The sequence below is a fragment of the Symphodus melops genome (genome assembly GCF_947650265.1).
Source record: "Symphodus melops genome assembly, chromosome: 1".
Lineage (NCBI taxonomy): Eukaryota > Metazoa > Chordata > Actinopteri > Labriformes > Labridae > Symphodus > Symphodus melops.
This window is the reverse complement of record NC_136691.1, coordinates 37421846-37557484: the sequence shown is the minus strand read 5'-3', so window position 1 is coordinate 37557484 and position 135639 is coordinate 37421846. Positions and strand designations below refer to the sequence as shown.

Genomic DNA, 135639 nt, shown 5'->3' with positions numbered 1-135639 from the left:
AATTTATCTAGAATTACATATTTAAACTTATATTATGTGTCGTTAAATGCTTGTGCATGCCTTTAAGCAACGTTTTTCTTGGATGTGTGAAATGGAGCAGAAAGTTTGTCCCATCTGCTGCCTTCGCACGGTCATGTTTGTCATCCGTATCAAAACCCAAACATGGCCGATCCCAAGCCAAACGACAGCATCATGTGTGAAAGTCGGGTACTGTTGTTGCAACTAGAAACAAACCCTCACTATTTATTTATGATTTATCTACCTTCCTTTTTGCACGTCTGCCAAGAGATAACACACACACACACACACACACACACACACACACACACACACACACACACACACACACACACACACACAGCCCGTACTTCGTATGTTTCTTTGTTTTAACATTTGTCTTCATGCTTTGTTAGCATATTATAGATATTAGCAGGTAATCATGATGTTAAACTCAAGCACTCGTTGACCCAAATGCAGGCAGCTGTCCAGCGGTGGTCTCCTCCCGTTCATCCTCCTCGTCTATGCTTCTCCAGTAGCTTGGTCAGGAACAACAGGGTCACAAGGTGTTTCCCCTCTCCCATCTCAGGACCCTGGACCACCCCCGCACCCATCCTCTCTGTGTGTGTCAATGGACAAAACAGCGAGCACCACAGGAAGAACTATAACAGGATGGTTTGTCTTCTCCAGCTGAGATCCTTCTGTCACACTTTTGTTTTATCGCTGCTTGGGGTCCGATATTTATTTAGGAGATGACCTGATTGCATGATAAGATAAATATTGTTTTTTTTATCACTGTTGTCTTTTTCGGAAGAAAAAAAAGGTCAGATGGTTGATTGTAAGAAATAACATGACTTGATAATGTATTGTATCTTATTCGGGTGAAACAGTTTTCCTGCATATTTATTTTTTTAGTTGCGCTCTAAGGGAAGATCAGGAAGGAAACGGAGAAAAGTGGGAAACAATAACATGAGAGAAAATAAAGAAGCGGGAGATGAGTCTAATGAGAGAGAGGAAGAAATAATGGGACAAAGGACAGTGTTGATGAGAGGGTAGAGGCTGGCTCTGTATGTAGTGGACTTAATGACAGGGATTAGGGAGTCGGGGGGACTGCTGGGATCTCCTGGCTCTGCTAGACTCCAGGCCGGCCCTTTCTACATCCCCAGGAGATCTGCGGGAATCTGACTCCATTTAGCCTGAAATCTCCTGACAAAACAAAAATCCTCCAGCTCAATCAGGAAGAAATTAGTCTCTTCTTCTGCTTTTTTTAAACCTTATTTTAAACCTCGAACCAAGAGCTATGGACTCAGTACACTCGAGATTATACTTTTTAAAGACTTATTATTAACATATATTTTTAAGTTGATGCCAAAAAAGGACGTCTTTAGTTAGGTTTTCTTTGTTTTTTTTTAAATGAACTAAGCCTATCTCACTTGGAACAATATTGTGTCTCATTTCAAAATGTTTACACTATGCATGCTTTCAGTGATTTGGTTCCAAGAAGTGTTGAGTGAGTTTGTTTTGAGTTACAAAGCTTTCTATATACCTTGAACATTTAAACTTTTTATGACTTATTTTGAGGATATTTGTGCTTTAACGAAAGGTGGCCTGCATGTATGTATATATGTGTGTATATATATGTGTGTGCGTGTGTATATATATATAATTTAAACATACATACACACACACATACACACATACATACATACATACATACACACACACATACATACATACATACATGGTAGACAACATTTCTTGTTTCAAGTCCAAGCATCCTTTGAGCAAAAGATTTTTATTTTGAGGTGAATACAATATTGTAAATTATTATTTGGTCGGTGCTTAAGATCACCTGGCTCATTATTTAATGTTGGATGTTGTTCCGTACATTTTTAGACTCTGTCACAGTCAATCTGTGACTGTATTTTTCTCAGCTGTTTTGCTTTTAACTCGAGACACAGAAACTTAAAGCCCCTCGCTGTAATGAGAAGGCAGAGCGTTTAAACCACTCACAGCAGCTTCATGTGAGAACCAGGTGCTTTTCAGACTTTTCATCGGCAGTTCCACAACATCGAAGTGTTACACTCTCATTTCCTTCTGGACATGAATGAAACAGTTTTGACAGAGCTGACAGGCACTGAGAAAGACCAGGAGGGAGAAAATACTGAGTGAGCAAAACAAATCTGAGAAAATAAGGAGGTGGTAATAGTTATATTTTACCCCTGAAATTCTCTTTAAAGAACTCAAAGGACTTTAAATCTTGATATTTATGGAAGCTGGACGGAAATTGTTGAAAGTTTGACCCAAATCTGGATGCTTGCCAGGGAAAGTGAAAAGGAGCTTTAAGGAAAAAAAGGAGCTAAAATTAAGAGCCCCACAATATGAGCAAATCAGAATCATGGCATCAACCAAGATCTACAGTCTGCTAATGCGACTTAATCCCAGACAAGCACTGTTACATTTCTGTTCAAATATCAAGCCTATGATAATATTTTTCTAAGAGTTTAAAAAAGTCCTGTCAGATTTGAGCAGCTGTGTTTATTTACCATGTAGTTTGGATTTAGTGCCAACTGCTGCTACAAGCCTGTTCAGGCCCGTCAACGTATATTTAAGAGGTTTAATAATCATCACAGGTACAAAACAGTAATGTACATGCTCTACTGTTACATTTTTATGGTAGCTGTTAACGCTCACATCAGACTTAAGGAGCAGCCCTGTGCATTCCTGCCACCACTGAAACTCTGAAGCATCTCACAGAGGCGACGGAGTGGCGGAGGCTGATATGTTTTCTCCATCTGTCAGCTGTTTGACAGACAGCAACAAACTGTAAATCAGTCACCTCAGAGCAGGGGGCGGGCCCTCTGCTTATTCACAGCAAACAAACCATAGGGAGTATTGACCCTGGCAGTACATCGTTGACTTCCCTTTAGTTTTTGGGGCTGAGGTTACGTCGTTACCAGGATGTGTGAATTAGAGACTTCCTTCTTATATTCAATGTCAATCCATAAGTGATAAATGCATTCTTGGTATAGATGTAACTCTATATGCCACTTACCTACAGTGTCAATCTCCATGCCATCAAACTGACTGACTAAACATACTTCATAGTGTTTCCACTAAGCTGGTTTTATTGCAATTTAAAGAGTCAAAAATAAGTTTGAGAGTGACAAGAATGTTTATCTTAATTCACAACACCAACAAAAGTGTTGTTTCAAAGTCACACTTTCTGACAAAGTGTGGTGTCTTAAAGGCTTCCTGATAAACCCTTCCGGTTTTGCAGTTGTTTCATCGCACTGTAGAAGAGTCAGTTTCACCATCCTGTTTTAATTCAGAGAGAGAGAGAGAGAGAGAGAGAGAGAGAGAGAGAGAGAGGGAGAGAGAGAGGGGGGGGGGGGGGGGGAGTGACATGCTGGATAAGAGCCACAGGTTGGATTTGAACCCAGACATCCTTAAATACTGACATTTAGGCAAGACAAGTTTATTTCTACAGCACATTTCAACAAGAGGACAATTCAAAGTCATTCACACAAGACATCAAAAGCATCATGTAGGAGGAAAAAAGAAACTTTCACATAGAAAATGTAAAAATCATTGAAATGATTAAATCTGAAAATAAGATAAAAATAAAAAACATTACCATTAACATGAAATTAATTGAAATAAATTAAGTAAAAAATAGAACAATTTTGATTTGCATCTTATAATAAGATCATCTCTGTGTTCACTTTGCAGCAAAACTTACATTAAATCTGAAAGTTGTTTTTTGGACATGTAGTGAATAAATATCATTAAAAATGGGCAAAAGGAAGAAGCAACATAACACAAACTTTAGGACGTGTAACTCTGTATATGTGTAACAGCTCAGTAAATCTGACCATCTGACATTGTGACTATGCAGCGTTATTCTGGAGCTGTCTCGACTCTCAGCTTGTCTGCAGCCAGAAGCTTTGGCTCCTTTAAAAACTGACAACTGCTCGAAGGAGTCAAACAATAAAATCTACTTTTACACTCTGTCGACAACTTTGATGTGCAATCAAAAGGCGAGAGGAGGCAAAGAGGGGTGGGGGGGTAAGAGTTGGAGGAAAAACATCCTCTGACTTGCCCTAATTGTTTCAGCATCTGTTTTGTCGTTGCTATCACCCAGACTGGTCGAAAACACACATTCAAAGTTTCCACTTGGTCCGTTTCCTTTAATCAAGCTGCCCTCTCTGTGACTGATTGCCAGAGCAGACCTTGGCCTTGTCTCGCCTTCTCTAAATCTGTGCTTACTGTGCAGCTCATGTTTAAGACTGCAAGGTTTTCTCCTCAACAATACCATGCTTTCTGTAGACAGCTGATAATTACATTAACCCATTACAACTGATGATTGTTATCATAAAATGTGGCTGGAGGAAGAGAGCAGGCGTGTGTTCAGAGAAGGATTAGGGTCTGAATATGAGTCTGCAGCCAGAGAATGCTAATGAAATGACACTAACTGGTTGTGGAACGTGGCCTTCCCATTACACACGCACTTCAGGTTTCTAAAAGAGGAAGCGGGACACTGTTAAAACACAAAAGGTCCAGATGTGAGCCCCCTTGAAACACATCTCACTGTCTACCCCGGGTTGAATGCTGACAAATTGGTCTTTAACGATCCCAAAACAGGCCTAAAGTCAATGTCAAAGCCATGTGTCGCTCTTCTGAGCAGCGCGTAGGAAGGCTAAGTGCCTCCAAAAAGAAGCTGGGACTCTAAGAAAATATTTGGACAGCGCTCGGCACTATTTCAGCCTCTAAAATGGGTTGATCCGCATACTCTGCACTCAGCATGTGTGCTGCACTTCATCTCACTCAAGGATTGAAGGCTTGGAAACACAGCTCAAGGGTTTAATAAGAGCTGGTGTATGGTTAACTAACAGCAGAGGCATTTCTAACCATGTTTAGGTCACCTTCTCTGACTTTGCAACAAAGAAAAACACACATGAGTCAGGGAAAGATGCTGTAACTCTTTAAAAAGATGCATCCCTAAATCATTTGTTCTAACCCTCTGAGTGACACGGTTTGTAACACGTTCCTTCAAAGAGGGATCCTGTCAGGGAGGCCATGACGCCAGCATATGTGTTAGCTGACAGCACAGTCTATTATCAAGCCAAATGTTTGCTCCCCACACTCCTTCAGCTATGATTTGGCTGAGACAGACAGCTGCAGACCACATCCCCCACTCCCCAACACCCTCCACACTTGAATCTGCTGGTGACCGCCATAAAAACACTCAGCATTTAGTTAGCCTCAGCTATTCAGTATCTGAATCAGTTGTGCACAGACAGAGTGAGACCCAGGGCTAATATCTGTGTCGAAAGCTGACCTGGATATCAAATGTGATTTGATCTCACGCCTCCTCACAAATCTCTCACATGGCAGTCATAAGGTCATAATAATGTCGTCAAACCTTGTGGAAGAACAATCTTGACAATCGTTTCTGACCAACTGTGACATTCAAGAACAGTCACAACATAGAAAAACAATGCTGTAATGTATTGATCTCCATCTGGAGAAGATCATATAACATTTTATTGTGTCTCATTGTGCTCTTTAACACCTAAGGCTAGGGGACACAAGAAGGTTAGCAAAAGTCTGTACTTTCTCAACTCAAGGGTGCACTTAAAATGACACCTAACTTTCAGGGACTGACATGAATTTCCATTTAATGAAGAAACTAAACAGGTGTTTGTAGGTTAGTACTTTTACAAGTCTATTACTTTCATTAATTTACCATGTGAACGTTTTTCATTTATTTTTTAGGTGGCAACAATTACCCAATTTTGTCTGCCACACTGTCAGTGTAAATATAGTGTGGCAGTGTGACACTGCGTCTGCACAGTAGTCACTAGATGTATAAAAATAAACCGATCTTATAGATCTGGATGAACTGTTCTGTGGAGGCCTGGATAGGTCAAAACATAATCTAAACCGTTCAATGGTCTAAAGGAGACAACAATGTCAGAAATCACCAAATCGTATGTGTGTGTGTGTGTGTGTGTGTGTGTGTGTATGTGTGTGTGTGTGTGTGTGTGTGTGTGTGTGTGTGTGTGTGTGTGTGTGTGTGTGTGTGTGTGTGTGTGTGTGTGTGTGTGTCTCTCCAAGGGACATTTTATGTATACATTGCTATTTGTTACTTGCTGAGTGATGTCTGTTGTTACCTGCTGTTTTGGTAACAACCAGTTTTGTTACCTGCTAAGGGACAAGGGACTGCAGATGTAAATTAGCCTAAGGCTAACTCTGGTGCAATGCATCAAATGGTTACAATTATGTTTTAATGGCACACGGCCCCTCACAAATAAAGCTGAAATTGAAATCCTCATGGCAAAAGATAAAAGCCTGGGAACATTTTTGAGATCCGTTTTAAATCTGTGAGTAATTGTTCCATGTATTAGCCGAGCTGTCAACCTCAAGGTAGGGACAACTTAAAAGTCATCAAAAGATCACAAAGATTCTTCCTCAGAGATTCGTGATTGTCGTCACCGAATGTAACAGCAATCATTCACTGCAACATAGTTATAATTAGATCCTTGTCGCCAGCAGGACTACAAACCAGCACTCTGTCTCATGTTCTGAACCAATGTCTTCCTTCTTTTGCGAGCAAGAACAAAGAATGTCCTCCACCTAAAAGGCATCCTCCCACTACCGAGGGTTAACACCTTCACATGTTGATGTCTAAACATCCACATAAGAGCCATGATTTGAGAGTGTTTACATTATACTGCAGACCCCAAGTGAATCTTTTCTCTCAGAGGGCGAATCCTCTGAGACAGAAGACTTAAACAGGAAAAACAGTCTGCACTACCCATCACATGCACTGACACTGTGTGCACACCATCCATGCTGTTGTTGGGTTCAACGACTCAGCCCTTCCTGCCTTTGTTGGTCTTTGTTTAGAGTGGTAAGACTTCATCCACCATGGTTGCACTTGTGGATGACCCTTACTCCACAGGTTCTTCAAGAAAGATCACAATTTATGTTACGTTTCAAGAAAGTTTGAGTCCTTTCAGTTGTAAATTGAGAAGAACCTGGAAGAAATGTTTACGAGTATCATGAAAACTGAGTGTTTTTAACAGGTGGTTAAGATAGGTACAACCCTAAGGGCCTTTAGGATAAGGGCTGAATGGGCAAGTCATAACCTGCTCTCTTACCTTCTATTCACAAAGCCTTTAGGGACTACTAAATGTACAACTCATGATGCAAATTGGTTTGAACAAAATATACAAAAATACAGATGATATCTGCTTGAATAACCACCTAATTAAACCCAGCTACGATGACTCAACAAAGTGGTAATCTTTTGATTGTGGTCAAACTGAGCCTGACATAACTGAAGGGCTTTCTTAGTGTGACACGGGTCCATGAAGAGGGCAAGGCGCTGCTTGACGGCAAGATCAAGGTCAGAGAGTTTGAGAGGAGGAAAGAGAGCAGGGGACACCCAGGGTCTTTTCAGGGATAATCTCTGCTTCCACAATAAGGAGTGACAAGCTGTCACGGGCCCAAAATGCAAACAGTGCTCGGCATTCCAACATAGCACACTGATCGGTCTATTCATACACAGAGCGAATGGCGACTCATCACCCTGCTCATCCCAACATGCAGAGGGGGATTTGGGGGGGGATTTGTCTGGCAGGAGAGAAGGCTCACCTGTCAGAAGTAGAAAAGCCCTTTGGCAAGGACACAAAATGAATAACAAAAACTGACAGATGCTTACTATAGACACACAAAGAGGAGGGGTTTTAAAAGAGAAAATACACTTCACCATTACTTCAACAAACATATTTCTCCTTTGCTCAGGTTATACATTTCCAAAATAACACACCAGCGTGGTCTGAATAGACGTAGAAAACTTCAAAGAAATGCTCTGCTTAGCACGTGTGAAAAAACTTCCTTAAACACGCTAAAGCCTCAATGATCCTTATCCTAGCTTTTACTCCTACCTGCATATTGCATTAGAACCTGTTCGCCTGCTCAATTTGCATCAATAATGGACCTTTCTTTGGTTAAATACTTGTATGACATTATCAGATTGAAAGGAACAGATTGATATTTTGGGAAATACCTGTCTTTGCCTTTTCTGTGCCTACAGATTTGCATTGGGAATCCTTGCGATTTTATAAATAAAAGAAAACAGGTGAGAAATACTTGGGCAGCCACATACGACCTGCCAGAGTTTTTTGTGGGAAACACTGAGAATATTTGTCAGAGAAATTGAACTTTATATGTTGTTGGATTGCTAAATTCCCAAAATAAGTCCTTTTCAGTCATTTCAAAGGGAATCAGGCTTTATGCAGTGATGCCAACAGGTCTGTTAATCATATTCTTCTCAGTGCAAAGACTGCTGATTTTCTTCACAGAAAATGAGGGAGAATCCGATTGTTTTTCGTCGCCCGCCCTCTCATCTCCCTCTGTGGCTATCAGCGGGTCTCTGGAGAAGGGGCTGGTTTCCGTAAACGTGATGGGGAGATGTTTCCTGTGGCAGGTCTGTCTGCTGCTGATTAGAGGTCATCCATCAGCCGGACCTCCTCGGAGCTGAAAGGAGGGCACTGGGAGAACCTGTCTCCAAATCCAGACCAGCCTTTAATACAGAAGAAATAAGTCTACAAAGGGTCAACACCCTGTCTTTGCAACCTGGAAAAAACAGCCAAAAACCCCCTCATTTGGTGCTCATCAGATCAGCTAATTTAAGTGCACACAATAAACAATGAAGGAACCTCAGCCAACGTTTGTTTTTAATGTGCCATTTGACTTATCTTCAAGTGACTTACTGTATCTCTATTTCTTTCATATCAAGTCATTTTTTTAAATAAATTTTTTTGCCTAAATTATCTCTTCATGATGCTGTCCACCTCTGGTAAAATCGGCTCCATCGTCAGTTAAACAGATCATGCGATTCTACCCCTGTAGTATAATGGCCTATGTCAAGAGTGTGAGGCTCCAGAATCTGTGCTGTACTTTCAGTATCAGCAGGGTGTTAGATCACCCAGAGCTTGAACCAGTTTAGAAGTGGAGTTTATTCCACTAGCAAGGGGCGGCAGAAGAGAAGAGTCTAGTTTAAGACTTAGGATGCTGTTGTAAAGGTCGGTTCAGATGCCTTTAATTGGCAGAGCTTAGTGGGCGGATACAAACAGTAAGTGGGAGTAGGGAGATGAATAGCAGAGTGACATGTACTCTTTAAGATAAGTAGAAGACCAGTCCTTCTGCTGCATTTTGTATCATCTGCAGGAGTTTGATAGTACATGTAGGAAGACAGCAATGTGCGATATCTCAACAGCTTGTAACAGGAGCTGTGTAGTATCTTCTGACAGATAAAATCGAATCTACCCGACGTTGTACAGGGCAAATTGACATGACCAGGAATTCAAGGTCACTTGAACTTTAAACGTTAGCTGGTCATCACTGATGACACCCAGGTTCTGGCCAGAGTCTGTGGGCATGAGTTTGGTCGTACCAAGCTGGTGCTGATCTGTGGTTGTATAGAGGGACTGGTTGGGATGTCAAGAAGCTAAGTCTTTCAAAGATATCACATTATTACCGTGACAGCTCATTTCTGCTACATGATATGCCTACATAACACAGGCTGACTAGGCTGAGCAGCGTATCATGCTCAAGCAGACTTTTTATTGGAAAGCACTGAGCCAATGAGCCTAAATGAGCCAATATCATGTATAAGAATGTTTCCATGTGCTCTGCCAATCAAGTCGACATAGTTCCAGGACTTCCAGTCCATGGAACACATCATGCCCATTGAGTGTCATCACTTCTTTGATAATTTGCTGTATTAACAGTCAAGAACCCAATAATGTAATACATTCATTACTCCTGAAGTCACAAGGGCATGTTCAAAAAAGTCATTTATTCCTCTTGTGTTAAATAAATGACAGACTTTGTTATCAGTATGTCAATAGCCATCTTTTTGGTTTCATTTGGTTCAGTTTTTTGTGTTTTCTGAAAAACCTGAAAAATAACTTAAACCCCTTTTTTAGGAAGGTGTCAATTTGGAATCTGGATTTTCAACACTCCTGAAAACTCTGAAACGCTTGCATAATTTTGAGTTACACTAACTGTGTCGAGGCTGACAGAGGTCAGGGGCGCTATTGTTTCTCCTTTGCAGACCACATCCTTCATCAGCTTAAGTGTGTAGGCGCTGATTGCTCTGTGTAGCAGTGTGTTTGGTTTCTTCCTCTATGGACCTCATGCCACTCTTGGGTAAGGCACCCACAATAGCAGGATGAATAGGGTCTAAAAACAGGCTCTTGTGTGTGCCCCCTGCTGCATTAAGGCATTTTCTCTCAGTCCCTATCACTTTCTTTGGCCTCCAACGTAAAAAGTAAACAGGAGGTAGTGAAGTATCCTCCCAGACCAGGCAGAGGAAACCACACAGGGTCTGGAGGTTGAACTCTCCTGTGGTCAGCTGGTCAAGTGGAAGACAAAACTGTGAACTTTTGAGTCTGAAAAATTATGTTAAGACTGTGGTCTATTGTGTTGCATGTTGTTTGTGTATAAATGTCAAAAGTAGCATGACCTTGCACGACAATGAAACTTTTTACTCCTGTGTTGGCTATTTGAAGTGCCTTAGAGAAGCCAATGAATATCAGGAGCATTAAAACACAAACAGGCAACACTTCATTAAGAAAATGAGCATAAGAGCCGTGTCTCAGCTATCATCAGTGCTGCGGTCTTAAGTTTGAAAGAAACACCCCCCCAAAAAAAGAAAAACCAGAAGGGTTCAATTGTGTTTGAAAGCAAAAGAAAAGGCAATTCTCCTCTTATATGTTTATTTTTATGACGAAGATGAGGTTAATCAGAGAAGTTCTCAAAAAATGTGGAATTAAACTTGCTTTAACCCAAATTCCATGTAGAACATCTTTAAAAACCCTGTAATGGACCATGTCAGAAGAAGGAATTTAGTAAAAATTTATGTCACACTTTGACATAGGATTCTGCTGCTTTTAGGGGCCCTTCCAGGCATGCATGAGTACGGATGTAACATTCCTCAGAGAGCAGTAAGTGACAGAGCACCACTGACCGTAGTCACCTTAACCTGTCAGGTCACTGAACCTGAGGCTGACGCAGACAATGCCCAGGTCAACCGGTCTGTGCTGCAATCACTACAGGCAATAGATTCCATTACTCAGGTTGGACCTCTGACCTTTGAGGGAGTGTCAAAATAAAATCAATAAAAAAAGAGGAAACAGTGTCAAAACATCAATCAGATGAAACAACTGCAAGTGGAAGATGTTCATTAAAGACAACAACTAAAACCTCTCCTCAAAAAGCCCCTTTTTTAATGTCAAGTGAATATCAGTCTTTAAGGTTGTAGTCCAAGGTAAAGTGATGCACTTTAATTATTTCCAGGAGAATATGTGTTCAGCTTTAATTGCAGGATGAGTGTTGTGTTTAATCATACATCCTACATGGGAACTCAATGTAACAATTAAGTCATCAGGAAAGATTCTTTACAGGCTGAAACGTTGTATTACAATTCTTAACTTTTTTATTGAGATATTTAATCTGGATCAATAGAATTCCAGAGCCTTTAGTCTGGCATGATTTTTAAATTACGACAGGATATCTTGTCAGGCGCAAATCTCAGGCTAATTGCCATCTGAATGCTTATCAGTGCTAAAACAAGAGTCTTGATTGGAAGTTACCTTCAGGGCAGGAAATAAACTCAATATGGGTCAAAGAATGACCCAGAAATTTGGAGTAGCTTGGCCTCTTGGACTTAGAATAATTAAGCAGCAGAGGAGCGACTTAGGCCACCACCAGCATCAGCAAACATTTTGCTGCTCTGGCAGTAGAAATAGGGAAAGAGGAACTTCCAGCTGCACTGCTAAAAGGGGAAATGAGAGTCAAGCTTGGCAAGATTGATAGTGTTCATGATACATTTCACAGGAAGGATTAAAGCATGACATTGGAAGTGTGGATATAGTAGAGGATGAGCAGGGAGCACTTGGCTCCGACGGGAACAATTCTGTTAATAGCCAGGCCACCGCTGCTGTTATTGTTCGCGAGACGCTACGCCAGGCAGTCTCCTCTTTAGATCAGATACAGAGAGTCTCTGAGTCAGACGCAGAGATTTCCTCTCTGTCATCCAGCTGCTGCCTGTCATGACAGAGAGCCTCTGAAGTTACAGCCAGCTGCCCCTGCAGATCAACTCAATTTAATCTCACAGCAGCCCTTTGTACAGCTGGATGTGATGCATCAAATTTCACACAGAGGAAAAGTGCAAATGTGTAAATGTTTTTTTGGTTTGGGTAGATCCTGCAGAATTAAACGGACTACAAATTGACATCTTCAGGAAAGAAGAATTAAGTATCAATCCTAATCCTAATTCAAATCCTTAAATATGTTGTAAATATTTTGCACATTTATACCTCTCCCCCTCCAAACATCTCTTCTTCCCAAGTATAACTCAGAGTAGAGTTACCATTTATCTCTCTGCTGGTCACCTTAGCGTCTATCTGACATGGATTGTTTCCCGACAGACCCACCAAAATTCCACAGCTAACAAGACCCAAGGGGCAGAAAAGGAGGAAGGAATTTTTCACAGAGGAACATCTTATCAGACAAAATACCACCAGCATGCAATTAGCTACTGAGCTTGGTCATTTAAAACTAATTTTATGTGATGAAACAACAAATGCACATTCCATGCTCCGTGGGAAGTTTGCAGCAACTCCCTATGCTTAATGTACTACTATTAAAGCTTTAATATCGCTGAATAACAAGAGAGATTCTGGTGTTAAAAAATGATTCAGATTCTAATTTAAGTCCAACAGTACTGTACTTGCAGAGAACGCCCTCAGCTTTAACTTCCTTCTACTTTTGTTCGAGGCTTGGGTTGTCAGATCGCATGTACGCCAGCTCTCGTACTCTCTGTTAGAGGAAGGCAGCCTCAGTAAGAGTTTCAGAAGCCAGTGGTATGACCTGACGCTGGCCCCTGCCCTCCACCCAATGGGAGTGGAGCTCAGCAGCAGGACGCCACGGCTGACATGACAGCTCCTGCTGGGAGGGGAACGGGGCGAGGCAAGGCACGGCTCACCTCTAATCCCCATCAGGTCTGGCTTGACCAGGCTGGTGCTCTGAAATGCTGTACTCCCAAACCTGCACATCCTAACAGTGCAAAGGCCCTGTTAGACCACCTGCTGTGCTTGATACAGAGAATTGGAGTGTGAATGATGTCCTACAAGAGAAAAAGGCCCATGTTTGAATGCACATATTTCCTCATATTTTGCATGTGCGTCCGTGATGTGGCTGTGTGTTAGGGCCCACATGCAGCAACATGTTTTATAAAGCATGTCACATAGTAAAGGCTTAACACTTTGCCTCTGGGGCCTTTGGGGCACAATGCCCAAAGCAAACACTGCAGATCTCTGAAGACTTAAAGAAACAAGGGTAAGGCATTCAGGGGCTCCCTGAAAGCAATTATCCTGGCATGCATACACACACACACACACACACACACACACACACACACCTAGACCTACACACACACACACACACACACACACACACACACACACACACACACACACACACACACACACACACACACACACACACATACAAAGACTTCGGTCAGTCAGAGGAGAACGGCTTGACTCCTCAGGCTCTGGTTCTACAAACACACCCTCTTCCTGTTTTACTAGGGAGAAAATGGGAGCAGTAACAGAGAGGAAGAGAGGATAGACACAGCAGGGTGAAGGTCTCATTACTCAAAAGGCATGACAGAAACCTGAGTGGTGCATTTAGTCACTTTTAACTAAAAATGACTCAAGGGAAAATAAATAAATAATGAGTCACTGAGATTCATTTGTCAGAAAAAAAGGTAATGTGTTTCTATCCAATCAGAATAGTTGTGTCTTTTCTTGGTCATATAGTACACAGATGTTTACATTACTGTTGTTTTCTAGTTTCAGATTATTTTGTAGCTCACCATTTAATAAACAATTTAAACAGCTATATCTTCAAAAAGCAAGGACCCTGCTGTCTCGTCTAATTCTGACTCAGACAACTCGTACTGATTAACTTCACTACCCTGATTGTCAAATGTACCTTTGCAGGTGGGAGGCCTATGAGATTCCATAACTTGCTTGGCACACAATAAAATGGTCCAACCAGTATAATAAGCTAGATTTAATGTATATATTTACCCAGATATTTGTTGATGAGACTCCTATATGACACTATGACAATAATGTTACAGTACTTGTTTTTTGTAGAGCTGCCAGTCTGAGCCTATTTCACATTTCTCCCTCTTTACCTTGCTCCTGTCCCCTCTCTCTGAGCCAAACTAAAAAAATGAATGGATAACAAAACAGACAACTATGGGTTTTTTTTATGATGCAGAAAATTAATTAATTTCACAAACAGGTCGTTTATTTTCATGTACATGTTGAATTGCAACTGACTGTTAGTATAAGACATATCGATATATATCAAGTATCGTCATATAAATCGGCCTATAAATGAACCAAACATGAGCTGTACGGACTCAATACAGACTGATAATATTCTGACATGTCAGCACACAGCAATCAAGTCAACAGTTTCAGGTTGACTTTAGTGTTACTTTGGTTTAGCAAATTCATAAATACATCATAAATAAATTCTTCATTTATAAATCTCCATGATTATGTGACTCATATGTTATATAACAACTTTCCTGTTATTAACACTATTTCAGTTCAACAAGATTTATTTACATTTAAGATCATTTCTGTTGTTTTAGCACAGCTCTTAGTCGAAGGGGTGAAAAAGAAGAGGAGGTTCCTTCACTATTCCACTCCAGCCAAACCACACAGGCGTGCAGACTAAGGTTGCTTACGTTTTGTTGTTGTTAAAATGGAAAAGAAAACATCATCTTTCTATTAAACCTTGTGCTGGTGTATGATTCAAGACTTTTGTTAACATTGGCTTGTTTTTACAATCATCTAATGAAACTTATACAGAAAACTCAGGATATATAAAATTCAACAGATAATTTGCATTTATGCTTGGCCTCTGTGGAAGATGACAGGCCAGCTGATTTTATAAAGTCTTTGCCTAAAACAAAGATACAAATAATAATTAATTGAATGTTTACTTAAATACTTAGACTTTGAGTCACTAGAGAAAAGCAATCATGTTTTGAATTGCAAACTACCAGTTTCTAACAAAATAAATACATCTCCACCTGTAGCCTACAGTCCGAGGTGCTAACCTAGCTTAAATTTAGCTAAAATATCTAACGATTTTGGCAAAAACAGAGGACATAGCAGCCCATGTACTTGATCAAAATAGCAGATTTTTTTGAAAACGGAGTGTGTTTATATATTAAACTTTGAATACACATTACATGATTAGACTCGTGGACCAGCAGAGCGCTTTTGGCGTAGCTGAGCTGTGTGAGTCATCAGGGCAGTGCGCTGAATGGGCGTGATGTGTTACCAAGGCTTCTCCAAACAGATAATGGCTGGCTCTAAATGCCGCCAAAAACAAACAATTAGGGTGCAATTACACAAGCAAAGTTTTCCCGTACCATGCCTAAGCAGGATTGTCTCCCTTCCCCATTTCCCCTCCAGCCTACGCTCACACTGCCTCAGGACTAACGGGGCCTGAGCACAGTTATATACAGTATATGTTGTAAGACAACACATGCGTGGCTTTATGTTATTATGACGTATGCTTCGTTTACAATATGGAGGACTAAAAAAAAAAGCCGCATGCTGTCGTGTCTGCGTTTGGTAGAACAACACAGAGACCATGACAGCTACTTTGCTGAGTTTATGGCTTATTTTTACAGCCATAAATCTCCGGGATTTCTCCTGAATGAAGGCTGTTGTGCCTGCATGCTTGTGCTTAATTATACCATGCTGAAGCACACCACGTGCTAACAAGTGGCTATATTAGACTAAAGTGGTTGTCGGAGACATTAAATGTCATCACGTCGGGAACTCTCACACTAATCTGTCTTACAGCCTTTAGTCATGTTTTTCAGTGTTATTGCAAATATATGGTTAATAAACAACTCATTAAGCTACGGTTTCCCTAGCTTGTCAAAACCGCTGATTAGATCGATAACGGTTGTGATTTAAAAATCAACTGACCGCAGTGTAGTTTGCCTGTAGCATAACATTAGCTTTTTACTTCTCTTGGCTGCATTAACGCTTCAAATTTCATATAAATGTTGTTCCTCTGAAGATTATCCTGCTGATCAAAACAGCTACGCATCAGAAACCTGTGTTCTATTGATCCAAAATCCAATCCAAAAATCTCATTGGCAAATTTTCGTAGGAAGCTCTGTCGTAGATACTTCTGGGTTAGCCAACAAAAATATGTTATCATTATTCCAGTTTGTAGCTTTACTATGCAATGAACCAACCAGCAGCTACACAACGATGTCATGCACATAAGGTCAAACATTTTAAAGAACAAAACAAAAACTAATTAATTACGCACACTCCCGAACAGTTGGCCTGGGAGGTTTACTGCAGGTGCTTTACATGTGGTTATTGATAGTGCTGTGTGAGAATCAAACAGAAGCGGTGGACACCTGGTGATTCTAATCCATCAAAATGACAGACTGGACAGCCTTCAGACTTTTCCATTATTATTGAAAAAATTCTGTCAAAGACAAAATATTCGGTTGACCTGAACATTACTCACTACATGTTCATTGATGATAAAAGAGATTTGGTTGGTAATGTGTTTTTAGACCAATGAAAAATAACTCAAGGATAAAAGAAGGCAGGAAATCACGAGTACGCGAGTGTGCATTGATGAGGTCAAACAATTCATGAGCGAGACACATTACGCAGAGCCTGAGTAATGGTCCCAGTACACCCAAGCTGAAGGTCGAACTAATAAGCAAATGGTTTTCCCACATAAAAGCAGAAAACAAGAAGGAACCACTGGCTTTGATCCACAGCCACACAGCATGCAAACAGAGCATCAACGAAACCATCAAAAAACGTTACAAAGCGAGGGAATTACCCAGGGATAATTGTGTCAACATGGAAAGCATTTCAAGCTGAAATACATGAACAGAAGGGGAAGGTTTTTGATGTCCAGAAGTTAGGAGGGCAAAGGTATAAGGACACATTCAAAGCCTTTCATGTGAGACACTTCATCTTTGTATTGTCTGTAACTCAGGAAAAACTACTGAAAAACAACAGATTAGTCATGAAGAAAATCACAAGAGCCCTATATTCTCATCCTTTACCTTGATTTAAGTCACTACAGTCGGATGCAGCGAGGTTCCAAAAGGAACAGAGAGCGGTGGGAGCATCTACTCTCCTGTTGTCACACCGTCTGGATTTCTGAACTTCTGGATTGGTCCCAGGTCTTTAAGATAGGACTTTGTACAACCTTTATATAAGCCATTCACTACATTCATAGCACAGACATTTTTCCATTCAGCCTTCAGCCAATTGAAAACTCCTTGAAAACCTGAGGACTGCTGGCACACTCAGCTCCTTTAAATCAGGCCTTAAAACTATATTATTCACTCAGGCTTTCCATTAGAAATATATCATGCCTTACTGCAACACATTCATCATTTCTTAATATTGTTTTAATAGTTGTTCCTTAATTGAGTACTTTTATATTCTCCTCTGTCTTTTCATGAATCTTTCTTTTGCTCTGTTTTTTATATTTTATTTCTTTTTATTAAATTTCTGTTGCATTCTTTCCTTAAGCTTTGTTTTATTGTATTTCTATTTTTGTCTGTAAAGCACTGTGAATTGCCTTGTGTCTGAACAGTGCTATATAAATAAACTTGCCTTGCCTTAAACTTAAGACATTGCAGAGTCTTCCTCTGGACTTTCACTTTTCTGTGACTTTTCAGTTGTTGATCAACCTAAAAGTCTTGAAATCAAAATAATTTTACAGATGCCTGACATTAATGCAACCCTTAAACAGGAACACAGCAGTATAACATTAAAACAGCTTCTGAGCTTTCCACGCTGAGCCTGATATTATATTAGTATAATGAACACTACGATAATATTTATGTCGAGACATCTTTAAAACATAGCTTTATAAAATTATCACTCAGAGGAAATAGAGCAACACATTTTTAAAGCCTGCATTCTTTAGTTATCTTACATTTTGGGGCAGAGGGAAAAGAGTCTCAGTGCGATTTTCCCCACCACTAAACTATCTGCAACCTGTGACATTTTCACTTCCCTTTAGAGGTGAGGACAGCTCTCCCATGACATCAGAGTGATATCTGAAGCATGCAGGCGAACTGGGTGGAGCCCAGCTGGACCAATTCCATCCCTCAAGAGTCTGAGGCCTTTTTACAGAATTGAAAACACACGTATGCTGCTGTCCCTCCTCGGATCTACTCACCCAACACAGTATTATCCATACTTGAATGAGCTACTGTATTGTGCACACTAGCCAATGAAAAACTGTGGATAAGAAGTAATGTGATTTTGTGATTTTGCTCAACAGGTCAAAGTTCATGTTGATATAACTCTAAGTGGGATTTATAATAGTTAAAGGACACTTAACTGTGGCAAGTTTAGTAAATCCCTTCAAGTATCAGATAACATGGAGATAAATATTATTGCTTTTTTCCTCCATGCATATTTTGCAAGCTTTATTAATAGTAACCACAGCTATTTCCTCTCTGAAAATTGATATTGCTAAACAAGGGTTTTTCTAATAGCTTAGCAATAGTAACAAGTAGAAAGTTTTGAAAATGTCTGTGCATGAGGCTGTCGTGAGATGTGAAGAAGGGAGCTGCCTTCTTTGAGCATTTCCTTAAATAAACGGATCAAAAGAACAATTTTCTACTCTAACATGAGCTCTAGATGTCAGTATGTGCAGTAGCAACCTAACCAACTTTTAATTACAGGGCCTGAAACAATGGGCACAATGCAACATTTCTGTCTATTAATTTTTTTTCGCTTTAGGTTTAAACAGAAACCAAGTGAAACACGTTAGCTAAAGAAGCAAGTTGGCTTTATTATTATCTCTAGCACTTCAATTTCATGTGTGCTAAATTTGGCCTAGTTACTTTCCGTACTACTGGCTTGCTAGCTGGAGGACCATACCAGAACCCTTCTGTTTATTTCCATATTTTTCACACTGATACTTAAATCCAGGTGGTGAGTCTTTAAGACAACGTTAACTATCATTTTAAGTCATTGAGGTTCAAACTACAGCACTATGCACATAGCAATACATTACATAATAATTATTAATTAGTTTGCTGCACTATAGCGGTTAAAGTAATTTAATGTTCGTAAAGCTTACTGACAGAGAAAATCAACTTTATCAAAAAAGAACACAAATATTTTCACAACAAATTTGAATTTGGCATGGTTTATCTGCAACTGTTCCTTTGCAGGTAGTGTAATTAGATAGGGGTTAGCAGGCACCAAGTCAGGGTTGTTTAAAGGTATACTATGCACTATAAAGCTTGTGGTAGCTTTAGCTCTTTAGATCTTCAAGTACATTTTCTTATTTATTTCTTTGAGCATATTCTCCTGGGTGGCACATGTTCTCTAATATATAATTAACCACAGCAGTCCACATCTAGCTTTCAGCCTGTAGGATGTCTGTCACCTGTTGTTCACACAGCAAAACATCTATAGCAGGCCTGTTCCCCCTCTGCTCTCTTCCTGGACTTATGTCTTTGATCAATAACTCTGCCGCTGCCACCACTCAGCCATCAATATGTGCACCAGAGAGGGGCTCATTGTCATCTAATTACAGGCCTACTGCTCTCTGTGACTGAGCCAGTGCCTGGGTGAGTGTGATTAAAAGTCAGCTGGGGCATGTATGGTTCCTTGGAGCTCTTTCAACTGGAACCAACAGCTTGGAAACACAGCCACGCCAAACAAAGCTTTCTTCAACACAGGACTCGAAACACTGTTGGTGTTAATGTTTCCTTTCTGATGGGGCTTCACGGACGCTGGCTGTAGTATCGTGATTGAGCATCTAATTTGGGATGAATTTGAGAGCACCTGCGACATCTGGAGAGGCTAAAGTTGAATCACACATGAGTTCTTCAGAGGCAAAGGAGCGGAACAACAGGACAATAGCCAATAGTATCAAGAAGGGGACACTCACCATCTGAGTCAGTGAGGACACCAATATGAGCCAAATCCATTGTTTGTCTTGACTGAGGTGGAGGAGAGCAAACACAATAGAATCTTAAGAGATGAAATGTGTGTGCGTGTTTATATGCCTGTATGTATAGGATGTACTTCACATGGACTTTTACCCCCTCGCTTATGTTGACAGCGAGGTCATTAAAGTTTTATTTGATTTACAGGCTTGCAGAAAATCAGTTCAAGATGGCCACAGGGTATTTAGGCTGCATCTCATCCACAATACGCCACTAGAAGTGGACGGAGGAGGACTTTTCCTGAGGGAACACTCACAGGAAACACCTTCCCCTTTATTATCTTTCCGGCTGTTATCGCTGGCAGCGCCTGCTCGTTCTCTCCTGTTCTTAATCTCCATAGCCGGCCAGGCCTACACGCCATCCGGACCCTCTTTCTCAGGGCGCCATCCCTCATGAGTTAAACCTCTTCTTCTTCTTCTTCTGGTCTCCTCATGTAACCTTGTAAATTATTCAAAAGCACAGCCCAGATAACAGCAATGAAAGACTCTTATCTTCTCCAAGTGCAATCAAATTTGACCCCAGTGAACCTCACTGAATCTATTTGTTGAGGCTCTTTAAAACTGCAGTTAAAGGAAAAGGGAAAATCCAATAAAGTATCTCTGACTCGCTCATTGGCTTCACTGTGATTAAGAATTAGTGCTCTCCTCTGCTCTCATCTGCAGCAATCATGTTCTTACATCTATCATGATATGTGGCCAGGAGCAGATGTAGGTCCGGGGTTGAGTTTAGGTGACAACAGCACACATATGCAATCATGGCCGCAGCAAGATTTATGATATGGCATAATGAGTTCATTTTAATGCATGAACAGAACCTAAGCACGAGCTCAAAGTCCAGATGTGCTCTTGTGGCTTCGCTAACTTCACTTACAGTTAAGATATTTTGTCCTGTGAAGTGGCTGTTTATTTTCCTTCAGTGAAGTTCAAAAGTCAATGATGAGGTGCGTTAAATATACATTAAAACTTTTGTAAACTATGAAATTACTCTTTCAAAAAGAAACCAAACATTGTGACTTTAAAAATCTTCAGTGATTAGAAAAAGATGCTGTAATGTAACTTAAAAGAGAGAACTACATAGTGACTTAAAGCAGGGGCCAAAACATTTACTTTGACTAAAAGCCTGTAATTATTGCTTTTCAGCCTCATCCATCTCTGAACCCCCATATAAAGTGACCCTTTTGTGCTTCATAAAGAGTGTGTGTGTTGCATTGGCGTGCATCTAAAAGACTTTTTCATGTATCTAGGATTAGGAGGTTAAAGAGTTAGAAATTGTCCTGCGACTGAACCCTATCCTAATATCTTTATGTATGTGAGCGAGCTGGCAAAACAGAATTAATCAACAATCAATCCCTGTGAGTCCTAATCCAGTATAAAACAAAAATATTTTGTGTCCAGATCCAGCCTGTCGGCTATCAGTGAAACCTGCGGCCCGCAATCTGTAACAGCACTGTTAACTAGTCCCACCGCTGTGCCCTGATCCTCCTCGATCAGACCCTGGGCTGGAGATGAAGGGGCTTTGTCTATGCAGCTCTGAAGACACAACACCCTCTGTGCTGATACATGAGCTGCTTTTCCATCCCCACAGATCATTGTAAATAACAGCCAAAGCCAAACTCAAGCTCTTACCATGGGAAACAAAACTGCTTTGTGTTCCTCAGTATCTATGTATATCTGCCCAGCTCAAGCATTGTGTTCCTCACTTTGCTGGACTCCAGGGCTAGATCCTTGAGAGAGGCCCCATCTACATTTGTAAACATCAGAATTATTAGGTGTTAGGTTCATGGTTCCAGCTCTGTAACAATCAAGTTTCTATAGCTAGTGTCCATAACACACATTCTTAGCCTCACCTTAAGGAATCTGTCGTCTGATTCAAGCGAAACTATAGAATGGCTCTGATGCTTGTGTACGTCAGTACCTGCTCATTGCTGTTATTTCTTATTAAAAATTCGACCAAAAGCTGAACCTTTATTGACTTAAAGATACCTTTTTGCCCCGCTTGTTTTGCCAGTTTAAGGCTGGATATTTAGGCCCCTCTGACGTCCTTCAATGAAACGTGTTAACAGAAGTGTTACAGATGTGAGACAGAATCAGTGTAAAATAGCAGAGACATGTGTGAGTCATAGACTGTATTAATGGCCCAAGTGACGTCACCCATCTGTTATTGGTGGGGGCTTTGGAATCCCATTGATAGGGGTTGCCACACTGGAAATCCTGTCTCACCATAACTTTCAGTCAACCTACCACAGGTTAAGAGTTGGCGACGAGGCCAGTTTTAAGGCTCTTGACAAACTGTTACACCATGCCCACCTGTCAATCAGGTCAGCTCCTTGCCTTATTTTGAATAACCCTTATCCTTCATAAAATCAAAATGGATGAGTTATCATCCTGATATAAACATTTTTTTATCCCTGTACATTGTGTGACGACCAAGCCAATTTCATTTTTAGATCAGGCTGTGCATGTTAGTATGTGATTTCTGTTCTTCTGCAATCAGCGTCAAGCGGATACATAAACTTGTCACTTGGTATGAGTGCGTGGCTGAGTGTGTGTATGTGAAGACACGTTGTGTCTCTCCTGCAATGCTATAACACAACATAAAATTACACACGGGACACACATATTGAGCTGTTGGAAAATCAATGTACTGAGAGCTGAGAGAGCAGCTGACCTGTCTGACACCTGACTTGCATCAGTTTGAGCATTCACATCAAGTGTGGTGTTAAAACGTGCCTTGAGTAGGTTCGAGGAGGAGTTGAAACAGTTTGAAATGTATTTGACAAACTGTTGGCATGTTTAGCTAAAAGTTGGAGTCTTTGTTACAGTTCAAGTACCTTTAACCTCCTGTGAGGAGTTTTTAGGTGTTTATGAAACAAACTGAAATGAACAATGTTGTCTCTGTGTTGTAAAAATAAACAACAGCTTCAACAGAAAGTTTCTATATCATACTTTTTAATGCTTCACTGCTTCAAGGATAAGTGTTCTTTGCTACAGAAGCTGCCTTTGTATGTATGTAGTATGTGACTGAGTGGTACTTTTGTCTATTTAAAGAAGGCTTGATGGCATATGCTGTTAAACTCTGTTTACACCTTTACCAAACAAAATCAGAAAAAACTGCAGGTTTGTTTTTGTCCACAAGGTCATTAAAACTATTGTTACAAAAATATGAATACTATCAATTACCTGTAATACATAACATACAGTTTAAAGTGTATTTATAGAAAAAATATTTAGACTATGAGTCTGCCATTACAGTAGATCACCTACACATGCACACTGTGGTTCCCTGCAGCAGGCTTACTGCAGAGTAATGGCACAGCTAAATAGTTAATCTGACTGACGTTCGTACTGTTGGGAGCAGTTCTCAGCAGCCAGCCAAGAAAACATTTCTTAGTTTGAAGGTTGATAAACCATGTTAATGGGGTGCTGAATTCCATGTGTTGCTTTTATTTGTATTTTAACTTGATTTGTGTTGACAAAAATTTGGGGATCTGCAATCCGAAAACACATGTATTCAAAGTACAGTAAGGTGCTTTAGGTGAGAGCATTTAAGCCATCAAACAGGAGTCTGTTTGTGTGAATCCTTGACTGTCGATAGAAAGCCGTCAGTCCAGCAGGGCGATGACAGTTGGAGTCGTCAAAGACACTTTACTGCTTCTGGATCTCACAAAAACCCCAAACAATGGCAGGAAGACACTGGGAGTCTTCAGGAGATGAGCCACACAAAAAAACATCTTCAAGCAGGATTCATTAGACTGGCGCTGAGGTTGGAAAGGGGGGGGGGGGGGGGGGTCCATCCACTTCCTGTTTTTGCCTCCCAGTAAAAGCGTTGATGAGGGCTTGCGTGTGCCAACACCACTAATGACTCAAAACGTATAGCCACTACTAACGCCATCATTCAGTACTCCATTATGGCCTGACTGGAAGTGGTGCAGACTTTGCATCCTTGGTCCACACGTGTGTATTGGCAACAACATCATGCCATTATTACTGATTAACAGATATGATGCCAGTGACTGTGTGTCTCCAACTGTGGACACAATGGTTTGTTGAGAGCCGCCTAACACAGAGGACATCCTCCCCATATGGCGGAGGGAGCCTGGCTCCAATACTAATCTGCTCCCACTGTTTATAAAATAAACAGGCCCCTGAACACTCACCTACAAGCTGCCCAGTTTTCCCCCTCTTGTGCCCTCAACATTGCATCTGGCTGACCTTTGACCTGGACTGTTTTAGCTGTGCTTCCTGTCCAGTGCAACATGCATATGGCATCATGGTAAAATCTGCACTGTAAGCATTTTTTGTGTGACGGAAGGGATTAGCAACACGGAGGTGGCACATGTTGCAGCTGGCATCCTAAATGTAAGCACATTGAGGGTTAGAGTCTGGTGCTTTGATGAGGAATCATAAAAGGTCACTAAAGCTTAGTGGTTAATGAAGAAAAAGGAGGATTAACACCCTGACAAAATGCTTTAAAAGAGCAAACGAGTACAGATAAGGCTTTATTTAGCCGTGTTAAGTTACTTCTAATTACAAAATCTGTGCCACAAAGGCAACAGCATAACCTTTTAAAAACAAGTCTGTTTTCACACAGAAATCCCCACCAGACAACCCCCCCCTCACCCTTCTCTGGGAGCCCCAAGCCTGCTAGGCCTGCTGATGGTGGAATGAGACGAGATAAGCCCATGGTCGGCCTCCATCAACACGAGGATTGCCAAAGCGAATAGAGTTACAGACAGGCACTCCTCTGGGGCTCGGTGGGAGTGGGAGAGGGCTGGGACAGGGCTGCTCAGACATTGGAGGCTGCTAATCTGCCCCCAGCCGGCCTGCTGATGCCCACCATCTGTGTCTGTAACTCATCACCCACTGGCCAGGAGCCTCTGCAGGCGCACACACAAGTAAACAAACACCCAGAGAGAGCTATTTAACAGCTAAGTCTCTACCTGGCTCCGTTAATTACTGATTATCAGTGAAACCAAAAAAGGAGGGCACAGGAGCCAGTGGAGGAGGTGAGAAGGGATAATGAGGAGCCAGCTGTGAACAGCAGCCCAGTAACCTCAGGTTGGTTTCCTCACCATATTAATACAGTCATTTTACTTTGACGCTGGGCTTGGGGTGGGAAACTCAAATGCTGAAGAATGTTTTTGAAAGTATTTTATTTAGTTAGTGGTGTAAATGTAGGTTAAGCCATTGTTTTTTGAAACAATTACTCAACAGTTACGCAGAGAACAATAGATGGTGAATCTGTAGGGATATCTGGTCATAGTTAAAATTTAAACAACATGAATTGAAACCGATTAGCTAATACTTTTTTTTCTTTGTTTTACTGTGTAATACACATATTACTACTGTAAATACTTTCTACGCATACAGCACATTTTGGATGGCTGTAGCTGTGGCTTCCTGTATGTGTGTGTGTGCACTTTAAGGTGAGTCTTACTCATTTTGTTGTACAATTATATAATGACAATAAAGACATTCTATTCTAATGTCACTCCATTGCTAATTCAGCCCCTTACTTGCTAATGTTCCCATCACAGGAAGTTGCTTCAAGCCAATAATGGGATAGGAATGGATTAAACTGAGTTCTGATTAGTGTTAGCTACCTCAGGTTTTCCATGTTAGCTTGCTAACTTTGTGTCCTGTGCAAAAAAAGCAAGATTAGCACAGAAGATAAATCATAAAACAAGACTAAATTCCTCAGTCAGATGTAGAAATAGTTTATGTTGTTTAAAATTTAAATATGCTGCACATTGGTTTCTTACAGTGACAAAAGGGACGACTCAAATTAACCACATCGTCAGACTTCATACGGCTGGAAAACTACAAATGAATAAAATAAATAACCTTGCCTTGGCATATATTCTCCTTTTGATATATTAAAGCCTCACACTGGGGTTAGACAAAATAGCTCCATGTTCAATTGTGCTTATTGTGGAAATATTCACAGGACAAAAGAAAAAAAACTCACTCATGATAAAAGGATAAAAAAAGGAGATTGTGACAGGTTTAATTACAACCAACAGAGAATGAAGTCACATCAAAAGACTTCATCAGTGTCTGGTAAAATGTAGCGGCTCTTTATGCATCATTTACCTGGCAAGAATTCACAGCCGTAATTGCACATGCCTCCAGCACTACTGAGCCTGGGGATGTCGAGAGGTCAGGAGGTTGGGGGGGAGAACTGATGCAGATTAAATGAAATGCCTTAAACTCCTCAAGGAGTGACGACCATGCAGGTGTGCAGCACTTACCCCCACATAACCCCCACACACCCATCGTTTTGAGCTAAATGTCCTGTAGGCGAAGCAGCAGGCAGGTGATTAAAAGACACAATTACTACGCCTCACTTATTTTTTTACCGTTCACCCGCATGTTTGAATCTGACTCACAGACACAGCCATGCTGCTTTGATAGATTGGAATCGTCTAAAAATACCTTTGGTCCCGTAAATTATTATGACAATGCAAATCAAATTAAAATAAAAATACAAATAAGATCAGGTGACATCTTATATCATTATTATTTCACAAGAGGTTGGAGTGAATTGTCCGGTTTGTGGGTGTGTTTTATGATCTACTAGGAGCAGACTTGGTTAAACAGTCTGACTGCAGCACAAAGGAAGAACCTGCAGTCTCTCTCCTCCAGACTCCGCGGGTGGCGAAGCCGTTTACTGAAGGAGCTGCCACCACCTCCACAGGGTCCAGGGGGCAGCCCAGGACAGAGCTGGCCTTCCTCACCAGTCTGTTCAGTATGTTCCTGTCTACAGCCGTAGTGCTGCTGCTACAGCAGACCACTCTGTGAAGTATCGCTGATGGCACCACTGAGTCAAAAAAGGTCCTCAGGAGTGCTCCCTGCACTCTGAAAGACCTGAGTCTCCTCAGCAGGTCAAGTCTGCTCTGGCCTTTCTTGTAGAGAGCATGTGTTATCAGTCCAGTCTAGCTTATTGTTCAGGTGAACACCCAGAGTCCACTATCTCAATGTCCTTCCCCTGAATTTTCACCGGTGTGGGGGAAGTGGGTCTCTGCTTGCGAAAGTCCACCACCACCAGCTCTTTGATTTTACCTGCGTTGATCTGGGGGCAGTTCCACTTGCACCAGTCCACAAAGTCCAGGTTGAGTTCTCTGTACCCCCTTCGTCCCCATTGGTGATGAGGCCAACAATGGCAGAGTCATCAGAGGACTTCTGCAGGTGACAGTTGGTCGTGTTGTGGGAGAAGTCTGCAGTGTACAGGGTAAAAAAGGAAGGGAGCCAAGTTTCTGACCTGGTTACTGCAGATAACCAGGTCAGGAACACAGTCCTGTGACCTCACAAACTGCGACTGGTTGGTCAGGTAATCCAGAAGCCACAATGTGAGATGCAGGTCAACTCCTGTTTGTTGCAGCTTGTCCCTCAGAAGCGTGGGCTGTATGGTGTCCTCACACATTCAGCGCTTGATGCAAATTTGCAACAAAAATTGACAACAATAGATACAGTATTAAAGACTATAACAACCCCATAAAATTATTAAATAAAAATAAGTTAAAACAAATTTAAGACGAAACAAACACCTACATAAAGTTTAGGTCTTTAATCTGTTACAAATGGAATGTGCCGCTTTCAAATTCATGAACACAAACTAACTTGCTCTGCAATCATGAAGCTCCAAACATTTTGCCCTTTTATTCACTGAGGTATAAAAGTTTTTGGTTCAAAAACAGAAAAAGACAGAATACCAGAAGAACATGAACATTACTTTTCTGCTATCATTTATGCAATACCTCACTCCTTTCATGAGTTTCTGTATTAGGGCTGCAGCATCAATGTATAGACAATAAAATGAGGACTGGTTCAAAAAGGGAGGTTGATGATTTTTTAAAAATTGTTCTCAATGAAGATCCAAAGGTTCGACCGTGCACTCCTAAATAACTTTCCTTAAGTTCCTCATGTGTGTCCACTGGGAGAGGCTGGAATAAGAACAGTGTTGACATTTCAAGTACCTTTCTAAATGCACCCACGAGAATTTGGGGTTGTTTTTCTATGTTGAATCTACCAGCTGAGACTGAAGCGTTTATATAACCATTTGTAGACCATAAATGGAAGAAACATTATACAGTGGAAACAGAAAAGGTGCCAAAACTGCATTTCCAAGGTACACAGAGCCTTTTATATCACATTTTGGAGTAGTTGAGCTTGCGGGCACTGTTCCAGATTAAAACACTGGTGGGCATTTACAACATTATTTTACCAGTAGTCTTTGTTTTAAGGTGGGCAGACATAGCTGAAAGGAGTCAGAGGATGGAGAATATTTATATTATAATATTTATTTTTTTCTAATACTATTTGAGAAAAGAGAAATGTTATTCTTTCATTTACCTGATGGAACAGACACAAGTAGTATTCATGAGATATACAGTATATTACAGAAATAAAGGGGTGTTGGTTAAAATCTACTGAAAGGTTTGATGCAAAGAAGATAAACCACCTCCATAATAGAGAACAATTTATAGGCGAGGGACCTTCCTTTGGTTGAAGAACTTAAGAGGTCCTTTCTGCAAATACAACACAAGGATGATTCAATTATCCACCCTGACCTCACAGGGATCCCCCTCTTACTAATGTTTTCCCTCAGCACAATAAATAACTTTTTATTCGCACTGTCATGGAAAGTTCACCTGCACAAAGGATCACAATGTCTGCCCTCGTATGTGTTACTGCAGCCTTTTAATTTGACCTGAGCCAACCTGTCATGCTTCATCAAACGTGGGAATCGGATACCTCAGGAACACAGGCGCCTTTGCTTTACGTTATGCCATCCCCCCCCACTCTTCGAACACCCCATGTTTTAACACGCAGAGCCTGGGAGCAGAGAGAAAGTCACCCACATCACATGAATCAAGCGCTGTGACATGGGTCCGTTGGGTCTGGGATCACACGGAGGATCACAAGTCTCTCTTTTTACTGCTCCCTCTCCTAGCTCTATTAGCTGAGCATAAGAGAGGCGGGATGGCCCTCTAAAGGCAGATATTTCCGTTGATGAAGAGATAAATCAGATCATTTCTGGAGTAAGGAAGGGAGCACAGAGAGAGCCTTCTTGGTCGTCCCCCTTTGAGATGTAAATGGCACGGTGGCACTGAAAGAGGGCCAGGTGTCCGATGCAAAGAGGGAAAGCGTGACGGTGCATGCATTCCTCAGGGACTTAGACCATTAACTGTTGCTGTGCCTCATGTGGGCAAACATCAACAGATCCCATAATGGTCCATAATGGTGTGGAGTGACACAATGGCTAAGTATGATTAATAACTATTTACAGGTACTTTCTCTCAAGTAACAAATCAAACACACCTTGCCTATGCCTGCAGCTAGACTGACAATACAAGGTGTAACAAAAAGCAATTGAACAATGACAGTTCCTACATCTTTTAAGCACTTCTCTAAGCCACAAAGACCAGAGGTCAACAGCTGCAGCTCACGCCTTGCTGGACGATTAGAAATAAGTTAGCCGGGGTAACTCAGGTCATCAAGGTAGTGATTACCAATGAACTCTTACAAGCCCAAGGCAAAGTCTTCCAGTATCCCACACCTTAGGGTGAGAAACAAGGCATGTGGCAGTTCAAACAGTGATTAAGAGAAGAATAAAACCTGTTATTAGTCTAAACTGGTATAACACCAGAGATGACCTCTTCAATGGGAAGCTGTTCAAAGCCTTCGAGGAAAAGGCCAAATGTTTGTCACAAACAGATCTACGTCTACCAGGGCTTATCCATCTTGTTTTCATTTACACAACAACCAGAAAGATACACGCCAGGCATAATTCAAAAGTGCAGAATTACACCGTAGATCAAAAGAGATTAATGTCTGTAGATTCATTGCAGAGTTAAAGGATGGCATGGTGTGCTCAGTAAATACATAAATATAAACATTTCACTCACCATAAAGTTGACACCACAGTCCACTTGGACGGCCAGTTAGTGCTATGAAACACTCTGAAAGCCAAACTATTTGTATAGTTTGGGATTAAAAGTCATTAACAGGGCTGTTCAATTACTGAATGAGCTGATGTAACATCTAGAAAACAGCAAACAGCAGACACATAAGGGGGACACTTTGTTGGGCCTTAGAAACAGCCACGAGTGGACACTTGAGGGACTGCATGTTGTTGCACTTCTACGATGGCTCCCTTTTAGTACACTGCTTGTGTTATACCAACAACAACAACAACAACAAGTACCTCTATCTAATTCAATACACAAATAAAGAGTCAGGCAGTATATGTTATATAAAAAATAAATAATAACAACAGAACAACTCTGCTGTTGTTTGAAATGTCAGAGCTACCTCGCGAGGTTTGAACACGACATGTAGAACAGTATCACTGATTGTAGATTGTTAGCTAAGACATAAACAGTGCACCCATGCAGAGGGTTATTATTCCCATAGTACACACATGACCATGCTTGTTAAGGATTACATTTTAAAAACAAGGCATCTTAGATAATGATTTATAGCGTTCAGCCTGCCCTGCAGCCTTAATACCTATGACATTACACATTACAGCAGTGCTGATATATGGCATGAATGAACACTAACTGCCCGCTTTGACATATTGGCACAAATCTGAGCTCTGCATGTACGCTTATCAACTGAATTCATAATTTACTTAAGTAAACCATTGTGGTTTTATTTATTTATTTATTTAATGTGTTTTACATTTTTAATTCATTACAATTAACTGTGGGCTCATTCGTTATGAAATGAAAAATATAAAGAAATCTTGGGACAATCCATGAGGCGCCCAGTATCTCTGTAATAAATACCCACTTTTGGCTCTTTGACTCCACCTAGTGTCTGGAAAAAAAAGCAACAGTCTTAGCCAGCTTTAGACAAAAGTTTATTTGCAGAATTTAAACTCAGGGTGATGAATACTGCCCCATGCTTGCGAAATATATATTTCTATTGACCTGGATTTGAATGGTAAAATAACGTCCATCGGTATTTAGAGAAAGAAAACTTTAAAATTTGCAACCAAAACTCACAATGTTTAGATGAACTTTAAGTGTTACAAGTGTAGATCTCTAACAGACACCGTCTGAAATTAGTAATGATTTAGGATCAGCTTCTGTAACTGCTCAATGAAATATAGCATCACTGTTTGAAAAATAGATTTCATTACAAAACAAATTATTTTACATGTCATATCTACACAATGAGCATTAAATAAAACAAATAGCACAAAAGAAATGTGGTGTGTCTAATATAAGAAGTTTGAAAAACTATTGCATACAGAATAGTGTTTGCGTAAAGATGCATTTTCTTTTTGACCCCTCTCTCTCTTTTTTTTTTCTTTACACATGCTTTTTTCTCCAGGGACATTTTTGTACACAGACACGTCTGACACCTGCATAGGTACGCTTGTTGAACTCCCTTTACCCTTAGTCATTGTGATGAAACTTATAAAACAGCTTTTACAAAAGAGATTGTCCAATAAGTTTTAAGAGGAAGAGTCCCAACCCTGCATGTCTCCAAATCTCCCAAAGAAATGAGTCAGCATTAAAAAGGAAATGCTACAAATATCCCAAAATGCCTTATAATCAGAAGATCCCTCTCAGCTGTACTAATAGAATTACACTGGTCACAGGTAGCGGTCATGGGTCATCACAAAACAACACTCTCTTGATCTGCTTTGGAAATTCTAGCAAATTATTTAAGAAAAACAGACCCAGCGCGATAAAAAGGATCTTCTTGGCTCAACCTGAATATTTGAGCAAATCGAGCACAAAGATCAGCACCAGTAGGTGAGTTTTCTAACGGTCCAAGATGTCACAGTAAACAAAAGCACAATTACATATATGACACAGGTTAACATTTGGCAAGAGACAGCTCTTCTACTGATAAGCTCCAAACAAGGCAAGAATGAGTTGGAGAGGAATGTCCAGTTTTCTCTTCTGCACAAACTTGCCATCTTGAGATAATGCTGCTCTAAAGTGGCTGGAAGTGCTTGGCACAATGACTTTGAGAGTTTACAGAGTGAAGCCACATCTACTGAATGGATGAAGAAGATCTGTGACCACACGTGCACTAGCAAGCCAAGCACAAAATATATATTTATGTATTAACTTTTCTTAAATAAATAGTGCTTGTTGAAGAAGACAATGTTGTGTGACTGAATTTCATCAACTCAGGAGGATGATCAAGAATACAAAAATGAAATGCACAAGTTTCCCAATAACACCCCAAAACTTCCTTCCAAGAATCACATCCCATCTGTTTGTCAGCTTTCCACACAGGTACTAAAACTCTGCCCTCTAGTGGACTGAACTCTGGATGAAAGCTGCACTGCTGCAGTTAGTTACTAACTTAAACAGAAGCCGATAGTGTTGAAAATGAGTGGGAATGTAAGGAAGAAACAGCTTCAGCTGGGGCACTCCCGTTAAGACTTGAAAACACACTGCCCAGAAGAAATGACTTTACTCCCAATGACTAGTAATGTGTCTCCTGTGCAAACACAAAATAGGACTGAAGTTCTGAGTAAGAGCATCAAGCACCAAAAGGTGAAAAGCATTAACCTATTTCTACACTTAGCAATGATGCCTTAGTGCAGGTAGATAATATCATAGGCAAAATGGTGTCTAAACTGAATACAGGAATACAAAACAGTCCAACGCTTGAAATAAGGTTATGCCGGCCAATCAGAGACCTTGGCAAGGCTGGCTGGTAGTTGGCTAAAGAGTGCTGGTGCTTTACTCACACACACACAAACACACGTTTACAAACTGCTGCAGAGCTACAGGTACGTGTCCTGCTCTGTGCTGCTGAGGCTTTGTGTGGAGCGCTGAAGAGGAGATTCTTTGGCAGGAGGAAGGTCTGTAGGAGGCTGCTGGTGAAGTACTTCTGTTTCAGTCTCTGGCACAGTCTCTAAGGTCCCTCTTCTGATTGGAGGAGGGGCTGGTGGAGTCGAGGGTGGGGGTGGAGGGTCATTGGGCAGAGAGTAAGGATTAGGGATCTCCTCAATAGGCGGCGATTTCTTAATGCTTCTCTTCTTCTGGCTTTTCTTCTTCTCCTCTTTGCCCTTCTTCAGCTTGGGGGTGGGCTGCGGCACCTCGAGCACGATGGTTGGGTTCTGCTGCAGGTCCTGGCGCCTCGGGGGCTCGGCCAACATTATGAGCCGAGCGCCGTGCATTCTCGGAGGTGGTTTGAAGTTCAGCTCGCCGCGGTTCTTCCTCCAGCGCTTCAGCTGGGTGTGATGCTCTCTTTCCACATCTCGTGCCGTCACTGGTACTTCAATGATCTGTAAGAGGAAGAGACACGTCACAGGTCACAGCTGAGTCGTCGACATGAGGATCATGTTTAAAGGAAGTGTGTGTGTGGGGGGGGGACTATTCCTTGTTGGAATATACAGTATGTTCCTTCCATGCCTGACCATTGTGTAAAAATGTGATCTTTGTCAGTAAATGCCAAAGAGCCTGAGGGCTGGAGTCAGGACAACCCCTCATATAAGAGGAGGTATTGTTAGTGTGGACAGAGACTCACACAAGGCTTGGCACAGGAAGCAGACACTGACCAGCCAGCCCTCGACTCAATTGGTCTCTAATTCACTTTCATTCTCAGCTTCCTTGGCTGCATTCTCAACACCCACTGTTCCTGTGTGACACAGCACTTCACTACATCTTGATAGGATAAGCACAGCAGTAGTTTGTTTGTGTATGTCCTAAAGACAGCTTTGTATATCTTGTACAATCAAATGTAATGCAAGTCATTTCCAAGAATACTGGAACACACAGATCACTTTTGACAGTTTAACGAGGTGCAAAGAAGTAACATTTTGACGCCCACTCTCATCCTTCCTCAGTTTTTCACAAGTCGGAATGCTTTTTTTTTTTTTTTTAAAGAGTGTTTGCTTTTCCATCAACTCCTATTCTTTGAGTCTGGTGTGACGTCTGCCTCCTGAGCCGCCCACTCTTACCTCTCGGACGAGGAAGCCCTCCTGCATGTATCGAGGCTCCAGGGCCCTGAGGAGCTCCATGGTTTCATACTGACCCTGGCAGGCCTTAAGCTTCTCTCGGGTACCCAGCATGCACTTCAGCAGCACCAAACCCACACGCAAGATTATCTTCACCCCTGGAAGAGAGAGCAGTGTGAGCTACACAGCTGTGATGTATTGCTCGTGTTCAACATCTGCGCGTAGTCGTCGGCGTTACCGTCGCAGAGGAACATGTCCCAGACACGCAGCACAGAGGCCCAGGGCAGCGTCCTGGAGAAGGCACACATAAACCATTCAGTCATGTAGAGGATGGGGTCGATCTTGTGTTTCTCCAGATGGCGGTAGGCTAGTGGGGAGACACGTCGCAGCAGGGCAAACAGGATCTCTCCATCCAACTGTATAGCTTCCTAGAAGACACACAGGTAGGAACAATTAACAGAGAAAACACATCCCACTGTGCTCTGTATTAGAGGAGCTGAAACTTGACACGTGACTTTTCATCCAATAAAAATAAACCAGTGCAAATGAATCACGTAATCCGATGAAAGTAAACAATCTGAAGTTTAATTGAGGTTTTGAGAAGAGACAACGCCCTGTGGGTTTCATCACTAAGCTTGCCACACTGTGGATTCGGCAGCAACAGTGATGTATTCCTGTTTCACTGTAATCCCGGCTAAAGTCCAGTTTATTCATCTGGATTGTAGTTCTTGGAACAGCAGCGTCAGATGAAGTCATTTTCTCAGTGCACCACCAACACCTGGTGACTTCATCGTGCATGTGTTTCAGTCTCACCAGGCCAGGACTGTAGTAGCCAGGAAGATACTTCTCACAAATTTGGACCAGCCCCCAGAAGGCATCCTGTGGAAACACACACAGAGATGATGTCAGGAAAGCGTTTGTGTGTTCACAGTGACGGCAGGTTAATACGGAAAATGCAGAGTTTAAGAAGAAGAGAAAAGCGAAACCTGAGCTGCTCGTTTGATTCACATACGTATGTCCATCAACGTTTCACAAAGTCCAAAACATGGAAGTTTAGATGGATTCAGACAAATGATGTGAAATCCTCATAGACAAGAACAGTAAATGACAGAGGAACTCTGCATTGAGCTTTATCAGGTAAAACACAAGTCACCACCATCTTCATCCACTGCCTTCTATTATAGGCACCAAATGCTAGTTTTCTATTTTATCCAAAAACGATTCAGTGGATTCCTATTAAACATTTCAGATTATTTTGGAGACATAAGCTGTTTTCAGCTGAGGGGGGTCTCCTGAGGTAAGACCTAATGTAAAAATATAATGACAATATTTGCCTTTATATCAATGCTACATGTTGTTCAACAGAATCACACTATGAACAAAAGAGCAGAGAACAACAAACATAAAGCAGCCGTTTAACTACATGCACAGAGATCGTAGAAGTTGAAATCATACACTCTATGTCAGCATTTCCCACATTTTGGACCCCAAATTATTTCCATAATAGTTATATGGTTTTTGTTGGGTGGGCAGTGTGGGTAATTATATAAACGTAAAAATATACAGAGTATTGTTTTAATGTTTAAAGTCAGTTAGGTTAAATTAAAGATATTCAAAAATGCAATTCATCAATTAAATTTTTTTTAGTTTAAGACAAAACAAGCAAATGAGATAGGAACTTTTGTTGTAATCAGCTGGCCCACTGTTTGCATTTGATGGTGATGGCTGAAATATGAAGATTGAGGGCTGGCAACAAGGAGAATTAAAGGAAAGATCGACAAGATACTGATGGTGAATCGACAGGTGATCTCTCCTATCAAACACAAAAGAAGAGGTCGGAGAAAGAACAGTGCTGAGTATTTTTTTTTGGACAGTCACAGAAGCTGGTCTCCAAATTTATGGGGTCGGAGGTGGGCTGTGAAAGTGTTTGAAACTTAAGAGTGTGGCCTGAGTTGGAAACCACTGCTCTATGTACTGACTCCAGTCACATGATATGTCCCTCCCCCTCCCATTGGCTCAGTGTGAATTCTCTGGAGAATATCCTGCTGTGTTTTCACACCAGCTCACTTGGACTTGCTCTGAGATTAAAATGTGGCTGTTTGCGTTGACACATAAAGCTCCATTGATTCATTGACATACACGATTGATACGTTTTAAGATAGAAAAACAACACCCTGTCACTGTAGCTGCGGTTATAATGTTCCTAAAATTCATCTATTCTTCACTTTCTGCAGAAACTCAGGATTTCTCTTGAGATGACATCATCTGTACAGTCAGTTTGTGCAGCGTCAGAATAGACTCCTTCAAGGTCACACATGAAAACGGAGCTAGAAAATGTCCTAATAAAAGGCGTTATGTGATTTCTATTTTTGGGTGGATTTCACACTTAAAGACGGTCATACAAAGACTTCTGAGCTTTTTGATTGAGCACTCAGAGTGAGTCAGTGAGAGACAATAACCACAAAGTCAACAGAGTATTACAAACACATGGTGACAGTAGTCTCACTCCAAACATGGCAGTTTGTTTGTCGTTTGTGGTGGAGGAGAAGGCGTACCTCGGCAGGCATGTGCATAAGCAAAACGGCAGCGATGGGAGCCTGAGCCTGGCAGTAGCCTTCCTCCGGTCTGTACAGGGTGTAGGCCTTCAGGACACGGAACAGGTCCTGCTGCCTGTGGACAGTCAAAACACCAACACACACTGAGGTTAAAGAGAAAAGTCATCTTTGCTAGCAGTTTCAGTGTTTAACGTCACATCATGTCTGACAGCGTACCCGTGTCCCCCCCGTGACACGAACATCTCATGGAAGGGAAACTGTCGATGGAGGTCTTTCTCGATCACATCTATCCATTTGGGGTCTCCAGGCTGACTGTCAAGCTCCTGCATGAACACATCGATGATACAGTGACACATATTTATAGCACACTGACAAAAAAACAGGAGTGGACATTCTCTAAGTGCTTGCTTTATAAGGTTTGTTTTATTTTACCATCCTGAATAAAATGGTCAGATTATTCTCAGCTCTAAAAAGAAGCCTCACATTTTCCTTTTCTAACAACTTTAACTAAATGTGGACAGGCTCCAGCTCTGTGCCAAACACATCTGGCTCCTCAACCACTAACGTAACACTACTGACACGACCACAGCTTCAGAAACACTTTCAGTAGAAATCTAAAAATGAAATGAGACCAAAATAAAGCAAAAGATAATCCTGACAGGGAAGTGAAAGAGCGAGGTTCTCTGACCTGAAACTTTCCGCTGTTCTGCTCTTTCTTCATCTTACCCCCTGACAGGTAAAGCCAGGCACGGCCTCGGAGGGCAGGAGGGATTCCCTTCTGGCACCGCAGCCTCACCTGAGACCACGGAGGAGAAAAAGAGTTCACAGAATAAAGTAAGACACCGAGGAGTCGAGAAGGGCATGTCTCCCATCTGGTTCAGTGTAGAAAGTCAACGAACTAGAAATCCACCTGTCACTTGGTATTTGTTCCTTTTTCTTGAACACATGTGAAACATAAGAGTCACATGCTACATGGCAGGGTCAAGTAGGTAGAAATGAACACAAAGTTGTGACAAACTGCCTTATAAACAACGAAATGATGAATACAACAAACCATAATTAAATAACATCATATGTTTCATCGACAAAAGGCATATTCAAAACATCATGAAGGGTACTTAGTTCTTGACAGGTCACAGTAGGATGAGCACAGGCGTAAACGAATAAATAAATGCATGTTTTTAAATGTGTAGATGTATAACACAATCACATACAGAGACATGTGGTTGGTTTACAATGTCCCTTTCATCATTTACACACTCTGTGCTTGTGTATACTCTTCTCAATGTATCCTATCACTACTAACTGGTGCACTATATATTTTGCATCAGTCACTTTAATACATTGGCCAAAACATCCAGATCAGCACGTTACCTCAGATTACAACCAGTATACTTCAATAAATGTGTCCTCATTAAGAATTTAACTCAGCATCTGGGGTGTCCAATCAGATCACAAGGGGGGCCAAGGCAACCCGTTGGGTCACGCCCCTGTCTGGACAAACAATCCCGCCACGCCCTTCCAGGCACTGGTTGAAGCCAAAGATTCTTGGACTCTGAATGCATCACATAATTACACAAATACAAACGCTGATTTATAAGATCCGACTGAGACGGTTTCTACTGTGTGTGGATGCTGTTTTCAGAGGTGTGTTAGGGTTTAACTTCACATTGTAATTCTCTAACATTGATTGGACTTGGTGTCTAAGTAATGGCAGAGGGTGTGGCTCATGTGAATATTATCGTTCATATTGAGTAACAAACCACTGTGGACACAATAGCATCAACAGATGGAATATAAATCAGATCTGAGCCTTTCAATACACCACTAATAGTCATCTCGGTTTAATTTGCATTTCTGAATTCCTTTTTCGAAGAAAGAGCTTACAAACTCCCCAACAGAGATTACTGTGTCTGCTGTGGTGTTGTTGTGAACAAAAGGAGGACAACAAGGGATCAGAAACCTTTGAGCCTTCTAACTTAGCAGGAAAATGAAAACTGCTTAGAGCTCAAATACACAGTTCCTTCTTTCCATGAGGTGCTTTTTTTTTTTTTTTTTTTAAACTTTTTTTTTTCTCCAACTGAAAGCCTGTGCTGCATTTGAGAGCAGCTACAGTTTATATCCACAGCACCTCTATTACATGGTTTTCTCAGAGGAAGTAAATACGGCTCCACCCTAAATCTGAGACTGTCAATTTGTCACATGGTGCATGAGCCGATAAAGGGATGGGTCGTGTCCTGCCCCGCTGCTGACTCATGGAAATGGAGAGAAGTTGCGGCTGTGTGTTGAATTGCTGAGCGTGTTGCACAGAGAACCGGTCAGGCCAGTGAGGCTGCAAACAATGTGTCCACAAAGTCTTTTCCTTGTGCAATCAAATACTCGGGAGATGCCATTCGCCCCGTCTGATCATGTGTTTAAACACTACTTTGGAGGGAAAAGTGCCGCCTGGAGACAAGTCTGGTGAAGCTGTGTTCCTGAGATAATAAAGATGCTGACCTTATTGAACCTCTTGATCATCCACTTGTCCCACTGGCCAAGCATTTCCAGCCACTTCACCTCCCTCTGTCTGAGCACCTCTGGAGGAACTTCCCGAGTTCTGGAGAAAAAAATTAACAGAAATGGTAAAGATACAGAATACAGCTTTTTTTTTTAAAGACCATTATTTGTCTTCTGCGTTCATACGGATAGAAAAGCTGTAGAGTGACAGGAAACGCAGGGGCTTAGTGTGGGGGATGAAATGTACCAAAAAGTGTCAAATCCGTGCGATGATGACTGATGCACATGGGGTTTAATTTTTAGTTTAAATAAATAATCATTAAGCTTTCTTTTAATGAAAATGATGACAGGTCACAGTTAACGAAGCCTGTGTTAAGTTGTTGCCTTTTCTGTTTTCGGTTTAAACACGTTTTTTATTCGACCAGAAAAATGTACTTTGGGCAGAAAATTAAGAGCCTTAGTGGACTCTGGGGCCAGTGAGGAAAAAAAAGTGCCACGGTTTTTCTTGATGGTCAGTTTAAAACAACACTCTGGATAGAAAGAAAGGCCGTTATTGAAAGCAGACCCTTATCTGTTAAAACTGAGAACACGTCCTCAGATGCCTGTTCATCATCCTGCGTGTGCATTCAGATTGGAGTGTGGTCACACATATGTAGACAGTAGAGGTAAAAAATAAATAAATAACAACTGCTCCCTGTGTTTGGAGGAGACTATTAAAATACACCAGTTCAGATCTCGCCCTTTGATGGTAAAGCTTGTTTAACCTCAAAGAGCTGCAGTGAAGAAGTGACGGACTTGTGATGTAATTCTATTTGAGATGGTTTACAGACAGGAGACATTAGGGTCTGCGCATAATAATATTCACCAGACGAAAAGAGAACGTAAGTCTAACCTACATTACGAATGTGGTATGGTGCTATACACAGCTATGTAATTTTCTCATCAGCTATAGCCCGTAATTGTAGGGCTCAGACTTCTTCAAAGGTTTTTTTTTCTCTTTTAACATGAGACTGCCCTCCTTACATGATAAAAAAAGAGTATATGCTTCAGATCAGTCCAATGTTTCGCTGCAGCTTCAGTATCAGAAGATGGGTTATTTCAATCACTGCCAAACAGTGTAAGTTAAGTCCTAAGTGTGTGACCACATATAAAGCTGGGAGCCAAAAGAGGCCCTCTAGAACCAGGGCACCAGATCTTTGGCTCCAAGTTCTGCCAAAACTCCCGAAAACAGGAAACTCCCAGCCAGCCTGCGCTTGGCACAACTTTCTTTCACTCCTTCCACATTTTTAAGAGCTGTGATTAAGGCTTTAGGCCTCCAGTTACAAAGAGAGGACAGAAACGCTTTCTAAGGGGTTGAAAAAAAAAAAACCACACACAAACAATGTCTCTTTTCTGAAAGGCTGTGAATAAATCCGTTCAGAAAAAAAAACAAAAAACAAAATAACACCGTGTTTGTTAGTCATTCAGACTTCACCAGAAAATAATAACGCAACTTCTAAAGTGACTAAATTGTTTTATTTAAAACAAATGTGCCACATATCTTCCTCTGATTGCCTCTGGTGATTTGATCTTTCATATTTCTGGAGTCAAACATTGCCTGGGTATGAAGCACATTTTGCCACGCAGCTGGTTGGGAGCTTTGTTGTGCAGAGACAACAACATCAACACTTCGTCACCTTCACTACGAACACAGACGAACTCATTATAACAGGCTTCAGCTTTTATCTCGACGTTTAAAGTATAAAAATACATGTTTCATAAGTATGTAAGCTTCAGAGTTCACTTGTAAGAAAATCAGATTGAAGTAAATGAATCACTGCTGAGCCGACTTACTGTCCCTCCGAGCACTGCTGCGCCCCTCCAATAAATCCATATTTATCTGTTTGTCTGTCGCTGGTGAAGCCATTGATCTCCGAGTCAGATCCCAGGGAGCTTTCATCGTCCATGTGAGAGCTACTTATCGTCCGGATACTCCTTGTGTCCGCAGATTGACGACGTCCATTCTCTATGTTGGCCATGTTAACAAGAGAGCTAGCCCGCTAGCCAGGGGAGCTAACGTCAGCGAGCTTGTTGACAGCACCAAAAGTCAAAAGTGCTCCTCTTCATATGTTGGACAATCAAACAGCATCGACGCCATGACCCATCTACTTGTTTAACACTTCAACACTACAGTTCTCCCTCTCTCTCTCTTCGTGTAATTTACACGACACGCTGCGGCTCGTCAGATTAGGTTACGATGGCTAAATTAAGTTGAGTGCTTATTTTAAAATAAGCTAGCTAATGTTGCTAACATAAAGTTAGCCTAAGGTGCTCGAGCCGACAACAGGGAAAACTAAATTTAAACTGACCCTACCACAAAACAAACCAACGCTACATAGTCAGCTGTTCTTCATAGTTAGACATCTACTAACTATGTTTCCTTGTTGACTAATTAATCATGTTTTCAGCTGACCGAGGCTGCTTCGCTCTCCTGTCATCCCGACTGTGCTGAGATTTTTCCTCGACCAGCAGCAGCCCAGTCTGCCGCCCTGGTGGCGAAAATAGGAACTACATCTTATATCTGGAGTTTATGCACTAGTTACACTGTCTCTGCTACACTGCAATTAATCTAAACCGTATAATACAGGGTTTATATCCAAGTTATCCACTATACAGACGAGACTAACTCTTCACTGTGTTTAGTCTGAATTCATAATCCTGGGATTTACACTACTTACTGTTCTGAATTTGAAGTCTGTAATTATCCTGAGGGTTCATGTGCAAATAATAGATCCTGTTTCTTTTATACAGTCCCCCCAAGTTTTGTTTTCTGATGGTTTTATTGACATTAAAGAAATAACAGTATATTCTTCCACAGGCTATAACAAAAACCACCAGAAAGCTGCAGTTTATTTTTTGTGAATTCCGCTCAGCTTTTTCTCTGGAGAAATGTACCTGCTACCACCGAGGAGTCATTATGTTCTCCTTCATTGTGCAATTTTTCTGCTTTTGAAAATACTTTATCCACACTGCAAACAGACTGTACACTGCTGAAGTTTTCTTTCTTTGTACTCATTTTTTGTTGTCAAGAACGCCTCTTGTATCAGGTAATCTACTAAAGTGTATTCCAGTATTGCCACTTTACATCTGTTTTGCTTTTATGTCGCTGTATTTAATGTACAAGAGCTCCTTATTGAATGCTCGCAGAAAGCTTAAGTGTTTTTTTTAATTGATGAAAACCTTACTCATCACCTTGAAGCAACAGAGGCAGATTATTTTTTATTCCTTTATTTAAATGAATGAACATTATGGGGGTTTACATCTCCTTACATGTTTCTAAATACCATATCATCCTGAACAAATCTAAAGCGAATGAAATAGTCTGAAGTTATGCTTAACAGCTAATGTACAGTATAATTCATTAGACTCTCTGAAAAGCATTGAAGTTTGTAGGAAAGGCCAAAGATACGTGACTGGAAAAAGTAATTAAAGTAAAATAACATGACAGCAGAGACTGACGAAACTTTGATGGGTTGAGTCTTTTTCTTCTTGCTGCATGGCTCACTTCTTTCTTCCACCTCTCTCCTTCAGTGCCAAGTGAATAATGGATCCATTACTCATGTTGTAATAAGCCAGGGAGTTGGAATCCTTAATGAAAATGCCCTGTAACAAACGGAGATGACAAATGATTAGTTAATAAGTCAGACGAAAAGGGTCAAGGAATGTTTGGTTTCAAACTAAGTTTACCTCATACTGCAGCTTCTGTTTTCCTGCTGGCATGCCTGTGGCTTCATGGATCTTGACTTTAATAACAGACACCTATAGAGACATCATTTGCACATCCATAAGAATTTGGCAGATGGATAGTTACTAATAAGAAGGAAACGAAAAGCCAAAGAATGCAAACCTGATCTGTGAGCGGAACAGTGAAATTCAACACTTGGCCATTCAGCTTCCATTCAGTCTTGTCCTGCATGTTGGGAACCTGTACTTTAACAGCCACAGGACCCTGAAAAGAGGGGAAAGGGTTTTTCTTAACATTCAAAAATAATATTCATATTTAGAGCCCCATTTCACTCTGTTCAAAAACATGACCTCATGTATGCAAACTAGACTCTTAACATAACTTTGAAGTGAGTGCAGTCTTATCTTACTTTGTTTATTTTAAAAAAGTATAATAATTTGACTGTAATACAAAGTCTGTATCTTGTATTTTGAATGTTGTTTGCATGTAGATCTTTCACGGTGCCATAACTTATGGACTTAACCACAAACATGTTCCTGCTCATGCGAACCTTATTTCTACGAAGAAACTCCTCTTCTGGCATAAGGTTGTCTTCCGTCTTCATCTTCTTGCTGACCGGCTCATCCTCATGAGGTGGAGGTGGGTGGATCGGTGGTGCAGGAGCAGAAGTTGGGGGTTGTGGCACAGGAGGAGCAGGGACGAATGCTAAAGGGAAAAATATGTTTTTTTTTTACTTTTACTTATATCAAAGGAGGCTTAAAACACTAATCATTTTACATGGCAGTGATAGTTGTTAAGAAACCTATATCTTACTAGCTGGAACCACCATAGGAGGCGGTCTGGGGGCCATAAGGTGAGGTGCTGATGGTGGCATGGGGACCACATTGATGCGGGGACCAGGAATCATGGGAGGCATCTGTGTTATAACTTGTCCAGGTCCAAGGCGCACCACAGGAGACACAGGAGGCCGTGGAATTACAGGTACAGCAGACAGGAGAGTGGTGCGAACTTGAGGAGCCATCTGTTTACAAAGAACACACGAGTAGGTTAATTGTTCAAATTCAAACAATTCTATTTCTGTATCATAAAAGAGAGTTTGAACAACTCACGGGTGGGCGTGACATCGCTGCAAGTGGAGGACTGGGTTTGGGCAACATGCCTGCTGACGAGGCCATGGGAGGTGGGTGGTGAATTTCATTGGGCTTACTTGGCCCAATTTTCTCTTTAGTATCGTCTTCTCCCACCAAGCCTTTGGCCTTGTGAATGGCTTCGATCTGCTCTTGCAGGGTGATGTTGGCCTGTGCAGCCTGCTGGGTACGAGCCATGCTTCCTGAGTGGCCATCCCAAGTAACCTGGAAACATGTTTTTTTTTTTTTTTTTTAAAGATCAACAGTGCACAGTGTCATCACATTCTGATCGGCACTTCTTCCAGTGAAATAACTGCTCTTACCTTCTCCTCTGGCTTCTGGATCTCTTCTTCACCAATCTTCTTACCGATGGCCGTCTCTTCCACACCGAAGATATCAGTACGCCTCTCAGCCAGCTGTTTCAAGCTGCTCTCGATATCCAAACCAGGAGCATAGACTTCATCTTCCGTTTGCCGCTCTCTGATGCTGCGGTCTCTTTGCTCCAGCCAGCGTGGATCCAGCAGACCGATGCGCATGTGCTCCTGCATCTTACTGGCCTGGATCTTCTCACCAGTAATTGGAGAGATGAGGTATTCATCTGGAGTTGAGATTGAGGGCTGAGGCTTGGAGGCTGGGAGGGGATAAAAGATGAAAATGATCAATTGAAAGGACCTATACATAGAGATGACCGAATATGCACTTAGCAATCGTTACATTAAGCATGTGTTACCTTTGGGGTCGTAGTCTTTGCGAATGATAACCTGGTCTGGAGTCGGGGGCAGTGGTGGTGGCATCGGGCTGTCTGGTGGCAGAGGAGCCTTCATGCCATCATCATCTTCATCAGACCCCTGAAGGAGGAGAGGGGATGACATGATGTTAGCAGCACTTATCATAGTACTTAATATATATTTTTATAACAAAAAAGCATGTCGTGTACTGCTACTGGATGCCTTGAATTTCCCTCGGGATCAATAAAGTGTCTATCTATCTATCTATCTATCTATCTATCTATCTATCTATCTATCTATCTATCCAATAAGTTCCCTTGAAAAAGGAAGCAACTGATCAAAAACAAGAAATAGCTAAAGGATACCCATGAAGCAGCCTCGAGTTAGCCAGACTGGGCTGTTTTCAAGGGTTATTAATTGATTACTTCCTTTGCTCTTACCTCATCCATGTCCTGCACTTGTGTGTCTTGATCCGGTTGTGAAGGCTGGCCTGCGTGACGAACCTCCCGTTCATCGTCGTCATCCTCACTCTCAACCTCCATCTCCACCTCCTCGCTCTCTCCATACTTCTCATAGCGCTCCTGGATCAGGATGCGAGCGCCGAGCTCCTCGGGCGTGGTGGGTGGGGGGAAGTGGCCTAAGAGAGCAAAACACAAAAAAGATAAATCCATTTTTCCGAGCCTGATATACTTCTGCGCTGAATCTACACTGTAGCATATGCTGTGGGTTTGCTCAGCTCTGTCTGTATCCACACAAGTCCATTTACCAAGTTTCACTTGCTGTGGTTTCTTGTACCGAAAAAAGAAAGCAGAGAATGTGGCAATATAACTGGTATAGAAATCATACTGCCAACTAGTGTTTATAAGGGAGAGTGCTGCAGAGCTATACAGACTGCCCATTACGGTGTAGATTCAAAGAGGAAGTATAAACTGTGCTTCACATATCAATGAACAGGATGATTTTGGTTTTATTACCTTGTTCGTTGGGTTGGAAATCCACCGTCTCAACCACTACAAAGTCATGCCAGTCGATTTGAGCGTAAGCTACTCTTTCTTTCTCTCTTTCCTCCTCCTCCTTCCTCCGCTCACGCTCCTGGAACTTTGCCCACTCAACACGGTACCTCACCTGGTGGAACAATAGATTCCCTGATTAACATAAGTCATATACAATTTAATGCTTACTTTGAGAAGCAGTCAGACTTCACAAGTGTTACCTGGTCCATGACCTCTCTTGGATTCTCTGCCTCTCTCTTCAGCTTGTTCAGTAGGCCTTTAGGAGGGATGAGAATCTGTAGTTGGAGGAGAAAGAAACAGGATACAGTTTAGCATTGCAAAACAACAAAGAGCAACAAAAACATCAGTGTGACATTACTTGACAAGTCACCTTGGTGTACTGTTCAACCAGTTTGGTGAAGTAGTTAAAAAGGCTGTGCTGTGGCCGCAGAAAGTCAAACTGGTAGTTTCTCTGTTCCTTCTGCATGAGCTGAGTGAGAAACTGGCGGCCATTGCGAGCCACGAACTGAGCAGTGAGCTTCACAACATCCAGATCAAACGCTGAGATTGATGGAGGGTCTGCAATGAACTCAAACTCAGGAGGGGGTTCTTTGGGGACCACCGTTTCTTGAATCACCTGTGACTGCACCAATTGGTAAACAGAAAAAAAATAAAGTTGTTATGAACATGTAATTATTACACAAATTACAAGTATTAGAACAAAAATAACTTATAACCAAGAGCAGACTCAAATGCGATGTCTTACTTTCTGTGGAAGCTGGGCCTGCAGCATGGCCTGCTGCATAACCTTAGGCACAGCTGCAGATGGTTCTTGTGCTTTGCCCTCCTTAAATTCATTGACTTTGTGACGGTAGTAGGCATGGTAGGGGTCATTTGGGTTGAGGAAATTAAATTTTGGATTGTTGATCTCATTCTGACGGATTCTTGCTTCAAACTCAGGCCCATTTCTGTGAAACCAGCAACATTTTCTCAGATCAGTCATGAAATCAAGTTCAGATGACAGCTGTATAATTATTATGCAATGTGCTGAGCTCTGAAAGTAATGCAAAGCAACCAACCTGGCAACAAAGCTAGCTGTTTTGTCGACAATGTTTCGGACCTCAGGAGGTGGATATATAATACCAACGATGGGTTTCGTAGCAGGGGTTTCTTCAGCTGTTGCATCATTCTGTTGAAAATGGGCAAATATTGTTAGACGGTATGCAAAATAAAAAGATGTTCACAAAAGAAGTTAAGTCTAAGCTTGCACTGCAAACACTTTAGTTCACATTGTGTTTTGGGTTCATCTTCATGGAAAACACACTCATTGAGCCATGCAGAGCATCAAAGCATATTTATGGGTTTATTTGAGAAATCTGATGATCATGCTATAATCCCAAAATAAGAGATGTTTAAATCACTAATAACAACAACAAAAAAAACTACAGCTCTCTGGAAATAAATAAATAACCCATAGATGTGTCTGTGCCAGCCTTTGTAGGAAGCCATCGTCCCCTCATAGTTAAACGTAACATCTGCTTAACATCTTTAAGGTAGTGTTTTTAAAACAGTTTCTATGATCAGAAAAAAAATACAAAAATGTAAATGTTCAACACTATACTAAACATCTCCAAATCCTGCATCTACCATTCATCGTAGTAATAGCATACATCTTAGCAGATATTTCAAAACTTATGTAGGACTACTGTTGATGTGGAGGCTAACAACAAGCTAACCAGATGTAATGTCTGCTCACCTAAAATAATCCTGTATTAAGTAAAGTCACGATGACTTTGATCGTACGTTGAACACTCACGTATCCCCCACAGAGGCGGTATATTAGCTAACATTACACAGGTAATAATAAAATTAACTATCTTGTAGTAGTATCGTCACCTTGATGTTGGGCTCCGGCTGAACAATTTGAACAGGCCCAGGCGGCATGGCTGCGTCTTCTTTGTGTAAATTAAAGTTTCCTGCAAACAACCAGAAAACGTAAAGACTCGATGTATTTTAGAGGAACACACGATACAACACTGTACAGGAAGAATTCAATACAACAGCTAAACGCTTATATTGACTATGGTTGAACACTTACTGCGTCGCGCTTTCGTTGACCCAATGGAGGCTTATTACTTCCGGAAACAAGTCGCAAAGCATCATGGAACTTGCAGTACACTTGGCGGTTGTCAGGGAGATTCTAAATCAACAAGCTTTCTCTTGTCCCACACTGTCTACAGAAGAACACTAAGTTTTTTCAGACATGAGTCAGTTCTTAGGTCGTCAGGACTGTATCGAAAGCCTCCGGAGAGACCTCGTAGACCTTCAAGGTGCGACCGTGGACGTCTTCTCAAGAACCGGACCTGTCAGGTTTTCATCCTGGAAGTTCCCTGATAAACTCTCCTGTAACCTGGACCTGGTGGCTCTTCTGGACCAATATGATTTTATGGCTGGAGATGAAGCATTCAGCCAACATTCCCACATTGTGTTATTGGAGCTTGTTATTGACAGGTAAAACAAAACCCAAAGTTATATTTAAAAAAAAAAAGTTTTGGAAGACTAACACGATTTTTCTTTCTTTCTCGTCTTCCTGAACAAGATTACTTCTTCTTCTGCAGAGCTTCAATGCTTATATTGAGCTTCTGAGGTGGGGCCACAGAAAAGAACAAACCAATGGATTGCCGTCAGTCGGGCTAGTTGTCCGAAACTATTGGAGTAATTTAATTGAGTTTGCCAAACTGGGGGTAAATACATGAACATGCATGAAATAGGCCTACTTACTATTACCAATTAAAATGCAATATAACATTTAAAAATACTAACAACTACATTTTGTTGCATTTTATGCTTTTTTCCTCCCATATAGGGCCCCTCTAAAGACATCACAAAACAGACGAAAGTAAAAAGGGCATTTGAGACAGAAGCAGTATCTTCCGTTTCTCACCAATTGAGTTCAAAGAGTGATGTTTGCAGATGTTTATCTGCTGGGTCCGCCCCGAACACCTTTCACCCTGGACCCTCCAGTCCTGCTTACAACAGCCCGCTCTACCCTAAAGTGTACAGCCACAATGTAAGCTGCCAGACAGTTGAATCGTCCCTTGTTCCCTGCGACGCATGCCATCAAGTGCAGTCTCTTTTGAGAAAAACAGGACATGCTTTTGTAGATCTGTTTCAGAGTGAGGGTCTGCCCTCCTCTCTGCAGCTCCTCCTGGGAGCTGTGGAGGAGACCCTGGAGCCAGGACAGATGACAGCAACAGACGTCGTCCAGTGGGCCAATGAGGAACTCAGAGACATGCGCCGGCTGGCGAAACATCTCCAGGATGTGCGGGATACAGTGCAGCCTCTTACAGAGAAGCTAGCTGCAGCAGAAAAAGAGCGGGACAGTTTCAGGTCTCAGATGGAAAGAACACAGAAAGATTTCAAGCAAGAGATTCAAAAACACCAAGCAAATGCTGTCCAGCTGGAGTTTTCACTGCGAAAGGCACAAAGATCAATGACAGAAACTGAACAAAGGCTACATGAGGAGCAACAACAACTTAAAAGAGGTATCGGATGTCACAAACAGATATGACTGAAACTCATTGACAATTCAATCACCATTTTCTGTTATATATTTCGCAACAGATGCTCTCTGCTTGAAGGAGAGTGTTTCCAGACTAAATGAGAAAGTAGCAGAACAGCAAGACATAATACAAGCACTTGGTAAGGACACGCCGATTTTGTTATTTTGCAAAATTACATAAAATACTCTTTCATAAATGCTCATCATAAAATAAACTAATACGCCGTATTATGGCTAATTTGTGGTAGAAAGTGAAAACATTGTGCTGCAGGAGAAGGTGAGGAGCTTTAACATAGAGGAAGAGGCCTGTTGTAAACTAAAGCAAAGGATCCAGCAGTTAGAGGGTCAAATAAAAGAAACTCAACTCCAACTTGACAAAGAGAATGCAAAGTACCACAGCGCATGTCGTCAGCAGGAGGTCAGTCTAAAGACAAACAGACAAATGTTATTATGGTGGGTTTATGCACATGTTTTGTTGTTGTTCTGTAGTCCATGCAGGCAAAGCAGACCTCTTTGTTAAAGAGAGTTGATGCTCTGGACGAAGAGTGTGAGGAGCTTCAGAGTCAGTTGGGAGAAAATGAGGAAAGACAGATCAGCCTTCACAATCAGCTGCAACAGATGTCAGAGGAGAAGGAGCAAGTGCAGGCTCAGCTTACGCAACAGCAAGTATGATGACCTTTTTTTTAGTGCCCGATACTGCTCTATTATCATACAGTAGTAGTTTTATGATTAAAAAGTTTCAAACCCAGTAGCTGATGATTCTTCTCTCCACCAGGACCTGTGTTCAGAGCTGCAAAAGGAGAAGCAGACTCTAGAAACACACGTAAGCGAACTAAAGAAGAATGTGACCAAGCTGGAGGGATACACACAAACTTTAAGAGAGAGGGAGAGACTGTTGGTGGCCTTCCCCGAGCTCAGCCCTCTGGCTCAGAGTCAACCACAGAGTAAGAGATGATCAAATATTTGTCTAAAGGATCATATACCATCATTAGCACATCTCCTGAATGTACATTTGAAAACTCACTTTGTTTGCGCTCCCCTATAGAGCATCAGTGTAGTTTTTTATTTAAAGTGAAAAAACACATTTATAATAAGTGCTCTGCTTATCTTTTCATTTTTAACATCTTGTTCATCACATGGCTTCAAGGTACGGGAAATGTGCTCATGGATATGGAGCGACAGCTGAGCGCAAATAACATTCGAATCAAAGTTCTCGAGCAGGAAAACACCACGCTGTACACCAGCCTCTTAAAGCTGAGGGAAAGAGTACAAAACAACAACACAGGGGTAGGACAGATGGATATTTGTAATCCTAAAAAATCTAGCAAATGTACTTGTGGTTTTGAGGATGTTATTGGCGTCACCGAAAACTGTGTAAAAGCTATTCCCTTTTTACCCAAAGGAAGCCTCACCTCAGCATGCCTGGACTCTTCCAAACACACAAGAAGAAAAACAACAAACTCACCTGGCACAAAGGCAGTTGACTTCATTGTAAGTGAAATATGTTAAAAATGTTTATTTTACAGGGATTAATCATCATGCTGGGTTTCCAGTATTGACTTTATTTCTTCTTTCGACCACAGGCAGAGCAACAGTGCAGCATGGATGGGATGCAGTAACAGAGGGAAGGAGGCTAAACGAGTAGGAAGTGGTCTGGAGTCAGCTGGCTCAGGGGATCAGGTGTCTACTGCTTCTGCCTCCCCCTCGTCACTGCAACTCCACTTTCAGACCCTCCACCTCAACACGGAGTCCACTGCTGCAACTCAGAGCAGCACAAAGACGCGCTGTAGCTTTCTCCTAGCTCACCCCAGGAGCTCAAATCAGAAGAGAAAATGAAACTGAATGCAAACAAACACAAGACTGAATTTAAATCGGAGGAAGACAGTTTAGTATCAAGAATCGTTCAAAAACATTAGCCAACATAAAATGTCATTTTGTACAATATAGCACATTCATTCTCATATAATTGTACTCTGATGTTGACATAATGTACACTTTCGACAGTGTGCAAACAGTTATCACTTCTTTTTTCATCAAGTAAAGTTGCCTCACTCTGTATTTATAGTACTTTTGTTTTGAAACAGGGCGTTGATGGTTTTGTGATATTAGGTTTCCTGATATATGATCTGCTTCTCAAACTGGCCTGCAGGTGAGCTATCTAAATACGAAGCACAGACATCAGATGAACCACATTATTCAGAGTGAATGGACGGTTTATAAAGCCTTAAATGTCACACAAATACTGACATGGAGACAGACATGTTGTAGCCCTAAGTGCTTGCTGACGTGGAAGGGGAGAGGGTGTTTCCATGGAGACGCAGGAGCTCACAGGATCCGCGCTGTGTTGAATCACGAGAGACCTTTAGGTAGACACCGTTGAGGATAATCTGTCGCTGAACCTTCAATACAGCACAAAGATAAAGATACAGGGAGTAGATCGGTGGGTGTGTTGGCACTTTTTATTTGTCATTTTTGTGTCACAACACAATATAAGGTTTGTTTGAGGGTGTAACTTGACTTTGTGTAATATGAGCCCAATTCGGAGCCTCAAGAGACTTGTGTCAGTGTTGTCTCAGTGAAACACATTTTCTATTTGCTCTTTTATCGGTCTGTTTTCATAGACAAGTGGTGTTCTGCAGACACCTGACTATAATTACTCATTTTACACTCTTTCCCTCACCTAAACTACCTGAGGGAACTCCTGAGGCATTGTTCATTGACTATAATGACAGCCCCTAACTTGAGGGTTAATCCCTAAATTGGGTTAATCATACTGCTGTGTCAAGTTAGCTCTTTTCCGGTCCAACAGACAGAGATGCCAGTAAGAAGAATCAGAAGAACACTGGCATATAGTCTCAATAATCAGGAGCAGAACATGTATGCTCCAAACTATGTTGAAGGAGAGGGAAGTATTAAATGATGACGCCTTTGCTGTTGCAAATATGATGAAGAGATTTGTTTCTGTTGTTCTGTGCAGTAAAAAAGCTGCACACTCAACCGTAATACAATGTTTCAGGTGCACGACTGCAACAAGACTAAAAAGAGAGTAAAGCGTTAGCACACTAAATATTTTCAAAGAATATTTAGCTGAACAGATCCACAATGGACACTTTTAGCACAAGGCCTTCTTGCGCTTTCAGAAGGACATTTAGTGTGATGTAAAAAACGCTGAATTATCCTAAATGACCAACTTGGATTAATGAGAGGATTTAAGAAGAAAATATTCTGAATGGCTGGAATAATAATAATTAACTTGATAAATATGAGTTAATTACATATATGTATAATATCAATGTCTACATGGTCACACATCTGACCATTTGCAGGTGTTTGTACTATAGCTTATCTGTAACACAGCAGTCATTAAAGTGATTAAAACTATGACTTTAATAAAATGAGAAATAATAGAACTGTGTGAGTGTCTAATGTGATAGTTACATGTGTGTGGATACATAATAACAGACAAAAGTATTTTAATCTCTGCAAATCAAAGCTATGTAAAACATCTCTGCAGCAACGTCCATACTATTTGTATAACTGATGTAATCTGAAACACAGGATGTAATTGGAGCGAGGTCAAAACACAGGTGAATGTCACAATTCAGATTTTTGTAAATGCTGATTCAAAACATTTATTTAATATGTAACATGTATTTAGCATTTTCTACAGACAGACAGTATAACAGAAAGATTTGATTAACTTAATGTGCAAGTATAGAGTACAATAATATCCAGGAGTATGAAAAGAGATCCTTCACGCCTGTGCTCCACGTAGCACAAAAAGAGACACGGGAAAGAAGAGTGCAACAATCAGCTAAAAAAAAAAAGCACCGCAGTATCAAGATTTATCACTTATCCTGACATCAAAAGCAAAACTGTGATTTAACCAGACAATAGTTCTCAGAGTGCAAAGTTGTACAAAATCTTCTTAAACTGACTTCTTTTTGAAAAATGATGCCTCCTGTACTTTTTGTACCTCGTCTGTGATTTGGTTTATTAATTGCAAAGCGTGAGTTTGTAAAAAAAAATAAACGTAACAGACAAATTAAAAATAAAACAACTAAATAATTAGGATTGTACTTAAACTTTGGATTTCAGTCTACATCTATAACAACACGTTTAAGGCCATTGGTTTGTTATGTAACACATGCAAACAAGAACTCAAATGAATACAAACAAAAATGATTGGGACATTTTTATATGCAATAAAAGAAAAGCATTGCATCTGCTCATTGAAGCTGTTGTTTATTCGTGTAGACTGCGGGAATGTCGTTATCTGTTCTCACTCTTGTGATGTTGTCTAATCTAGGTCAGGCTGCCGGCTGGCGACAGGGACTGCAGCAAATCTGCAGGGATTACAGAGGCCTCAGAGAGCCCAAGCCCACCCCAGTTTACCATGACAACCAATATCTGTTAACCTGCCAATATAATGTACCCTGTTTGTGGAGATTTTTATTAGATAGCTTTGTGCTTACCTTTCATATCAAATAATTAAAACATTTCTCAAGTAATCTCTGGAAATTGGTCATTTGAGAGTTGAATAGAATTATAATGATTCATGTGCTTTTATTTGTAATCTTATTTCAAGCATGAACGAGTGCTCGAGATGAGCGTGAGAAACAACTGCAAAAATCAGTGACACAAAAAAACAAAAGGGGTCATGGGATGAGATTAAGGAGATTAAGAGAAGCACTGCAGTGATGTTCAGACACTTAAAAAGGTGAATGGTAATTACTGATGATGACTAATAGAGGTCAGTGCATGACAATGTATAACAGATACACAAATATGAGTGGCAGCCAAAGAAAAAAAATAGTATTTAAGCGAATGAGATCTGTACAAAAGAACAAAAGTGTTGGTAGAAAAATAAACACTCGTTTTAGAATATGGGATTGACTCATTTTTTTTTAGAAACTGTTATAATACGAGAGAAAAAAATCTGAGAAGGCAAAAATGAAATTCGATCAAATTTGTGCTCTGCTTAAATGATGCATGATGCAAACACATGCTTACTATGCTCAAAACGGTGCAGTGGATTTTTCATGATTTGCAGCTTCAGATATGTGTCAATACTTAAAAAATCCAACACTGGGTTTAATTAAGTCAAATATTGTTGTTAGAAAGAAGACACTGACCACATGGTTTCTGAGAATCAGTCAACGTCGCAGAAAAGAGAGCTGGTCTAACACAACTTTGATGCAAGGAGTTTACAGGACGGTAATAAAGCTCTCTACTGTACATTCGAGTATTACAAGATATACAAATATGCTTCACAAAGAGACTTAGCGTGCATCCCATCCAGGTAGTGTGCTAACACCTGCAGAGAAACGAGAACAAACTGTGGCAGGCTAAAGGGAGTGAGATACAGAGAGTACAGTAATAATGAAACAGCGTTTGAGTGTGACACAACAGATGATACCAGGCAGCACTAATCACTCAGTTTGGTCACACATCATCTCTTTCCTGTGCAGTCCTCAGCTGGCAGGCCAGAGGGGGGGCTGGTGAGGTGTTCCGAGGAGTCCACCTGTCCCTCAGGCTGGACGGACTGCACTGTCTCTACTAGACTGCCGCTGGGCAGTACCACATATCGAGCAGCCATGTCTTTGGGCTGCAGCTCCCGCATGCCCTCCTTACTGTGCCAGATCCCGTAGCCAAAATACACCAAGAGACCTGGGAAAGGGACAGAAAGGAACACCTGTTAGTGGCATGACTCATAGCTTAAGAGTGGGCATGTGGCACACAGGTGTACAGTGAGAATAGTGTTTCCATTAGGAATGCAAAGTTGTGGTTTGTTTGCAATGTTAGAGTTCATTAAAATATAGATAATAATGGTATCTGTGAAAAAGAAACATACAATTAAAATAGGGTTGATGTTTACATTGATTGTTTTATCTAAATAAAACTTGTCGGGATGTAATCACTCCTGCTGATGTTAAACTAAACTATTTCACAAAATGTTATTTTGGAGTGATGACAGTCAGAGTTGCAGGGGTTCTTTCAGAGGGGAGGATCGATCTACCAAATCAAATTGATGTCATTGTACATTATTTGTTGCATGTTTTATTTTGTAGTTCCATTTCCTACCTTTAACATAACAAGATAAATACAAGCTTAATCTGAAAACATCATTACAGAAAGATTGAAAGAGTACATAAAGTTGGTTTGATTGATTGTAGTGAATGAAATACAGATCTTTTTTATCAATTTAAACTTTCTCTTTTGTGTAAAACTATTATGAAGAAATGCCCTTCCCTCCTTGTTTTTAAAGGGGTAACTGGTCGTTCATATCAAGGGAAAGACTCACCTAAGACACTGTCAAGTCTTCTACTCAGTGTGTGTGTGTGTGTGTGTGTGTGTGTGTGTGTGTGCATCTTGTTAACTTGTTGCAGACTGACAGCCGGGTTTAAACGGTTTACTGCTCCAGATGAGCCTTAGGTTAATGAAGCTAATTATGTTTCCCCACTCATCCTTTTACTGGCCGGGCATTTACTCTGTCTGACCAGCACCTCACGGGGTTGCTAACTACAGGGAAAGCTTTCTCTTTTCCTTGTGAGAACAGAAAATGTGATGATGTAACACTCAAGTACATTAGGTTTCCTAGCAACAGACATCAGATGTTTATGTCAGCTGTTGTATTGCAGTGAATTCAAACTACTTTCTCAGTAGTCTGCTAAAAATAAACATAAGCACTTCAGCAACATGCAAGTAAGAGTATTCATATAGAGGGGTATAAACTATATACTACTACAGACGTTCTTTGGTTGTGATCTTACCTATAGCGATCCACACTGCAAATCGAACCCAGGTCATCGAGCTGAGCTTCATCATGAGAAATACATTTATGAGGATACTTGCACCCGGAGTCAATGGAACCAAAGGAACCTAAAACACAATAAAATCACAGTCATATACCAACCATGAACCTCAACTGGTGCACTGACCTATGGAGGGGTGGCATAAGAACACACACACACACACACACACACACACTCCTGCAAATGTTTCATAGATGTTTAAAAACAATAAAGGTGCTTACCTGGAATGTTTTGCTGTTGGTTTGTGGCTCGTGGAACCATATGAGCACCAGACTGACAACAAAAGCTAAACTAAAAATCACCAGCAACATTGTGAAACTCCACACTGGCAGCTGTAGCTGCTTCTCTCCAAATTCCAGCACAACACAGAAAGAGACTGAGCTAACAATCAGAGTCAGCACGCAGAAGGCCACCACCTCGCCTGGCTCACAATCCCCCATCAGCCTGCCCAGATACGGCTCCCAATACGCCTTTAACTGCCCCACTCCTCTCCGCTCTGTGGTATTCTGCCTCTCCACCAGCTGCAGTTTGTCTGAGAAGGACTCATACTGCTTCAGCTCCCCACTGTCCTCAGCTATGGTCTGAGTCTCTGACGGTGCAGGAGACGGCCCAGCGACAGGGTTGGGAGATGTCGAAGCGGTTCCCTTGCTGCTGGTTTTCTCAGGCTGGAAGCGTAGCACGATGATGCTTGCTGCCACAAAGGTATAGGCCAGGAGCGTGCCAATGGACAAAAACTGAACCAATGCTTCCAGGTCAAAAATGAGAGCCATTGTGGACATGAGGAAGCCAAACACCAATATAGCAATGACAGGGACTTTAGTGATGGGGTTGACCCGGGCAAAAACGTGGAAAAAGAGCCCGTCTTCAGCCATGGCATACACGATCCGAGGGAGGGAGAAGAGATTACAGAGCAGCACAGTGTTCATGGCTAGAGAAGAAAACAGAGACTCATTATCAGACAAAAACTACAATGTCAAACAAGAGCAATTTAACCTCAATCAATGAGTAGATTATATAAAGATGAGTTAACACAATGAATCGTATGACTCTTAGCGAAAGAGCAGATCAAAAAGACTATGTTCTAATAAGTGAGTGACCCAGCATTTGTTAAGATTGTTCAGATTTAAAGTGGCAGAAACTTCAAGCAGAGCCAGACTCATAGGTAGACAGCCATCTGTATTTTTTTATTAGATCGACACTCACCACAGATCGAACCTATTGCCACTACAATCCCAGCCCAACTGTAGCCTCGACGGAAGAAAGCATCTGCCAGAGCTGAGTTTGGGTCCAGGGTGTGCCAGGGTACCATCAGAGTGAGCACTGTCGAGACCAGGATGTAAGCTGTTGCTGCTAGTCCGAGGGAGATCGCTGTTGCAATGGGGACAGCTTTCTGCGGATTCTTTGCCTCCTCGCTTGAGGATGCGATCACGTCGAAGCCCACAAAAGCGTAGAAGCATGTGGCTGAGCCTGCGAGTATTCCAGATAAACCAAAGGGTGCAAAACCTCCTTCTTTCTGGCTCCAGTTGACCGGTTCTGCCAGAACAAAGCCAAAGATGAGGATGAAAACAATGACTGCCATACTGATAATGGAGAAGATGTGGTTGAGGTAAGAGGACACTTGAACTCCAAAGGAAATGAAGAATGAGGCAACTATTAGGATCCCTGCTGCAAGGACGTCAGGGTAATGGGCAAGAAAGGGAACGTTCCACTGCAATATGTGTGTCTCTGTGAAGTTCTGGATAGCGTGGTTAAAAATGGAGTCCAGGTAGCCGCTCCAGGCCCGTGCCACAGCAGCTCCACCAATCATGTTCTCCAGAATCACATTCCAGCCAATGAGAAAGGCCCAGATCTCTCCCACCGAGACGTAGGTAAACATGTAGGCAGACCCTGTTTTGGGGATCCGAGCTCCAAATTCTGCATAACAAAAGGCTGCCAGAAGAGAAGCGAACCCTGCGAAAAGGAAGGAGATGATGACAGCCGGCCCGACCATGTCTTTAGCCACTGTTCCGGTCAGGACATACAGGCCAGAGCCCACCATGCCCCCAACTCCCAGCAAAGTCAGGTCCAGGGTGGAGAGGCAGCGTTTCAGTGACGTGGCCATCATGTCCTCATCCAACGTCTTCAGCCGGTTCAGTTTCTGACAAAGTCGCACCGCTGGGGTGCAGCCACTTTGACAGGTTGCCATAGTGACCAGAGAATGACAGTCCAGCTGTGCAGGATGGTGAAGAAATAGTCACACTGGATCCATTAGCTGTCTATGAAGCTGATCTGCAGGACAAAGGTGTGCTTTAGTTTATGATGCTTGCCTCAATACAATGTATACAAAGCTGATAGACTCTATATTCAATCAATACTAAGCCAATATGGACACATGCTTGTCTTCCAGTATTGGCCAATGTTGCCTATATAAAGGATATTTTAGGAAAACAAAAAACGGAAAAGGAATAAGGCATATTGTTAAATTTCATCAATAGAAATAATATAATTATTTAAATAAATAGCCTGTTTTGCAAATAAAATTAATTGTTGCTTTCTGACTGCTACAGCTTAAGCTGTGACTTTGTTCTTTCTTAGTCAAAAAAGAAAAGCTTGGTTACTGGCATGAATTCACATAACAAAACCACATAAAGAAAAAGCATTCATATAGATGTGTACCCTATGTGTCTATGAATGATTGAGACTGTGTTAAGAGGCCTGAATGTGTGGCAGTGGAAACTCATCAGTCACTACAGCTCAGCCCGCGTCATCTTAAAGGTCTGCGGTGCGCCCGTGTATGAAATAAAAGCTTTCAAATCTGTAACCCCTTATTAAAATGGAAGGTGTGGGCCTACAATTCAGTTTACTGCCAAGAAGAGTACAGCTACGCTCAGACATCAACATCCTCACTCGTGTATTGTCGGCATATGGCTACAACAGGATGCCTCCGTCGTAATTACGTAACATTTTATCCCTCTAGCAATAATAAAATTACTGTCGTAAACTGCACGACTTGTTTACACGACATTCGTATTCAGTGACATGAACACACCGGACCGTGCAGGTAAGAGGCGAAGACACCAATCTGTCGTTTGAATGCCAAATTAATAATTTATGACAAAATGGAAACGGACGCAAACAGAGGATCGTTGGTGGGCTTTAAGCCTATAGTTCTCTTTCCTGGATGTGTTGGCTATGCAGAGCAATATCTTGGTCTTAATATGTAATGAGGGAAATTCACTGAGTTTCCATGTCACCACACAATTTGAAATATAAATTCTAACAGGAAAAAAAAACAAACAAAGAATATTATCTCATACCGTTTTTTTCCAGGGTGTATCATCTGTGCCGCAGATTCAGCGCTGTTAGAAGTTGCAGGGCAGCATCGCCTGATGATGGAGCAGAAGGAGCGCCGAGGAATAAAACCTGCACAGCCCGGACTGTTCCTTAAAGAGACAGTCACCTCTATAGTCTGGATGAAAGGGCTTTCCCGCTGCGCCCCACCCATTACACAGCAGAACAGGTTCTGTTCATCAACACTCTGATCGGATCTCAGTATGCACCAAAGCTTCAGAGGGAGTTGTTCAAGAGAGAGAGAGAGAGAGAAAATCTTAATCTGATTAGGGTCGATCACGTTATACATTTTGTTTGCGTATGATCACGATAAATTTAGGCTACGTCTCTGTTCAAAACTCGTGTGTATGATTGGATCACCATATGGTGGGATTATTCTAAACCCAGCACAATGATTCATTTCAGGAACCACATGTAATTACTAAAAAGCCTTTAAACAGAACAAACCATTTAACAACTTTTGCATCATTTAGTATACATTTTATAGTTTTTTGTTTTACCATTCCAAGGAAGATGGGACATCAGTGTTTGAACTAGACCTTTTGTTGTTAAAAAATGTATCGTTTCATTTAGAAATAAATATAATTAAAAAAAATACATGATCCCCAAAATAATCTATCAGCTGTATCAAACATTTTTTTTATTTCTTCAAAGGCTCTCCTATTTTCTGAGGTGGTTTACAAGTTAATAGTAATTATATGCGCAAATCCATGCCTGTCTGAACTGAGTGGTGTAATCAGCAACATCTGCAGAGCACCGCAGCTGTGAAATGATCACGTTCTGGTTGTACTACCTCCCACGAACGCCTTCAGGTTGTCCCATTAGCTGTATTTTACAAAAACATATACCATCTAGGAGGGAACCACACGTATAGCAGATCATGTCCAGACTCACACAGCAGGCCTGGGTTTGACAATATTTCTTTATAGGTAGAAACAGCATCACATCGGTTTTGTAGTTTATCGACCTGGCTGCAGCCGGACGCTTTATTTGCAATGAGATATAGAGGTACAAAATATAAATGTCAATCTTTGAGAAAACTCTTATCTGTTTGATCGTGACAATGACTAAACTATTTTAATTCACATTTAAAAATGTTTTATGTAAACAATGTATTGTCCATTTATGTGGGAAATAAGGCATTAACCAACACAGAAAAATACATCAATGCAAAGAGATAGGCTCAATAGTGTTCACCCTTTTTAATAAAACAACCAAACTTTGCAATAGTTGATAACAAATTATAGTAATAATCCGTTATTAAAAAGTGTAAGTAATTAATCAAAAAAAGTGTTGAAATAAATAATGTTTGTTCAGAATTAAGGTGGAAAACTGGAATTGACAGATTCAGGCAACAGGTGTGTTTTTTCATGGAGAGTCTCGCTCAATGTAGAAGAGTCCAACAATGTCTGCATGCTTCAGCCCATTCTGTTTCTTTATGCAGCAGAACTTCTGTTTATTAGAGGAGGAGCCTGTTATCTATATGCTCTTTGTAAATATTGTCTTAACAGCAACACAGTTAACAGATTGACAGACAAACTGGCTTCTGCTCTCTCCGTCATCTTCCTCTAACACTCAATAAGAAGACATTTCCTGCAAGTTTATATGGTGAAAACAACACTTTTTATACAAGCAACCAAACATTTCCTGAACAAATACGATCACCCCGTGTCGAATCTCATCGTTACAGAAATGTCTGCGTTCTCCATCTGTGGACCTTGCAGGATCTTTTTGTTCTCTTCTGGTGCAATAGGGAATGTTTCTCACATGACCCCAGACTGCGACTCCTTCTGTTGTAGTTTGATTATCAATTCAAGGAGGTTCATCTGCATTGTCAGTTCCTGAATGAAAACACAACCGTCAGAATGAAATCAGTAGGAACAAACATCGCCATCTGCTGGACATTTGTCCATAGCACAAAGTGAATCAGTGTGCATTTTAATTGGAGTGAGTCGATACTGTATGTATAGATATTAACCTGAGGATTAGTGGTGATGTAAAATCCAGGGACCCCAGCCTTCTCCAGAGTGTTCTGCTGATCTATCACTTTCTGATCCATTTCTGCTACAATCTTCTTATCCATCATTTTTTGTTCCTCTTTCACACGCATTTCCAGAGCCTGTTACAAAACATATAACTATTAAAGAACCATATAAGGATAAACTTATTGATCCCCCAATGGGGGAAATTTGGTTGTTAGAGCAGCTCAAAAAAACCCAGGAAAACAGGTAATATAAACATCAATAGCTAAAATAAACAGTTATGAGCAAGTTTACATTAACTAAATAAAGGGAGAAAAAATAAATGTAAAAAATACATACGGTGATGAAATTAGTTTTGAGAAGAAATGTCTTACCTCCAGCTCTGCTTGTTGGTTTGACTTGAGAAGTGCAAGGTTGTGAGACTTGCATGACTGCAAAGCTTCTTTATGTTTCCTTAATAGATCTTGTTTGAGTGCTGAACGCAAAAGCAAAGATCAGTCAGGCATGAATTCACATAACAAAACCACATAAAGAAAAAGCATTCATATAGATGTGTACCCTATGTGTCTATGAATGATTGAGACTGTGTTAAGAGGCCTGAATGTGTGGCAGTGGAAACTCATCAGTCACTACAGCTCAGCCCGCGTCATCTTAAAGGTCTGCGGTGCGCCCGTGTATGAAATAAAAGCTTTCAAATCTGTAACCCCTTATTAAAATGGAAGGTGTGGGCCTACAATTCAGTTTACTGCCAAGAAGAGTACAGCTACGCTCAGACATCAACATCCTCACTCGTGTATTGTCGGCATATGGCTACAACAGGATGCCTCCGTCGTAATTACGTAACATTTTATCCCTCTAGCAATAATAAAATTACTGTCGTAAACTGCACGACTTGTTTACACGACATTCGTATTCAGTGACATGAACACACCGGACCGTGCAGGTAAGAGGCGAAGACACCAATCTGTCGTTTGAATGCCAAATTAATAATTTATGACAAAATGGAAACGGACGCAAACAGAGGATCGTTGGTGGGCTTTAAGCCTATAGTTCTCTTTCCTGGATGTGTTGGCTATGCAGAGCAATATCTTGGTCTTAATATGTAATGAGGGAAATTCACTGAGTTTCCATGTCACCACACAATTTGAAATATAAATTCTAACAGGAAAAAAAAACAAACAAAGAATATTATCTCATACCGTTTTTTTCCAGGGTGTATCATCTGTGCCGCAGATTCAGCGCTGTTAGAAGTTGCAGGGCAGCATCGCCTGATGATGGAGCAGAAGGAGCGCCGAGGAATAAAACCTGCACAGCCCGGACTGTTCCTTAAAGAGACAGTCACCTCTATAGTCTGGATGAAAGGGCTTTCCCGCTGCGCCCCACCCATTACACAGCAGAACAGGTTCTGTTCATCAACACTCTGATCGGATCTCAGTATGCACCAAAGCTTCAGAGGGAGTTGTTCAAGAGAGAGAGAGAGAGAGAAAATCTTAATCTGATTAGGGTCGATCACGTTATACATTTTGTTTGCGTATGATCACGATAAATTTAGGCTACGTCTCTGTTCAAAACTCGTGTGTATGATTGGATCACCATATGGTGGGATTATTCTAAACCCAGCACAATGATTCATTTCAGGAACCACATGTAATTACTAAAAAGCCTTTAAACAGAACAAACCATTTAACAACTTTTGCATCATTTAGTATACATTTTATAGTTTTTTGTTTTACCATTCCAAGGAAGATGGGACATCAGTGTTTGAACTAGACCTTTTGTTGTTAAAAAATGTATCGTTTCATTTAGAAATAAATATAATTAAAAAAAATACATGATCCCCAAAATAATCTATCAGCTGTATCAAACATTTTTTTTATTTCTTCAAAGGCTCTCCTATTTTCTGAGGTGGTTTACAAGTTAATAGTAATTATATGCGCAAATCCATGCCTGTCTGAACTGAGTGGTGTAATCAGCAACATCTGCAGAGCACCGCAGCTGTGAAATGATCACGTTCTGGTTGTACTACCTCCCACGAACGCCTTCAGGTTGTCCCATTAGCTGTATTTTACAAAAACATATACCATCTAGGAGGGAACCACACGTATAGCAGATCATGTCCAGACTCACACAGCAGGCCTGGGTTTGACAATATTTCTTTATAGGTAGAAACAGCATCACATCGGTTTTGTAGTTTATCGACCTGGCTGCAGCCGGACGCTTTATTTGCAATGAGATATAGAGGTACAAAATATAAATGTCAATCTTTGAGAAAACTCTTATCTGTTTGATCGTGACAATGACTAAACTATTTTAATTCACATTTAAAAATGTTTTATGTAAACAATGTATTGTCCATTTATGTGGGAAATAAGGCATTAACCAACACAGAAAAATACATCAATGCAAAGAGATAGGCTCAATAGTGTTCACCCTTTTTAATAAAACAACCAAACTTTGCAATAGTTGATAACAAATTATAGTAATAATCCGTTATTAAAAAGTGTAAGTAATTAATCAAAAAAAGTGTTGAAATAAATAATGTTTGTTCAGAATTAAGGTGGAAAACTGGAATTGACAGATTCAGGCAACAGGTGTGTTTTTTCATGGAGAGTCTCGCTCAATGTAGAAGAGTCCAACAATGTCTGCATGCTTCAGCCCATTCTGTTTCTTTATGCAGCAGAACTTCTGTTTATTAGAGGAGGAGCCTGTTATCTATATGCTCTTTGTAAATATTGTCTTAACAGCAACACAGTTAACAGATTGACAGACAAACTGGCTTCTGCTCTCTCCGTCATCTTCCTCTAACACTCAATAAGAAGACATTTCCTGCAAGTTTATATGGTGAAAACAACACTTTTTATACAAGCAACCAAACATTTCCTGAACAAATACGATCACCCCGTGTCGAATCTCATCGTTACAGAAATGTCTGCGTTCTCCATCTGTGGACCTTGCAGGATCTTTTTGTTCTCTTCTGGTGCAATAGGGAATGTTTCTCACATGACCCCAGACTGCGACTCCTTCTGTTGTAGTTTGATTATCAATTCAAGGAGGTTCATCTGCATTGTCAGTTCCTGAATGAAAACACAACCGTCAGAATGAAATCAGTAGGAACAAACATCGCCATCTGCTGGACATTTGTCCATAGCACAAAGTGAATCAGTGTGCATTTTAATTGGAGTGAGTCGATACTGTATGTATAGATATTAACCTGAGGATTAGTGGTGATGTAAAATCCAGGGACCCCAGCCTTCTCCAGAGTGTTCTGCTGATCTATCACTTTCTGATCCATTTCTGCTACAATCTTCTTATCCATCATTTTTTGTTCCTCTTTCACACGCATTTCCAGAGCCTGTTACAAAACATATAACTATTAAAGAACCATATAAGGATAAACTTATTGATCCCCCAATGGGGGAAATTTGGTTGTTAGAGCAGCTCAAAAAAACCCAGGAAAACAGGTAATATAAACATCAATAGCTAAAATAAACAGTTATGAGCAAGTTTACATTAACTAAATAAAGGGAGAAAAAATAAATGTAAAAAATACATACGGTGATGAAATTAGTTTTGAGAAGAAATGTCTTACCTCCAGCTCTGCTTGTTGGTTTGACTTGAGAAGTGCAAGGTTGTGAGACTTGCATGACTGCAAAGCTTCTTTATGTTTCCTTAATAGATCTTGTTTGAGTGCTGAACGCAAAAGCAAAGATCAGTCAGGCATCACACTAACATTTGCATTTACAACTCCACAGTGTGCCAATACAAACAGACAGGTTAGGTTATTTATTGCTACAGCTTTTGAATTAAATAAATGTTAAAAAATACAATCATTGAATCCCCTCAATTTAGTTCTGGGTTTTCAGGTTATATTAAATGTTCTCCTCTGTTTTACTAACTTTTACAGAGAAGAAGTGCACCAACCTTGGTGTTCACAGTGCAGCTTCTGCCTCTGGTTATAAAGGTTTTTCTCTGTCAGATGCTGAATATCCAGAAGTCCCTGTACAATCTCATAAACCGTGCCATCAATGAGTGCCAGAGCCAGATCACTCAGCGTATTGTAGGACAGGCGCTGCTGGAAGGAGCTGCACGCAGAGGAAACAAATCACACTATCAGTACAAAGATAAAGTAAAATAACAAGCCGGAACAGCGAGTCCTCCTGATGTAAAGTAACTTTACCTGGGTAAATCTTTGACTAAAGTTTGCAGTTCTGATAATAGATAGTAATGTCTTTCTTGTTGTTTGGTGGGATCCGCGACGACGACTCCAGGGTAACCATCCATCGCCTCAGTGCAACGACATGGATCAACACATTAAACTAGCTGAGTAAACTATACGGACTACACACTTTAATCATTATAATTATCCTGAAAACAAACAAACAATGCTGCTATTTATTGGGGACTAGCTAAAACCGAGTATTTCAATGAGTTATCAACACAAATTGATATACGCGTACTTTTCAAACAGGGGGCTCGTTTCCGTTGTTTATAAACTATGAGGACCCCGGGGTTGGTGGCTTTTGGGATGCCTGACTGTAAGAAAACATGCACTACTTAAAATAGACACTAGGTGTCGCATTTTATCAAAGAAGAGATGCTCCTGATGTCTAAATACTTACCAGGTGTCCACCACGAATATTCGTAGATTACAAATTAGCATGGCAGCTTTACAAGTAAGGCAACTGTGTCGATGAAAAACAGTGTTTCAAGCGAGTCTATCCTTAAATATATATTAAATATATATTGCATCCTATTGTGAATGCAGCCAACCAACATTTTTTCAGAATAGACATAATGTGATGATTCATACGTTTCTACTGTTTAAAAGGACAGCCTGTTTAACCCTACTGACGACAATAAAACATCGCTCTGCTGCCCACACAGTGGCCCACAGTGTTTAACCTGCTGAGCTGACTGGGCTGACTGCGCGTCTGTGTCGCGCGCTACTGGTGGGCTGTGCGCCGTCACGCGCTGAAGGTGCCACGAAATGAAGAAAAGTCTCTTGTGGATGGGAAGAGCACTATTTGTAAGAAGGCGTATGGGAACATAGGAGAAATTCGACTCGACTAAAAATGGCCAAAAACACATCTCTTTATTTCAGAATTGTCGAGGGTAGGAACCTTCCGGCCAAAGACGTGTAAGTAAAACCTGAATGGCATGTGCTGCTGTGCTCAAGTCTTAGCTCTCAGAATATACAGCCTATAGCCACAACGTTATTGAGTAGCTGTAGTAAGCCAATAAGAAGACATTTTAATCAACATTTTCAATTGCAATTTCTGTTCCGTTGCGTTTTGCCAAATAGAATTGTGTCAGTCTAATCCTGGGGCTCAAATTCACCCATAAGAAAAACAAACTACGTTAACGAAATAACGTTAAATTCATTTTACCCCCATGAGAATGATCGACGCTACTTTGTTTCATGCTGTCATGTCTTTTTCTTGTCATTTTCAGCTCCGGGACCAGTGACCCATACTGCATTGTAAAAGTTGACAATGAAGTTGTGGCCAGGTAAGTTCTCTCTAATCATTGAAGATGTATTATGTGCTTGAAACAGCGTCGCTCTTTGATGCAGCGCATCAGTTTTTGTACTGTGCTAATATTTAAATATCTTTTTGTCATCCAAGTGGAAATATTTGCATTGTTTTAGTTTCTGGCTGTGCCACCACTCTACACATATGTAACCAGGGTGGAGTGGAGTTTGTATGATGTCTGTGGAGGTGCCCACTGCGCGGCTCCTCCAACACAGAACCTGATACTGGTCTGGCCTTTAAAACAGCCTCAGGTAACCATGGAGAGACTGCATCAATTATTGCAGGGATCTCCTGTTTTAAACAAGGAGCACAGAGCACAAGTTCAGAGGTGTTGGAGCGCACAATTTCAATAAATGATGTTTATTTTCTATGGCTGTTATTATACTTTATATTATATCTATGTGATGGATTGTTAACAAGTTGTTCCACTTGAAAGCAAACAATGATTCTGGCTCTAAACAGAAACAAGGGGTTGAATTCAGAGGCTATTGTTCCATCTGGCGTTATGTGGGAAAAAGGCACAATGATTCACTGCAAACACTCTCACTCATTATCTTGTAGTGTTTCTAGCCAACTGACTCCTCAAGTGTGATGTTCATGGTTGATGGGACTGCTTGATCGTGGTGGCAAATAAAGGGCACGATACACTCCTAGAAACTACTAAGGGTTCAGAAGTGATGCTTAGTGTTGGGTATTCTGTTGAGTCTTTCAATTTTATTGTTAAAAAAAAATATATGATTGTTACTGAATCTGATACCAACAGCTTACATTCCACTATATCTTTCTGAACCGTTCATCAGAATCTGAACCTTATGAATCACTTGGGGGAATTGTATTTGAAAAATCCTTTAGTAATGCATTTTTTGATTTTAGCTATTTTATTAAACCCATTGTCTATTAATGCTTATGGCAGTATATAAGTGTACACTTATTCCTCATTGAAGTAAGTGCTTATACTGCTGCAAGCTTCACCATGATTTCTAACATGTTCTTTTGTTATTTGCCTTATGATTGTGGTATATTTCTGTATAAGGTGTGCTTAAACGTCTCTCCTCAGGACAGCCACAGTATGGAAGAACCTGAATCCTTTCTGGGGAGAAGAGTACACACTGCACCTCCCGATGGGTTTCCACTCACTCTCCTTTCATGTCATAGATGAGGACACGATCGGGTAACAAATATATATATATATATATATATATATATATATATATATATGTTGGGTTAAAACCTTGTGTACAGTTTCAATGTTTTGGGAATCAAAACTCCAAGCTTTAAATAAACAAACATCCTCAGGCAGATGGTCGCCCACACTGAGTGATTAATGTTTGTTTTTCTCTCCTTATTCTCGTCATGAGCCAATCTCTAATCAGTCTGACGACTGTTTAACCTCATTTAACAAAGATCGAAACACTTTTTTTCAAGACAGTATTTTCAAGTTCCTCTACCTGATAATCTTTTTTTTCTTTCTTTAGCCACGATGATGTTATTGGAAAGATAACTCTGAGTAAAGAAGCCATCGGATCTCAAGCTAAAGGTACGACTGCACAAACTGTGTTACAGGACAGCCTGAAGATCAGAGGTTAAACACACACGGCCTATCACCGCCGAGTCAAAGGTCTGAGTGAGGAGACGTGCTTTTTTAGACGCAGACTCTGGGAATGTTTTTTAGTCTACCAGTTGAACCTTCAAACTTTTTCTGCAAAAATTATTTAAAGTTGTATCATCTTTACTTTCAAATGACTGATGCATGATAATTAGTGATATAAACGTCCACTGTACCGCATACATTAATGAAACAGGTAGTCAAATATAGAAATATCATGTTATATAAAATCCAACTATTAAAATGTAAGTGTTATCGAATTTTTAATAAAATGTACAAATGAGGAGCAATATTTATAATGGAACGATAGCAAAATATAGCCTTCAGCTCCTCCTATATATATAAGGCATGTCTATATATATATATATATATATATATATATATATATATATATGTATGTATGTATATATATATATATATGTGTATGTGTGTGTATATATGTATATATATATTTATATAAGGCAATTCTTGGTCTGCGTCCTCACTATGTATGTGTTTATATCATGCAGAAAAGTACTGGACAGTATTCTTTGCGCCCTCAGGACCTTTATATGCTCTCTGGCTCAAACACTCGAACAGAAATTGGGAAAAGGGCGTTTTGGTTTTCTGCACCTGAGCCTGGGATCTGTTGCAGAATGATTTCAAAATAAAGGAGCTGGTGTCCTTCAATGTTTTTAAATCTAAAACGAAAGACCTGGAAGCAGATTCTAGAATGCAGATGTTTTTTTTAGCTCAACTGCTTGAATTACTGACTCCCAGATTGGACTCATAGATGGTCCAATTATAATGTAAAATGTTAATTGTACCTGGTCTTTTGTGTGTTTGTCTGCAACTTTGTGTGTTTTTTGCTGAAGCCTGTCTTGGCCAGGTCTCCCTTGAAGAAGAGGTTCGAAATCTCAATGGGAACAACCTGGTTAAATAAAATTCAAATAAATAGCTCATTTAAAAGTCTCTTTCTGGTGCACATAGGGGAAACCCTGTTCTAGCCGGAATCATCTACCATCTTAACAGGATGTCATTTCTCAAATCCCCAGAGAGATACAAAGATGAGTGCTACTATGCAAATACTTTAAATGGCTTCAAGTGTCAGTCCACTGTATGAAAAGTGGATTTGGTTCCATTTAAAGCTGTTGAATGCCCATGTATCTTAACATATGACCGCCTCAGTGCTTGTTTGAGTGAAGAGTTGAACCATGATTTTTAGATGAAGCCCACAGTGCTGTGAAACGTGGACAACAATCCATTAGCCGTTAAATGTCAGCCACACCGAGGTTTTCACTTTGAAGAATTTAGTCGTGATTGTCTCCGTATGAACTCACACCTCTCTTCACAGTCTGAGCCAGACATACTGTGTTTAAAATATGTTGTGTCGTGATGATCTTGTAGTTTTTTTTGTTGTTTTTTTTCAATAACTCAAAGTGTTTACAAGGTGTGTTGGCTGCATACTGATGTTTCTCTCCTGAGAGCCTCCAGACATTCAGCTCTGCACTTGACTGATTCATGGGTCACTTTCTCCCCACAGGAAACTCCTCCCTGTCTGGACCTGACATCGTGCTCCTGCATGTGTCTATAATGAAGAAAGAATGAATTATGTATTAAGAAACAGTAACCTTTGACATGACTGAAATCTAAACCATATCAAAACATGTGCATGTTGTCAAGACTCTGGAGGACGGTGTCGCACAGTGCTCGTACCCTCACCCTATATTGCAGTGGCTAACGCAATGAACAGCCAGATACAGACTTTGTGCACTTTGTGCTTGAAAATGAGCTGGAACTTGCCTTTAAAAATAGTTTCCGTTTTTTTCCCTGCAGTTCAACTTCCTGTTTTTGTTGACTGAAATGTTTAGCCTAAATATTTACAACAGAACTCATCTCTATTCAACTTGGGAGTAAACAATTAGTGGATAAACGGATTATTTAGATTTTTAGGTGACAATTTGTAATCACGATTCTTTTTTTATTTTTAGATTATTCTTGCAGACAGGAGGATTCTTTTGAATGAATGAGATGTCTCTGTGGTTTGGTCAGGACTCGATAGCTGGGTGAACTTGACGAGGGTGGACCCTGATGAAGAAGTCCAGGGAGAGATCCACCTGAGTCTGCTGCTGCTCAAAGACGCAGAGAAGATCAGCCTGAGATGTCAAGTCATTGAAGCCAGGTAACAAAACTGTGAGCTTTAAAGTGTGAAAATAGGAAAAGAAGGAGATTATTCTCAGGTATTGATAGAGACTCTAAACTTCAGATCAGCACGCTTTTTTTTTTTTGGTGGAATCTAAACACGTGTGTAAATGTAAGTGGCAGAAGTTAAAGCATCACATAACTATCATGTAGTTTAGATTAAACTGGCCATGATTCAGAACATACATTTCTGTTGCTGCGAGCTGGCAGTACTGTCACTGTTCCTGTGCTGAAATGTCTTCACCATCACCCCACAAGCTTCCACACTCCCCTCCTGACTCACTGTGCCTCCATCACACCACTCACTGCCCCATCTGTGTGTCCCAGGCTGCTGCTGCCTCTCTCTCTCTCTCTCTCTCTCTCTCTCTCTCTCTCTCTCTCTCGCTCGCTCGCTCTCTCTCTCTCTCTCGCTCTCTCTCTCTCTCTCTCGCTCTCTCTCTCTCTCTCTCTCTCTCTCTCTCTCTCTCTTTCACTAATGAGCAAGTCAAGCAGGTCCTGACACTGCTTCACTTGGACAAGCTCCAATAGAAGTGAATAAGGAATAGTGAAAGAATAAAAGAAAAGTGATCAGTATTTGTTCTCTCCTTGCTGGCCCTTTATATCCTTCATTATCCTTCATCCAAACTTCATTTGAGTTGAGCACTTGAGTGTGTTGATCAGCTTTTTGTCTCTCATCTGGTGAACCCTGCAGAGATTTGGCTCCAAGAGACATTTCTGGAACCTCTGATCCATTTGCAAGAGTGATCTTCAACAACCACAGTGCAGAGACGTCGGTGAGCTCCATTGTGCATGCATGTATTGCGTGAACTGGTGGCAGCGAAGCCACACATTTCCATTATGTAACATATATATTATGTACATATAGTGGAGCTGAACAGTCCAGATGTTTGTTGAAGAAATACCTGGTTTGAGGATTTTCTAACAAAGAAACCTGTTTGGTGTTTAGATCATAAAAAAGACCCGTTTCCCTCACTGGGGAGAGACCCTGGAGCTGGAGCTGGATCCAGAGGAGCTGAGGGAGGAGGGAAGCATCACTGTGGAGGTGTGGGACTGGGACATGGTGGGGAAGAATGACTTTCTGGGAAAGGTGAGAAAGCTAAAGTTCTGATATTATACCATGTTCAACAGATTGCATGTTCACGGCAACATTTGCCCCACCTTATTTACATTCAAATATCCCCCCCCCCATTATATCCTTCTTAATGAGTTATTATCCCTTACCTATATTGTGTCCTTGTTTGTTCTTTCTTTCCCCAGGTGGAAATCCCCTTTGCTTGTTTGCACAAGACACCTCTTTTAGAGGGCTGGTTTCGTTTGCTGCCCTTGGGAAACAGTGAGGTCGATGCTGGGTGAGGATTATGGGTGTGCTTGTTTGTACAATGTGGCTTGCGTGTTTGTCACAGTAGGACAACCATTGAGCTTTCAACTGTTATCAAGAATACAATTGAAACATCATCCAGTGTTTCAGATGCACTCAGAGAAGAAGAACATGTGCTCTGCTCCATGCTGTCTAATGTGCATCAAAGGAACACATGGAGGTGATAAGCTGAGTTTCACAACATTATAGAAACAAAGAGAGCTGAAGAAAACACCAAAGGATGGTGACGGTGGATAGATGAAGAAGTTTACCGGGACATGACTCCCTGTTCAAGAGGTTTTATTAAAGGGGAAAATGCTTCGTTAGAGGCCTGCTTAAACCACTGGAACGCCGTTTTGGGAACATCTGTAACAGCTGTCTGTGAAAACAGCGTGAGCATCTTTGACAGATTTCTTGAATGTGAAGATCCTTTAAACATTGTTTCTAGAAATGTTGTTCCTGCTCTTGCAAGTTCTTGTTTTGTTTTAACAGGATCACGTTAAAGGTACACAATCTCTAAAATATGGGTAAAAAACAACGATGAGCAATAAGTCCAAACTTCATGAAACCAGTACAAATTATACTGCACGTCTAAAACGACCGCACAAAGTCTTCAGGTGTCTTTAGTTGCCCTCACCTCCAGAAAAACAATGCTGGAGCTGTAGTTTGAATTTGAATTAATTACATTTAATAAGGACAATGCAATTAAACAAAGTTCAAAACAAGTGCATTAAAGTGATGTATGGCACAGAGATCGAATAGTTTTTGCTAATTTTCAAAGCATTTACCTAGCTGGGCCTTTAAACATGCCTTCATTTAACAATGCATACCTTCTATATACCATTTAGAAAAACTAGACATGTGACAGCTCTGCTTTTAACCAGCACTTGACCTTTGTGTGAAAGATTTTACATTTAGGATTAATTTCAGTTACAGAGTTAACAGCACTTCCTGGCTTGTTGGACACATGAATAATGTCGTAGACTAGGATAATACAACATGGGCTTACTTCACTCCAATGTGCAGAAAATCTCCTCTTTTTTAGTTCCTTGTGTTTTTCCCCTGTTGTCAGAGGGAAGCTGGGAGCGCTGCGGCTAAAGGTGCGATTGGTGGAGGATCGAATCCTGCCATCTGTGTACTATCAGCCCCTCATTCACCTTCTGGTGGAGTCGGTCATCTCACCCACAGAGGTCAGCATCACTTTTTTTTCATTACATTTACATTTTCATCTGTACGTCAAACGGTATTATGGCATATCAGTTAAAGATACCTCATCCTCTACTAGCTTGACCAGACCTCTTGATTCATTACATGTTAGCTTTAAGTAGAAAAAGTCTTTGCACCTGTCAGAGCCATGTTTCCAACTGATTACTTTCTCTCCAGGTGGAGGACAGCAGTGCTCTGACCATGCTGGAGGAGGTGACCACAGTGGAGAGCCGGCAGGACGTGGCGATGACTCTGGTGAAGATCTACCTGGGCCAGGGCCTGGTGGTGCCATTTCTGGATTACCTAAACACCCGGGAGGTCAACAATACCAGTAAGACAACAGATTCAGAAACATAGTGCAAATATCACATCTCAAGCAGATTATTGTCCAATGTAAAGTTCAAATGAAGTTCATCATTTCCAGTCAGTTCTCAGCAGCTCTTGGAGGGAGTGTGTGCAAGAGCGGGTGTTGGACTAACCATACCATGTATAACACATGGAAGTCGTGTCAGTGACATCACCAGTTGGTTTCTAGAGAGGCAAGGATGGCGGTTTCAAATATTGGACAAGCCTACTCTAACTCTAACTAACTTCTGGCTAATCTAGAAGCAGACAAGCAGTGTAGTTATGGCAGACAAATGAATGTCTTGGTTGCTTGAACTTGTATTTTTTTATCTTGCCACATTGCCACATAATTTAATGTAACACTGCAAATATGTAAGAAACAGCGTGCGTATACGCTAACCTAAGGTTCTCTCTATGAGTCAGTGTTTGGGACCCGGCAGTCATTTCCCTTCTCCAGAGACCTTCTGACCAATGCTTCTATTTAGCACTAAAATGGCGTCAAGGTCTCTGAACAGCCATCCACGGTCTGTGTGTAGGCAGTTCAAGTCTTCCCACACTATATTTACGAACCTGACGCCAATTATTTACTCACCCAGCAGTCTTTTTTTGGCCTCTCTGTGCTCTGTGTTAGTCATGTTCAAACACGTCCAAATTGCTAATTCACACACACAGTTGTGTTTTGGTCTTTGGCTTCCGTCGGTGTAGTTTGAGATAATAAGCATACGTTTCCATAGCAACTCCACTTGATCAGAATGTTAACCGCCAGATCAAGAAAATATGGTTTCAACAGCCAGACGTCAGAGTTAGACACAGTAAATTCACTGAACACCCCCAGAATATGAAAAAAAACAAAACATACAATTTTCCCCCAAAACCCCTCATCCTAAAATATAAAAGACTTTGCCTGGCGACCCAGAGATGTCACCATGGATACTTTAGTATCACCACCTTGAAGGATGCTGCTGCAGCGACAGCCTGTCTTTATTTGTGACTCTGAGCTCGGTGTCTACAGCAGATCAATGTCTGGCAGGTAAACATGGATCAAACAGAATCAAAAGCATGCACAGCCAAAAAAACCTGGAGCCAGACCGAATGGCAGGAATGGACAAAAGAGCTACACACTGAATAAACAGCTTCTAATATATTAATCTCACAGGTTGTCATCAAGCAGCATTATGTGCCTAATCAGGGAGTCAGTGAGAGTCGAACAAGGCTTCATTACACTGGTTAGGAGAAAGGAAGAAAAGCGTGATATAGCACCTTTCTAAGCCATTTTTGCCATTTCATGCCATTTTTCACATTTTAAGGTAGCAAATGTAACAATGTTCTCTTGCAATATGCTCATTATTTACATATATCTGGTATTTAAAGCTGGAGAAAAAAAATCAGATACAGCTGACTCTTCTCTTTCTTTAAATCTTATTAATCATACTAAAGGTTCTGTGTCCACCTAGTGTTTCTTCCTGCCAGCGTCTTTTTTTTTCAGTTTTTTTGAATGAGTATAGAGTGTCAGCAGCAACAGGTGGCCCCTGTCTTTATTCCTAGCGCTGACATTTTTTTTGTGCGGCCGCTCTAAGTGCTTGAGATGAAAATCGTTCAACTTTTCAGAAAGGCGCTGTTGACGTCACCGGCGCTCTTTTCCAAATGTAGGACAGTCACTGTAGTTTTGCCGCCCCTGGATCGTGTCTTGTACCCATATCCTCTTTGCTCCGTGTCTGATCTGGAAATAAACAATCTAGAATAAGCCGTGTCAGTCATACAACAGCTGTTGTCTGTTGTCATAGAAACTGGACAAACGGCCTTTTCTTTTCACTTCCAGCGCACAACCAGCGCTTTTCAAGCTAGCTTATTTAAAATTGGTTTGCCATCCCTGTTATGGTTGAATGTTTTCTATGATTTTTTTGTTATTTAGTTTGGTTATGTCATGGTCGGCAGACTATTTTAACTTTTTTCTGTTTTACTTCCATAGCTGATCCAAACACTTTATTTCGCTCCAACTCACTTTCCTCCAAGGCCATGGAACAGTTCATGAAGGTGGGATAACGCACCTTTTATTTTTCTTTATCAGGAATAGTCAGTCTTTGCCTTTTCTGTCTCTGCTGTTTACAAAGATATGAGTTAAGTGATTATTTCTAACCCTTTAGTGTCTCTTTATCGCTTTGAAATGTAAATGTAAAAGTAAAAGTTATAGTGACCCGTCTTGTCTTTTTGCACATTTACACATGAAAATAAACACATGAAATAAACACATGCATATACGAACTGTGTAGATCTCACTGTGTAGACATCTCACGTAAATGAGATGTCTCTAACTCATGGGTGTGTTTGCTGCAGGCTGTTGGTATGTTATATCTGCATGAGGTGTTGAAGCCGATCATCAACCGCATCTTTGATGAGAAGAAATACATCGAGCTCGACCCGTGTAAGATCGACCTGAACCGCACCAGGTAAAACATAGCCATGATCATTTTTGGACCTATAAAGGACTTAGATCTGCCACATTTACCAGAGCGACGTTCGGTGGGTTGTTTGTTCACCAATCTGTGTGTTTAAATGGCCAAACTGCCACTGGAGACTTCCTCTACACTTGGCTCCAGAGAGGAAGACATCAATGTGAGAATATGAGAGAGAAAAAAAAAAGCTGTAAAATACAGGAGAAGGCTGTTGCCTGGCAACTGCTGTGACCTCCCAGAGATGTCTATCTGCGACATGGGGAAGTTCCAGGATCTAACACACTCTTTGTCTACTGTAGAGCTGCATAACATCACCTTTATTTTTACTGTCAAATAATCTATGCTGACACATGCAGGGACGTCATTAGGAACAGAGAGGTGGAAGCATTTCAATCTGACTATAACAACACAATCAATAAACAGAACAGCTGCTGTTTGCTTAGATTTCCTGCAAATGTTCATTTGATCAGACACAGACAGGCATTCTCTCATTTGTGTTGTCTTTCTTTCTCTCTCTCTCAAGACGCATTTCGTTCAAGGGTGCAGTATCAGAGGCGGAGGTGCGGGACAGCAGTGTGGAGATGCTGCACGGCTACCTAGCTAGCATCATTGAATCAATTGTGGGCTCAGTCGATCAGTGTCCTCCTGTTATGAGAGTGACCTTCAAACAGCTACACAAGAGAGTGGAGGAGCAATTTGCTGAACCTGAGAACGAGGTCAGTCTGTGGAAAAAAACAGGACGAACACATCATTTGTAGAATGTATTTATTTATTTGCACACTATCATAACTTCGAATCTATTCAACTATATCTGCGATACGAAGAGAAGAAAAGTCAGATTTGCCTGATTATCTGTCTGATTGTCTTCATTTTGGCAGGATGTGAAGTATCTTGCCATCAGTGGATTCTTTTTCCTGCGTTTCTTCGCTCCTGCAATCCTCACACCTAAACTGTTTCAGCTGAGGGATCAGCACGCTGACACCCGTACAAGCAGAACACTGCTGCTATTAGCCAAGGTACGCTACACACAGACATACACACACACACACACACACACACACACAGACAACACTATGAATAATTTATTCATGTCCAGACATCACACTTAAAGGACTAACAAACAAACTGTTAAGAAGTGGCCTGACTGGATGCAAGGCCACATGCTTTCTGAAAACATTGAGCAATTTGAATTTGCAAGTGTAAAATAAATAAATATAAAGCAGGAATACAAATATGTTTGATCACACTGAGAGCTTTCTTTATGATGTTTGCATTATTTAAGTTTGCAGATGTTTTCCATTAAACTTTAAACAACACAATCCCACTTTACTCCGCTCAGAAACATCCTGTTACGAGAGGAAATACATTCAGTTAGACACCATCGACATCCTTGTTTTTTAAAGTGGAAAGAGAAGCATCTAGAAGGTGACGAAGCAGAGCTAATGACCATGTTTTGGGTCTTTTGAGTTTGATTTTCTTCATTGTTATTGGTGTATTCTTATGTGCACATCCTTTGTATTTGATTGGTTGTTTTTATTGAAGTTGGGCAAATCTTATGAATTGTTATTGCAACCTCTTTCTGCACTGTGTGTAGAAACCGAGTGTGCTAGAGCGCAGACATGCACAAACCAGGGAGACGGGAAGCATTTGTCTTTCAAGCAAAGAGAAGTCCGAGAAAATTCAGATACGACATGAACTCATGTCCTCTTTATGACAAACAACACCAGCAGCAGCACCCATTACAATTGTCAGTGCCACACATTGAAAGTAACAGATTCAAATAACGCTACAGAGGAGTTAGAGTATACGGGGACAGCACATACCAGGGGGAGGTGGGTATGTCCATATTTTGCTTAAAGGAGGAAACTGATTGACATGTCAGACTAGTAGATTCATCTCATTACTTGTTAGTATGTTGAAAATGTTTTTTCATCGCATTGACGGTAGGCCTTTATGAGACAAACTGATAACAGGTCCTTTTTAGAATCAAAAGGTCAAGAGGAGTAATGAGGAGGTTTTCTGTAAAGTGCACGAGGGTTAGGCAGGTGCTCTGTGTCTGATTAATTACAGGGGCTTTATGTTCACATATCTGAAGAAAAGTGAGACCTTTTTTCTCTCCCACGTGTGGCTTCTGTAGTTGCTGTCCATGGTGCTGAAGTGCTGTTGCCATGGGTCCTCTACAGAGAGAGGGAACATGCTATTTTTACCTGTACGTGTGTGTGTGTGTGTGTGTGTGAGTGCGGTTCAAAACCGAGCTTCAGAGGGGAGCGGGACTTCCTCCGCGCCCTCTGCCAGGTGTGGGCCGGACAAAAGGCCTCACAGCATGCTTGGCCTCAGGGACCTGTTTGATCTTCGACTTTGAGATGTACAGTCACTCACACTGAGTTCTGTCAGTTTGTGGAGATTTGATGTGCCTGGGATCGGAGTTGATGTTGTGTTTTCATGGTCGCCAGGCCTTACAAAGCGTTGGGAACCTGGGCCTTCAGCTCGGCCATGGAAAGGAGCAGTGGATGGCGCCTCTTCATCCCATCATCCTTCGCAGTGTGGCCTCCGTCAAAGACTTCCTGGACAAGTTGATCGACATAGATCACGACGTTGGTAAGGCGGACACGAGTGAACACACCACTAAACATGTAATCAAGGAAAAGAGAAGGAGGTCATGCTGCTGAGCTAATCACTCACAGGCCAGCTGCTACTGTAGCAGCCTCCAGCTCATATCAGGATTAAATGAAACAACACAAAAGCTCCACAGTTAAAACATTAATAGCTAGCTGGAGGCGGTAGAAAAGATATGACAGGGTTAATGAGCTGGCGGCGAGCTGAAGTGAAAAACCACACGTCGCAGTGGTTACCCAACATGGCTTGGCGGCTTTCTTGCCGTCATGTGTGAGTGAGGCTGTTGTTGGGAAACATCTTGCCCCTCTGAAGTCTCATGTTTCCTTCTTCACATAACACCCACTCTTTTCTCCTAAAGGCCAGTTTGACATTTAATGCTCTCATGTGTTGGACAGACATGGGCATGGTTAGACCTCTATGAAGAGTGTGAGACCTGCTGCTGTGAAATAACCCTGAGCCAAACTGTCACTCTGAATGTTCATATATTATTTCATTTAAATGATCATCTACACACACTACCTCACATTTACTTCACCATCCTTTTTCACTTCTCACCACTGCACTATTACCTTATTTAATCTTGTACATATTAGTCTGTTTGTATCTTTAGTTTATTGTTAAATTCCTTGTGTGTTAAACATACGTAGCCAATAAAGCTGATTCTGATGAAGCCTGATGACATTAACTGTAGTCTATCAGTAAAAAGTGTTTGTTCATTGTCACAGCACCACCTTGTGACTGTATCCATGAACATGCTGTTTGATGTTTCTCCTCTTCCTCCTGCAGTGTCTGAGGTCCCTCAGAGGGCCGTGTTCATGCCCTCAGTCACAGTTAAAGAGGGATACCTACACAAACACAAAGCAGAGGGACCCCAGCTGCTGTCCCGCTTCGCCTTTAAGAAAAGATACTTCTGGTTGACCAGTGAGACACTGTCCTACGCCAAGTCCTCGGACTGGCAGGTTGGTACTGAACAGGTGAGCCAGAGAGTTAAATTTTAAATGTCGTAAAGTGTAGTATATATCTGCTGAAGAAGAAATGTTAGCATTTGAAATGTAAATGATTCCTCGTGTTGGTATTGTTCGTATTCATCCTCACTTGCTCACGAGTTGTGAATTTTCTCCTTAGACTTTTGTGAAGTCACCAGATTGTTTTGATGCAATGTGGAAACAACGTGAGCACGTAAAAAACAGTGTTATATTTGATTGTTCAGAACTTCATGAAATGCTATGTAAACAGCAGCTAACGCTTACATCCTGACTCCATATTACAAACAGCTAGGACAAAAAGAAATACAAAGTAGCCGACTGGTAAAAAAGAAAGAAAAGAATTTCCTGTTTTCCTCAGAGTAAAATTAGTTCTTCTTTTTAATGAGACTTTCAGTGGCTACTCCAACTTCATCTCTCTGGTGATTCAAGAACTAAATAAAAGCTGCGAAACATCTGTGTTCTGCTGTGACATCACATCAAAAAATAGTTGTTCAGTCAAGATGAATGTGTATTTATTCTCTTACAAGCCCAAAATAGATGAGTAAACTTTGAATCAAAGTCAAGAGAAAGTGACTCATCCATTGTCAGCTGAAACGCTGATGATGAATTCGCCGCTGTGTCTGCCCTTAAAAGGGCGGTCATCAGCTCGGCTCATAAAAAGAGGAAACCTTCGAGTCATCCCCAGTCCTCGCCATATTGTACTTGTGTTGATCTCCATTAGTGATATTAATATGCAGGGCCTAACCTCGTGATAATGATCTCCTCTCATTCACCAGCCGGAGACTGAGAGAGGGAGAGCACGAGAGCAGAGCCGGCTCTCTCTCTCACTCTCCAGTCCAGTAAAGAGCTCCCTCTTTGAGCCCGTCTGGGCTTTGTGTGACTGGAATAAAGGACGGGTAATTGAAGGCTGTGGATATTCATGCTAACATTGCAAATCAGATTGCAGACAATGTCCTTTCCTCCATGTTGGAGCTCTCCACTCTGGGTAAAGCGAGGTCCTGTTGGAAGTGGCTGATTTACACTTTAAAGTGGCCTTTGCTGATCTCATCTTCATTTCCTCCTTGCCTCAAACTCTCCCTTCTCATTTATATGTGTGCAAAATATTTCAGTACAAGATGCAGCTTCATTAATTTGCTATGTGATCTCATGTCACTTGTATTTTTCTTTAACCCCAGTAGAGCCTGCCTTAGGGTACAACATGAGCCATCATTAGCAGCCTGTGCATACCGGTGTTAATTAGAAATGTGGTTTGTGGCTCAACTGTTGCAGGTGCGCTCCTCCATCCCCATTCAGTGTGTGTGTGCTGTGGAGAGAGTGGATGAAAATGCCTTCCAGCAGCAGAACGTAATGCAGGTCATCACCCAGGACAACGACGGGCAGCTGCTCACCATGTACATCCAGTGCAAGGTGCATTGGTACTGACAAATGCCAGTCAACCACAGAACTCATCACCCTTTCAGTTTAACACAAGCACGTTTTTTGCCTCCTAGCTTTGGCACAAATAATATATTTCTTTACAATTAAGTTAAACTACAGACACTGATTTTATTTGTTTTTGGTAAAAAAATGAAAGCAGATTTTCCTGGCTTTGAAAACCTATTCTATGCTTAAGAAGGATTGTTATTTTAAGGAAAGTAATTATAGTAGAGAAACTCGTCAGATAACTTTGATTTATAATATAACAGTAAAGGCTAGTCATTTGTTTGCTTAGAAATAATACAAAAGTTTTGTTACGTTCACAGTCAGTTACATTTTAGGATAATCTTTTTCTTTGAATCTTTTTCTGACTCTGAGAATCATGAACTTTCTTAACTCTATTATTCTAATGCATATTTTTACATGATGTAAAGTGTGATTGCATTCTTTTGCTGAGAAATATTTGACTTGAAGAAACCTCTTGACTCATATTTTGCTGCACCATTTGTCTTAATAGAACGTGAATGAGCTGAATCAGTGGCTGTCTGCAATCAGGAAAGTCAGCATCTACAATGAGCGCATGCTGCCCTCTTTCCACCCTGGAGCTCATCGCAGCGGCAAGTGGACCTGCTGCCTGCAGGTGGACCGAGCTGGTATTCCTGATTTTTTTTTTCCCTCTGCAGCATTCCCTCTGTTGCTGGTTACATTTTTAAATCCTTTTCTAATGACTCAGGATAGGGTTTCCAACTTTTCTAACTTTTTCTACATGCTGTTTGCTCGCATATTAAACAAATGTAGTTCCTGTTTTACTGTTACAAAAATGAAAAATGCAAATGCTATTACACACAACGCCACCACAAGGACCACCAATATTCACCAATCCTGTCCTTCAGTCCTAAATATTCTAGTGGACTAACTTGTAGCAGAGCTTCAAAGAGCGAGTGAGCTACTGGTGATCCATATTTAATGTATAAACCCTTCATTTGTAGCTGCCATGTTTTTTGCTGCTCCAGTGGATAACAAGCTCTGACAATCATAATCTGATTTTCTCTGACCAATTACATTTAGACTCCATCTGAAAGCTCGCACTGTCCTTAACAAACAGAATCATTTTATCAGATCTTGCTTTTATGGTATTTTATGGTTTTCTGTCTGGCTATTTGCTCTACTGATTGTAACACACTTTTTGTACACGTTTTCATTTTGAAGTCCATATGTAGAGCAGCACTGTAAAAGTCTAGTCGGTTTCTCAGTTACAGGCTGCAGTAGGACTCACTCAGCTGTGACTCTGGGTGACTGGAGTGACCCGCTGGATCCTGACGTAGAGACACAGACCATATACAAGCAGCTTCTCCAGGGCAGAGACAAACTCAGGTCAGTTGAAGACTTTCTCTGAAAGGGTGCAATTTATTTCATGGACACAAGGGGTCTCTGTTGCAACACAGGAATGCACTTCTCTATTTGTGCTACCTCCTCGCATGACAATTATTTTACTGTCACCCTATTGAAAGACCAAGTAGCTTTAAGAGGCTATAATATTGATTTATTTAACGCGTTTGTGTGACTGATACCGCAGGAAAAAATACCAGAAACCCGACACTGATCAGACGTCCAGCAATAAAGCAAAGATGAGCTCGAGCACACACCCAGGTGAGGCTGCACCTATTTTATTCTTTCTTTCGCTTCTTTTGAACAGATGTGTAAAGTGATGCTTTCTTTTCATGTTTTATAGTAAGTAGCAATTACATTACAAACTATCTTTTTAAGTCCAGCCTCCCCAGAGAAAACAACTGAATAAAATGGAAATTACGATGTAATCATTCTCACACTTTAACTTCACATATTATCTCTCCAGAGCTGAGTATTTTATTGACCAATGGATTTTATGTACATTAATAGAGTAAATGTTATACATAAATAAAAACCCCTCAAAGGTTGCCTTTTTCCAGGACTAGATAAATTCACTTTGGGTCCTTAGAGGACACAAATGCTGCTTATCTCCTCCTTTAACTCTCTGTCCATGTATTGCTTTATGTGAGAAAATTAAAGGGACATTTCACCCGTTGAAACATGAATCTATATGGACACTGAATCATATATGTAGTAGAAAGGTGAGACCTCTTTCGAAGTTGGTTCCTTCTTGACTGAGAAAAGGCTGAAAGTGTGTTTTTGGCTCATGTAGATGAAAGACAGCAACTCCCAGAATGCAAAGCACCACAGGCCACTCCCACTGAAGCTGAGCGTGCTATTTACAAACCTTCACTATAACACATACGGCTTTTCCTTAACTGATTCCAAGATTTTTTCCAGAAGGAATTGGCATCTTGTAAATTCCTGGCAGCAAACGGTCTCTCTGTCTGTGTCCATAGTGAGAGCACCGATACAACCAGTCTGAGCCAGCTCGAACCGCCCCAGGCTCCTTGTCCTCAACACCGCATCGCCGGCTCGTATAGATAGCCACGAACATCCGATTCAAGCACCAGACCTTTAAAATCCTTTTCATCCGTATCAGTTTGAAGTTGAAACAAACGTTCATCATACTTTATTATGCTCAGCTTTCTCCACAGAGCAAACAGTAGCTTCCTTGCAATATGGCGGACGTTAAGTTTCGATTCTGGGAGTGAGGTCTCACCCACTGATTTGTAATAGGTCTGTAGCTCCAGTGGGTCAAAAACATGAGGAACTAGCGATGTAGTTTCATCCCCTTTAACCACAGCAGCCTCCGCTGATGCAACATGATGTATTTTGTGTCATTAGAGGCTGCTTTTTGGAAAAGAAATACAGAGCTTTCCCATCGCAGGGAAAAATTAAGGCGGGATGCACGATCCTTCAAAAATACTACCAGGCTTCTAATGATACAAAGCTAATGAAAATGGGTGAAGTTTCCCTTTTAAGACAAACTCTGCAACATACTTAACTTAATTACATCATTGGTTTTTTCTGGGTACATATGATCATGAAACCATTTTTTGATGGACTTCTGACTTTCAGGTGGTGCAGAATGCAATGTTCAGCTGATGAAGCCAGGTAACAGTGTTACTGCTCGGCTGTTGGCGGTGATCGAGGATCTAGAACAGACTCATGCTACCTTCCAACGCAGAGAAAAAGAGGACAGCAGCAGTGTCATCCTGAATCCTTAGACTCCACGGAGAGACGGAGACTGGGCTCAATAACACCCAGCATCCTGTACAGACATGAGTGAGCATCAGATGTTCAGTCTGTTGATTGTCAGGGACTAAAGAGTGGCCGCAGGGTGAAGCTCCTGCAGCCTCTTAATACATTTCCCGGCTGTAAAGGGCAGAGGGAGTTCTGCCACTTTGAATCTTTTTTGTATTTGCTGAGTGCCACCGACTTCAGCAGCTCCAGCCAGCGAGAGGTTATGATACTTGACTTGAAAGGGGGCTGGGGGACGTTAAAGTGTGACCTGACTTGATATTTTTTTATCTAGATAACAAGCAATCCCTTGCATGGCCTACACCCACTTGTTGTGAAATGTGAAAAGAAGCTTTTATATTTTGAAATTCGGAACAGGACCTCGGTGGCACATTTTTATGCAAGCTTGTTGTATTGAATTCTACAGTACCTGAATGTAACATGTTTTGATATTGCTTTTATCAACGTTTTGTATTTTATTGAGCCAATTTATCATCATGGTAACAATGTAGCAGTGTCATTAGTATTATAGGTCATACCACCATGAGAATATAAAAAAAGATGGTGCAGATGCTACGGTGAAACACTGCCTGTACAGTGAGCAAAGTGTGTATTATTTTTTCATGTTGCTTTAGTCCCTTTATACAAACATTGTGCTATGTTTGGTGCTACGGCCAGTCAACTTAAACGTTAAGATGTAAGGTTTATTTTTATTTTTTTGAAATAGCCATTTCTGAATTCACACAGGTGACATTAACCTAAAAAATGTATTACCAATACAAATAATGAATCTTTAATATAAATAAGTAATAATTACATTTTTATAAGCTTACATTTTCTTTTAAATTTGGGGCCACTACATTTGGCCCTTTATTGTCAAGCCACGTTTGAGGTGCCAAATTAGTTCTTTAAAATGCCTCAAAATCAGTTATCTTACACATTCATTTTCTCTGGGCATGTCTGAGACACAAAAACTGTACATGATCATGCTGTCAAGCCAGTTTCCTGTGAGGCACATGGTGCCGTTAACTCAAACACAGAATGTCCTCATGTGTAATAAAAGATTACGATCTGTGATTTCTCAGATAGCCTTAACAGGCCTTTGTTATCATCAGTTACAGTAACATTGGAAACATTTCTTTTTCCACCTTAAATTAAACACTAATGTACACATGCCAGACATGACAATCAATAGGCTACATTAATAAAGCTTTATTCCTGTTAATCCTGTTTTGGTTGGATGTTGCTCGTCAACTTGGCATTCCCTGAATGAGGGCTTTTTTTAAAGAAAGAAAGAAAACGCAGCTGTCTGTATTTTATTTTGAAAACCACCATGATGCTTTGATCTGAGTGTATTGTTATTGTGAACTGTATCAGTAAAACTGTAAACTTTTATTAACGCCAAATACATTTTGAGTCAAGTTTGCACTTACGGTGAACTTGTGTAGACTTGCATTCAGGAAAGATTAATGCTGAGTTCCTAATTCTTTGTCTCAAGTCTTCTGCTGGTAAATTTTAATGTTAAATAGGGTTGGGAATCACAGGGTAGCTCACAATACGATCTAATACACAATACTACCCACGATAACTAATCATGGCTGGCTAGGTTTGGGTACCAGACCCATTTGGAGACTGACCCCTGAGCTTATGGGTCAAAGCTGGAAGGGAGAAGAGTGTGTTGAAGGGAAAGTGGGTCTCCCACAGGCCTTGTTTAACAGCCTCCTATTGTATTCACCAACCACATCTCTTTAACACAGCAACAACATGCCAAAGCCTGTGACAGAAAACAATCATAAAGTAAATTTACTGCCGGTGAGGACTATTTCAGCGGCATACCTAAGCTCCAGCAAAGCCATTTATATCCACATAACAGGGGTGTAGAGCATAGAGAGGCGTGGGTAGAGGGAAACATTTGAGCTGCATGAACGAGGACATTTTACAAAGTGGCAGAAAGAAATGAGAAGGGGGACAAAAGGTCAAACAAACTGCCCTTGTCCAGGGCACATTTATTTTTCCACAAGAAACACACAAACATGCAACAAGGTCATCACAATTCAATAAAGACTGATAGATTAAGAAGCCCTTTATAGTTTAATCAATGTCTCTATACCTTGCGTTTATCTCAGTTACTCTTTGTGAACCATTTTCGATAGTAATATGTAGACACAAATTAAAATCAAACCACAAATCTCATGATTTGAAAATGCCAATTAAAATGGGCACTTAAAATGCAAAACATTCAGATGTTTTACAAGTCAAAACAGTGAGGAGAGCAGCCAAACGCTGCCTCATTCCCCATCTGTGTAAATCAAACCTGAAAGAGGAAAAACCTTTCCGCCTATCTGGGGAAAGATGCAAAACCACAGTGCTAAATCCCAAGGAGACTTGGGTGATATTTCTAAATAAGCTATGATGTTTTCAGATGCAAAAAGCTATGCATTGTCAGTTAACCTGCTCACAGTTTGGTTAACATGCACCTCTAGGAGAACATTACTGTATCTTTAAAGGACATGAACCTAAGACTCACAATCAGCATATGTTCACACACACACTCTTACAGACAGACAAACAAATACAAACATACAGTATGCCAAAAGAAATAATTATGGTATCATTTCAAGAGGGAAGTACAGTTTACCACTGACACTATGTGAGAGTGCAACTGTTAATACCTCATATGTTAGGAAAAAGTGAATTATTCTTATCCCACTTCTCATCAAATGGAAAATGGTTATGGAATGGATCATAATAAGAGTAATACAGCAATGTTATATATCTTCTAGAGACGATCATTATTCAAAAAAATACAGAAAAATATATGTTTTCTAATACATAGCATGTGGACATCCTCGGGTTGCAACCCCTTTGTTTGAAAACCTGGAGGTGTCACCCCATAAAGAAAACATCCATTGTCATATAAACCAAACAAAATCAGCCTTGTTGCTACACATAAACCATGTAGGCCTATATTATCTTAAAAATAGTTAATTGCATAAACACCATCTCTCTCTTTCTTAATCAGACAAATACCATGTTTTATTAATCATTCCTATATACAGTAAGTCTGTACACACCTGAAAAGTCTGAGCGGCCTGAATCCTTCTCAACAAGGCCGACAAATTGAAAGAAAGTCAAAAAAGCAAACAAATGGATTCTTCTATTTAATGCAACTTTACTTAACATGGAAAAAAATCCCTGATAGATTGGAAGAATCATCTTTTGCTGTCTTGTATTATAAAGGGAGTCAAAAAGGTTGTGAAGGAGGTGGAACAAGCCAAACAAAGACAACACCTGGGTCTATATTAAGCATACAAATATGTTTGTCGTTTGCTGTAACCTGTGGTTGTGCATGTCAGCTTATGTTACTCAGAAAAATGGTTTAAATCATCTGAAACTTTGTAAAACAAAAAACAAACAAAAAAAATATATATATATGTATGCCCATCTATTGCTCACAATGAGGAAACAATCCCAGTGGTTGATTGCTTCTTAGATGATAGTACATTTGTCTAATGAGTTTAATTTACAGACAATATCTGGCCAACAATAATACATAGCGAGCACCCTTGAAATGTTTACATTTTAATGAAGAATTTAACCTACAGAAATATTTTACCTCATGTCTCTAGGTCAAGCGGAATACATTGCCCACATTTTAAAGTTTTGTTAAACTCTCTTCGAGCTTTATCACTTACGTTGAACCAACAAGCGTATTTTGCCAGCTTGCCAAAAGAATCTGAATTTTATAATTAATTTTAATCTTCAAATAAGTCCAAACTAGCTATTGCAGATAGTTTACAAGTTAGTTTTTTCAAGAACTCAAATAGTTCAGTCACACGTCAAGTCTTAACTAACTAGCATGAAATGTTAGCTAGCTTGAATGTTAAACATTTTTCATAAAGAATTGAACCTTTTAAGTAGTTTACTGACAGTGACCGTCAAAGTAAACTAGCATGCATGGCTAACTAGATTCAACATTCGTTTCACTATCAAAGAGCTGGTTCACAGCTATGTTCCCAGTAGTAAAGAACACTAGCTAGTTTCAGACAAATAATGGCATGCACAAACACAATGTAAACTATCTAAAATTGGCAAATTTTAGATTTAACAGTAAAAAAAAAAAAAAAAGTAGGTTAAAGGGCTTAAAAAATTAATTCAGAAGATTGACAGTTGAGGGATAACACAAGCGTGTTGCTATAGTGTTAGCAATGCAAAAAAAAAAAAAGTTTATTATCATTTGTAGCTTCTTACTAACCCAGGCATTTTCTGTTTTTAACTTTGGACTGGCTGACTGCATCCATTCCCATGTTCTGGTCAAGTAGAAAAGGGGGGGGGGGGGGGGTCCATCTTCATGCTGTTAAAGCTCCCTCACAAATAAAGACACATTTACTGTATTTATTGGAGTCCCACTGAGCTCAACTACACCGATTGTACATTAAGGTAACAACAGCAGCATATGCTAAGACTACTTGTAATATAAGACGTTCATAACATGTCGTACATATTTCAACAGTCCCTGACAAACTGACAAATCCAGCTTTGCCAGATTTGATGCATACATGTTAACATGTACCTGTGTAGGTAGGCCTATGTGGGCCAGTCAGTATATTTTTTATATTTTCTTTACAGAAGAGTATAAAAATAACTAAACTTACACTGTTGACTCAAATTCAGTTTAAATGTAAAGCTCTTCAAATGTAAATTATATATATTTTTGAAGCATTGCAAGCCAGCTTTTAAACATTGACTAAAAAAAGACAGATTTAGCTGCAGTTCAAGATATATTTCTTGAAATAAAACAACCAATTGAAACTGTTGCACTCAATGTGCACTGGAAGACTATGATATACTCCAAATTAGGCTCACAGCGGGGTGCCTTTAGGAAACATAACATCCACACCCGTCCTCATTCATTAAAAATGAATCAGAGAATTATGCAGCACTGGGTCTATGTTTTTCTTAGAGGAAAGAAACATCACAATGTCTACATCAAGGACATTCAAAATCTGTAGTTCTCAGGCATTAAATCCAAAGGGGGAAAGCGCAGAGCATTGGAAAAAATTGTATCAAGCTAACATTAGACCAACAATTGCCTGATTCTTAAAATGAAGTGCTCTGCTGCTGAGGAGGAGAAGAGTAGGGTCAAGGCCATAGCCTACATCAGGACTGGCCTTCACATTTCTGTGTGAGATCGCACTGGGAATAAGACTTTTCACTGCTGGCTATTCATGCAGTGGAGCTCGGTGCTCTGCCTACAGCAAACAAGCTCACTAGAGACTTGTAGATTGCAGGCAAGCAGAAGTGCTGCCCGAGCTGCGTCTCCAGGGACAAACTGTTGGTGTTTGAAAGAGGGACATCCATCTGTGAGGAGCGTGTTCAGCTTTTCTCCTCAAAGCCAGCAAATGAATGCTTCAGAGCACGCAACAACATACTGGCCCCTTATGTATGGTCAGCATGATGGATCATGTCAATGCTGGGTTACGCTTCAACGAGGAGAAAAATTAATGAAGGCTTTATATTCACACAGGTCAGCGTCATCAGTGTGTCAACAAAACAAATGAGTGCAACCTTGGAGCGTGGCAAACCTCTGCTTCACAACCTCAACCTTTCAAGAAACCTCAACACCTCATAACAAGCCTCAAACTGACTGGTAAGATTCTTGTTTCATCTATTTCAAACCTCCTCTCTTAGACAGTCCGCAAAGTCAATGGTACAACATGTTTATGACCAAACACTAAATATTTCATAGCCTTTACCTCTCTGGATTCTACTTCATGCACTACGGTAAACACTCCCATTTGACAGAACAACTGACCATAGGTTTCAGGAGTGGGAAATGTTATTGATGCACTTTTATAGTTAAATTTATAATTTCAAGTATCACCATTTGTTACAGGACAATAATTAATTATTACAGAAAGACGAACAAAATAAATAATTGATGCATTTGGAATTTCAGCATTCTAGATAAGTTTGAATTTATCAAGAATGCTGACATTCTCAAATCTCTTCACAATAACAAGCATTAACAGATTTATCGACAGCTTGTCTCTTGCAGAGATCCCCCCAACATTGAAAACATTGCAGCATTAGTCTGGGCCATGCATTCTAGAGTTTAGCATTTATAAATACGCTTTTTTTTTTTTTTCTTTTTTTTTTTTTTTTTAGAGTTTTGGCCCCTTTGTTATTTACTCCAAGTTCAGAGGAACAGCTTCAGTTTGAATCAATAAGCTGCAACAAATGACATCAAGATAGAAATCTCACCTTTTCTAAACACCGTTTTCCCTGTGAGAAAATTTGGCATGAACACAGCATAGGCATGAATCAGGAGACAGCATGGGGGAGATTTCTAGTTATCAAAAAATGGATTAGAACCATGTCCTTTATTTTGCTTCCATTGCTCATATTCCACCACTTCAGCAGGGTGTTTTTGTTTGTGGATAATATAGAGATCTTAGCTGCATTTTGGCCTGTCATGCAGTGTCCCTGTCTTCTGGCAGACAGCAATGCATGGTGGGTTGTGGCTCCTTTGTATAAGTACAAGATCAGTCCTTCAGGTTATCTTCGCCGACTCCCTGTGCTGACAGCTCTGTCAGGACATTGTCCAGGTAGTTGGGGTCAGGGTAGCCGTGGCCGGTCAGGTTGGAGCCGAATTCTGTCTTGTGGTGGATCTCGTTCCACACGACTGTGTCTGACTCACCCGTGGTGCTGGACGTGCCAATGGTGAAGATGAGGCGTCGGTCCCAGGCCATGATCAGCAGCTTCAAGACCTAGAGGGACAGAAGAGGATAAAGAACGTAAACATGATTCCTTTATTTCAACATCAAAGACCAACCACGAGTATAGAAGAGGATCTCTGAAGAAATAACATCTGTGCAGTAAGATCGACTTGAATGCAGGATGGTTTTAATGCTTGTTGAACTTTAGTGTTGGACAATTATAATTCTGGATAACTGTTGCAGCTTACCTTCCTTCCTCGGTCGTTGTCTGGCAGGTAACAGTGTCGAGGAAACCCTCTAGCACTAAACTTCTTTCCCGGGTTGGGGTGTTCGTTGGTCTGGATAAAATGTCAAGAACAAAAGCAAACATTACAACTCCTTCTGTTCCGATTACGACTTAATCGTCCAGCAAGAAGATGGTGTTATTAATGCTCACAACTGCCTTGTGTGTGAATAATGTGACAGATACCGTAAATATCCAATTATTATTTTTAATTATAGTTTCTTTAGCCTGATTGATATAATCCTAATCCAGCAATTTGCCACCAGCAATCCCTGCATTAAATGTAACCCAACACTTGAAATGCGTTGTAAAAATTGCCTCATCATGACAAACTATGAGCATAATTTACTTCCTCCATAAATTCTAGTTACTGTAATCTTAATTTTTTGTGTAGCTTAGCTGTTTTCCAAAGCATCTTTTGGACTTCTTCTACCTCTATTAAATACAATCACACAATTGAATCCACTGACTCTCTTTTTCTTCACTTGGAAGCAAAAAGTGTAGTATTTATAGTTCATTCTGTAAGTCATCTTTCAGGGTTATCTCAAAGACACTTTCTGAGTTAAGTCTGAGTCATTTGGTCACAGTTATTTATATACAACCAAAAGTTATATTCCTGTTTCTCAGATTAGAGAGAGAGAGAGAGAGAGAGAGAGAGAGAGAGAGAGAGAGAGAGAGCGAGAGAGAGAGAGAGAGAGAGAGAGAGAGAGAGAGAGAGAGAGAGAGAGAGAGAGAGAGAGAGAGAGAGAGAGAGAGAGAGAGAGAGAGAGAGAGAGAGAGCAGGGGACAAACAGAAATGTTTCTCGGATTTACTGCTGCTGTGCAGACCCGAGAGCTCAGGTGACCCCTGCTGTACTCTTTCCCCTGAGACACTAAGCCCTTTCCTTTGGTTGGAAAAGGTCAGTTTATTGACTCTATTAATGTTCTTCTCAGCAGTCAAGATGCGACCTTCTCATCTCACCAACACTAACCAAGGCTAAAAAACAAGCTCTCCTCTCTCCTGCTTTGTGATAAAAAACCAAAATGGCATCATTCGATTCTTGTTATTGGATTTTTGGAAAACTATTATTCGATATAACATATTCTTAACCATGGTTTTATTACTTAAAAAACAGAAAAATAACCTAGAAGAAGATAGCGTAAGTACAGTGTCACTTAATAAAAAATGTCAATTTCAATACTGAATATATTTCTGATTACATCTTTAGTCCGATTGCTGTCCACTTACACCTTCTTTTGTATTTAATTTTGTACTTTCATCTTGACACTTTATTCTTTTGTTGACACTTTATCTTTGGTTAAATTTTAGTATAGCTGCACTGTCGTTCAATTACTGCTCTGTGTGCCTTTGAATTGCCCCATGAGGATAAATAAGGTTTTTTGAATTTGAACTGAACTGACGGTGTGATCGGCAACAGAGCTACAAGATTTTACCTTCCTGCACGAACAACCAACTGTCAAACCTAAGCTGATAAGCAGCAGGTGCAGATAGGGCACGGATTTACAGCGGATCAGGGCACAAAAGCAGCATGGTAGATTTATTGAAGGGATTTGGTTCTGACCTGGATCCCAGCAGGAATGTCGTAGACGATGCGGATGGTTTTGGAGTCAGGGTAGCCGGGCAGGCAGTGGGGGATGATGTGGTACTCCATCTTCCCAGGAGGCTGTGTGCCTGTTTTCTCCCCGTAAATGGTTTTACATGTTGGACACTGAAGACTGCCATCCTAGTTTAAAGGAAATGTAAATAAAATGGTATCAAATGGATGAAGCAATAAGTTGATACTTACACTTAATGTTGAATGTCTTGTTGACTTAAAGGGTCAGTGTTTCTCTCCAGTGATACAGATACATACATACAGATAAGTGTTGGTTGATTTTTATCTTACGATACTTCTCTCTTTATCAAAATGATGAACAATCTGTTACCATGTATTTGTGAACAGCCAATTCTGAAGCTACCCTCAGATCCATGTGATGTTTTCCCACTTTTAACTTGTCTAACTCTCAAGCTTGCATCAAGCAAGTGATTTTAGAGAGGAAATTCACTGTAGAGTACAAAACTCGGTTATAAAACAAAAGTACTACTGTATAAGGAAGGAAGCAAATAGAGAGATACAGTATATCTCAGAAGGCTGCAATGATATAACTGGAGTTTAAATTTTACAGGGTTGCAAGAAACACAAATGACAGCTCTGCAACTGCTAGTTGTGATCACAAACAAGTGTTTGCTAAGAAATTGATCTCTTTTTTTGCACGTCAGAAACATTTCTTCTGCTTCTTAAAAATAATATTGTATCTTCTGTCCACTATTTGTTTTCCGTTTTCATTCAATGTTTAAACCAGTGCCTTGGTCCCTTTCTAAGGAAAGATCTTCTGATAAAGTCGTGAGAAAGAAAACTTGGAGTGGATCAGGTCTAGAGTAAATATTATTACTGAGACGGTGCTGATAACATTTTCATGTTATTAATACTTTGAAAAGTACAACAAAGGGTGGAAGCAGAAATCTTTAAAAGCAATGTTTCAACACAAATTAGTCAAGTAAGACAACTTTATTTCTGCTGTGATCTGCTCTCTAATATTGCTGTGCTGTGACATTTTTGCATTAGCAAACAGGACATTTTGTATTTCCTGGCACTGAGGTGAGCAGAATCTATAACAGGTATTGTGCTTGAGACAGATCTGATAAAACTATATGTGATCCCATCTGTGCCCAACAATATTGAAGCATGATCCTCTGCCAGTTACCTGCAATATAGCCAAGCTGTGTAAAATGAGTGTTTATAATTTGAGCTTGAGTGACATAATAACAGCGTCTGGCTCACAAGCTTTTACCCACCTTATTGCCATTGTTGTACATGGCCACCAAGCACAGCAGATGGTACATGTGCCCACACTTGCCAAGTTTGCCGACCAGCTCTGGCTTGATGCCTTTGTGCTGCAGGACGCCTTCGTAGCCGGATGACATGACAAGCCTCTCCATGCAGATGGTACAGTCCTGGAATAGCCGACCAAAATAGTTTAGCTGCTATTCTTCATGACTGCGCATTTATGAGACTTTCACACTTTATAGGGTGACTGAGTTCATCCCAATGTGAGCACAAATCCCTTTTTTGTTTTCTTTTCTTACCTCATCTGGAGCCACTTTAATCTTATCTGTGTATCTCCGCACTACATCCTCTGGGTTTTTCCCTATTTGTGGAAAAAAAGAGATAAACATCAAAAACAAGTTGCCATTTACTTACTCGGGCTACTTGTTGTCATTACTGATATTAGTATCAGAAATGCCACAAAACTTAAGGGGGCCGGTGGCCTAGTCGTAAATTGTGCACACCATGTACAAAGGCATAGGCTTCAAAGCAGACCGCAGGGGTTCAAGGACTGCTTTACAGTATGTCAGTCCCCACTCTCTCTCTCGTTCCAGTTTACAATTCCATTGTCCTGTCTCTCCAATAAAGGCTAGAAAAGGCCCCAAATAAACCTTAAAAACAGTTTGGAATAAGAAATGCTTCAGAACTAATGTAATGTGATACCACACAACTGCGGGTATACAGAACATTTGCTGATCTGATACCATGACTAATTTCTCTCACTAAAAAAATAAAAAAAATCTTAATGGCAGCCCCAAAATAAAACATATCATTGCTGCCACTAGAAACTCAAATAAAGAAAAGTCCTGGTTGTAAATGAATTATAATGTAGGCTACAGCAGACAACACCAGTGGGATGCATGCGAAAAGTGTAACTTCAGCAAAGCTAGCTAAATGTAGGCTACCATGGACTGTATTTACCCATACAGTTCAAGGTTGCTGTTTAAAAAAAAAACAAAAAACTAAACATTGATAAATAACTGAAATAACTAAACCAGTAAAAACATAATCAGAATCATTCTAAGAAGCTAGGCTTATTTTACACAGGACACAAAGGGGCTGTGAGCCAAGCTGCAGCTAACATTAACTTTACTGGTTGATATAGTTAGCTTGTTTTTAGGTCAGGATTCCATTACTTTACAAAGAGAAGTCGTTTCCAGCCTCAATCACACTGGTTTTGGAGTGGCACTATACTGTATACCTATATTTGAAAAGCTGACATTTAAACTCTCCAGACATAATGGACTTCAGATGGCAATTGTCTTTTAAACACCAAATAGATAACTTGACATGACATGTCATGTTTCAGGAATCTCTCGGGTCTTGGGATGACATAACAGTTTGGGGCGGGCATATGAATAACTATACATTAAGTATTTATGTTATGAAGAGGCGGTCACCTTCAAACTGACACATAACAACCAGCCGTCCCTGCATTCTCTCATAATCCTGTGTGCAACCCGGGAAGCATGGCTGAGAGCACACCCACAGCTTACACCCCTAATACGCTTAGAGGCAACCACTTTTCCCATGGAGCCTTTGTTTGTTCATTTGAGGGACAGCAAGTGAACAGAGGGAGGGAGAGCAGTTACAAGAGATTGACTGTGCCAAAAAAAAAGACATAAGAGGCAGAGGAGTTATGAGGAGAGGGAGGAGAAAACCAGGAAAAAGGAGGAACAATACAGAAGAGACTGAATTGTGCGTGTTAACACTTTTTGCTATTTGGTGGTTCATTTGGATCAAAGCCTCTCTGACCTTTTCTGTGCAGAATGCAGAGCATGACAAGGACACATCTTCATTCCCCTCACGGTCCTTCAGAATCTCTGAATTCACAGTTTCCACAGACAAGCACAGTTGGCCCACTCATTACTCAATCCATATTCTATAATCAATATCTTTAATCTACCTCTCTCCAAGATGGCAGACACAGAAAAGCACCTCACAAGCGCAGAAACATGTGAATATATCTATGGTTTACACACATGGAGTTATGTGGCTAGCATGGCTACAAGCTCTTTGTCTTGTTTGAGTTTAGTGGGATGTGTTCTGTTAAGGAAAAGTCCATCAAAGAAATACTGCATTAACGCATACCAACAATACATCTCTAATTGTTTATGTACCGTATAAACAGTGGGTCGAACGTGCATGGAGACAGGCTCCAATTTACAATTGTATAGATTGAAAACCCTTTTCTCCAATGCCAAATTACATACTGTAATATCATTCTACTATATTAACCTTTCTTTAACTTCACAGTCAAATTTCAGTATGTTGTATTGTGATTGATTGGTTAACCAGAAACATAAAGTGCTCTGACAGATTGGTATGGAAACCAAACAGACTCTCTCATCAATTACAACAAAGACTCCCATGGGAGGCCGAGCGTTTCTGTGGCATCCAATCGTCCAACACTGATTCCAACCAAAGCATTCTTACAACACACCAAATCCTCTCTCCAACCTGCTCGACACAGCAGTCCCTTATTATTTACTTTCCCTTGAACTGCCTCAGGCCAGTCTGCATGTATAGAGCTTCATATGTGAAATTGTTAAAACTGCTGCATTTGCTCATAAAACTGAACCAGCAATCATTTCATTTTATTACAGGTACAACAACACTTACCTAAACACCAGCTACCCTGGGTGAGGTTAGATTTATTGTAATACCTTTGGAGCATTAATGGAAGGTATTTAAAAAACAATCACAGCCCTTTTGTCACGACAACAGAAAATCACAGCTTTGGATTTTGTTTGCCTGCTAAACAACAGATTTGCAGACAGCTTTTATGGAAACATCCTGGAAAGCTTGTCAGGACAGGTAGGACTGCTGACTGCCCGTAGCTTGACTTCGTCCTCCATGCATTTTGAAAATACTCACTGACAAATTATAGTCATATAATTTCTTCCCTCTTCTTTTCTTGAGTCCTTCTTACCTCTCCTCAGGTGCTTCTTCTTGGTTTTGCGGCGCATGCCGTTGATCCCTGGGACAGGCTTCATGTCACTTTTGTTGATGGGTGGCGGGTGAAGTATGGGTTTGGGCGCCCTGGTCAGGCATACTGGCAGACCTGCAGCGCACATCAGGATACCTGTCATACCTGAAGCAGGTGTACAGAACACACAGACATGCAAACAAACAAACAAACAAACAAACAGAAGAGTGGAAAAAAGAAACTGATTGTGATTGTCTTTGAAGATTAACAGGATACCATAACACACACCCTTGTTAGTGGTTTTCTGAGAAAATTCTGCACAGTCAATGTGATCGAACCTGCTAATGCTGGGTGCACCGGTCCAGATCCTGTCAGGTTCTTTACTGGGAGTGCAGGAACCCTGAAAATGAAGAAAACTTTCTAAATTGATGTTTTAAAGTTTCTTACAGCCACAGAAAGTGACCTGCTTACATCATTCTTTAATTCAAGGTCAGTAAGTAGTCATTGGGAGACACAGATGTCAGCAAAAGATAGATATGGCTTAGTTGCACGAGTCCATTGTTTGCTTGTTTAAGTAAAATACAATTTTAAAAATAAACAGCACATCACACCAACTGTGCACCGTTGCCTTTTAGGTGACAAAACAGCAGCTCAATCTGCTCTGTAGGCCTTTAAAAACACTCAAGTTAAATGTCACATGCACTCTCGCACAGATACAGAGTCAACTGCAATGGGATGAGACAGCTTGACTCATGTACAAAGCGCTGCAGCGGAGCCTGATTCAGGATGACATTTGGAGAGGCTAGAATTTTGTGGCAAACACAGACAACAGACACAGTTGACTCTTCAAGATCTGTTGAGCAGAGCGGAAAAAAAGCTCTCAGGGCTTTTATACCAGCATACAAGTCTGTCTTTAAGGGGTCCACAGCGAGAGGCAACTGAACAGAAGAGAAGAGCTTGTGAGCAGGTTTCCACTTCACAGGTTAAAGAAACAACAATCAATGTAACTTAAGTCATATAATGCAAATGTTGTTTTACTTTTTTTCCCCATGAACATCACATCAGATTTAATTCTCTTGAAAGTAGAAAAGATAGAAAATGAACAGAACTAGTTGGTAAAGAAGAAAGGCACGTTGCCTTAAATTACATCTATTTAAGAGGATTTGGAGGAGACCAAAACTGTGCAAAATTAAATTAGAAAAACAGATGGCTGTGTAGGCAACTGTTTGTTGACACATTTGCAGCATTTTATAAAGTCATAATATAAAATATATATTTTCAAATTTTGATTTAAAGCAAGGCCTTAAAGGATACATATTGGGCTATGCAAAATATACTCTACCATGTTTTTCTAACACTAATATGTGGCCCCATTTTGTCTGCAAACCCCCTAATTATGGGAAAAGTCCATCCTCTTCATCTTCAGCCTGCTCCACTTTTCAAGAAATGTGATCTCAAATAGGCTGGTCTGAAGATGTTCCCTTTGTGACATCACGAAGGACAGTAACCCCTCCCCCAAGTGGGTGAAACTCCCACAGCTAGTGATTGTTCTGCCCTCTAAGTTTGCCTTCTCACCATAAACAAGTCAGCAAGGAGCGAGAAAAGCACAAGCCACCCAAGCCCTTCGAGAGGGGAGCGTTCAGATGCTGCTCATTTGCTTTTAAAGTTACAGACAGAAACCGCCTGAGCAGGGCTGAAATAGAGGGGTTTATACAGGTAGGCATGATGAAATACAGGATTATAACGAGAATCTTCTCAGACATGCTTTGGGGAGCTCTGAGGCTTATTTAAAGTTGTTGAAAATTGTATGTGACCTTTAAGAAATAGCAGCATGATTGGATGATAACATGCCTGAATGCTTTATTTATATCCATTCAGAAGAGCCAGGTTATTCCTTTTGTAAATCTTCAGTCTGTTATGTCAACAAATTTGTCCACCACGACCACACATTTGCATTACTATCCATTGATGTTGGTATCAGGGCGTATGGGATCAAATTACAATATGTACATGGTATATGTGTAAGAACAAAGAATGTAAACATCCTATAAAAACGTCATTGCTCTACTGGTTCACTGCAGAACTTCACTATTCAGGGAGAGAAGAGCTTGTGAGCAGGTTTCCACTTCACAGTAAGGTCCTTTACCTGCTTTTTGTTAACATAACAATGAGCATGGTCTTGTTACCTGCTCTTTTGTTTGTGTTAACAGACAAAGAGTAAGGTCCTTTACCTGCTTTTTGTAAAGAGATAACACCTGTTATGAATTGACGCTATACAAATAAAGATTGATTGATTGATTGATTGAGAGTAACAAACAAAATATGACCAAAAATTCACTGGATATATTAATCTCTACAAGCTTCAAACATCACCAGAATGTAGTTAGTTCACATAGCAGAGACCTTTAAAGTATGGAGGACTGCTACATTACTTAAACTGGGAAATATTCCTATCTGCTTTCTCGATACCTGTTAGTTATTTCAGTTTAATAACTGCACATGGGCTGAGGCTATTCCCCATATTCCCCTCAATATCTCTGCTCCTTGAAGCTGCAGCATTTGAGATCTTTAGCCCTACAGCTCCAAGGCGTTTCATAGATCTGCATCAAGAGACTGCTTTGATATAAGCCAGAGCCTCTGATCCTGTGCCAGGGGAGCCCTGCAATACGGTGAATGCAGTAACAAAAAGGGACACGAGGCCCGGCTGAGGCTGATCTGTTCTCTCTCACTTCTGGAGAGGACTCAAGATTCACACCAGAGGACCAGAGACCAGGATCATGTGACCTCCTGTATGCAAGACTGATTAGAGTAAAAATATATTAGCAGTGATCAGATGATATGATTAAAAGTTGAAATTGTGACAGGTCCAATTTGTGCAGCATGATTTTTTTTCTAGTTTCCAGTTAAGACCCTGCAAGTGATTTCACTTCTTTACCACAGCAAGCAGGGGAATAATGGGTGAACCTACCTGCTGCAGTCAAGACTAACCAGTCCATCTTTCCCGCCAATCACTGAGAGAATATAGTTTGAGTAACAACACAGCAGGGAGGCAACTCTGTCTGATTGTTTTCATGGCTGAGGAAAATGTGGAAGGCAGAGGAAGGGACACATGGGCGGAAATCCGGAGAAAAAACCCCCCAGCTTAAACAGAGTCTGACATCCAGTTGAAAGTAATAAGTTTCTGCTCAGCAGATGAGTTCCTACTTCATTTAAATGTGCACTTAGGCCTAAATCAAATCAAAGTCGCTGAGGAAAAGAGATTCATTTCTGAGTTTAGTTTATGTTGTTCACAGAGACCAACTAATTATTTTCACTAAGAAGCAATAACACAAGAGCCCTTAAGAACCATCTCATTGTGTGTTTCCTGCACACTACGCGAGAACTACACTCTCCGATACAGAGCAGAGGATCTGCCAAGGATCCATACCATTACATTAATTAGGAATGCCTTTCATCTTTATGGCTTATGAATTCTAGCAAAGATCTTACTATTAGCCGGAGAGCATATTGCATACTTAATATACCACTAAAAAGCTGCATGCTGCTGCTGCAAAAAGAAACGGCAAGCGCAGCTACTGATGATCATTATCGGCTACACTGAAAGACACAGGTTAACACACTTTCTCTACTTGTATCCAGAAATCCATATTTTGCCACAACATTGCATTACCTCATTATTTTAGTAAATCAAGTAATTCCTATCTATGCAATGCTGAATTGTTCCTGCGTATAACTCCAACCCTTAAACAGCCAGTACACCTGGAGCCCGTCCGCATGCTGCTCGACTTCTTTTCCCTCTGCAGGCTCTGACCCAGTCTGTCCTGGCTGAGCCTCAAGCACCAAGGGGTTTTAGACACATGTCCCCTCCTCACAGTTCGCTGACAGCCCTTAATGCTACATGACTTCAAGGGTTTAACTCGGGCGTAAACTCTTCACTTTTGCTCCTCACTTTCCACCTACACTCAGATTACGTTAGTCCAAAAGCATCCTTCATCTCCATTTAAAAATTCTACCATTCAAAAAAAAAAAACAACGTTATTTCTATATATTCTAAAAAAATATTGCAGTGTCCGATTGATCCCAACAAAACATTGCTGCTCCAGTTTTGACAAGAAACATTCAGTGAAACAGACTGACCAATGTCACTTTCAATTTACATTCGCTGTCGTTTTTCTCCTCTACTTCACCTGTTTTCCCCCTTTTCTTCTCTTCCACCCAACTTCTCTGTATGAAAAGCAAACCTTCGACACAGGACTGCATAGTGTGTCTCGTTATATCCTGCGAGAATGTTTCCACTGATGGCATGTTTTACACCTAAAGCTGTCATGTGTGACCTCGAACCAGTGCAATTAAGTGATGAATCAGGCCCCCTATAAACCTGACCTGTTAACACCACATTAATTACAGCCTCCGTCAGATCAGGGCATTGGGATTACTCTCTCCACTCTGTCTCCCGCTAACTATCACCTTTCCTTCCTTTCCTGAGGGGATCTCCAGCCTGCCCTGAGGACTTCATCAGACCTGAACGATTCCCTAAATAGAGAGTGCATATTAGTCCAGGTTAGAAAAATGCTGACAGAGGACTTATACCTCCTCATCTGTTTATTATGCACAAGACAGACAGTTGGGGGGGGGACTCTAGGAGATCATAATTGCATGTTAATGTGTATAGTGGGAGGCAGAGGCAAAATCCTACTTCTGATACACTGATCTGGGGGGTACAAGTTGTTTAAAGAAGCACCTGAAATACCTCATTAAAAAGTAATAATGAAACTAAGAATTTCTAAGTTGCATCAGTTCGGTCCAGATGAGCTGTCATTATTTATTCATTGGTTTCAATATTAATTTGTATCTTGCAGTGAGTGCCAAAGCGGAGAGGAGCAGCAGCCTACTGAGGGATAATGATCTCTGCTCTCGACACACACGAACAGATCAGCAGCCTAAAACACGAGGTGCTCGGAAACACTGAAAACTCACTCTTCCTACTTTCATATAAAGGGGAGTGGACTCTTTACTTTTAATATTTGAATTTGCATACACTGTAATCCTGCCTGAATACACATAGAGCAGATCTTTACTCTGTAAAATACTAATATACACAGCAATAGCGCCCAAGACCAGATTAAAACACAGTCATTAGTAATAAGGAAATACTTGTATTTAGATTTCTAAAACAAGTGAATAATAGAATACTTTTGTAAGCGCTGCTATGAAGACTGTACTATATGATTTTATGTTTGTGAATGCTAATCAGAAGGCAAAGTAAGCAAAATGTCATTAAATAACTCGTATTAAATAATCGATCTTTTCAGCTTAATTTTCTGGCTTCATTTGTCTAGCATTCTAAGTTTGAGGGTTAGAGATTTTTAAAAAAACCGAATATACAGTACATAGTTCAGTTTTTTTTATTAACACAGATGATGAAACAATGTGATTAAGAAAATAGTCAACACAGAACAAAATAATGAAATGGTACCGTTAGCGCTGCACTTTATACGTTTAAAAGTAAAATTAAGAGTAAGCAACAAACAGCAGCGTCCCGTTTTAAACTTGCAACAGGGTAACTGCTGTGTGAGCTCAATAATTCAAAGAATCTATAGAAGCCTGCATGACCTCATTTCACGAACCACAGGCCTTTAGTTTATATCTGCTCACATGTTGAGCATGATAGCAGGTGCAGATACAGTGGGCTGTGTCATCCTGGTAACAAGATAAATTCAAGTGTTTACACAATCCAGCAGATGGTGCCACTTCTAATATCTGTGCATGTGAGATAGACGCATGAAGCAATACAACTTCCCCCCACTTATCGTCAACGTCACGTGTTCTCATTGGAATATAAAGGTTAGTATTGAAGCCACAGACTTCACATTCAATTACATATGGGTCATAAAAACAGAGAGCGAGAGAGATAACGTAGTGTTCTAGCATATAATAAAATTAAAGTAATTTTTGCATTTACATAATATAGCAGCTACAAATGTGCAATCAAACATGTGTGGTTGTTTATTAGCAGCATCAACTCATGTTAACAAGCTTTACTGTGCCAAATACCTTTTGTGCACCCAGCTGCAGTTATATTAGGTTGTGGGTGTCTGAAAAACAGATCTGATGTTTTACGTTCTATGTGGGTTTTTTTCTGTTATCTGTCTGCTGCACGCTCGAGAGAAATTTACGAAGGGGAGTTCACATTTCATTGTGGGGTGCATGTGTTTGTGTGTGTGTGAGCTCTCATGTCCGTGCTGCCTGTGCGTTAACCACACTCATCCTGTATGGCGAGCCACTCGCCTGGGAACTGATGCACTCCACCTCACCCTGTCTCTTCCTCTCGCTTTCTATGTCTCTGCAATGAAACCTTATGTGCTTCAAGGTAACAGTCACATTAAATCCACAACTCTGCACACAGCTGAGTTTTCACTGAATTCTTACAATACAAAAGAAAACTAGAGTTATTCATCCTACGCGTCTGTTCTCCACCTTTGCACGGAGACACATAATTTCACACCTGAAACAATGTTTCATGATGAGAAAAAGTCCTACATGTTTCCTTTCAGTGACACAGAATTAGGCCAGAGAGAGTGAAAGCATGTGTGCCGGGGTGAAGGACGGTAATAATCAAAATGCAGTAAGTGTGTCTCTCCCCATGAGCAGAGAGAATAAAATGGAATCAAATTAGATCAGGAGATGGTTTATTTTAGTAAAAGAAAGCAGGATAGAAGGGGGACTGAAGTATCAGTTACAACGATAGACACACTTCTTTTTTCCTCGGCTCCCTTCGCTGAATTGCTCTGAGGTCACAGCGCTCTGCTGAAGCTCCAATTTTTCCTTGATCCATTATTCATTTTTCCCCAGTGGAGCTCTGCGTCCGTGGCAAATAGGTTTCCACAGTTCCACACGCCTTGCCATACATCATAAAACAAAGAGTTGTACAAAGATCCCGGCACTCCACGCACAACGTCAGACTGTAAGCATCTCACGACATCCGTTACGACCACATCACAGTGTGGTCGTAACAAATAAGTTCAAAGCAGAAGCAAAAGAATGATCAGAGGAGCTGCAGAATTTGCACGCCGATTGGGGCCAGCATAAGCTCATTATGGAGAAGTAACCATGACAAACACACACATAAAAAGGATGGGATTCAAGCAATGAAGTATCATAGGGACTCAAGGCTTTTCCTGCACATCCATTGATCAGCACATTAACAAGGGGAGTCATAAATCAAGGAAGGAGAGAAAATGACAGCACAATACTCTTGACACATGCGGGCTGAAGCTTTGTGGAGCAGACGCTGCTTTTTATATCCTGCTTCAGCTAAACTGTAAAATCAAACAAATGAAAGCATTTTAAAAAGTAAAAGACTGCGGCAGACTCCGGGGAATTCAAACCACAAGAAAAAGGAGAGTGCATGTGTGCAAACATATTTACCCTGGCGGGATGGCTCCTCTGGCTGTCCCCATGGAAATGCGCTGCGTGCCCGGTCGGTTCAGGTTGTTCTGTCCGTTGATGGTGAGAGCGTGGTGGCCATGGGTGGATGAGAGAGACGGCATCACGGGGGAACAGGGGAAGTTGGCAGAGGAAAGTGGTGACTGCACCTGTTCAGCTTTGGTGTGCCCGCCTCCTACACTTATGTTATTGTGGTTTGTCCCGGAGGAGGCGGATGTTGGTGACCAGAGGGAGGTTCCAGCAAAGGTGTTGCTCTGCCGCACCCCAGTGAGTGCTACTGAAGCGCCAGAGTTCCCCCCTGACCCTCCATAGACTTTCCTCCGCTGAGACGCCAGGATAGCATTAGAGGCCGCTCTTGTACTGTTGACTAGGATGCATTGTTGACAGGAGCACGGCTGTCCCGAGCTGGCACCCACAGGCCAGGATTGTGACTTTGGGATGGAGCCCATGATGAGTGGGTAGGCCAGATCCATCCGTCTCCGCAGGCGTCTCTTGCGCTGGCTCTGCCGGTTGGTCTGAGACATGCTGTTGAAGTCGATGAGGTAGCAGAAGCCCAGAGAGGTCAGGTCCAGCCAGGGGTGCTGCTTCTCATAGGCATTCTGGATGGTCACGCAGATCTCCATGTCATACGGCGTCCACGAGCCGTTGTCATTCTCCCACTCCCAGACCACGCCTTTCCCTGGGGCTGACGACGGCTCGTAGAAGTTCCTATGCACGGGTCTCATGGTCCCTAAAAGCAAGGGGCAGAGAGGAGAGAAGAAACATGAGGACAAGTGCTCAGGCTCTAAAATGAACATTAATCTTCATTTTCAAGATTTTGTAGGTACAAAGAAAGACCAAAAGAAAGGTGATAAAAGAAAAAGAAAAAAAACTTAATGCGCAGAAAAATAGACCAACAAATGATTGTTTTTTGAAAGTCAGACTATTCATGATCTGCATCTAAGGCATCTCTGCAGATTCAAGTTCTTTAACTGAACAATGCACAAAACTGGTTGTAATTGTAAAAGCTGTTGAAATGTTTGAATGACTCAAAGTGTAGCAAAGCAATTCACAATTTCAGTCATAATGAAGAGATACAGTACTTTCATAGGACTGAATTTAGAAGAGGATGAATCATTATTCTAAGTATATGGTGTCAGCTCTTTAAACACAATAACCTACATTTCCCATAATTCAGGTTGTTAGTGTAGGTCAAAGACCTCTTACTGCTGTTTAAATGTCCACCTTTTTGAATCTACATACCTACAAGCATGATCTATGTTTACCCCCAGACATGAGCCCAGATGACCCATACAGTAGGACATCGTCAGGTTTTTTTATACAAACTTTAAAAAGTTTGTCCAGGACAGACAAAATACAGCAGTGTCAACAGGCTGCATAATACTCCTTATGAATAGTAAATTATCTTTATGTGAAAGATCACAGCAGTGTTCTTTATACTTTAATTCATGTGTTTGTTACAAAGGCTGAAGATAAGATGATTGTAATGTACCTATACAGGTCTATATGGGTACAGCTTCTCTTAACTTTAAATGAGAAATAGTGACAGAAATGGACAATTTAGTAAGCATATACAAAAAGGGGTTTCCATGAAACACAGACAGAACTCTCTAGCCTGAGGCACGATGCAGTTTTAATGCTGCTTTACTCTCATCAAGTACGCTGACTTGTGTTGAGACAGCATCCTGACCGGCTGTTGTAGATGAGATGTAACAGTTCACTTCCTGCCTGAGGGTACATGGTTGCAAACTGTGGAGTCAGTGGGTAAAGAGTGATACAAACATATATTGTAGGAAGCTGTAGTACCAACACTGTTAAAATCACGTGACTGAACTGTATACATGTCTGCAAGAGCGCAAACATCAAACCCACAATCTCTAGCTGTATCAACCTGAACTTTATGGTTCTCTGTGACAACAGGAAGGAGGGGGAGGTGAACCTGCCTTTTTTTTTTTTTTTTTTACTTCTGTCCCTCTGCTGACGGCATCACAGTTCCCACCTCTATTATAACGCAATTACTGTAGTCACATGGGAAATCAGGACACCTTTGCCTATGCATTACCCTGCCGCACATCAGCGAGTGTGACCAGGCACCCGGTCCAGCAGAGACCACCAACCCTTCCATCCCCCACCTAATTTAATGGGTAAATGCACCCCCCCCCCTACCAGAGAGGATTATGGTGATAATGGTGGGATGCAAGTGTGTATAGAGGATGAATGACTTTGTAAATGAGCATAGGGGATAGTGGGCAGCAGTCTCCTCTTATACGGCAGCCTGGTGCTGGCTCCTGAGAATCAAATGCATCAGCAGAAACAGCAAGTCTGACCTTGACTTTCTGCTGCAGACTGCTGCTAAAGGACTCAGCTTGATGGTTAATTTCATTTGGAGCTGCTGTGAACCATACACACTCGCAAACACACGCAAAGATGACTGCTCACTGAGCCAGCTGCCTGAGTCTCTCACGTCTTCAGTCAGTCAGCCGTGCACGACTTTCTCATCCAATTGCATCTGTCCCTTCCCACGTCAGCCTTGTTGCATGATTTCTTCACTTTACGATATAAAGATAAAACTGTTGGTTACGCTCAGTGCAGCAGAGGAAAGCTCAATGATGGCGAGCCACACGTCTGGACCCTTTACCACTGCAGTTCCTCAGGGATCCATTAGCACCAGCGCAGCTGCATGTTTCCACGATCAATAGTGGCAGAGTTCTTGCTACTAAGTCTTGCTCAGTGGTTTGTTTAACACAACTTTTATAAATAATTAAAATATGTGGAGATGTTTTGATTCCCAGCATCAATTTAAACATCTCAACTTTGGTTAGCAGGCATAAACGGTGTCTGTCTTTGAAGCCTGTTTGTACAGGCAATTGTTTGAGATGAAAAAGTCTGTAACATGAAACGTGCTCATCTTAAACATCTTGCCCATGTTTTAGACTTCCGTATGTAATCACTAAAAAAACTCCAAGGCTCACGTTTTCACAATTTATTGATTCTTCTATAAGTTTATGTGGTTATAAAAAATAGTTAGAGATTTGTAGCTGGTTTTCACGCAATAAAAAATAAATTGTAATCACTTTGCAGAAAATAATTGTTAGGTAAAAGACCTTACTCGATGTGTCGAAGTCATATCATCTTTGTCAATTTTGTTTTCAACATGTGGTGGACATTAAGAAAAATCGAAATAACGTTTCTCTCCATGATGTAAATTAACAGTAGAAAGATTTTAAAATATAAAAGGATACAAATAAAAGTACAGATTTACAAAACGTTAAAGATACTGAGCAAATGTTCCCCTGGGTGAGCTGTAGTTGTGTGATGTATTAACACGCCAGCCCTCACAGTGGGATTCTGACCTCACTGTCACGCAAGGCCAGGTGGGTTCAGGGTGAGCCTGGCAGCCCTCTCAAAAATGTTAGCTGAGGGATAAAACTTCCTGGTGTTCGTTCACCACATGAGGTCATGCCAGTCTCCATCCTTCATATCTTTGTTTTTCAACTTCTGTCTGAATCAGTCATTTAAAAGGAAGGACATGAAACATTAAATTGTGACAGCCTCGGATGTCCTCAGAGGCTTCTGCCAGTAAAATCTGCAGATTGGCTTACTAATGTGCTGTAGCTTGTATTGGTGGATTTTTTTTCCTGTGGTTGGAGGTTACCTGTGCTTCAGTCCACACAGTGAGAGGTTAATTTTGAATCTGTCCCTGAGGTTATTGATGTGTGTTCACTCACTCTGCAATCCCACTGGGAATGTGAGGGTGATGAAAACACCCTGTGCAATGATGTGCTTTTACAAAAAAAGAACAGCCGCAACAACAAATGTGCATTGACTTGTATGAACCGCATGTAAATAAATGTAAGGCCCTAACTTCGCGAATGAAATAATAAATATCTGTTTTTGTATTTTGTAAGAGTCCTTTTGTTTTTAAAGATGCTTCTGTGTTGCTGACGAGGAACAGTCTTTATTAAGTGGCATTCATGTTCATGTTTCCAGTTTGGGTTGAGGGCAAAGAGAGACAGTGAGAGAGAAGAGGGGAGGAGGGGAGGAGGGGACTGCTCCAGGATGGGTGGTGAGGTTCAATGTCCTGAGCTGGGGGGGCAGACGAGAGAGAGAGAGAGAGAGAGAGAGAGAGAGAGAGAGAGAGAGAGAGAGAGAGAGAGAGAGAGAGAGAGAGAGAGAGAGAGAGAGAGAGAGAGAGAGAGAGAGAGAGAGAGAGAGAGAGAGAGAGAGAGGAGTCCGCGTGATGGTGTGGGTGGGGTCACACACACACACAATGCTGGACGCTTTGCGGGTGAGGCGGGTGTTGTAGATGTCCATGAGAGAGGGGAGTGAGACGCAAATGATTTTCTCTGCTTTAAGCAGGTAAGGGGTTCCATAGCAGCAGGCCATCTCCACCAACGATTACTTACGCTTACAGTAGAGACAAAAAGTACACTGTTACCATAATAAGGATGTAAAGAAAGTCCACTGGTATAAACTGATATACTGCATAAATCATGGTTTAGGAAGATGGGCAAGTCTCGAGTAGGAGACTAGTGGTAAATGGTGCTGACCCACTGCAGCATACCGTCAACAATGGCAAAAATGCGGCTAAATTTATGGTGCCATGTCGGTAATCTAAGCGCACATGTCGCTTTCAAACTGGCCTGCCAAGAATAACAGCGGCATGCTGCTGCTCCCAAAGCCCATACCACATGCCAATTCACGATCTCGACGCTACTGCTGACTCTCTATGTGAAATAATATTCATGATTTTCAAAGCCTTTAAATTATGAGTCTTAAAAATTGCTACCTAAAGGTGCTAGTTAGAAACCGTAAGAGAAGGCCAAGCCTGACTTTGTGCTCGCTTCCTTTTCTGTTGTTACTTCCTGTTTTGTACCTGCCTCTGCCACCAATCCATGGCGGAGTCACTGATGCTCTCTCAGCAACCCTTCATGTGCTTCCTGACAGGAAACTAAGCAAAAAGGGGTTTCATTCTGTTTGACCCTGTGTGCCTCCAGCAGCCATCTTTCCTGCTCTTCCCTCACATCCTTGTCCTCCCTCCCATGATGTCCTCCAGCCGTCCTTCCCAAACACCAGCAAGGTTCCCCTGGGTGAGCTGTAGTTGTGTGATGTATTATCACGCCAGCCCTCACAGTGGGATTCTGACCTCACTGTCACGCAAGGCCAGGTGGGTTCAGGGTGAGCCTGGCAGCCCTCTCAAAAATGTTAGCTGAGGGATAAAACTTCCTGGTGTTCGTTCACCACATGAGGTCATGCCAGTCTCCATCCTTCATATCTTTGTTTTTTCCACAGGAAGTGAAGTAAGTTCTGTCTGAATCAGTCATTTAAAAGGAAGGACATGAAACATTAAATTGTGACAGCCTCGGATGTCCTCAGAGGCTTCTGCCAGAAAAATCTGCAGATTGGCTTACTAATGTGCTGTAGCTTAAATTGGTGGATTTTTTTCCTGTGGTTGGAGGTTACCTGTGCTTCAGTCCACACAGTGAGAGGTTGATTTTGAATCTGTCCCTGAGGTTATTGATGTGTGTTCACTCACTTTAACACCTCTGCGCTCCCACTGGGAATGTGAGGGTGGTGAAAACACCCTGAGTGGAAAACACAGTCAGTAAAGTGCACCTGTTGTGTTATTATAGGTAATACCTGAGCAGCTCTTACAAAATGCATGAGTTTCAGGCTTTGTTGTCACAGAAACACTTGGGGAAAGGTTTTGTTGCCACGAGAACCGTCTCCCGGGCTGTGAATAGTGCAGGGGGATGGTGGAGGAGGGGGTTTGCCCATATGTGATCATTTCTACTACTCCTTTCCCTGAGCACAACACCTCCTCCACTCGCTCTTCTCGTCTGCTACGGACACCAGCTTTCACCCCCTCACGCTCCTCCGTCTCTCCTGGCTCCTCACCAACGCTCACTGAGCCGTTCATCACATTTCCACTCTGTCACTCACGGAAGCCCTTCCTGCTCTCACACCAAGCTCTCCACTCGGACAGAGAGTCAAAATCTGTGTCACTGAATCACATCGCCTTCCAGCTCTTCCTTGATCTGCGGATGTGGGAGGACAGATGTATGAGGAGCACTAGGATCAAGCTCTGTAATTTATTTTTTGTAATTGACAAGCCTCATCAATTTCCCAGAGGCTGCGTTGAGCTTATTAAAACATAGCTCCGCATTTTGTTCTTTTAACTACAGGAGGAGAGAGGCCAGTTACAGGTCCATCATCAAACGACTCAACGTGTCTGAGAGGTACTTAAAGATAGCGTCTCTTCATGAAAACCTGATGAGCTCTGACAGAGAAGATAAGCTGCAAACACATCAGAGACAAAAAAATGACATCTCATGATGCCTCTTGATGAACCATTGTGTCACACCCGCCTGTAGTCAGGTCAGCTACACGCCTTATCATGCATAATGCTTCTCCTTCATGAAATCAAACAAATTAGTTCTCTAATAAATTCACCCCCTGTACTGTGTGCGCTCCTCGAGACATCACCTGACCTAAACTATTTCATTCTTTGAACCAGGCTGTACACATGTTCATTTCTTCTATAGAAACAGGCTTTTTTGAACGGGGTGTGTATGTGACCTCTGCTGCTTCTGCAACCAGCCTCAAGCGGACACATCAACATCCGCAGGATTTTGCACTTCTGTGTTGGATTCATTCCAATATCTGAGGTTATTGCATGGTTGCAACATAGCAACTTTCAACTTTTAAAAAAACATCAGTCGAGCACAACCGCTTTTGTTCTTTAGCTGAATTGTTGTCCAAGGAGCAACGGCATGCATGACCTCCAAAATGACCTCGTGACGAGGAAACAATTGTCATTACTCACAAGGTTTTAACAGGGGAAAAGCAATCGACCGAGGTCTCCTCCTCTCCTAAACAAACAGAACCTGTGGTAAAACAGCAATTCAGCAGTTTTACATTTAAATTCAGTCTTATTTTAATATTATTTGAAACGACTTAAATGACACATGAATAATTAATAACACATATTGCTCATCACTTTTCCGTCCAATAGCAGATACAAGTGACACACCAGCCAAATACAACTTGAGTTCAGTTTACTCATCATCATAGATGGTAATAAAAAGCCTGGTAACACAGTTTCAATTTAACCCCAAAAAGGACATTTTGGTAGGTAATTTTGTTATGGCTTGACCAAACAAAAAAAATGTTTGGTCTGAACCTCAAATATACATCTTAAAGTCTGTATTATAAACTTTGTGAAACTCTGGTATCCCAGTTTATTAGACACCGTCAAGTTCTAAAAAAAAGATTACAAATGATTTGCATGGGAAGTGCAGTACTAGCTATGACTACTAAAAGTGAACAGATTTGGGTACATTTAAGTTAATTTTGGTTAATGAGCTAAGAAGGCTCCTGTCAACATTCACTCACAGATGTCAACAATCACAGCAGTTGTTTTGAGAAAAACGAAACACCTCCCTTTCAGTGGCTTTTTGGTGTTTTTCGCAACAAGGCACAGTACACCGCAGCATTGTTCTCACCCTTCTTTCACTCTTACTTTACCAGTGAACCTTTTTTTATAATGTTACCACTGCACTGTCTCAGGCTCAAATTGCAACTTAACAGAAATATGTCTGGACTTGGGTCAGGTTGAAATCAGTGAGGTTCATGAAGGAGTCCTTCCTGTAACTGAAACCTTTCAGCAGCTTTCTTCTCTTTATTTATGCAAATGAAACAGCTCTAGAAACATTACTTTGTTTATTAACTGAGCCTACTAGATGTGTTTTTTTCTTATTTTAAACAACACACCCACATTGATGAATCCCTCAGTGCTTTTTGAATGCTTACAACGTAAATACAAGTTAAGACTCTTTCAAAAAAATCTTATTATAGTAAAGTTAACTAATCTGCAATTTTCTTAAAACTCAATTCTACACAAAAAGACTGCCCTCCTCTATAAACACCTGATTGGGCCATAGGTTTCTTATTTTTCAGTCAATGGAAGTTGTTCTTTATTTCATTGAACAGCTGATCAGTGTTTACTCAAACAAAAACACTTACAGAGCTGTAAGCAGCACAGCCTGTATATTATCACCATTCAGCTCTCATTATATCTCACATAGTGAACACGTGATGAATATGCTAATATGATGTACTGTATGGGAGAACTGAAATAATTAATGCATGTTTGATGTTTCCACATAAACCCCAGAGCTAGAATAAAAGACTTTCATCTCCCAAAGAGGGCCGCACAAACAATAAACCCGAGCTGGCTGATAGAGATGATGAAGAGACAGAATGCTGCAGAGTGGTTTAAAAAGGCATCACAGACCGACAGAAAACATCTGGCTCTAAAACTACTGTTGTATGAAGATGATAAGAAGTGAACTCTTCTTTGACTCGGGCACCTCTGAGGCTTAAGATTTGAAAATCTGCCCAGAGAACCTTGTCGTACCTGTACATCAAAGTGTGAGCGATGTGTAAGAGTATTATCTGCTCATTAGCAAATACCCAGAGATCACAGAGCAGAATAATGAGGATGACAGTCTGAGATTAAGCTGCATCAACGGCATTATATTATACAATATGGTAGCTCCCCTGATTTGATCTTTCAAAATCACACATTAAAGCTCCTCTTCTACGCTGATATGACACTTCCCAGAATGCAGTTACATAATGCATAATGAGTTACAGTCGTGAATAAAGGATTACCTTAAAGGCCTCTTTGTCTGCAAAATGTGATGGATAAACTCACTAATGGGGAAAGAATGATAAAGGAGGAAAATAGATAAGGGTAGAAAGAGGAGGAGAAAAAAACAAGCACAGGTAGTTGGCCTTTGAGGACAAGACACAAAGCAGGAAAGGAAAAAGAGGTGGAGATGGAAGAAGATTCAGGGGTCAGAGTGATTGATCGAAGAAGGCCGGACGAAGTGAAGGAGAACGAAAAGAAGGAGAACGAAAAGAAGAAACGCTATGCAAGAGGGGAGGGAGTATTCTGAAGGACGCATGTGATGAGAGGAGGTTCTCTGCCAAAAAAAAAAAAAAAAAAAAAAAAAAAAAAGAGGATGTCTCACTTTTGCCAGAGCTTCAAACGTGAGCACTGCAGTAAAAACAGGCCCCAATAATACACTCTCTGCTGCCAGCAAGACAAAGTGGTGAGGAAAAGTGTCCTCACTCCTACTGCAGCCCTTAGCCGATTCCACCTCGCCAAACTCTCCCTCACCTTGGCCAAGGGAGCCGGCGAGTTACTGTGGAGCGCAGAGTTTGCACTTAAAGGTAACAAACAAAAAAAAAAAAGGACAGGGTGGCTAAAAAGATGTTGAGAAAATGAAGTTACAGTCCTGTCCACCTGCCAGCTCCTACACTGCAGTGAGGTAACAGACCCTGAAACAACCTTCTGACTGGCTGGAAGTCGTGACCACCATCAGCTGAGCACTGTCAGCTGTGCCAAGAAGCCTCAATGACTCACTTTGTGTGTGAACAACTAGCCGCGTGCACGTGTGACTGTGCGTACGAAGTGTTGCAGGCTAAAGAGATTAGCATTCCTGGATACGCGTGTTTCCACTTCACACAACTTCAGCCTCATCGCATCCAGCAGGAACCTCGTTAGTGTGTCAGCGAAGGGCCATCGAGTCACCAAGGCGAGGGAGATGTAGGGAAAGCTCCAGGCACAGGTATCACACACACACACACACTGACACACACACACACACACACACACACACACACACACACGCACACACACACGCACACACCTGCAGCCTTGGCTCGATGTCCAGGCCAGCAGGGTTACACTGAACAGGTTTCTTGTTAGCAGAGAGGAGAAACACGGAAAACGAGATCCTGCACACAGAAGCTTCTCCAGTAAAGACAAGGCTCATTTGGTTGATCCAGCTATTTACAACATTTAATTCTAAAGTAGGACATCTTCTAATTATCTGGGATTTCTTGCCTGCTTGTCCCCTGTGCACTTCAGGGGATTTTATTACATCACAACATTTCTTCACATCTCTAACAGCTGCCAAATGAGGACCTCTCACGCCTGCATGCTTCAGAGCTCTCTTCTTCTGGCATCGGCCCAATTTGAACGCAGCGCTGCCAAGAAATACTGCATGACACATTAAAGAACTGAATGGAAAAAGAAGCATTTCTCAAATGTGAAACATTTATTATTCAGATCCCTGAATCACATCAATCAAGTGTAAAATTTAATATCAAACTTTCAAAACTTTTTTTTCCAGTTTCAGATGATCTGAAGCTGTGATGTACGACTTTTACCTTTTTTATCAATACATCGTCTGATTGGACGTATTAAGACAAAAGAGGGGTAAGAAACTTAATAGCAAAAGAGGTTTTGAAGAAGCAGGGACATATATAAATGTCCCTTATGGCAAATTTTCAGCAATATTATCTGCTTCAGTCACACAATGACTCAGCCATACGTCTTGCAGTAAATGTATTTGCAGGATTTATGTCAGATGTTCTATTTGCGTTCACCATGCAGCCCCCCAGGCACATTTGGAACATTTAGGAGTACTGCGGATGTGTGAATGGGCCTCTAGATACATTTTACTGCATAAGAATTCTGTGTCTAGTTGCAAATTCATCGATAACAAAAAATAAGCCATGTTCAAGCAAAATAAATAAATAATAAAAAAGTGTTTGCACTGGATGACAAATTAATAAAACATTTCCTCTTTTAAATGTTCTGTTTCACGGCTGCAAGTCGACAACATACGTGTGTACTCTGTCACACCTTTTCACAAAGCCTAGTGATGATACTGAAGATGTGGTTCTGCATATCAAAAACGTTTCTGAGGGATGGATGTTTGAGACGTTACATGATCCTCAAAGATGTCATAGAAGGTTTACGAAAAAAAACTGTTCGAGAAAACTATTATATGTCAAACCACAGATCACAGGAGCACAGATCACTACTGTCTGACAACTGTGCAGTATGTGATTTATGCATATGTTCCAGGGTAAAACAACGATCAATCTCACGTGTACAAAGATGTGTCAATCATATTGTGATATCAATACCAATATTGTGATCTTTGCGTCATGTTGCCCTGCAGCTGACCTTGCAACTAAGATCACATAACTCCTCCCTCCATTTAATACAAGAGAAAGTGACACACACACACACACACACACACACACACACACACACACACACACACACACACACACACACACACACACACACACACACACACACACACACACACACACACACACACACACACACACACACACACACACACACACACACACACACACACACACACAACAAATGTACAACGTGATGCAGCATTTATCAGTTAACACACGATATTTCATGTCAGCCGCCACAGCAGCAAGACAGACTGTACATCAGAGCCGACATTTTGCCCGCTCAGCAGAGAGCTGATTGATGGCCGCACTTTGAGGTGCAGACTTAAGGTGTAGTTCAAAGCAGCTCTCACCGTCAGATGACCTCTGCCACACTGTACATGCAACGCTAACTGCTACATGACAGCATCAAGAATCAATCACAATCCATGAGCTGTATGTATACTGCACCGTCACTGAGCAACCGCTGAAATGAGCAAACAGCAGACGGTGGAATAGTTGGAAAGAGGAAGTTTTCCACATGATCACATCACTTATCGTATGGTGAGTGTTTCAGACGTCAAACATTATGACTCACTTCCATGAAACCTGTGGGTGGTTCTGTAGCTATGATATGGTCCTAATATGCATCATGCTCCAAATATGATCAATTGTGTTTTTATAGCATCTTCGAGAACCCTGTTGGCCTCATTGGCTGTGATCTGTAAATGATGCCGACTGATAAAACACTGCAAGCTTTTAGTCTGTCCTCAAGAGGAGAACAATAAATTGTATAACGCTTCTTTTGTTGCATGTGGTAGGGTTGATCATTTGTAATGCACTCCAGTAAGTTGGAAAATCTAAACCTTGATTGTCTTTCATCACACAGCATGAAACAGAGGAAATGTGGACAGGTTGGATCTAGAACAGAAGCTGCATTGGCAAATAAATTGACAATGGGAGTCAAGATGTCATTACCATGGATCGAGCTCAAAATACTGCTTACTCTGCAGCCTGCTGATATGTGATTGGTCAACAGTACATAAGCAAGTACAAGCGGAAACTGTAACACTTCCCATACTAAGAAAACAGACCCCTAAGTACTGATTATACACTTTCATATTAGATAGCCCTTCCTCCTGTGTTGCAAACGTGGACATCATTTCGTTAAAAAGTACTAAGTGATGTTACTACACTCTGTCAAATAAGGAAACCCATCTCTGACAAATTATTTCATAACATCAAGGCTGTTCATGGGAAACACCAGGAGGGGGGAGAGAAGCTCAGAATATTACATTTGACAAAAATAAAGGGCATCTGACTCATTGAGCTGAACAGCATGCACTAAATGAGTTTGCTGAGACAAGCTTTTATAACCGCTGTCAGAAACAGTCAGGTCTTATCAGAGGAAACGTCTGGCTACACAACAGCACACTGTTACCGCAACAGACTACACCGATCAGCACTGATCAGCAATAAAGTGGAGTGAGAGAGGCCAGAAGTCATCAGACCCGGAGAGAAAGGCTGGATAATAGATTCACAAACACAACTTCTCTTTAAATATGTTCTGCTTTCCCAAGGAGTTTTTGTGATCAGGCCCAGACCTTTTCTCTGGTGAATCACAAGTGTAATCACATCTCCTCTGTGTTCCAAAATTAATAGAGACATCCATTTATTTGAGTATTAATAGCTCATCTTCATAGCTCAATTATTTTTACTGCTGCATTTTGAGCTGTTCACGTTTTCTAAATTTGTTGAATTGAGAGGAGTCGAGAGTATTCAGGTCACTCACTCCAGCTTGTCGAGGCTAAATGTCAGAGGCTGGAAGAAAATCAGGGTCATGTCCTAGTTGAAATGTAGCTAAAAGCTTTTTTTTTTTATTAAGCTTTAGGCTTCAACACAAGTCTGACGGACCATATCGAAGCTTATCGAGGTGTGACGGTGTAACTTTAACTTAGACTTTAAAGCTTGTGGAGAAATGTATTTCTAAATCCTATCTTTTAGAAAGGGACAGTTTAATTGCATAAGCAGGAACAAAAGCTGCTGAAATATGAATGACAACGTAATGGGTAAGTTCACATTGAAGGGCCATTAATTTTTGACACTGTGATAATCATGAAATAATGAAGGTTGCTTACAGGAATGGTGTCAGCTCAAGCACGTGACTTTATGCTCTCTGGGGACTAATGGCTGCAAGAAACACACCGTATATATAAAAACGGATTTTCTGGGAGGGCTTAATTGCTCGAGAGCAGGTGAGGGTCAACTCAGAAATTCAACTGATGTTGTTCTCGTCGTCGGAGGGATTGTTGGGCTTAAAGTGTTGAGACGGTCGAAACAAAGTTTGTGGTCCAAATCGAAGAGCTATCTAAAGGATCTACAGCTGTATTTAGCCATATTCTACCCTTGGGAAAATGCTGAAAGGAAAGAAGAAGAGTGGATTACACTGCAGTGTTGTTTTAGTTTATTTTAAGTATTATATCTTTATGTCTGTCTCATTACATTTAGTTACAAATGGAATTCACTGGCATGAATTAAAGCTGAACACAGGACACATTACAAACCGAACATCGACCTTTACAGCTGTAAAGAGGTGAGTGTTTGAAACTTGAAAGCTTGTGAATCACTCTAAAATGCCCCTTAGCTCAGATGTTTGACCTTCAGTGCACAGAATGATGTATTGGCCTGGTTAGACTTAAGAGGATTGAGTACACATTTTGTTGTTGAAGGGGAAGAGTCTGCATTTAAAGCTTTTATACACAGACATTCAAGCATTATTTCTGTTATAAAAATAGTCTGAAGGTCAATCTAGGTTCAATTTGTTGCTGCTTTTATGTATACATTTTAAACAGAACAAGGAAAAAATGAGACCACTTGTTTTTTCTGTCCGATTCTAGGTATGTTAATTTCAGAAAATGAAAGGATAAAGTAGAAGCAAAATCAATATTTGGTGAAAAAAAATTCCACTGCAAGTTTTCATTCAATAATAATAAATAATAAATAAAGATTTATTTATGGGCATTTTGTGCGTTTATTGAAGAGATAGGACAGTGAATAGAGTCAGTAATCAGAGAGAGAGAGAGAGAGAGAGAGAGAGAGAGAGAGAGAGAGAGAGAGCGAGCGAGCGAGAGCGAGCAGGGAACTACATGCAGGAAAGGAGCCACAGGTCGGACTCAAACCTGAGCCGCCCGCTTGGAGGACTACAGCCTCTGCACCAGCCACCTAGCTGCCAGCGCCCCAGCCTCTCTGTATTTATGCTATTCCAGTGTCAGTTCAACTTCAGCACAAATGTATTTTCAGTGCATTTCAAGGTCTGAAAACGCTATATCTTTTGTTATCTTCACCAGTTATCATTTTTCTCAAATGTATCCCAGTATGAGAATGTTTTGTTTGGAAGTTTTCAGGCTGGACCAAATGTTGTAAACAATATAATAATCATTTTATTCAAACATGAACCTGTAAGAACCAGAGAACTTCACATTTTTGCAAAGGTCCCTACATTTTTCAGTAGGAGCAGCGATCTTGTCCCCTACTTCCTTAAAAAATGAAATAGTTTTGGGTTTTATTGAGGAGGAAATAGATCTATTTTATGAGTTAATTCAAGCAGACTTTTTTTGTCTACTTGTGTCTGGAAATCCTTTTTAAACACATATTGCCTATATTTTTTCCAATCCCTTTTTGTTCATGTTTTCATGTAAAAAAATCTTTTTATGTGAAAAGGGTGTTTGAAACACTGCGTGCGATTCTCACTGAACTGAGTCCTATTATTTGCATTCAGGCAAAACTCCAATATCTCGTCTTTTGAAAGACGGTAGCAGAGTTATTGTTTCTGTGAATATTTTTAGACACTGACTGTTCACCTGCTGCGTCCCGTCTGCTACACTGTATCTGACAGCAGCTGAAACATTAGATGAAGCTAAGAGACAAGAAAAAATGTCATTCCATCCTTCCCACCTTATTAACTTCCTTACTACAGCCATCGATCAGCTTTTACGGACTTGCAATGTGATTGGATGAATTTGTATTTGTTATACCATATTGTATTTCTGTGATGTTTCTATTTTTAACTTCCTCAGACAAATACATAAAACAGAGATGAACTACTTTTTAGTGATCAACCATTTACTGAGGACTGCAAAAGCACCACTGCCAACAATTTTCTTTTTTTAATGGGGCGATGTGCAGGTAACTATTTTATGATGAGGTAGTTTGATCCATGGTGTGCTTTTACCCAACAGGTACCGTAATTTAACTTTTTCTGTCACTCCAGACAAACTTATTTCATCTAAATTTCACATTTTTTTTGTTGAATTTCTTTTCAGAATAATACTTTTGCACAAAGAAGCAAGCTTCCACAATATGACTTGTAATGTTTGAAGCTCTTTGGGCTCTTTTCCATTTTTATCATTTGGTTCAGACCTTCATCCTAAAATGGAAATAATCAGCAATAAACAATAGACATCAACCTAACAGATATTGTTGCAGTGAATTTCATTCCCTTTCTTATTGACAAATGTCTCTCTGACTGAGTGCATCCATATAAAAGGGCAGAGCAGAGCAGAAGCAATTACCATTGAAGTCTAATAAAAATTCACCTTGAGGCACCGGTGTTATAAATCCTTGGAGAGTTTGTAAGAGCTCATTAATAATAAAGTGTCAGAAAAAGTCACTCCTTTGAAGAGCAACAGTCGGGGTTGTAGGTCCCCGACAGGTGCACCTGGCAAATATTATTCACCTCACAGGCTCAACAGGATGTTCCTCATACTGACCAGTCACAGGACCTGGACTCTCTCCAGGAAACATGATTTAGAGACACTTACAGGTGACACAGAGAGTGCAAGAGAGGAGGGGTAGGAGGGTGCGAAAGAGTCAGACACTCACATTGTTATTCTGCTGAGCATCTGGGCTGCAAACCATCAAAATAAGGGTTTTGTTATACGTGAGAAAAAAGACATGAGGGAAAGTAAAACCATTATGAGCGTGCGTGTGCTTGTCTGAATCGTTGCAGTCACTTCTCCCCTCATTTCTATTAGACGGTATTCAGAACACAAGCAGCTTCATAAACTAACTAACATGCACTGGATACTGCTTTAACATTATATGCACTGATAACAGAACACCTGACATCAGTCAACAACAGATGAGTTTCTTGTTCAGCATCATGCAGTATCGTCCTTAAATCATAAATATTCACATTTGAAAAACTGTTAAAAATTTAATGATATTTAATTGTAACATTTTCATTAATAAATAGTGACGATAACTGAAATGTTATGAGTCAACAAAAAGAATACCACTATAGAAGCATGCTACACAGCATGCTGTGCTTTAAGCTAAGGCTAAAGCTAGCAAACGAACATGCAAGAACAATGCTAACATGCTTTTGTGCTGTGCAACCAATTCCCAATTTCCACAGTGACTAGACCTGATCTCAGAGGAGAGTGTCTATTTTTTGAGGTGTGTCTGAAGTTGTTGATGTGACTGGAAATGGTCCTTCATGGACACGTAACAAAGAGGGCATCAGCAGCTTTACCTTTTTTGATACCAAGAACTGCTGTGGAAAACGCATTAAGCCAGAAGCTTGCATAGGCAAACAAAAGAATCCAATACATCACATGAAGCCTTTTAATGTCACAAAATGACAGAAGAATACTGCTAGAGAAATAGAGAAGGAAATATGAAGACATATTTGCAGAGCCTTTTTATCTATTCCAAATATCAGTTTGTTAAAGTACAATAAATTACATGTCAATATCTCATAACACATGGGCCTGCTCTGTTCTAATGTAAACAAGCATGGTGAATGTATGTGGACTCAAAGGAGCAGCGTTGATTGAAGGTATTATTGAGCTAGAAGTAGAGATAAATGTGTATATACTATGGGTTGTGTCAGGTTAAACTGGTATATGGACCGGAGCAAAAGCATGTGGATGGGAAACTGCAGGGATGAGTGAAGGCTGGTGCTAATAGTATTAGCAACACTCAATGAACCAACACTGATTACACAAAACCAGTTTGAAAGAATTGTACTAAATATTGATTGTTCTCTCAAACTTAGACGGTTGACTTGACAATTTAGAAATGAATCAATGATTATCTCTGGTAAGAATTTGTGTAAGTTGACTATTTTCTCAACTCGCCCTTCCTGTACCAAAAGTTGTGACATCAGATTTACAAAAAAATTGCACCAAGTGATGATGTGGTTGTTATATCAACCTTTTTTTGCAAAGTTCTCACAGCAGGGATGGGACTCCTGCTTGTGTGTTCAGGCTTTTTAGGACATTACAGCAGCTCAGACTGAAACAATGACGACTGTCTTACCACTAAGATGCTTTCAAAGAGCCATCCCAGTTTTTGGATTTAACGATTTGTCATGCTGCAACTGCACCAAAGTGGGCTAAGGGTGCTTTTTTTGTAAAGTGAGTGAAAATGCTGACACAACAAACAAAAAGTCTTAAACTGTTTCTGTATTTTCACCGACACTGATCAAGGCATGCAGCTTTGAGTTTGTGGCTCAGTGCAATCGCTGGCAACCGAAGATGCTTCGGTGCAAAAGCTCTGTTCTCTATTAAACGAGGCTTTCAGTAAATGTTAGACCACACGCTCCTGTAGATCAAAGACACGCCATTTGTTACTGCAAGAACACTCTGCCTCTTTTCAGTGCAGCAGCTTCCTAACATCTGGTTCATTTACTGAAAAACTCTTGTGCTTTCAAAGTATATCAAATCATTTTTAAAACTCAATCTAAAAGTTGTTTATCTGTTTATAATAACTCTTGATCCTAGTCACGGGAAATGTTGTCTTTTTCCATCACATATTCTGGAGCACTTGATCCACATTTCAATCAGAGATGTGTCACTAAAGTAACCAAGTGATGGAGGAAAATGTACCCAGACAGTTCAAAGCGGATTTCTGATCCTTATTCCAGCAGCAGCAAGCTGACGGGCCGAGGCAGACGACAATCCAAGTGACCTCTGAGACAGGCCTGATAAGCAAGATGCACAGGGAGCAGCTTCAAAGCTGTATCACTGATGAAAGAGTTTGATATCCACTTTAGAAGTTAAAAGTGTTGACTGACTGGATTAGAAGTTAAAGAGAGATGTGGAGAGCCAGAGGCTACACAGACTGCTCATCACTGTAACGCAATAAAGATGAAGACAGCAGACCAAAGCACTACAACGCTGAGAACAAGACTGCTATTAAGTGGTAGAAGACGCCCGACTGATGCTTTACACAGATGAAACAAAGTGTGATAGCCAGGTATTCAATTGATCAAAGCACAGAAAATGTAGTACGTATAAATGTTGATAAAAGGCCAAGCAATAACTTTTTAAAGCTTTTAATGATATCGGTTTTTTTCAAACTTATTGGTGCAGCTGCTCAATAAATCACTACTCTTGTTATAGAGGTATGAGCATCTGCAGACAACAGCGCAGTTCACACTATTGAAAGGCAGTCACTTGAAGCTATCATCTACCCTCACAATACTTAATGCAGAAAATATGATGCCAACACAGGCATGGTATAAACATGAACAGAATATGTAAGTTATAGCTAATATGCACTCTATATATTCTGTTTGGTAATTACGCCTTTTATCTTTTTTACAATATTGAACAATGTAATAGCACACTGCATTTTTTTTCTCTCATACGCTGCAGGCCTACAGAATAAGTTATTTAAAAGACAAAGACATTTGTCTCTGTTTTGTGATATGACAAACAAAATAAACATGTCACATTTTGATGTGATATACTGTACTTTAGCAACTGTTTGATTCCTAGCAATGTAGTTTGCTTCACTGCTGTAGAGATGTGCTTGATTTCTTTCATTTTGTGTCAGTGCAAACAAGGAATTTGTGGATTATTTCCTGTGTTTGCTGCCGGTCACACCATATTAATGACTCTTGAAGCTTATGAAAGCATTGTATCCAGTTTGTTCCATTATGTAAACAACATATTTAGCCAGATAATTAACAAAATGTGCCTTAATTAATTCTTAATTAAAATAAGCACAACTTGAGGCGCTGTTGGCAAGCTCCACAACAGAAGGACAAAAGCTGTGAAGTGTTTGTGTGAGAGTGAAAGAGCGGTGGAAATGCACACAGTTAAGGGTCTTTTTGAGTGTTATTATCCCCCCCTCCACTCTGACTGCCACTTTCCATCAGGAAAACACTCCACCTCTCCCTCTGTTCCTCTTCTCTCCTCACCTCTGTCAGCTCGCCCCCTCCCTCTGCTCCTCTCCAAAGCACCATGGCTTTCCTGTCGACATCCACATGGATTTCAGCCAGCTGTTGGGGGCTTTAATGGACCCCTGTGTACAGTGACACCATCACTTTGGTTAAGCACCATTTTGATTCAGCTTCACACTGTCAATGACTAATTACACTGATTACAAAGAGCTTCAAGAGGAGAGGCTACTTGCTGGGTATCTGTAGGGCATTGTGCACCTTTGATTTTTCCGTGTAACTTCATTTTGTGAAAACATTGTGTCTCTATGCCATACAAAACATATACAGGGTTTCAGAAACTGATTTGTAGACAGTGAAAAAAGAAATGGAAATATCTACTGTGGCATTAACTATTGATTTTGTTTGTATGAAGGCCTTTTAAAGCCTCCAGTTGTGTTATTCGGTGATCAACTTTTTTTTCCAGCCCTTCTAAATCAAGCGGGACTCTATTTTGAAGACAGGATGATTACACACTTCTACGTCTCTACTTTAACAAGTCACAATGGAAGCAAGCTGTCAATAATAGGCATGCTGAAGTCAAACCCTGATTAATTTTCTATTTCCCTCTGTAGGAAACTTTTATTTACCCATTTTAACACACTTTCATCTGAGAGCCTGCCCTGACTTTACTAGAATTTAACATTATTTGCATTGTTTTACAACATTTTTGTATTTCCTAATATGAGCCTGAGCTGTTTTTATATATTTTTATTATTGTATTACCTTCCTGTAGCTGCTTTTGTGAAACACTTTGTAACTTTAATTTGAGAAAAGTGCTATGATAAAATTAATCAAGTTTCTTAAACACTGGTTAAATCCAGTTGTAGACACATCATATATAAAACCACACTCACTATTATAGCACCTAACTATTGTTTCTTGTTTCTAGTCTGCATCCTTTCTTGGAGCTTTTGTTCTAAATGTATAGTTCAGAGGCCTTGTGCTCCACTCATTCTACTTTCTTCTGACACACTGTGGGACTTCACAGTCAGAGCTGATGCATACAGTACTTGACCTTTAGTACAAACATAGCAGACTTTTTACAGTTTCCTCCCACAGACCACCGAAAAAGTTCCCACACACATTTACTACATACTAAACAACATAAAAGGACAGAAACCTATCGCACCATCCTCTTCAACAATCTGCAGCATACATGCGCTACAGAGTTATAGGCAGGTATCCAGACCACCACAACCACTGGGAGTGTTGTTTGTCAGCTTCACACAAAACAGACATGAGAACACGACACTCTCTTCTTTCTCTTTGCTGTTTTTCACAGTAATTAGTCAGGGAGGGCTGTTAGCTGAGGGAAACCGGCCAGTGGAGAGGAGGTTCTCACGCCTGTGGAACCAAAACAAACAAAGCCCTGCTCCGACAAAACAGCAGCCAACAGCTGCTGATAGGGGTTATCTCTGCAGTCACACATGAGCCATTTCACAACAGCAAGCACAACGCAACTGTAAAGGCACAAATAACAGAAGACACACAAAGAACAAAAACAAATGTAGTTTTTAAATGTAAAAATGTAAACTTTACTAATTTAGTTAATTGATAATATATATTTAAACCTTTTCCAGATGAGAATTCAACAGTTTTAGGACAAAGTTGTGAAAATATATTGTCTTCTCTACTTGCTCTACCTCTTAATGTATCAGTCAGTTTCTTTTTTTGTATAGTTAGCAACATGTAAAGCAAACCAACTTCTTTGCAAAAACGAATTAATTTCATCTAAGTCATCTATATTGGCAATGTTAATTTTGTCAATTTAGTAAGCAGTAAAGACTTTATAGTAAATGTATTTTTGTGGGCTTTTATTGTTTCATCTTATTGTTTGTCTGTATAGAGAAACCGCTTGCAAACAATTACATTTCTCTTGCAGCAATATGACAAAAAGTCACAACAGAAATCAAAACAATATGTTTTCCATAAGGAATTATCTTCAAGCCTCAACTCTTCTGAGGTTACATCTATCCTATCGATCATAAGAAAAGTGTTAAATGCTTAAAAAGCCAGGCAGGAAAAGCAATAGCTGCAGTGTGAAATCCATCAGACAGGCCAAAAGTGTTGGTAAGTGATGGAGATGGCAGATAAGCCCGTGTGTTTTGCTATGGGAGTGGGTGTAGTGAAAGGGGATCAGTCCACAGCAGTGTTTAGAGGTTCAAAAGCCCCTCTGGGGAGGAGAATGGATCAATCCGCCTTGGCTGAGAGCCAATCCTCTCCCTGCCTTCAGCCAGATATTCATCCACACTATATATAAGCCTCTGAGCCTTCAGCCATAGTATATATACAGCAAAGGGGTTCAGGATTTCAACATAGATGGGGGCTCTTCACAAGTAATATAAAGTCTATGCCCTGTGTGTTGATTTGCCAACCAAATACAGATGTGTTTATGCTGCTCCCCATAGAGAGGGGCCATGCAGCATCGTCTGTGGTGTGTGTTGTCGTCATGATGCAGTGATTAAAGGGAGGCACAGATTAACTATGGCTGCTGTCTCATTAGTTGAAGTTATTTTGCCTGTTTCCACCCACAGGAGCCCCTCCCAAACCCACAGGAGAGCGTTGCCCCTCAACACAGTCCACAGGGTGAGGACACCAAGCCACAAGTAACACAGCTGTCAGCAAAGTCATACACAAACATTTTTATATATCAAACCCCTGCATTTAAACAAGCTAAGGCCCATGCATACACGCACCAATACCACTTCAAACCCTTGGACAAAAAGAGTTTACACACACACACACACACACACACACACACACACACACACACACACACACACACACACACACACACACACACACACACACACACACACACACACACACACACACACACACACACACACACACACACACACACACCTATTTAACATAATAGCTTATACTGAAGCTATAGAAGACAAGATTAGTGGCTTCTTGACAAAATGGGGTTTCCCCACAGGGCCGCTCCATGAGCCTGCAGAGGAGCAAGTGGCCGGGTGACCTGCTGAGCAACAATTAAAACAAACATCTGATGTGAAACAGATGCAATTAAATAAGCTAACCAAGGCTCTTTGGACAAACAGAAGTGCAATATCACTACAGATTGCAAACTAAGCATCATGGGAACTCAGATCCATTAATGTGGTGGTTACTGTAGAGGTTAGCCATGGTTTGAGACAGGGGTGGAGAGTGCAGAGGAAGAGGAAAAAGGGAAGGAGCAAGAGCAGAGAGCGACCAGGCTGCTGTCCATCAGGCCCTGCAGTGACAGGTTTATCCCAGTCAAGGGGGAAGGTAACACAGCAAACGGCACAACGAGGGCCGATAAACGTCAGAGCTGGCCCCTGCGCCATGGTAATGGCTGACAAACAGCTCAGTGGCTCATCTTGTAGCCAGTCAACCCCAGACACATGTGCTGCTCTGTGTTAGGTTCTATCAGAAGGGACAACAGCAGATGGATCGAAATACTATAAACCTACTGACTGTCATGCAGAAACACTGCTACAGAGGACAATCCACAAGAAAATATATTCAATTAAATACAAAACTAATACACAAAGTATTCTATATGTTTTGCTGTTAAAGACTGAGAAAATATATATATTTATAGTATATAGTTTCAAAGTCATCTCCTGCTGTTTTCATGGCCCTATTTCTGCTTTTTTGTTTCTGTTTAAGGATAAGGATAAGGATAAGGATAATCTTTATTGATCCCCCAATGGGAGAAATTTGGGTGTCACAACAGCTCCAAAAACAGTAAAAACAGGGAATATTTGTTATTTAACATGGAAATGCATAAACAACTGGAGGGGAGAATTCATGTGTGTCTATATTTGTATTTTTCTAATTATTTCATAACTTGAATATAGGGGAACATATAAGGGAACATTCATAACTTGAATATACTGTATTTGAAGAAGCCACTATTGTAATATCAATACATCACATAGATGGAAGACATTTTCCTCATCTGCATTACCACTCAAGTTGCGACTCAAAAGAATAACTAATGAAAAACTGAAGGGACATTTGTCTAAGTAGAACATGTTATTCAATAACAGGTAGTCTTACATTAGCATTTAACCACTTGCTATAGCTATAGATTAGCTTAGCGATGATTGTAATCCAAAGTATACAGTACATTTGCTATGTATGCCTTCACTATTTGACACACTCAACAAGCACTGTTGGCTATTAGCAACTTGCTAGCTAAAGGTGGTTCTCTAGTCGGTAACTAAACGCTAAGGTTAGCTGTTACAGTTGCTACCAGATGATATAGGTTTTGTTGAGATGAAATACTTCAATCCAGATTTTTCACAGTTTATCGTCTTTTAAATAACCAACTCAATCTGAAAGTCAATTCAAAAACAACTGTCATTCTCCCTGTGGAGGTACATAATTCAACCAGGAATTGATGACATTTAGATACGTCTGAGCTTTCCAGGATACTGAACAGGATACTGAAATGTGATTTCTGCATAAGACATCTGTGTATTTCCATTGCTTTATTTTGGTTTAATGCTAAGGCTGTGTATTCACAAAGTACATAGCTTTGCCCAGAGCCACATACCACAGAATTTATAGTTTGCGCTGGTTTGCTACTGTACCTCGCATCTGTAAATGGGTTTCTATAAAAATAAAAAACACGCACACACACACTGTTCAACAAGAAAGTCCATTATACACAATTAGGTGTGTATAACAGCTGTGTGTATATTTTTGTATACTTATTTATACTTAGAGTTAAATGTCATTAAAGAAGAACATTTTTGTAGAATTTGTAATTTACTTTACAGACAGTGACCCGTAGCCTGTGCATGTTATTCTATAATATACAGAACAATGTTAACTCATTCCATAAATATGTTTTAAAATGTTTTTACCATCGAAAAGCAATTGACGTATGCTGAGGTCACCTTCTGTGCATCATATGTGCTTCTCTGCACATCTTCAATGATCAGATGTTACATAACGCATTCAAAGACTCTGAAAATAGTTTTTTTTTTATTGTAAACAAGACCTGTCTCAACAATCATAATGCAGAAAAAACACGATCAGAATTGGTTGTTTTCTTTTTACTATATAGCAATATTATGTAGCTGAAGTGTGAAAAATACATCAAGCAACGGAGATTTGTCCAAGGCTGCCTCAAACAGATGTCTGAAACCTCCCCCATATCTCTGCTTCAAACACTGGAACAGAAGGAAGGTGAATCCACAGACAGAGACAAACACAGAGTGTGTTCAGAGGTTTGGTGGAGTACAGAAAAAACATCTGGTCATATTTAAAAACTCAGCCGTCCTTAAGGGAGAATTACAAGCAACCAAACAAAGACTGCTGGATGGATTAAAATCAGCTCTAAATCAATATGTACTACTTGTATTACTGTTATTTCTCTACTAGTGTTAGCATGTTCTTGTCAAAGGCAATTGATGCCTAAATCATAAAAATGCATTACAGAAAATGCTTACAGAATCCTTAAATAAAACTTGTGAAAAACGTTGAAAGCTCATTTAGCATTTTAGTCATTGTGGGATATTAATTCAGTGTCTAGTGTGGTGGAATTTTCCAAACTCTGTTTTTTTTCCCTCCTGTGGATTTACTATTAGGCAAGACCTAGTAGATATTTCTAATTCCCAAAAATGAACAGTAACTATAAAAACCACCTGTATTGTGAATCCCATTCTCTTTAAAGGAATGACACCACATTTCATGAAAACAATAAGCTGTAAAGCATGTGCAGCGTCACACTGAGCTTCAGCATTAATCTGCCTGATGAATGCATGGTCCCTCGGACATGGTGACCTTTGGCAAGGTCATGGCATTCCAGCAGCTGCATAAAGGCACTCCTGACTCCTGTCTGTTATAATTTTGGTACTTTGTGACCTGTTTGTTGAAACACCTCCAAGCTCAACCTGTGGCTCATTTGTGTGAGTCCCAAAGCAGACGGGACATGCAGGACTCACATTTATTACCCTGAAAATTACATGAGATTTTGTAGAAACCAAATTAAGTTTGAACTGTTCCAAAGGTTACAGAGATGTGGTCAGGAACTCTAAATTAAATAATTAATTATTCATTTATATGCTTGCAATACAAGGTAATAAACAATTTAATTGAATTAAGAAAAAAAAAAAGTGTCCCCTGTTAATTGCCGTTGTGTTTAAATCTAGATTATCTGCCAACTTCTTGACTCCCTAAGTTGTGACACCTGTGTACATAAAGAGGAAACACTTACCTGTATCCTGTCGAAACTGGTTCATGGACTGCAGGTCGATGACGTAGGGAGAGAGCTGTCCATCAACCTGCCCCAAAACAACAGTCCCCCGGGCATCCCCCTTCAATACGTTCTCAACATGATGGCAAACCGCTGCACTGTAGGGCCTCCATCGCCCGTGTTCATTCAGCCACTCCCAGACCACCACCCTGGCCAGGTTCTGAGGCGGGTACCCGAGCCCATTGATGGGTGCCAGCAGCCCTGAACCTGGTCGAGCCATCTCCTGTGTGGTGACTGTACTCGTCTCTGACTCGAACAGCACTGCAACCCTGTCAGTCAGCTGACACACCGGAACATGTTCATTAGCTTCAAACTGAGAAAAGCTTGAATCAGCAAGTAGCAAGTTAGTCTTCAGTTATCTCATGCTGCTTTCAATTGAACAGCTCAGCCAGAGCCATTGTGTACAGGTACTCCGTAACTGCTGGCACTTTGATCTGCCAAAAGCAGCCACTGTCCTCTTGAGTCTGGTCCTGTTTGAAGTGGCAGACGTTGATGATAAAAGTGATGATACAATTTGCAGCTGTAGCAGCCTCAGTCCTTCACAGCAGACCACAGCGGATCAGCAGCAGGTAGTCAGGAACTCTGTATGAAAGATAAGAAAGAAGCAGAAACACAGTGGTAAACAAATGCAGTGATTTCTCATAGGAGATGACAACCAACCCAGCTCTGTGCTAGAGTCCCATTAGTGGCCTGTACCTTTCAGCAATTCTGTTTGCTTAAAGTGCAGTGAGAAAATAGTAAACGATGAGCCATCTGTGAGCATCAAAATAAATGTTATTGCCATTAGATATGGGGAGAGAGAAAATAGTGTGCATTAAAAGCCAGATTAAAATCCTCGCAGAAAAAATATCAGACATATTGCACATAAAAAGCTTTTCAGATTCAACGAATGGCACGCAAGGGACTCTTTCGCTGTTGCTTTTATGATATCGCAATCATGATAAAATCCTCTATTCAGCCTAATTATAATTTCATTTAGTGTAGCGCACAACCCACACCAACAGCCTACATTGTGTCGGTACAAACCTGTAGGTTGCAGTTGTGGTGCCACACATCTGCCAGGTAGAGACTGCATCTCACAATCTCCGACAGAAAATCATATGGCAAAAAAAAAAGAAAAAGAAAAAACGAGGTGCAAATCTGAAAACACACCTGTCGTTTCACGCCTGCAGTCATATGTTTTCCTTCATCCGTAAAGCCAAAACGTGTCTTCAGAACCTCCTCTTGCAGCTCCAGTAAATCAGTGTTATGCAGGGAAAAAAAACAAAAAAACAATACGTCGTTTCATTCCCGAGAATCTGCCCCAGACTACAGCAGCTTGTTGGTTCGCTGTGTTAAAGTGAATGCATGCCCCAGTTGCACATTTTCAGACGCAAATGTCTGCCTAAAATGCCAAACAGCATGCATTCACACTGTAAACACGCTATTGTTTCCCATGGCAAATCACACAGAAACGTCCAGGCGCACCTGTACGGTTAACCGATGAAAATCACCCAAAATAGTAAATTGTAACAGAATGAATTATGCACAACTTCCGGTAGCATGTCGGATTTCATAATAAAACCCATATTAGTACAAGATTGGGCTGAGTTTTGTCAGATTAATGGATGGATCCAGCAACAATGCATCGGTTCTTAACCTTAAAAAAAAAAAAAAAAAAACGTCTTTTCTAAACATCGTTTGTTTTCTATGTAGATGGGTTTTTTTTACAAGCTTCACCGGATATTTGTCTCCATTGATATATGTTCAAATCCTATATGTTCAAACCAAACACATAATTAAAATGTCTGAATCAAAGTTTTTATAGAGAATTGCATGTATGATTTAAATGATTACTGATTTGAATGATGATACAAAGGGTGAACATTTTACAAGCACTGAGGACTGTCTAGTCAAGCCAACTATTTCACATCATGCTATATTGGACAACAGCACTGCCTGCTGGCAAAATGTTGTACCTGCAACAGGTAGTGTTTTTTAGCAATCCTTTTTTTTGCTAGGGGGCTCTTCTGATGATCTCTCTGTTTTTATGGCCCAGCTACCAATTAGCCTACTTAAAAGTTAAGTAAAGTCATTTATCAATTAGAAAAACATTGAACAAAAATTCTTAAATGTGATCCTCTGTCCCAGTCCAAATTCATTGACAGGGGATTACATTCAAAGTGAATTGTTTAATGTTTATAAAAGTGCAATGTGAAGATTTGACCTGGAGGAGTAAATAATGTATAGTAAATAATAATAAATAATAATAAAAGTTATTAAACTAGTTCTTTATTGTAATCAAAAAGATGAGCAGTCTTTAATCTGTTTTTAAAGGCAGGCGGTAAAGTAGAGAACAGTTATTAAAAACCATCATAGAGATGACTTGACTCGGACTAAAAACAGATAGCATTGCAGATAGCACTACCTCTTTAAGGCCTTCACCTGACTAGCCCATCAGGCCACACCTATCTGCACAATAAAGAAGCCTGCAACAGGCTCACTCGTTCTGTTTGCTGAGCTGGACTGGAGCTGCTGGGTGTGCTCTATAGTGTTGACTAGAGGTGCATTATTGAGTGACTATTTGTTTGTATAAATATCCTTTTATGCATCGAAGACTGTTAAGTTTATTTTGATTTATGGGTGTGGCTCTAATTAGTGCTGTTTTCCTTTAAGCTTTAAAATCACCTAACCTCAACACCTCACCTATGTCATCACTACAAGTGGATTTAAGTGGCTCTTTTTTTGGACGTCAGTGGTGTGCTGTTCAAAACTGTTAATTGATTATCTAATGTTAATCCAAGGTACTTGAAATTATTTACTATTTCCACTGGAAACTGTCTTATAGTTCTAAAGCAGGGGTGTCCAAAGTGCAACCCAGGGGCCATTTGCGGGCCCTTGATGGGACTTTTTGCGGCCCCCGACTTCAATCGAAGAATCAGAAGATTTTGGCCCGCAGCTTCATTAAGATTTTCCACTTTATTTATTAACTATTTTTTGCGAACAAGCAGACTGTTGTTCAACCATTTAATAACCTGAGCTAAATTCAGAAAGCTTTTACAAAAATATTAACCACATTACAGACTTGATTCTGGAAAAAGAAAAAGAAAAAGAAACAGATAAAGAATAACAAAAAAAGTATTTCATGTTCTTTTCTTTTGCGAACCTTTTGATTCTGATCTACAGTCTTACTATTTTTACAAAAAATTAGAAATAGTTTCTCAGTTTAATTAGTTATTTTGTATGTACCTTATTTTTGTAGAGGTCCAAATACAGACAGTTCCTTACAAAGTTATTTAAAAAAACAAAACCTGTGGCCTGCGAGTGACAGTTTTGGTCCGCAAGAAAAAACGTTTGGACACCACTGTTCTAATGTTCAGGCGCGACATCCTGAAAAGCACAGACTCCTTTTGTTTTCAGCCTCATGCAAGGAACAACCAGCAGACCCTGGTCAGAGGATCTTGGGGGCCTGCTGGTGTTATATAGCATCAGCAGCTCAGTGATAGAGAGCTTGGCCATGCAAGGCTCATGAGACCGCCCTAAGGATTTAGTGGACCACTTGTAGGCGGTATACAGACGTGGTGCTTACAGGTAAACAGAGAATTGCAATCATCAAGCCTTGATGGAAAAAAATCCATGTACAATCATCTTTAGTTCAGCTCTGGACACAAAGCATCTGAGTTTAGCTATATTCCTTAAATGAAAAAAGGAAGAGTGGACCAAACTGGTTACAACAGGCAATCAGGACTGCAGAAAAGATCATCGGTGTCCACCCCCCCTCCCCCATCCAGGACTTATACTGGTCCAGAGTCAGGAAGCGGGAAGGTAGCATCACTTCAGCACACCCTGGACACAAACTTCTTCCCTACGTCAGGTGTTACACATCGTAGTAGGCCAAAACAACCCGTCATAAGAACAGTTTCTTCCCTCAGGCTGTCACTATGATGAACACTGAACAGTCAAAGAGTGTCAGACCTGCTGCTGTGAAATAACCCTGGAACTAAACTGTCACTGTGAATGTACATTTATTTAATTTAAATGATCTATGCACACTCTATAATGTAAATAATGTAAAAGATAACTAATTAATTTTTACTTCTTCATCCTTTTGCACTACTCACCATACAACTATACACTATACAAAGAGAGCACAGTCTACCGAAGTTAAATTCCTTGTGTGATAAACATACCTGACCAATAAAACTGATTCTGATTCTGAAACCAAGACCATTACTTCACCTCTGGAATAACATGCCAGAGAGGAAGAGATGAACAGAGATGAGAACTTCTGTTTAATCAGTGTTTAATTGGACAAAATTCCTTGACATCCAAGCTTTTATGTAGTTCAGACAGTCATGTAAAACAGACAAACTTAGAGACATTTTGAGGTTTAAAAGACAACTCAATGCAATCTACACAACAACGATAAGACATCTTTAAAAGTTCTTATAAGATGCCCCAGAGGGTGGAGATACAGAAAAATCAACAGAGACAAAGCATGTTTACCAACAGTAACTGAGAAAGATCTGTGTGAAAAGAGTGACGAGTGTGAAAAGAACCAGTCTCAGGCTGTTCCAGAAAACACCCAACCACCTCTTGAGTCTCTCAATCAGCACACTGCTCCACAGTGTCAAAGGCTGCACTGAGGTCTAGGAGGACCAGGACTTCATTCTCTCGCATCAGCAGATAATTAGTAACCCTAAGAAGAGCAGTTTCAGTTGAATGACACTGGCGGAAATCGGACTGAAATGTATCTAACATATCGTGCACAGCCATGACAGATTTAAGTTCGTCAGCAACCATTTTTTTCTAGGACCTTGGAAATAAAAGGCTATTATAGTCCTATAAGAGGTTGAACAGCAGCATGTTTGAAAGACGATGTCTTAGTTCTAACAAGCTTTTGTGTAGCAAAACATTTAATCAAAGATATTCACAATAAAATTATGAAATTCTAATTATCTAAATAATTAATTCTACAATTTACAATTAATTTAAGGTCTTTTTAGCTCCTTAAAAAAAGCACAGATGGCCTTTCAAACATGTAACAGCTAGACTGGACATACATGACAGAGATGTGTTATTTAAATTGTTCTCGTCAAAAAAATCATCTCAGATGGCATTTGTTTAAAATCAACACATCAAGATAATTTGGAAATCAAAAAAACTATGATAACGACTGTATGCGGGAAAATCAAAAGTAAAAAATCCAGAGCTGCTTGACTTGTATTTTATTTTGTATTTGAACCTTGAATATAAATGAAAACAACCCACAATATTATACAGTATTTTGAGCAGCCTAAAGTTTAGGCCTTTATTTATTACATTAGTAGTGGTAAATAAACGTACAGATTATCTTGTATTAATGACTAATATACTGCAGTTAACGTAGACATTTCTTACAGGGAAGCAGTGGGCAGCTTGGATAACAGCGGCATCTAGTGGGCTTTCAATAAACTTCAACACGGTATATCATCAAATATGCTGTAATAGTGTTATTGGATTTTTTTTTTAAGTTCTTTTCCAAATTGACAAAAACATGCTTTTAGTATGCCTATTTTAGTATCACATAAAAAGATGATTAAATTACAAATACATTTACAAAAGTAAAGGTCTAAGTTATAAATGAACTGGAG

General features: G+C 40.6%; 7 protein-coding genes across 12 annotated transcripts; 2 read left to right on the top strand and 5 right to left on the bottom strand.

The window, feature by feature from the left end:
* Positions 1 to 30989: 30989 nt before the first annotated feature.
* Positions 30990 to 41794, bottom strand: LOC306832803 (TBC1 domain family member 10A-like). Its single transcript, XM_079357785.1, has 9 exons — positions 40960 to 41794; positions 39127 to 39226; positions 37319 to 37426; positions 36847 to 36953; positions 36631 to 36745; positions 34889 to 34954; positions 34314 to 34503; positions 34079 to 34233; positions 30990 to 33403 (listed from the first exon to the last, which is right to left on the bottom strand). Exons 1-9 carry the CDS (start codon positions 41142 to 41144, stop codon positions 32900 to 32902), a joined length of 1530 nt encoding a protein of 509 aa, XP_079213911.1. The 5' UTR covers positions 41145 to 41794; the 3' UTR covers positions 30990 to 32899.
* Positions 41795 to 42377: 583 nt separating this feature from the next.
* sf3a1 (splicing factor 3a, subunit 1) lies at positions 42378 to 47884 on the bottom strand. The gene is made up of 16 exons (XM_079368840.1): positions 47796 to 47884; positions 47594 to 47673; positions 46777 to 46886; positions 46464 to 46665; positions 46089 to 46340; positions 45919 to 45993; positions 45680 to 45830; positions 45146 to 45342; positions 44708 to 44825; positions 44301 to 44608; positions 43960 to 44202; positions 43664 to 43871; positions 43401 to 43555; positions 43013 to 43114; positions 42853 to 42924; positions 42378 to 42768 (listed from the first exon to the last, which is right to left on the bottom strand). The coding sequence occupies exons 2-16, from the start codon at positions 47639 to 47641 to the stop codon at positions 42667 to 42669; spliced, it is 2343 nt and encodes a 780-aa protein (XP_079224966.1). The 5' UTR covers positions 47642 to 47673; positions 47796 to 47884; the 3' UTR covers positions 42378 to 42666.
* On the top strand, positions 47860 to 51317 carry ccdc157 (coiled-coil domain containing 157). 2 transcript variants are annotated; one of them, XM_079368851.1, is made up of 11 exons: positions 47860 to 48208; positions 48297 to 48441; positions 48564 to 48767; positions 48900 to 49242; positions 49322 to 49399; positions 49508 to 49677; positions 49749 to 49925; positions 50035 to 50203; positions 50407 to 50546; positions 50662 to 50750; positions 50843 to 51317. In XM_079368851.1, the coding sequence occupies exons 1-11, from the start codon at positions 47961 to 47963 to the stop codon at positions 51093 to 51095; spliced, it is 2016 nt and encodes a 671-aa protein (XP_079224977.1). In that variant the 5' UTR covers positions 47860 to 47960; the 3' UTR covers positions 51096 to 51317. The 2 variants fall into 2 exon arrangements, with proteins under 2 accessions (XP_079224977.1, XP_079224976.1); XM_079368850.1 differs by having other exon boundaries at positions 48564 to 49242.
* Positions 51318 to 52675: 1358 nt separating this feature from the next.
* On the bottom strand, positions 52676 to 59601 carry slc7a4 (solute carrier family 7 member 4). Its single transcript, XM_079368830.1, has 5 exons — positions 59371 to 59601; positions 57278 to 58342; positions 56296 to 57002; positions 56033 to 56141; positions 52676 to 54929 (listed from the first exon to the last, which is right to left on the bottom strand). The coding sequence occupies exons 2-5, from the start codon at positions 58257 to 58259 to the stop codon at positions 54712 to 54714; spliced, it is 2016 nt and encodes a 671-aa protein (XP_079224956.1). The 5' UTR covers positions 58260 to 58342; positions 59371 to 59601; the 3' UTR covers positions 52676 to 54711.
* A 4139-nt stretch (positions 59602 to 63740) lies between these two features.
* Positions 63741 to 65898, bottom strand: dgcr6 (DiGeorge syndrome critical region gene 6). The gene is made up of 6 exons (XM_079349165.1): positions 65844 to 65898; positions 65564 to 65670; positions 65308 to 65468; positions 64976 to 65076; positions 64598 to 64738; positions 63741 to 64460 (listed from the first exon to the last, which is right to left on the bottom strand). Exons 2-6 carry the CDS (start codon positions 65665 to 65667, stop codon positions 64383 to 64385), a joined length of 585 nt encoding a protein of 194 aa, XP_079205291.1. The 5' UTR covers positions 65668 to 65670; positions 65844 to 65898; the 3' UTR covers positions 63741 to 64382.
* A 108-nt stretch (positions 65899 to 66006) lies between these two features.
* On the top strand, positions 66007 to 85336 carry rasal1 (RAS protein activator like 1). 3 transcript variants are annotated; one of them, XM_079349146.1, is made up of 22 exons: positions 66019 to 66059; positions 66271 to 66523; positions 66838 to 66894; positions 67975 to 68088; positions 68393 to 68454; positions 70555 to 70684; positions 71396 to 71477; positions 71651 to 71791; positions 71962 to 72053; positions 73134 to 73251; positions 73445 to 73598; positions 75582 to 75646; positions 75947 to 76059; positions 76589 to 76781; positions 76944 to 77081; positions 78519 to 78663; positions 79468 to 79655; positions 80937 to 81074; positions 81601 to 81736; positions 82337 to 82457; positions 82660 to 82733; positions 84075 to 85336. In XM_079349146.1, exons 2-22 carry the CDS (start codon positions 66459 to 66461, stop codon positions 84221 to 84223), a joined length of 2475 nt encoding a protein of 824 aa, XP_079205272.1. In that variant the 5' UTR covers positions 66019 to 66059; positions 66271 to 66458; the 3' UTR covers positions 84224 to 85336. The 3 variants fall into 3 exon arrangements, with proteins under 3 accessions (XP_079205271.1, XP_079205273.1, XP_079205272.1); XM_079349145.1 differs by having other exon boundaries at positions 66007 to 66523; XM_079349147.1 differs by lacking the exons at positions 82337 to 82457; positions 82660 to 82733; positions 84075 to 85336 and having other exon boundaries at positions 66007 to 66523; positions 80937 to 81082; positions 81601 to 81687.
* A 188-nt stretch (positions 85337 to 85524) lies between these two features.
* dtx1 (deltex 1, E3 ubiquitin ligase) lies at positions 85525 to 131544 on the bottom strand. Of its 3 annotated transcripts, none has more exons than XM_079349093.1 (10): positions 131054 to 131544; positions 129989 to 130609; positions 104463 to 105210; positions 97373 to 97434; positions 97038 to 97199; positions 94366 to 94427; positions 94075 to 94233; positions 92801 to 92962; positions 91204 to 91293; positions 85525 to 91006 (listed from the first exon to the last, which is right to left on the bottom strand). In XM_079349093.1, the coding sequence occupies exons 2-10, from the start codon at positions 130245 to 130247 to the stop codon at positions 90782 to 90784; spliced, it is 1929 nt and encodes a 642-aa protein (XP_079205219.1). In that variant the 5' UTR covers positions 130248 to 130609; positions 131054 to 131544; the 3' UTR covers positions 85525 to 90781. The 3 variants fall into 3 exon arrangements, with proteins under 3 accessions (XP_079205219.1, XP_079205221.1, XP_079205220.1); XM_079349095.1 differs by having other exon boundaries at positions 97038 to 97169; XM_079349094.1 differs by having other exon boundaries at positions 131180 to 131544.
* Between the last annotated feature and the right edge of the window lie 4095 nt (positions 131545 to 135639).

What these genes read in the sequence shown, in the direction of transcription:
- ccdc157 (XM_079368850.1), top strand. Translation starts at nt 47,961, where the DNA reads ATGAGTCAGTTCTTAGGTCGTCAGGACTGTATCGAAAGCCTCCGGAGA. An exon ending in GGCTCAGAGTCAACCACAGA is followed by an intron (nt 50,204 to 50,406) that starts GTAAGAGATGAT and finishes CATGGCTTCAAG; the next exon opens with GTACGGGAAATGTGCTCATG. An exon ending in TACAAAACAACAACACAGGG is followed by an intron (nt 50,547 to 50,661) that starts GTAGGACAGATG and finishes TTTTACCCAAAG; the next exon opens with GAAGCCTCACCTCAGCATGC.
- dgcr6 (XM_079349165.1), bottom strand. Translation starts at nt 65,667, where the DNA reads ATGGATGGTTACCCTGGAGTCGTCGTCGCGGATCCCACCAAACAACAA. An exon ending in TTAGTCAAAGATTTACCCAG is followed by an intron (nt 65,469 to 65,563) that starts GTAAAGTTACTT and finishes CTCTGCGTGCAG; the next exon opens with CTCCTTCCAGCAGCGCCTGT. An exon ending in ACATCACCACTAATCCTCAG is followed by an intron (nt 64,461 to 64,597) that starts GTTAATATCTAT and finishes GTTTTCATTCAG; the next exon opens with GAACTGACAATGCAGATGAA.
- slc7a4 (XM_079368830.1), bottom strand. Translation starts at nt 58,259, where the DNA reads ATGGCAACCTGTCAAAGTGGCTGCACCCCAGCGGTGCGACTTTGTCAG. An exon ending in GGCAATAGGTTCGATCTGTG is followed by an intron (nt 57,003 to 57,277) that starts GTGAGTGTCGAT and finishes TTTCTTCTCTAG; the next exon opens with CCATGAACACTGTGCTGCTC. An exon ending in CCAACAGCAAAACATTCCAG is followed by an intron (nt 56,142 to 56,295) that starts GTAAGCACCTTT and finishes ATTGTGTTTTAG; the next exon opens with GTTCCTTTGGTTCCATTGAC.
- sf3a1 (XM_079368840.1), bottom strand. Translation starts at nt 47,641, where the DNA reads ATGCCGCCTGGGCCTGTTCAAATTGTTCAGCCGGAGCCCAACATCAAG. An exon ending in TGGTTGAACAGTACACCAAG is followed by an intron (nt 45,994 to 46,088) that starts GTGACTTGTCAA and finishes CTCCAACTACAG; the next exon opens with ATTCTCATCCCTCCTAAAGG. An exon ending in CAAGAGAGGTCATGGACCAG is followed by an intron (nt 45,831 to 45,918) that starts GTAACACTTGTG and finishes TTGTTCCACCAG; the next exon opens with GTGAGGTACCGTGTTGAGTG.
- dtx1 (XM_079349093.1), bottom strand. Translation starts at nt 130,247, where the DNA reads ATGGCTCGACCAGGTTCAGGGCTGCTGGCACCCATCAATGGGCTCGGG. An exon ending in GAAGAAGCACCTGAGGAGAG is followed by an intron (nt 94,428 to 97,037) that starts GTAAGAAGGACT and finishes TTCCACAAATAG; the next exon opens with GGAAAAACCCAGAGGATGTA. An exon ending in TTAAAGTGGCTCCAGATGAG is followed by an intron (nt 94,234 to 94,365) that starts GTAAGAAAAGAA and finishes CGGCTATTCCAG; the next exon opens with GACTGTACCATCTGCATGGA.
- LOC306832803 (XM_079357785.1), bottom strand. Translation starts at nt 41,144, where the DNA reads ATGGCCAACATAGAGAATGGACGTCGTCAATCTGCGGACACAAGGAGT. An exon ending in CAGCAGTGCTCGGAGGGACA is followed by an intron (nt 39,227 to 40,959) that starts GTAAGTCGGCTC and finishes TTTTTTCTCCAG; the next exon opens with AACTCGGGAAGTTCCTCCAG. An exon ending in GCTACTACAGTCCTGGCCTG is followed by an intron (nt 34,504 to 34,888) that starts GTGAGACTGAAA and finishes TGTGTCTTCTAG; the next exon opens with GAAGCTATACAGTTGGATGG.
- rasal1 (XM_079349145.1), top strand. Translation starts at nt 66,459, where the DNA reads ATGGCCAAAAACACATCTCTTTATTTCAGAATTGTCGAGGGTAGGAAC. An exon ending in AACCTTCCGGCCAAAGACGT is followed by an intron (nt 66,524 to 66,837) that starts GTAAGTAAAACC and finishes TGTCATTTTCAG; the next exon opens with CTCCGGGACCAGTGACCCAT. An exon ending in ATCGACCTGAACCGCACCAG is followed by an intron (nt 76,060 to 76,588) that starts GTAAAACATAGC and finishes CTCTCTCTCAAG; the next exon opens with ACGCATTTCGTTCAAGGGTG.